The 144,179-nt window shown below is 37.2% G+C and overlaps 3 protein-coding genes across 5 annotated transcripts; 2 read left to right on the plus strand and 1 right to left on the minus strand.

The window, feature by feature from the left end:
• Nucleotides 1–105: 105 nt before the first annotated feature.
• Cggbp1 (CGG triplet repeat binding protein 1) lies at nucleotides 106–2,235 on the minus strand. Its single transcript, XM_048346447.1, has 2 exons — nucleotides 2,108–2,235; nucleotides 106–698 (listed from the first exon to the last, which is right to left on the minus strand). The coding sequence occupies exon 2, from the start codon at nucleotides 676–678 to the stop codon at nucleotides 175–177; it is 504 nt and encodes a 167-aa protein (XP_048202404.1). The 5' UTR covers nucleotides 679–698; nucleotides 2,108–2,235; the 3' UTR covers nucleotides 106–174.
• Nucleotides 2,236–3,312: 1,077 nt separating this feature from the next.
• On the plus strand, nucleotides 3,313–42,501 carry Znf654 (zinc finger protein 654). 2 transcript variants are annotated; one of them, XM_048346448.1, is made up of 9 exons: nucleotides 3,313–3,561; nucleotides 16,098–16,243; nucleotides 18,470–18,551; nucleotides 21,161–21,296; nucleotides 23,897–24,099; nucleotides 24,756–24,895; nucleotides 32,618–32,759; nucleotides 36,617–38,909; nucleotides 39,656–42,501. In XM_048346448.1, the coding sequence occupies exons 1-9, from the start codon at nucleotides 3,376–3,378 to the stop codon at nucleotides 39,661–39,663; spliced, it is 3,336 nt and encodes a 1,111-aa protein (XP_048202405.1). In that variant the 5' UTR covers nucleotides 3,313–3,375; the 3' UTR covers nucleotides 39,664–42,501. The 2 variants fall into 2 exon arrangements, with proteins under 2 accessions (XP_048202405.1, XP_048202406.1); XM_048346449.1 differs by lacking the exons at nucleotides 3,313–3,561; nucleotides 16,098–16,243; nucleotides 18,470–18,551 and adding an exon at nucleotides 20,311–20,891 and having other exon boundaries at nucleotides 21,140–21,296.
• Nucleotides 42,502–48,310: 5,809 nt separating this feature from the next.
• C5H3orf38 (chromosome 5 C3orf38 homolog) lies at nucleotides 48,311–57,526 on the plus strand. Of its 2 annotated transcripts, none has more exons than XM_048346451.1 (3): nucleotides 48,311–48,544; nucleotides 51,889–52,130; nucleotides 54,820–57,526. In XM_048346451.1, exons 1-3 carry the CDS (start codon nucleotides 48,418–48,420, stop codon nucleotides 55,495–55,497), a joined length of 1,047 nt encoding a protein of 348 aa, XP_048202408.1. In that variant the 5' UTR covers nucleotides 48,311–48,417; the 3' UTR covers nucleotides 55,498–57,526. The 2 variants fall into 2 exon arrangements, with proteins under 2 accessions (XP_048202408.1, XP_048202407.1); XM_048346450.1 differs by having other exon boundaries at nucleotides 48,312–48,544; nucleotides 54,817–57,526.
• Nucleotides 57,527–144,179: the final 86,653 nt, after the last annotated feature.

Below are 144,179 nucleotides of genomic sequence, written 5' to 3' on the forward strand. Positions count from 1 at the left end.
AGTAAGTTTTGCAATGAGATCCTTTTGTTTTTCCTGCAACTATATACACAATGCAAAACTATTCTGCATCACATGATTTAAAATGAAATAAATATAAAAATGAACCACACAATCAACACATAACTTTAATACTCAACATTATTTATCTTGATCACAAAGGTGATAACCTCCTTGTCAACAATCTTGTGAGTTGAGAAGCTGATTTTCATTCTCATATCCATCAGGCAGATATGCTCTCCTCAGCTGGTCTGACTTAGGTATGGAGCCTCCATTCTTCACATGGCGAGACAGGAAAGCACGAACTGCTGGATGATCAGCTTTCTCAAGGGGGATGTTGGCTTCCAGGCACATTTTCACAAAGTCCTGGATAACACTGACTTTCTCTGTTTGTGCAGTACTGTTGCACTGAAGAGATGCAGTTAGGGGCCTCTGCTTCTTTCTCACATTCTGCTCTTCAAATTCTGCCTTTCTCTTGGTATGAGTCTTTGACTTGAGGTGGTCACTAATGGCAGACTTGCGAACATGATTCAGAACCACATTGCAAGAAGTGCAGAAGAGTTTTCCTCCATCTTCATGAAGCTCACCTCCAAACTCAGTGACTCGATCCAGGGGTGTCACATACAAAGCAGTCTTAGATCTATTTCGGGCTGGTGGTGCTGTTACTACAAATCGTTCCATTTCTGACTCTTAGCAAAATTCTACTAAAAAAAAGAGAAACAAGGATATATTTATGACATTTCATACATTCATACTTTTCAACTGCTTCTAGAAATGGTTAAAATAAGAGTAAAGATTAAGGACTTCAGCCAAGAGCTTGTGGGACTCAGGAAGCTGAGATCTTAGGCTCAGGGTTAGAAGCCAGCCTGGGCAGGAAAGTAACTGAGATTCTTACTTGCAATTAACCAAAAAGCCAAAAGTAGAGCTATGGCTCAAGTGTGAGAGTGCTAGCTTTGACCAATAAGAAATTCAGGGACAGCGCCTGGGCCCTGAGTTCAAATCCCAGGACCAGCAAAAAGAAAAAAAAAAAAGACTAAATACTTCAAATAAGAGCACTCAATTCCCTGTACCACAAAAACAAAACAAAACAGTTTTAATTCAAATTGATAGGACATTTGTCTCTCAAGTCTTATCTAAACTATTTAAAGGAAGGCAAGCCTAGAGAAAATTAGTAAAAACTTGGTCTACTTTTTTATGACATTCAAATAAATCAGAACAATCTTTTATAAAAAAATTGTCATAGGGCAACAAGAGTAACAATTATATCAATTATAATAATTATATCCAATTTAGGTATGTGTTCATGTTTCAAAGAGCTTCCTTCAGAGACAAGTTATGGACTAAGTAAATTTCATAATATTACATGCATTAAAAACATAAGACAGTGATATACTTTTGTTACTGATCAATGATTAGATAAATAGAACCATGCCTTTGAGCTAAACTCAAGCAAGATTTAAGATAATGCAAAATAGAAAGCCTAATCTGTTAGTATAATATGTTAACAAAAGATTCTTACGTATATTATGAAGAATTATATACAAGTGCAATTACAAGAGTATTCTACTCCATTACATTAATCATAACAAAAATTTTGAAAAAGGATGGATGTCTAAATTTTAATAGGCTTAAATTTTCAAAACATTTTTTTCTGGTGCATAGCTCTCACTTTGTCAGATTTGCAGTGGCCGAAAAGTTATGATCCATGCCTAATACTTAGTGAAGTATCATTACACGTTGGTTAGTGGTATGTTGGTAATACTTAAATTTCACTTTCTATGAGAAGTCTTCTGTACTCAAATACTTGGATTTCAAATTTTGAAACAACCAATATATTTCTTTGAAACTCAATCATTTCAAATGTGAAAGGCTTATGCTTTCCAAAACTTTTTTTAATAGCCTGTTCTTGTAGCTAGAGAGGGCAAGTATCTACACAGTAAAGGATTCTTCAGTTTACAAATCCATATACCCAAAGAAGAAAAGTGTTTTCACAAAGACATTTTAAACAAATGAGGAAGTTCAAAAGTTAAGAGCCGGAACTTGCCAACAAAAGAGAAGCAGCAAATAATTTACTACAGCAATGAAATTCATCAGAAGTTTTGAAGCTTACATGTTTACCGGATTAGTTTCCAGTTTTTATTTTTTTTCTTGATAACTTAGTAGTTAAGATTCTTCAGCTGAAAACCAGACACAGCAAATCCGGGCACTCTGACGTTAGTTCAAACCCGGAGACTCCTTCAAATCAATTTTTCAACAAGTGGTGGTGGGAAAGTAGTTTCTGGGCTTGCACCCTATTTTCCCTGCGGTGCCGGGAAAACATGCCTTTACTGTAAAATAGGAAAAAAACAAATGGAAAGGAAAAATGGGGGAGGGGAAGGAAAGGGGGGGTTGAAAATACCAACAGCCTCCACACAGGTGTCCACACCCCGAGCCCGGTCTGCGCCTTTCCCCCCCACCTTCCCACCCCGTTTCTCCTCCGTCGTCGGCGCTGCGGGGGGCCCTCGCGCGGCCCCCAGGCCTGGGGAGGGGGCGGGAGGGTGAGGCGGACTCGCCGCCCTCCTCCAGCGCCGGGCCCGGCAAGGTGGCGCCCCTCTGCTCCGACCCCGCCGGCAGGGCAGGGCCGCGTCTGGGTCTCCGACTCTCGGCCCGAACATTCGCCGAGTTGGCGGCGGTCTCCGGGGAGTCGGCTGCAGGCGCCAGGCGGAGGCGGCCACTGTCAGGCGTCCCGTCCCCTCCCTCTTCCTCCCGCCGACAACGGCGTCCCGGCCCCGCCCCCGGCTCCCGCTCCGGGACTGAAGGCCCGGGGCCCACAGCCCACACCAACGGCCGGGCCCACCCACGGCCTCCCTAGTTCGTCGGTACCGTAGGATCGGGGCCGCTGTGAGGGAGACTGGACGAGTCCTGGCTGGAAAGGAAAGGGAAGGGAAGGAAAGGAGGAGCAAGGGGTTAAGGGAGGAGGACCAGTCGCCGCCGCCGCTGCCGCCGCCGCCGCCGTCGCCGCCGCCGCCCGATTGAGCCCCACGGCGGCCGCCGTGTCCCCCGCCGCACCCCGTCCTCCCGCACCACCTATGGCAGAACTCGTAGGCGGTCCTCAGCAACCGCCGAGCTGTGGCGACCAACAGACGCCAGGTCTCACAAGCAGACGTCTGATTTGGCCAATAGGGTGAAGAGGGCGGGCGTGACTGTGATTGGCAGCCAGATTCTTCCAACAAGAACGGGGGGCGTGGGTGGGCGGAGCCGGAAGTAGCGCCAGCCGAGCGGCCCCTGTCCGGCTGGGGCGGGGGTAAGGGGGAGGGAACTGGAGGAGGAGGAGGTTAGCCGAGGCAGCGACGGCGGCGGCGGCGCTGGGGCTGGTACGCGCTGGGCGGCGAGAGCCTCATGGCGGAGGAAGAGAGCGACCAAGAGGCCGAGCGCCTCGGAGAAGAGCTCGTGGCCATTGTGGAGTCCCCGCCGGGCCCGGTCGGGCTCAGAGCTGTGGACGACGGCCGGGGCGGCTCTGGCCGCGGCAGCTTCGGTGGCGGCGTCGGGATCAGCAGTCGGGATTACTGCCGACGCTTCTGTCAGGTGAGGCGCCCGTCGGCCGCCCCGACTTGTCACTGGGTCCTGGGCCTCTTGGAGTCCCCCGGCCTGGCGGTTCACACGTCTGTGCTGTGTCCGGGGCTCGATTCTCCGGCCAGGCGGGGGGAGTGGAGGGGAGCCTCCTGTCTTCCCCGGCTGCACCGATCTGGCGTGGGGTGGGGGACGCGGAGCAGGACGGGGTGACTTGTGGACTTGGGGCTGCTGAGAAAGTGAGTTTGTCGAGGTTGGGGAACCGGAGAGAAGAGTCAGCTGGCCGGAAAGCTCTGTCCTGACATGCCTCCCCGGCTCCGGCAGACCCCCCTCCTGCCCTAGGGTCCCGCCTTTCTTAGGTTTCTCACACCGGTCCAACTCACTTCATTTGGAAGCTCGGGTAACATTTTGTGCCACTCCTTCCCGCCCCCTCCCCCCTTCTCTTTTTTCGTGGACCGGAGGTCTGCCCCTTCCCTGCCGCCTCCTCTCCTGTCATTGCCACCCCTCCCCCTCGGCCAGGGTCTCCTGTCATACCCTCACCGAATTCTGCGGTGCCAAGTACCCCTTTGGCTTTGGCGCTGAACCAGTTACTTCCCCCCCCCCCCGACGTGGGGGGGCTGTGGCGTTAAACGAGTGTTATAGTCATCTTTCCAATCCCCCTGGCTCGCAGGGTTTACTAATTGCGGCTTGGAAAGTCCTTTTCCTTAAACTATTGGTCTTGTGACGTCATCCCACCCAGTCTTTAAATTATATTGTTTTATCATGTAAATTTCAGTGTTGAGTGACGGTACATTACTTCCTGTACTGTCTTTACTTTTAGGCATAGTTCTAGCGTGTCCCAATATAATACCAATCTTCCTGCTTAGTTAAGTTTGTGTAAATCCTTACACACATTTACAATTTCATTTTCTAAATTTACCACACTTTTTTGAAAACCCTTTTGAACAACAACAAAAAAACTTTTTCATCCCACCCCTTTTAAAATTAATATCTTGGATTTATAGGGTTTAAATCCTGCCTTCACCATTTTTAGCAGCTCACTTGGCAATGTTACTTAACCAGTCTCTGTGCCTTAGTTTTCTTTTTTGTTAATAACTAGGATAGTTATTAAATGGGTAAATATATAAAGAGTTTGTATAATTTAGCTATTAATCTCATTCTGGTCACAAGTATGAAGTGAATCTAACAAGAAATAGGCATCATGTTTGCTGACAGTTTGATTTAAGCCTTTCAAACATGGAAGGAAAAACGATGAAGTTCATATTTTGAAGGCTGAAACTGCCTTGGGTGGATTAGGTTCTCTTAATGCTGTTGATTTTCTTTCTTGTATTATTTAAAAAAAAATGGACAGTCATTGAGTCTTCTGTGTTAGCTAAACATTTGCTTTGTAACATAGAGGTTGTGCTTTGTATCTACTGGAGTTTTAAGCTTCTGAAAACCAGTATACAATTGATAATTTGAATATATTCGGGGCAAAAACATTTTTGCATCTTTCTGTTTTGCCTTTTATATCCCTAGCTTGACTTTGTATTACTTTTTTTTTTAATGCTGGTATTGAATCTAGGATCTAGGTTCTATCACAAGCCACACCTCCAGCCCAGTTTTTGTTAGATTTAAAAATTTATCTAATTTACTATCCCTTTATTACTGAAAAATTTGAAATTTGTTTTCATACTAGACCATTTTCCAGAACCTTTAGCCATTATTTTGTTTCTTAAAATCAATTTTAAGAACAATTGTAACCTGTGAAAACCTGTGTTTGGATTCTGGGAGGCCTAGGCACAAGGAGTCAACAAACAAGAAACAAACCCGTGTCTGATTATTGGCAGTAAAATGTTTAAAGAACAGATAAACTTGACTATTTTATAAAATTATAGCTCCTGAATATCCAAGAGCATAAGACAACAAAAAGACCCATACACTTTTACACTATGAAGTTATGAGTGAGAGGCTAGGGCTGTGAAGTACAAAGCCCAGATTTTAAACTCAGGTACTTCAAAAAACAAACAACAAAACAAACCCGACAAAAAAAATTGTAAATTGGATTAGAGGTGTGGCTGAAGTGGTAGAATACCAACTGTGAGTGGGAAAAGTTAAGAGCCTAGACTTCAAACCCTGGTACCAACCTGTCCATTGGTCTCCCTACCCCCAAAGAAGTTATGACTGAGTTAAATTATACTAGTATACTTTCTTAGAACCAGCTTTTACTCCAATACATATTTTGTAATACTCTATATTTAATCAACTGATCTGTTCCTGTTCTACTTCATCCTTCCAGGTAAGCTTTTTGTGAATTTTAGATGGAATAAAAGAATCATTTGTATTAGTTGGATTTTGTCTCCTCCTTGATAGAATAGTAATAGAGTAATTCTCTTTTGAGTAAGGGAAACAGTGGAGTATATAACCTAATTCCAAACCATTGTTCTCCTTTTAAAAGTTTGATTTCTTAATATTTAAGAGGGGTTATATTATGTACTTTTCATTCATTAGTAAATTAGTTAATTATGAGTACTTAAAATGGATAATTTACACTTGGATAGGTGACTAAATGAATTATGTATCTAGCCTAGTGATATTGAGGAGAAGTCTTCCAATTTATTGCCCTCCTTGGAGAAAAGTAAGAATCAGAATTTCTTGTATAAGGCAATGAAAGGAAGAACACATTTTTGAGGAAAAGTTTTTGTGACTTTACCAATAAGGAAAAGTAAAACAGAAGACAGTATAAAGATGGACCTTTCCTTGTCCTGTTAGTAGACTCAAAAATGGCTTAAGTATAACTGGCCCTTGATTTACAGTGGATTTGCTTTGCTGATGTAAGCAGGCTGAAAGTAGCTTTTATTGAGAACCTATTAACTCCTAACCTGAAGGACAGTTAGAAAGTTGAAAACAGGCTTGAATTTAGATTCTAGAGGTCGATAAGCTGGGATTTGAACTCAGCCTTCAATATCTACTGACTGAAATCACATACAAGATCTCTAATTATAAAGTGAATTTTGGAGGGGGGCAGGCAAACAGGTGCAAAGAAAAAGTTCTTAATACATCTAGGAATTATGGGTAAAGCATTTAAAAAGTACTCTTTCATTATGTTGTAGTGATGAAAAGTAGGAAACAGATCATTACTGTCTCTCTGACTTGTTAGGTGCTGTTCACGGTTCCCTAATTCCTGGATTTACAATAAATTGAAAACTAAGCAATTTGAGGTACTTTAGGGGCTTGGCATAGCGGTAGAATGCTTGCCTTGCATGCATGAAGCCCTGGGTTTGATTTCTCAGTATGACATACACAGAAAAAGCCGGAAGTGGTGCTGTGGCTCAAGTGGTAGAGTGCTAGCCTTGAGCAAAAAGAAGCCAGGGACAGTGCTCAGGTCCTGAGTCCAGGCCAGGCCCCCCTTCCACTTCCCCCAAGAAAAAGGTACTCTGTTCTTAGATTGGTCCCAGAGAGAATATAGTGAGTAATACGTATGTCTGGAAATATTGTGATATATTAATGAAAGTAAACTTTAAAGTTATTTTGAACCACAGTAGGCTTAACAGCATTTCCATGAAGATGTTATAGATATAAAGTGCAAGAATGAACATAAAATTCTTAGTATTGTACCTAGCCCATAGATAGGCTTAAATAGAAGCTATTAATACTCAGTCCTGCTAAATCCTCTGCAGTTTAAGAGGGGCATTGATAATCTGGTCTGTTGATAGTTTATACTTTGTATCCTACAGTACTTTAAAACAAAATTTAGAAATGTAACCGTTCTTAAAAAATCTATTTGTAAACATACCAATGATTTGGAAAACAGCTACATTTTCACCCCAACAATATAGCTTCTCACTTGACAACAGTAAAATATTTTTAATTGTTATAACCCACAGCCAGTGGGGGAGAGGCCTGAAATGTTGTTGAATCTCCTATAATGCACTGATAAATCCAACAATGAAGGACTGTCTGATCTACAATAAATATAGAACCTAGGTTGAGAAACCTCGCTGTACACTTTACTTTGGGATTCTTCGTATTTTGTATGTAATGGTATTTGTGGCAAAAAGTTTTAAATAATTCTCAAGTAATTTCTAAGCAACTACTGCCAGCTGTGTAGCATTGCTGTACCTAAGAGAACAATCTTCATAGAAAGGTTTGCTCCACTGTTTTTATATGTGTCCATGTGTCTTTGAGAGAAATTCAAACTTTGCTTGGGAATAAACAATCCTTGGTCTTGACATATAACTAATACATCTAGCCTTGTAAACAGTTTCCTAGGCTATGCAATACATTTTTATATTTTTTGTGGAGGGAGTACCAGGGTTTGAACTCTAGATCCTAGGCTTGGAAGGCTCATGCTTTACTGCCTGGGCTAAACTTCCAGCCCCAGTTTTTTTTTTTTCTTTTTATTTGTTTATTAATTGAACACAATTTTTTTTACAAGGTGTTGTGCAAAAAGGGTACAGTTACATAGTAGGGCAGTGTGTACATTTCTTGTGATATCTTACGTCCTGTTTTTCTGTAGGTCAGGTAGACATATATACAATATACAATGTATCAAGAACATATACAGTATTCACAGACTTGGTCTCTACTGTCTCTCCGTCTCCCTTTGTTAACAGTCATATATCAGGGAGATCATGCCCCTTTGTTTTCTGTGTTCTAGGCTTGTCTCGCTCAACATTATTTGTTCGAGTTCTGACCATTTCCCTGCAAATAACAATATTTCACCATTCCTAATCTCTAGGTAGTATTCCATTGTGTATAAGTACCATATTTTTTGGATCCATTCGTCTGTGGAGGGGCATCTGGGTTGTTTCCATATTTTGGCTATTGTGAATTGTGCCGCGATAAACATGGAAGTACAAATGTCTTTTTGATATCTTGGGTTTTCCAGCCCCAGTTTTTAAAAATATAGTTTTATTATGATCATAAATGTGCTGTACTGAGGGGTAACCATTTTATAAGGCAGGTAATGAGTGTATTTCTTTTGTGGACATTACCCTTTCCTTCACTTTCCCTGGGTTTTCCCCTCCTGTCCCTGCCCACAAGTTGCATAGTTCATTTTTCCACGTAGTGTATTAAAAGAAAGTCTTGAAGCTGGGTGCTGGTTCATGCCTGTAATCCTAGCTGCTCAGGAGGCTGAGATCTGAAGATCGGGGTTTGAAGACCAACTGGGCAGGAAAGCCTATTAGACTCTTACCTCTCATTAATCATCAAAAAGCCACAAGTGGAGCTTTGGCTCAAGCAGTAGAGCAGTAGCCTTGAGTAGCCTTAGGAACAATGTCCAGGCTCTAAATTCAAGCCCCAAGACATTCTCAACAAGAATAGATGCACGCATGAACATATATATATATATATATATATATATATATATATATTTCTTAAATATTTTTAGTGTTTTTTTTGTTGTTGACTTGGCTTAGGGCTTTCTGGACCAAGATTCCCTAAATACTTGTGATGACAGGCATGCATTACCAAGCTTAATTGGTTGAGGTGGGGACTTATTTTTTGTGTGGTCTGGTCTCAAACTGATGCTCCCAATCTCTGTCTCCAGAATACCTGGTACAGGCATGCACTACTATGCCTACCCTCCCCCACCTTTTAAATAACAATTCTGTGTGTAAACACTCTGCATTTCATAAATTCATGGTAACTATTTGGTGACAATTTTGAAAAAATGTGACCTATATTATTTAGTCAACCTGATCCTGTTTTAAATGAATATTACTATGTAATGGTATGAATTTATGGGATAGTGAGACAATAATAACCTAAGTATGAAAAGAAGTTCATTTGTGTAAATGTGTTATATAAGCTCCTGAAATCCAGTACATTAATACTCTATACTTACCTCTGAAGCAGTAGTAAAGAATTTCTTGGATTTGTCTTTCTGGGCTATCTTTGAACTTTGACTTCTCAGAGCTCAGACTCCTGAGCAGCTAGAATTACAGGTATGAACCACAAGCTCACAGTGCATTTTCTTAAGTTACAGCTTTGATAATTTCAGGGAAGAAAAAGTATAGAATACACCACAGTTAATTTCAACATACAAAAAGTTAATAATGAATGTTATTATGTTTTTATAGTGAGATGGTATGGGTATATGTTTTAAATGCTCATAAATGATAAAATTTAAACTTTCAGACTCCATATTACTTATATTTAGTCTTGGGAAATCCTACCAACGCCAGATAAAACGAATGCATGTTTTTGGATTTTATTATCTGTCTACTTACCACCATTTGATGGTGAGGTCCTTTACCAGAGATTTCCCAGATACAAGAATCTCTTAATGACACCTCAGATTTGTGTATTCATGCTCATTAGAGTGTATGGAAAATATATCTCATTTTCTTTCATATGGAAGAGTAAAAACTAAGAGCTTTTTACACCACTATTCATCAGTTTTTAGATACCTAAAAATAATGTGTACCTTTTGAATTACCCATTGTTCTTACAGAATTTATTTCTTGGGAAATGTTAATTTGCACATAAGTGTTCATGACAGTACTAGGTATAATAAATAAAGGAATAAAGATTCAGTACTAAGACTTTTTAAATAGTGGGGTCTTGTTTTAACTTTCATTAATTAAACTATTTTAGTCATAAAATGATGTTTTCAGTGAGTATGTAATAATCTAGAAGGATAAAACTCAACATTAAGTGAAAAAAATGACACAATTTGACTAAAGGAAAGTTCATTCTCATTGTAGTGACATTTGAGGTTTAGAAGGAGGAATAGCTTTACAGGATGATCGTTTGAGCTATATCAGTAAAGAGGATTTCTTGATAATCCATAAAAGCATTTCCATATTCAAGTCTTTGAGTGCTTGGTAAAAGTTATATATTTGCATTTTCTTTTGAACAAGCCCATGGTTTTTTTAAAATATATTTTTATTATCAAACTGAATTACAGAGAGGTTACAGTTTCATACATTAGGCATCAGATACATTTCTTGTACTGTTACCTCGTCCCTCATTCCCCCCTCCCCCCCATGAGTTGTTCAGTTGTTCAGTTCATTTTCATCAAACAGTTTGTAAGTATTGCTTTTGTAGTTGTTTGTCTTTTTTTTACCCTGTGTCTCTCGATTTTGGTATTCCCTTCCACACGGTTTCCAATATACTCAGATAAGATACAGAGATGTGTAGGTACAACCACAGGAAGGTGAAACAGGAATATCATCAGTAATAGAGGCTACAGTCACATATGGCACGTTGAAAGTATTTACAACTGTGCTATAACAATTGTTTCCATAACATGGAGTTCATTTCACTTAACATTATCTTATGTGTTCATAAGGGTATAGCTATTGGGCTATTCTTTTGAACAGGCCCATGGTTTTTAAACTAAGTTTCTCTTAAGAATTTCAAAAATCTGGACATAACAACAAATACAACTCAATAATAACACACCAAAGTAATGAGCCTTTAATGTAAGTCATTGTTGTACAAATAGCAGTACCTTATTTTGCTAATAATCATAGTGCATCCATTGTTTCATAATACAGCAGTGTTGAGTAGTTGAGGTGGAAGATAGTCAATAAGCTATTTCCTTGCACTTTAAGGAAAAAAAAAATATGTCAGTACCTGTCCTAGATTTTCGTGTATTTGCAACAACCTTATGAGCACTATTTTTACCTTCATTTTCTAAATGATGCAGCTGAGACTGAGAGGTTAAGCAACTACTCCCAAGAAATAAAATGAGAAGGGAAATACATCAAGATGTTAATGGTTATATGTGGGCAATGCATGACGTGAATTTTTTTCTCTAATATTATGAATTTACTATAGGAGTATGAAAAGCTTATAATTAAGAGAGGAAAAATGTATAAAAATAGGTAGAAGTATAAGGTTAAACCTCATTTATCTTTTCTTAGATTTACTGCTTTAATTTCCTATGTTAACCTATGTTTATAAGTTTGACTAGATAAGTAAATTTTTACTTTTTATACTGGCATCTAATCTGAAACAGTTAGGATGGGATCCAGCAAAGTAGGTTTTTCAAAAGACTTCCATATTATGAAGCTGATTCTGATGTTTACTAGAATTTGGAAATTACTGGTGGGTATTAAGATCTGAAAAATGTACTGTTCTAGATCTTGGCTTAGGAGTTAGAATTTTGTAGAGCAACATAGAACTTAAGGGCAAAGCAGTGCCATCATTAGTATTTAATGCTTTTGTATGGTTAAAATATTTATCATTTTTGTTGGATGTGGAGACAAAACCAAAGGAATCTTATAATATTACATTGGGTTCTAAACTGAATATCTGGAATAAGTGGTAGTGTTGGTTGTTTTTATAGTACTGTATCAAATTCAGGCTCTTTCAGCTTGAAATCTACCACCGAGCTAGATCCTTTTCTGCCCCAATAACAGTTTTTTTCTTATTCTTTTTACAACTGTACTGGGATTGAACTTGGTCTGGTACCTTCTAACAAGTACAGACAAGTGCTTTCCCACTGTAGCCTTGCTCATGGTCTTTCTTTTTTTTCAGGAAGGGTCTCTGTTTTTGGCTGGGTGATATGATCTTCCTACCCCAAGACTTCACATGTAACTGAGATCAGAGATATGTACCACCACTGTTCAGGCATATTGGTTGAGAGAGGGATTTCACTTTGTCCAAGCTGTCTTTGAACCGAGATCTTCCCAAGTACTGGAATTACAGTTGTTATTCCACCATACCCAGTTCTAATAATAATTTGAACTTTCAAGGTTTTTTTTTTTTTTTTTTTTTTTTTTGCCAGTCCTGGGCCTTGGACTCAGGGCCTGAGCACTGTCCCCGGCTTCTTTTTGCTCAAGGCTAGCACTCTGCCACTTGAGCCACAGTGCCACTTCTGGCTGTTTTCTATATATGTGGTGCTGTGGATTTGAACCCAGGGCTTCATGTATATGAGGCAAAGCACTCTTGCCACTAGGCCATATTCCCAGCCCCATGAACTTTCACGTTTTAATTTAGGATGTCAGTAGTTGAGGTATAGGGGAATAAATGCCTCAAATTTAATCAATCAAATTTGATCAGCAAAAAAGCTAAGGAGAGATGCCTTAAGTATCAGCACATGCAGAAAAATATTACCACTTGAATCATCTCTCATTTTTAAGTTTACAAAGAGATTAAAGTCTACAATCCAGAGTTTAAAGATTCCAAATAGCTTCCCTCCAAGATCAAACCTTCCATCAGATCCAAAGGGCTCTCTGGTATTCTTCTATAGCTTGAGTCATCTTTCACTGCACTTAAGGAATTATTTTTATCCTTAATGTTTTTATTGTCTTTTTTTCTTTTTAAGTTCAGGTTAGTAGGAAAAACATTACTAAACTCCATCCAGTATTCACTAAATTTTGTATTTCCTTGACATTAATGACAGTTGGGATAGGGACTAATTGACTCATTACTTTTGCTGGTAAAATTGTGTAATATCGGAGGGAGGTTACATAACTAATACAGTCTTAAAGTAGATAGGCCTTTTAAAACTTTCCTTGCCAATATGGGTTTAGACTCAGGGCCTGGTGTTCTCTTACCTTTCTTATGGTTCCTGCCCTACCACTTGAGCTACACCTCCAGTTCCAGATTTCTGCTGGTTAACTGGTAATAAGGGTCTCAAAAATTTGTCTGTCCTGGCTGTCTCAGAATCTCAAGTGTCAGATTTCAGTCTCTGAATAGCAAGAATTAAAGATGTGAATACTGGCACCTGTTTGAATTAGCTTATTCATTGTGATAACAAATACCCCAGAAAACAACTGAAAGGGAAGAAAGAAACACTTGGCTCAGGATATAATAGATTGCAGTTTGTGGTTGCCTGGGTCTATTTCTTTGGGTCTGAGATGTGGCAGAGCATCATAGTACATATTAGGGAATGTGGGTATATAGAGTACAGCAGGAAAGAAAAGGAGTGGACCGTAGACAAGATATAGACTGCACAAATAAACTTTTGTGATCTTCTTCCTCCTACTAGCCCCCACTTCTGAAAATTACTATCACTTTTCAGTAACGTCAACAAATTATGTATCAATTGACTAATCTATTAGTTTGATCAGATCCAGACACTTAGACAACTAGAGGCCAAGCTTTCACTAGTCTTCATATTTAAACTATATCATACAGAAAAGACTGTTCCAAAACAAAACCAGCCAAGGTGTCAGCCAATTGTGCCAACTTCTATGATCTATAACTAGTTCTTTAATTTGGGTGGACAATCTCAAGTGGTTAATTGTGCCACTGTGTTGTCTGATTTGTGGGAAGAGTTAGTGTTCTTGCCCCTAAACTTTTTTTTTTTTTTGGCCAGTCCTGGGCCTTGGACTCAGGTCCTGAGCACTGTCCCTGGCTTGTTTTTGCTCAAGGCTAGTGAGCCACAGTGCCACTTCTGGCCGTTTCTATATATGTGGTGCTTAGGAATCGAACCCAGGGCTTCATATATACGAAGCAAGCACTCTTGCCACTAGGCCATATTTCCAGCCCCCGCCCCTAATCATTTCTTCCTTTCTGGTAGTATATTGATTTCTGCATTTATGCAAAGTTTACTAATTTACATGGATAGAAACCCCAGGGACAAGGTCTTGATTGATGTTCCCTACTTCATTTTTTTTAGCATTAAAAAATTTAACAACTTTGGTTTCTAATTAAAGAATATTGGTTGATGATGGCCCAAGATCATCATCTTAAATGATGAATCAAGCAACTATATTTTTAATATATAGTAGTATAAAACCTGTACATATTACAAGGTGAAGTTTGGATACATTTACAAGTCATACAGTATTGAGGCCAGGACAAATGTTTTGTCTCCTCAAACTCCCTCCCTGCCTTCCTTCCTCCCTCCCTCCCTCCCTTCCTCCTTCCCTTCCTTCCAGTCTTCCTCTAGTTGTGGTACTGGGGTTTGAACGGAACTCGGCCTCCAGCTTGGTCTGATTTGCTGGCTTAGCTGGGGCTCTACCTGTTTATGTTTATTTATTCTTATTAAGTAGTTGAATAAAGCAGTTTCAGTTTCACTAGTAAGGTTATGAATTCAATGCATCTTGATAAATGTCACCCCATCCATCATTCTTTTCCATCTTTCCTCATCCCTTCTTTACCCTCATTACATACTTTGATGTTCCCTACTTTGTGTTTCATCATATAAAAGAACTTTTAATTTTTATTTTGTGTTATCTTAGTACTCTTGTGCTGAAATAAATGTGTAATCATAACTTATGCTGTTTCTTATAAAGTAGGTGTCACCTGTAGTGTTAAAGCTCCCAGGCAGTATCTTTAGCTCTGTTTTTGTGGTTTTCTCTCCCTAGCTTTGTATACCAAGATATATGTAATCTTGCTTCCCAGGCTGTTGTCAGTACCCTGAAATTCTTAGGCCCATTGGACTACTGATAAGAGTACCCCTATTGTGCCCCATACTTATGTCACTTATTCACAGGTACTTGAGATGAAGTTGCTTTTTGTTTGATTTGTTTTATGCCATCCTGGGGTTTCAACTCAGAGCCCAGGCACTGTCCCTGAGCAATTTCTCTCAAGACTCTACACTTGAGCCAAAGTGTACCACTTACACCTTTTTTTGAGTAGTTTCTTGGAGATAAGAATCTCATGAACTTTCCTGCCCAGGGTGGCTTTGAACTATGATCCTCAGATCTACAGATCCTCAACCTCCTTAGTAGCTAGGATTACAGGTGTGAGCCAACAGCACTCCGCTTTAAGTTGCTTCTGATATTTCTGATGTTTATTCATTAGTATCTACTAAAAACAATATCTCTTCTGATCCTTGTTTTTTACCTCTACTCATTTACTCCTCTTTTAATTGTTGTAAATGCTTTAGACTAATCTTAAATTGGGCCCTCTTATCCTTTTCTTTCTCTGCTTTTTTGCTTCTTCAGATCTCTTATAGTACTCCTATAATGCCAGAATTAAAGTAAATGAGTCTGAGTTTATTAAAAAAGAAAAAGAAAAAATTCAGGCCTAGTGGTGGTGCTCATGCCTGTAATACTACCTACTCTGGGGACTGAGATCTGCAGATCATGGTTCAGTTTAAAGCCAACCTGGAGAGCAAAGTCCATGAGACTGAATACCTGTGGCTCAAATAGCCTTGTGTGGAAAAGCCAAGGAATTTATATAAATAATGATTGTCAGTAGTAAGAAAAAGGTATCTTTAACCATTTTAATGAGTTCATTAAATTAGATTATTTCAAATACTAATTCTACTATAAAATAGTATTATTGTTCATAGGAAAGATGTGACAGACTCACTATATCTAGATTTCATCTTTTTTGTTCATGAATTTGTCTCATGCCATTCTGTGTACATATGGAAAAGTGGGAAAGAATTAATATTAGTAATTGACTACATGCTTTTGCTAAAGAATACTGATGCATGGTCCTTAATATATAAATGAAGGTTCTGAACTTGATCCAGTTATGTCTGTATGTGTGAGTTACTTTTTGTTATCAACTTTGATGGTAACATGAAAAACTTCCCTTTCAGATTTACAGGTGACATGAACTGAGTAACTTTTGATGTATTTTCTAAGTATGTTCAGAAAATGCCCTCAACTTGTATACTAAATATTTCTATACTAATTTCTTCTTGATTGTTACAGGTGGTTGAAGATTATGCTGGAAGATGGCAGGTCCCTTTGCCTCAGCTGCAAGTTCTTCAGACTGCACTTTGTTGTTTTACATCAGCCAGTGCATCCTTCCCAGATGAATGTGAGCACGTACAATATGTTTTGAGTAGTCTTGCTGTGTAAGTACTCTTTACTTCTCCTAAACACACTTGTTGATGTATTTTAAGAATAGGTTTTTAGCCAGGTGCCAGTGGCTCACATGTATAATCCTAGCTGGAGGCTGTGATCTGAGGATTGTAGTTCAAAGCCAGTCTAGTCAGGAAAGCCAGAAGTGGAGCTGTGGCTCAAATGGTACAGTGTTAACTTTGAGCACAAAAGCTCATGGACAGTGCCCAGACCCTGAGTTCAAGCCCTAGGACTAAGGTGCACACACGTGCACACACACACACACACACGTTCTGTGAAAGAAGTCGTTGGTAAAATATTCTCAAAAAGAAAACTTCCATTTATTCGCCTAAGTTTCTAGTTTTAGTTTTGAACATTAGTAACAATTTTAGTTAAATGGAATTGTAGCAAATATTCTCAGCTCACTGCAAACACTTGCCTTTGTTTTTTAATTCTGTGGAATACCCTGGCATGCTTAATGCTAAATCCAAGAATTGAATGATTGAGGTCATGGTGGTTAGCAGAGAACTATCACGATGTCTTAAAACAGGCCTACTTCTTTAAAAATTCTTATAGAGAACTCTGAATTAAAATTATCTTCCTTGGCCTGGCACTGGCGGCTCACTACTGTAATGGTAGCTCTTCAGAAGACTGAGGTCTGAGACTTGTGGTTTGAAGTCAGCTTGGGCAGGAAAGTCCCGTGAGACTTTTATTTTCTATTTAACTGCCAGTATGCCAGAAGTGACATTGTGGCTCAAGTGGAACATTGGCCTTGAGCAAAATAGTTCAGGGACAGCCACCAGGCCTTAAGTTCAAGCTTCTTTGTACACGACATCATACTGGAAATATAGAATAGCCTTACTATGCATCAGACTTGCTAGCTGATGTGATAACTGAGACAACTACTAAGTGACTATGTGGCAGATAGCATACATTCTGTGGATATGTCCTCTTTGTACAGTATGTGATTAAACCACATTACTCAGAACAGCAATGATTTCAAAGTCATGTACTGTACAATTCTGAAATTTTCCATGCAAGATTTTTTGATGGCAGTTGACCAAAGAAAGCAAAATCAGACATGGGTGAGTAGCTTAATGAATATGTCTGATCCTTGCTGAACAATTTATTGAGGTTTTTTTTTTATTTTTCGTTACTGATACAGATACAAATATTGTCACTAACATTCTTAGTTATATTTGTATTATATTCCATTGTATGTGAGTGTATTTTTGGATTTCTAGTTTTTGCTTTTGAAAAATCTGATGTTTAGGTTTGTATGCATGTCCTTGAACTTACATGTGTTTAACTGGGGGATGGATTTCTTGTAACTGGAACTGCTAGATCAAATGACATATGTGCAATCTTAAATTATTGTGATGCTTTTTAAAAAGATAGTCTCATTTACAATCCCTTCAATAAGACATAATGGCCTGGTTTTGTATACTAGAAAGACATCCCAGAATACATCAACTCTTTACTTTTTTAAGTAGAAGGGGTTTTTCATCTTAATAGTTTTACTTAAGTATATGTGAGGTAGAACAGTTCTCTGTGTTTGAAAAAGATTCACTTGCCTGTTCTTAACATTTTTTTAAAAATAGATGTGACTTTTTTGACTGTCTTAATAGTTAATGCTGCCTACTTTTTAAAATTTCAGTCTTCATTCACATTTTAAAGGTAAACCATTTATAAAAGTACAACTTAGGCCAGACACTAGTAGCTCAGGCATATAATCCTAGCAGGCTGACATTTGAGAATTGTGGTCTGAAGCCAGCCCAGAAAGACAAAACCAAGAGACTTGTTTGTTTAATTTGAGAATTAAACAGCAAACAAAGGTGGAAGCAGAGGCATGGCTCATGTGGTAGAGTGCCAGTGTGGATCAAAAAAGACCAGTGCATAAGCCCTGTGTTCAGTCCTAATACCAAAGGGAAAAGAAGAGAAAAGAGAAGGAAGGGCACAACTTATAAATTATTAAAAGCACAAGTATTTACAGTACTTTCCAAGTAATTCATTTAAAAAGAGAAAGTACCAGAATATGAGTACTGCTATGAATGGGATAATCAAGATAAGTTTGGAGTTTGAAGAATTTTGTCATTCATTAGATACATGCTTTCATAGTGATTCTCATTCTGGTTTCGTGTAAACTTTATTCATCCACTACATTCTTGGGTTAAACAAGAGTTGTGACTAGCTTAGATAATCCTTCTGGTTTCATTCTGTTATTCATCTGTTCATTGTAGGAGTTTTTTTGAGTTGCTGCTGTTCTTTGGACGAGACGAGTTTTATGAAGAGCCTTTAAAGGATATTCTTGGATCGTTCCAGGTAAAATAGTTCAGAACTTCACCTTTTTATCTATGTCTAAAACAATTATTCTCCCCTGAAAAACAGTTTACTGTGTATGTAAAAGTTTTGCTTAAAAAGTTTTTAATGGCTGCTAAGGTTACAGTGTTTAAGGTCCTATTTTCCTGGCAGATAAATATCTTAAAGTTAATTTTTAACTATATTTCCAAGCTGTTCATAAGCAAGATTCGAATTGCACATGTGCTAGACCAGAGCTGCTACCAGGCCCATAGAGAGCTGAGTACATTTTCGCATGTACAATAGCTGCTGTAATGTAGAATGATCCTGGTAAAAAAAAATATTTTTCTTGCATAGACTACACGTGTGTACCATGCTACTTTTTCCTGTAGTAATATCCAGATTTTCTCACCTGATAGTAATCCTCTGAAGCTAAGAGGCCTAAGGTTTCATTCTTTTTGTTTTATTTTTGCATGTGGGTAGGAGAAAAGAGAATAAATCTAGGTAAGAATGACAAATCGTCTACATGTAATGAACATTAGATCTTTTACCATTTACTTGGGGATCAGCCCTGGGTCTTTTATGTTAACTTGTTTTTATTTCTCTTGTACAGATTCCTAATAAACCCTATTTTGAAAAAGTTATTAACAGTGTTAACTACCTAGTAAAGAGTTTAGCATGTAATATAATATTAGTCTCTCAAATGGTAAACATTAGAATAGACGTTTGTATAGTTTTTATTTCTACAGAAGAGTAATTAAATGACTGTGGATTGAAGTAACCAGTGGAGGATGCATCTATCCAGGGAAGTCTGACAGTAGGAATATAGGATTTAGCCTGGTGTGGTTGGTTGGTATGGCTATAATCCTGGTACTTGGGACCCTGAGACAAGAGGATAGAAATTTGATGCCATTCTGAGCTAGCTAAACACTCCCTTCCCACTCCCCATTGCCCTCCCCTGCCAAAAAACAAAACAAAACAAAAAACAAGGGTTAAGGGTAACAAAAAGACAGAGTTTAGATCCATTTTTGTAGGAAAAAGTGGCATGAAAAAAGTCATAGGTAAGAAAATGAAAAATAAATTTGGGACATGTAGCCAGCCGAAAATAAGGATTTTGTGATGAATAAATACAAGGAGGTTAAGAAATAAGAATTTTGTGCTGTGGTAAACTGCTACAGCGTGACTGAAAGAAAAGTGAGGTATAGAGTTTAAAAGTTTAAAAGTGTGGGCTGGGAATATGGCCTAGTGGCAAGAGTGCTTGCCTCCTATACATGAGGCCCTGGATTCAATTCCCCAGCACCACATATACAGAAAATGGGCAGAGGGGGCGCTGTGGCTCAACTGGCAGAGCAAAAAGCCAGAGACAGTGCTCAGGCCCTGAGTCCAAGCCCCAGGACTGGCAAAAAAAAAAAAAGGGGGAAAAAAAAAGTTTAAAAGTGTGACTATGTACTGTAGATTATGTTGTGACTTTTACAGTAATTAAGTGCTTATTCACTTTAGAGATAATAAATTGAATATCACTCCAGAAAGCCATCATAGTATTCAAGAAATGATTGCAAATGCCTTCAGATTTTTTTTTGTTCTCTTTTATTATGTTTTTAAAAACCACAGGGTTTTATGTTCGGTTGGATTTTTTTCCCCCCTTTTGGTGATAGGACTAGAATTCAGAAGTTCAAGCTCTCACTTAGCTTTTTCACTGAAGGCTGGTGTTCTACCACTCCACTTCCACCTTTTTGGTGGTTTATTGGAGATAAGACTCTCAGAAACTTTTCTGCCTAGGCTGGTTTCAAACCTGGATCCTCAGATTTCAGCTGCCCAAGTAGTTATGATTACAGGAGTGAACCTGCAATGAAATGAAAAGATTTCATTTCATATTTCTACTTTTTATCCTGAGCTATCTCCCATAGGAATGTTTCCATAATATCCACCCAAAAAATACATTTAGGTGTGTATATATTGGCATGCATATACACAAATGTGACTCTTGTTTAGAACTTCTAAAATTACTTTGTGAAACAAGGTTACTAGATAGGTGAAACTGGCCAGCTAGAATGTTTATACTTACTAGTGCCCTTGCTCTCTGCAGGAACTTAGGTGTACTCATATGATTTTTCTTCTTTTTATATCCTGGTTCTTTTCCTAAAAATGATGTGTCCTGTTAGTTTTTCCCTTAGGTTATACTTCATCCATACTTAAATGTGATTTTCTAAGTCCAATTATATATCTACTATGTAACAACTATTTGTATACAAATGGAGTTTTGTCCCCCCTACTTAGGTTAAATAATAATGCTTTCTCTTTTATATCTTAGTAACTGTCTTATTTGGCTAGTACTCATTTTATTGACAATGATGATCAAGTTTAGTTTGTAATCCCTTTTTTTTTTTTTTTGCCAGTCCTGGGCCTTGGACTCAGGGCCTGAGCACTGTCCCTGGCTTCTTTTTGCTCAAGGCTAGCACTCTGCCACTTGAGTCACAGTGCCACTTCTGGCCATTTTCTGTATATGTGGTGCTGGGGAATCGAACCCAGGGCTTCATGTATATGAGGCAAGCACTCTTGCCACTAGGCTATATCCCCAGCCCCAGTTTGTAATCCCTTTAAATTCCAATTAGAAAATGATTTTTCTTTCCTAGGAATGCCAGAATCACCTCCGCAGATATGGAAATGTGAATCTGGAACTGGTGACTCGAATCATTAGAGATGGTGGCCCTTGGGAAGACCCAGTGTTGCAAGCTGTTCTTAAAGCTCAGCCAGCTTCTCAGGAGACAGGTATGTCAGAGATTGAAAAATCACTTGTGAGAAGCAAACATAATATTGTTATCTAAGTAGAACAATAATTATTTTTATTTATAATACTGAATAATGTATTTCAAGTAAAGCATGTTTTTCTGACTTGTCCAGAAGTGACTTTTAATACTAAATCAGGTACATAGAATTAGAATCATGGGAATAAAGTATTAACATATTTACTGGATGTTGTTTACAGGGATTTGTATTTATTTCAGTTGTTTTAAGTAGGAAAACCTGGTTTGTTTTTAACCGGAAACACATTTTCACAAAAGCTCATGGAATCTTACTTACATAGGAGAAACCCTGCTACCATTATGCAACAAGGTCTCCTGGAAGAAGCCTCTTTATGAGAGCTAGCACTCTGAAATTTTTATCACCTCACTTATGGCATATATATATATATAATACCAAATGTACATTCTGTATCATGCCGAGTAAATGCTTAAGAAGTATATTTGTCACTTGAATAGCTACGTGATAACTGATGAGTGAGCTAATTAAATGTATTTCAAGTTTAGATCCTATGGAGCAGTATTTATTTTAGCTCTGTATTGCCTATTTTTTTACATACTCTTTTTAAAACAAAGATTACAGTGGTTCATGTTACCAGAAATTTTTTTGAGCTAGGAGTTGCTGCTGTTGTTTCTGTATAGTTAATCCTTTTGTTTCTCATACTCTAATATTTGATAAAAAATCATACTGGATCACTAAAACTTAGAATGTAAAGCTCAGCAGAAGTGACGAAGCAAGAAATTTAGTCAAATCTTAATCTGGTAAAAACATGCGTCATACTTAGAATAACTAGGATATTACCATTCAGCTTAGCTTAATAGATGGAGTAGGTTATGAGTGGAGGTTAAGTGGACAAGTGGTTGATTCTCAGACTTCAGAGCAAACATGCCCTACCGTGGTGGTAGGGTTATGATGTTGTGAGGAGACAAAGAAAGAACAGAAAAAGTAATGGAAAGTGAGAAAAAACTATGAAAAAGGATCAGGGTATAAGTAATAGTGGTATGGAGAACTCAAAGGATACAAAATAAAACTCTGATGTGTGAATCTTTGAAAGAAATTAAAGAAAAGAAACAAGACAGTTGGAGCTTAAGACAGGTTGGATTACTAGGAGAAATTACTAGGAGTCACATATAAGAAAGTCCAAGTTTAGAGCTGGAAAAAAACCTGTAAAATGTGGCTTGAGTGGATAAAAGGTAGAGAGAAGACAAAGCTTCAAAAGATGTTCATAGAGGGAAAAATGATGATTGAGGCTTTATGGTTAAGCTTTTCTAAGTATGAATTCTTGGTTGGTCTGAGGTTTGATGGCCCTGTAGGTAGAGAATGATTGAAATTAAAATGATTGAAATTAAAATAATGAATATTCCTTTCTTAACTTACTAGTATACCTCCTTTTAGGAAAAGCTCTTCTAGAGCCTCGTTAATATGAATGATTCTAGTTAGTGCTCATTAAAGATGAGAATAAAGTTTTATTTTTATAATAACTTGAAGTGATCATTTATCATACATTATATAAAGCAGTAAGATAGTTGTTTAAGCCAGAATAAAACATTACTTATAATCAACCTGGTTGTTTGAACATATGTAATTTTAAAACCTGAATTCAAAAAATCATAAAATATAGGGTCTAGTACTGGCTTTGCCACTTGCCCATTTTTGTCTTTGGGCAACTTATTTAACTTTTAGAGGCTCTTTTTCTTTTCATTTCATTTCTTTGAAAGTCCTGGGGCTTCAACTTGGGGCCTGGTCACTGTCCCCGAGCTTCTTTTTGCTCAAGGCTGGCACTCTACCACTTGAGCCACAGTGCCACTTCCGTTTATGTGGTGGCACTGAGGAATCTAACCCAGGGCTTCATTCATGCTAGACAAGCACTCTACCACTAAGCCACATTCCCAGCTGGGAGGCTCAATATTTGATCACTAAAATAGATAATATAATTAATAATGGTCATATGTTGTTATTCTATTGAATAATTAAGGTTATCTATATATTTTGAAGTTCTCTGAATATGTTGCTAATTATACTTAGTAATGCAAGAACACATGATAATAAACAATTTGATATTACTTTTGGATTACTTTAAAAAGTAATGAAGTACAACATATCCAGCATTTCATTTACTTATATTTCTCTATAATTAAGTTGAATTAGTGTGGCTTTAATGTGTTAATTTAAGATTCAGTCCTCTAACTACATACTAATGAAAAATTGGGGCTGTGAGAAAAATAAATTATATAATATGCAACAAGAAAAACACAGACTGTGCTATTCAAAACATACTTTTAATAGTTAATAAACTGAAAGATTTTTTCTTCTTATCAAAATTCTTACTTATTTTTACTTTTTAAATACTTTTTGTTATTTAGACTGAGGAGTCAATAATATGTTAAGCATTATTTTGGTGTCAATCTTATTCTCATCTTCCCAGCCCCACACCTGAATATACAAAGGAAAATGTTACTGAATTCAATAACTTGTTAATCACCTTAAAATAGCTTATTTCAATGGTAAAGCTTCAAACAACAAGGCTTGAATCTTTTTTGGAAGTAGAAATCTGTTTTCTTTTTCAGTGAACAAATATTTAAGTTCTGAAAACCCGCTGTTCTTTGAACTACGTGCCAGATACCTAATTGCCTGTGAACGCATACCTGAAGCAATGGCTCTTATTAAATCATGTATAAATCATCCAGAAATGAGTAAAGACTTGTACTTCCATCAAGCACTCTTCACATGTCTGTTTATGTCACCTGCAGAAGATCAGCTATTCCGGGAGGTATTGAAACTATTTTTTTTGTCTATTACCATTTCAACCCTATCTAAAAAACAAACAAACAAAAGCCATAATGTTGAATTCCTTAATACCAAAGATTTCCATATTATGTTATTTAGTACTACCTAGTACCATTCTTTAAATATACTGAAATAAGGCAGAATCTGATTTTAAGAAATAACTAAACTAAGAAAGGGACTGGGGATTTAGCTCAGCGGAACCATGCCAAGGCCCCGAGTTTGGTCCTCGCTCTAGAAAAAAACAAAAACCTGTAAGATTAAGAAAATATGAGTACTTGTTTAGTATTATTGGGTGTGATAAAAGAGGTCAAATGCTAAGCAAGATTTTTCCTATTAAAGTATTAAGAGGTGTAATGTTTTTTGTTTATTTTGTTTATTAGAAATGCAAGAATGTGTCTTTTCATAATACTGACCCTAGGTAACTATAGTCATGTGCATTAATTAGAGATGCTCAGGGTAAAAAAATATATGTAGACATAGACAGTACAGTAGAACTGTAAGACCATAAGTACATGTCTGCAAAATACATCATCATCATTGTAGAAGAAAACTAAAAATCCATGAATGTTCTCTAAGAAATGTTTAAATACTTTTGCAGTTAGCATTTTAGTGATAATGTTTTTCACTTTATGCTTACAGCATTTAATGAAAACTGACTGCAAGAATGGAATTGACATTATCTGTAATACTGAGAAAGAAGGAAAGACGATGTTAGCCTTGCAACTCTGTGAATCCTTTCTTATTCCACAGCTCCAGAATGGGGATATGTATTATATATGGTAAGTTTTCACAATATAGAATTGAAATGATAAGATGGGAAACGGAAAAAGTACTTGATTAACAGGTATTCTAGGTATTTTTTTTAATTCATGAAAAAATGTTGAGCTGTTTTTTTTAAAAACTGCAAAAAGTGGATAGGCAATTTTAAAAAGAGCCGAATCAATAAAAATCCCATGCCACCATAACTAGATTAAATCTTTAAGGTATTTGTAACAATCAAACAATTATGTTGAATTTCACTTGGAACATGAGATTTTTTTTAACTTGTAAAAATTTATTTAAAAGTTAGGGTATTTGAAATTGCAAGTTAGTTTGTAACTGTGTTATTTTAAATGTAATTTAAGTGTTTTTAGGAGTGTAAGTGAAATACAGGTGTGTTACTATTCTACTAACTGAATACTTTCCTTCAGGATACACATGCACATACACACACGCACATGCACACACATATGCACACAAACACATATACACACACCAAATTAGAAACAACCAACAAAAAAATGACCACTTTCTCATTTTATGAATGTGTAAGAGAAAAGTTTGATTTACTAAAGATAACCATTGTCCCAGAGCTTCTTTTGCTCTAGGCTAGCAGTCTCAGTTGAGCTGTAGCAACATTTCCAGTTTTTTCTCTTTAGCTTATTGGTGATGACAGTATCTAATGAGTGGAGCTGGCGGCTCATGCCTGTAATTCTAGCTATTGAGGTTGCGATATGAGGATAGCTGTTCCAAAAGGTAGCTTAGGCAGGAAAGTCCATAAGACTTATTAATCACTAGAAAACTGGAAGTGTAGCCTGGAGTGAAAAAGAGCTCAGGAACACCACTCAAAGCCTTGAGTGCAAGTTCTATAACCAAACAAAGAAAAGGGCTCCTGGACTTTCCTGATGGCACTGGCTTGAACTGCCATCCTCGGATCTCAGCTTCCTTAGTACCTAGGATTACAGGTGTGAGCCACTGGAACCTGGCATTTTCTTCCTTTCTTCTTTTTTTTAATTTAAATTTTTATTGTTATTATCAATGTGCTGTACAAACAGGATGACAGTTACATAAGTCAGGTTTCGACAGTATCACCTCTTCCTTTACTCTTTCCCACAAGGTGTCTAGTTCATTTTAAACATAGTGTCTAATGAGTACCACTACTGCATTTATTAACCCTTTTCCCCTTCATTTCTGTGCCGCCCTTATCATCCCAGAGACAGATACACAGACAAAAAGAAAACAAAATCAGCAATTAAGAAAAAAACATGTTTTCATTTCCTAGAGTTCATTTTGATGAATATTATTTTTTCTTTATTGTGAAAGTGAAGTACAGAGGGGTTACAGTTTCATACATAAGGCAGTGGGAACATTTCTTATCCAATTTGTTACTCCTTCCCTCATTTTTCTCCCCCTCCCCATTTCCCTCTCCCCACCATGAGTTGTACAATTGGTTTACACCATATAGTTTTCGAAGTATTGCTGTTGCATTGGTTTGTCTTTTTATTCTTTGTCTTTAGATTTTGGTATTCCCTTTCCTTTCCCAGTTCCAATACACATATATACATCTAGGGTACTACAATCAATTACAGTGATAGCGGGTAAAATCACGGGAAAGAAATACGAAAATAAAAACGGTACGGTTTCACAACTATACACGGAACTCAAAAAATTAAATTCCTCCAAAACAAATCCTGAACCAACTGGCCCCTCAACAAATGGGCTAATGACCTAAAAAGAGACTTCTCTGATGAGGAAATAAGAATGGCCAAGAGACACATGAAGAATTGCTCGACATCACTGGCCATAAAAGAAATGCAAATGAAAACAACACTGAGATTCCACCTCACCCCAGTAAGAATGTCCTTTATCAGGAAAACTAATAACAAATGCTGGAGGGGATGTGGCCAAAAGGGAACCCTACTACATTGTTGGTGGGAGTGTAAACTTGTTGAACCACTCCAGAAAGCAGTAAGGAGGTTCCTCAGAAGGCTAAACATAGAGTTCCTCTATGACCCAGCAGCCCCACTTTTGGGCATCTACCCAAAAGGTTACAAGCAGGGCCACACTAATGCCACCAGCAAACTGTGTTCATCACAGCACAATTTGTCATAGCTAAAATATGGAACTAACCCAGATGCCCCTCAGTAGATGAGTGGATCAAGAAAATGTGGTACATAAACACAATGGAATTTTATGCCTCTATCAGAAAGAATGACATTATCCCATGGATGAACTTGGAAAAAAATCATACTAAGTGAAGTGAGCCAGACCCAACAAAACATGGACTCTATGATTTCCTTCATTGGGAATAATTAGTACAAGTCTAGGATAGACCTAGTAGAAGATCACAATAGGTCAAGAGCTATGCACATATGCACATAAGATGATGTTAAGCAAAATGAACTTCAAGTTACAGAAACAATTTGTATATCATTGTTGTTATTTTTTATTTTTTATTTTTTTGGCCAGTCCTGGGCCTTGGACTCAGGGCCTGAGCACTGTCCCTGGCTTCTTCCCGCTCAAGGCTAGCACTCTGCCACTTGAGCCACAGCGCCACTTCTGGCCGTTTTCTGTATATGTGGTGCTGGGGAATCGAACCTAGGGCCTCGTGTATCCGAGGCAGGCACTCTTGCCACTAGGCTATATCCCCAGCCCCTGTTATTTTTGATATTATGTTGTATGATCATGCACATTTATCATGTCCCTGTGTATTTTGGTCTAACTTCTACATATGAAAGAAAACCTGTGCCGTTTGTCTAAGCTTGGCTTACCTCACTTAATATGATTTGTTCTAGATGTACTCATTTCTCTACAAATGACATAATCATGGCTGTGTAAAAGTCCATTGTGTGTAGGTGCCACATTTTTTTCATCCACACATCATTTGTAGGGCATCTGGGCTGTTTCTATAGGTTGGCTGTTGTGAAAAGAGCAACAATGAACATGTATTTACAAGTGCCTTTACAGTATCCTGGCTTGTGATGGTCTACAAAGTCTTAGTTTTGATGGCCTGCCCTTCTATTTCCTTTGTCTCTCTCCTGTTTGAGTGCTAGCACCATTTTTCTTCTAAAGGTTATTTTTTTTTAATTTTAATTGATGAACAGGAATCTCTTTAGTTGCAAATTGTCTTTGACTATTGTATCCTGGTTTGCCTTGCCCTTTATTTCCTCTTTCTATAGACAGAACCATATTCACAATCCATTGTTCCTATATCTCAAGCCAATGGATGTATGTGTGCATGCTGAGTGAGTACTGTGCTTTCGAAAGGTCTGAGCAAAAGAAAATGTAAGCTTCACTGGACTTCTGGAATCCTAAATTAAGTTTTTAGGGGTTTTTGTTGTTTGTTTCTTGTTTTCTTTCAAAATCTAACTTGCAAGTAAAATCTGAAATTCGATTTTGTAAGTATACCCACAATGGAATTTTATAACAGTATTCTGAGATTTCTGCTTTTCTTTTTTTTTTTTTTTTGGCCAGTCCTGGGCCGTGGACTCAGGGCCTGAGCACTGTCCCTGGCTTCTTCCCGCTCAAGGCTAGCACTCTGCCACTTGAGCCACAGCGCCGCTTCTGGCCGTTTTCTGTATATGTGGTGCTGGGGAATTGAACCTAGGGCCTCGTGTATCCGAGGCAGGCACTCTTGCCACTAGGCTATATCCCCAGCCCTCTGCTTTTCTTGATAGAAGGCTGAAGTCCATTTAATAGTTCTCAGTTGACAAGCTTACTAGAATCTTGGGAAATGTTTTTTGTTCTTAACAAAAGGGGAAAAAAGATTTTTGTCTTTAAAACATTGTTCCCTGAGTAGTCTCAAATTATTTTTGGTAAAAGCTAGAAAATAAATTTCTTATACATTTCAAATATGTTAAACATTCACTTACAAATTAAACAAAATATATCCTGGGATCATTTCTAATTATTGTCTTAAAACCTGTTGCAGAGATATGTCTTATGAAATATAGTTGATATGTTTTTCTTCATATCTCTTTTAAAACATGAGAGTAATTATTTAAGATATTCCTCAGCATCCTTTATTTCATCCCATATGTACAAAATTTAAGAATACAAGAGCTACCAAATAATGAGGAGGATGTAGCTCAGTAAGTAGAACAGTTGCCTTGTATGCATGCCTGGTTTGATTCTCAGTCACAGACACACGCATTTAAAAAACTGAAAAAGAAAACTGTAAAAAGATGTTGAGCCGGGAGTCAGTTGCTCATGCCTGTAATCCTAGCTACTTAGGAGGCGGAGATCTGAAGATCATGGTTCAAAGCCAGCCTCGGGAGAAAAGTCTGTTAACCACCAGAAAACCTGAAGTGACACCTTGGCTCTAGTGGTAGAGTGCTAGCCTTGGGTTGAAGAGCTCAGTAATAGCACCCAGGCCCAAAGTTCAAGCCCCATGACCAGAAAAAAAAAAAAAAGATGATGAATAGTAATAATCTCAATTTTTTTTGTATAAAAAAGTAGATTAACAAGATAAAAGCCAAACAGTTAACCACCAGAAAACCTGGAAGTGGTTCCTTGGCTCTAGTGGTAGAGCTCTAGCCTTGAGTTAAAGAGCTCAGTAGAAAAATGTAGACTAACAAGATAAAAGTCATCAGCTAATACAAAATTAGATGAAAACTTACACATATAGTTTTAAACTAATACAATCTATAACTACTGTAGGGAAGATGGTATTGAAAGGTTATCATATTAAAGTATGATCTGAACCATAATACACAGCTGATCTTCAAATATTTTCCAAAAATCTGCTTTCATCATCATTTGGCTTCAGTCTCTCCTGCTGCAGACTAGCAGGTACAACAGCTGTCCCCAACCATCATGTTTTAAAGTTGAGACCCCACCAGAGACACAGGCCTCAATCAAGTCAGTTTCTCCTAACACACTAAAAGATTAAGGAAGTGTCAGGGATAAATAGAAGACTTGGTTCCACCTTGATTTTTAGGGTTATTATTTCTAGAAAAAAGGTATCTCACTATGAAGTACATATTACCACTGCAGATAATATATAATGCTGTACTGAAATAAAGGTCGCTAGCTGGAGGCATGGTTTAAAATACTAGAGCTTTACTTGCCTATCTTGCCCAAGCTATGAGTTTTATGAGTTCAAGCCTGAGTTCTGTCTCTATGGTGCCCCAAATACACACATACACAGTGTGTGCATAAATAAATAAATAAATGTGTCTCTCTTTTCCAAATTCTGAGTTCTTGCCACTACCCCTTGTGCAATAGGCCAATTAAAATCTAAGTTGAGGGCTGGGAATATGGCCTAGTGGCAAGAGTGCTTGCCTCCTACACATGAAGCTCTCGGTTTGATTCCCCAGCACCACATATATGGAAAATGGCCAGAAGGGGCGCTGTGGCTCAGGTGGCAGAGTGCTAGCCTTGAGCAGGAAGAAGCCAGGGACAGTGCTCAGGCCCTGAGTCCAAGGCCCAGGACTGCCCTCCCCCCCCCCCCCAAAAAAAAAAAATCTGAGTTGAGAACTAGATCCTATAAAATGTATACAAAGAAGCATATACTGAGTTTGAAATCAGTAACAGGGATACAGTCTATTGTGAACTAGGTATTACTTTAGTTTGGGATACTTTTGAAAGTTTTTATATAGAATCACTTTGTAGGTCTTTGAAGACAAAACTCTTAGAATAAAAAAATGTATGTTCCAAGTTAAGCAATCAGCATAAATGAAAGTGAGAGTAGAAGGAAGCACTGTTTTTTTGTGTGTGGACGCACCAGTATTGCAGCTTGAAATGTGTCATCCCCTACCTCTTCTTGCTTGCTCAGAGCTGGTGCTCTAGAAATTGAACTGGTCCTGGGGTTTGAACTCAGGGCTTGGCTCTGTCCTTGAGCTTTTTCGCTCAAGGCTGGTGCTCTTCCTCTTTAAGCCACAGTTCTACTTCAAGTTTTCTGGTGGTTAATTGGAGATAAGGGTCTCATGAACTTTCTTGCATGGACTGGTTTTCAACTGCTATTCTCAGATCTTGGCCTCCTGAGTAGCTAGGATTACAGGCATGCCACCATTGTCTGGCCTGGCTTTTTATTTATTTATTTATTTATTTATTTATTTATTTATTTATTTATTTATTTATTTATTTATTTATTTAATAGTGCTGCTAATTATTAGGGCTTGAACTCAGTGCCTTAAGCTCTCATTTGGGTTTTTTCCTCAAATGTGGCACACTATCACTTGAACTACACCCCTACTTTTGGTTTTTTGGTGGTTAATTGGAGAAAACTCTCACAGTCATTTTTACCTGGGCTAGTCTTTGAATCATGATCCTTAGATCTCAGCCTTCTGATTATCTAAGATTACTGGTGTGAGCCACCAATGCCTGGCCAATCTGGTTTTTGTTGATTAACTAGAAAGAGTCATTAAGTATGAAAATTTGCAAAGGAGTCAGAGCCCAGAGATTAGGGAAGAAGGTGAATGAAGGAGTCAGAGCCCAGAGATTAGGGAAGAAGGTGAATGTTCTAAAGGAGTCTATGTACCAAACAACAACAAGCAATGGTGACAGATAATCATACAGAGCAAGTATGAAATAGAGATAGATGGAGTTTAGTTTTCCTCTTCTGTTGCTTGCTTTCACTTTGTTTTCTGTATAAGCTTTTATATTGTGTGTACCTTCATGGTTATTAATAGACTATGCTTAAATTTTTTAATCATTTTTAATTTAATGATTTTGGACATGAACTAGAATTTATTGATAGAGGCAATGAGAAAGGGAGCTTGCTTGTTTTCACTTGTATAATCTCATAGATTGTATGCACCTTCATGATGGTAGCCAAATTAGGCTTAAATTTAATTGTTTTAAATTTATTTAATGATTTTTGGACATCAAGTAGAATTTATTGGTGGAGGTGATTAGAGAGGGGGCAGAACAGTGAAAACTCACAAATGCAGGGCCAGGGATCTACATGGTAAGCTAGCCATGATTGAGGATGTATTTGACACACACCCATTTTGGATGAACTACTTCTTAGCCATGTCTTCAAATTCATACACATAAAGCTAAAGTCCCATTTCTTTGAGATATACAGTGCTTATAACTAAGAAGCTTGAACTTCAACACTATACAATTTTTATAAGTTATAAATACTAATTTGCATAACCATGATATCAAGATATATCAATTATATTTTAGGTTTATTCTTTGAATCTAAGTTCACTGTTCTTAGCCTTGTTCATCAGTATCCTTGCCCATATATTAGGAACTTATCTACCTATGAAATATTTTGAATAGTATGTAGCTTCTCTGTTTAAAAGTAAGTTAACAGAAAGCATCAACTAAAACCTCCAACTTCAGAATCAATACCAGAATGTACTTGACTTCGTTTGTATTAGCTTTAATATCTAAATATATTGAACACAGTCTGCAGCATTTTCTAAATTTGCAAATAGAAAACAAAGGGTATGGTTTGAAGTTCTACTATTGATATTAACATAATTTGATATAGTACTACATAGATGTTTTAGGTATATCTGCATATCATTAGATTCATTTCTTACTGTAAATTTTAGTCTTTTTTTCCAACTTCTATTAACCTCATATAGGTAGCAAAAGATAATACACACATATATCTATATATGTATGTATGTGTGTGTATATATATATATATATGCTTAGATATATATTTGTATCCACTTCATATGTATCCTAGCTCAAGTACTTTAGTATCAGGAAAAGATAACTAATTTCCATATTTAAATGAACTGTATTTTTGATATTTCTCTTTTTTTTTCTATTTACAGGGAGTTGATTTTCATATGGAGTAAACTACAACTTAAATCTAATCCTTCAAAACAAGTTTTTGTAGATCAATGTTACCAGCTTTTAAGAACAGCAACTAATGTGAGAGTCATATTTCCATTCATGAAAATCATAAAAGATGAGGTAAATAGGATATGTTTATCCCTTGAGTTTTAAACTAAATGATAGTTTACTTTAACCTGAATATCTTAAAAAATGTATTTGATCATAAAATTCAAGATAAGGAGGATTTTATGACCACCTTCTTCATGTGTTACATCCTCCTCTCTTCTAGTTCCAAACTCCCAACACAGTGCAAAGGGTTTATAAGGGTATACAGGAAAAAGAACTCAAATACAGAAAAAATTATTATAACTTAAAAATTAGTAAGGGAATGATTGCTACCAGAGGAAGCTGTTCTTTTCTACTGATTAGATATGTTTATCACTTTTAATATTATCCTACATCCTGTTCATAGGATCTTCATTATTGAGCAAATTAATTTTATGTATCTATAGGAAATACTTGTTCACTGTTACTGAGAAAGTTAGTTGATAATTTTACCTGTTCATGTCTAAAGGAATAATGAATTCGGAGATGCTTTAAAACTTGAGAACAAGTATTATATATTTGAAGTAATTATAAGAACTTATTACCTATTTTTGAAAATAGACCTGGTTTTTATTGGTTTACTTAGAATAAGTATAACTTACATATAAAATTCACATAGATAAGAAAGGAGATCCCTTAAATTCTTCTTCAAACACTAACAGGATTAGAGATGAGAAATGAAGCCATTGTATACTTGTGGCACAATTAAATATAATCTTTATGCAGGTTAATTTAAATATGTAAGAGAAATAATATGCTTTAATTTTTTTCTTATGACATTCCCCCAGAAGCTTAAAGATTCTGAATAGAAAAATGAAAAAGTAAAGCTGGGCCCCAGTGGTTCATGCCTGTAATCTTAGCTACTCAAGAGGCTGAGATTTGAGGACTGAAGTTCATATCCAGCCAGGGCAGGACAGTGAGGTTCCTATCTGCAGTTAACCACCAGAAAACTGGAAGTGTAGCTGTGGCGCAAAATGGTAGAACAGTAGGCTACAATGTTCAGGCCCTGAGTTCAAGCCCCACCACTGACAAAAAACAAGAAATGAAAAAGATAAAACTACTCTACAATTGTGTAACTCCATTTAATTGAGTTTTTATGATTTTGGTTATTTAAAATATAATTTTACCTAAAATTATAATTTTATGATTATTTTAAACACATGAAGAGAAAAATACTTTTTCTTACGTATTTGTTCACTTATCACAACCATTGTCACATCACTCGTTAATGTATGATTTTATAGTGATCATATTCATTACCATGATTTGACGTTGTCAGCATTGTAGTAAAGAATTTTTTTTTCATTTCTCTAATTTATTTTCTAACTGCATTCACTGCAGTCACTCAAATGTATACACCAAATAAACAGAGAGCAACCAGGCATCAATTGCTCATACCTGTAATCCTAGTTACTTACGGAGGCTGAGATTTAGAGGATTGAGGTTTGAAGCCAGCTTGTCCAGAAAAAACAAAAACAAACAAACATGAGACCTCTAAATCTAAAATAAGCAGCTAAAAGCTAGGCTGGAGGTATAGATCAAGTGATACAGATCACCAGCCAAGCAAGCTGAGCAAGCATGAGGCTTTAAATTTAATCCATAGTACTGTCAGAAAAATGCGATAGGGGCACAAAGCACCTACAAAACTTTATTTTCCAAAATAAATGTATGTGCACATATACAAACATACATGATTCTCATTTGAAGCAAAACTTGAGGAAAAAGTTAACACAATATTTAATATTCTGATTTTTACAGAGCTTTCTTATTTTCATATATTTGGTTAACCTAAGGACAAAATACATGAGGAAAAATTAAAAGGTGAAATGCTTAATAGTTTACACTCAACTAAATAGCCCTTTATCTGATGTAATGGTAATGTACATTCATTAGTGCTATGAAAACCTGTAGTTACAGTATTGTGTAAGTTCAAGAAATATTACAGATAGCATTATCTGAACAGGCTATATACATGAGGCTTTAAACCAGGGTTTGAGTAATAAAATGAAGATAATACTGAAATTTATAAAGGAGTTTATAGTTTACAGAGCATTTTTCTTTTGTTGTTGCTTGTTTTCTACAACTGTGGCATGGTCAAGTAAACTGGATGGGCGATAAAAACAAATCTGCTACTGGGGAGGATGGGTCATGGTTGCTAGAGATCCTAAAGAGACTTAAACACATTTTGCAGCTGCATTTCATGAATATATGAAACTATTTAAATAATTTCAGGTAAGGAAGCAGCGTGTTCCCGTTTTTAGTGATCTTGGAATCTAAAACCTGAGCATGTGAATGAATATATTATAATTTTTCAGAGTCAAGATAAAGGATGTAGCTAGGACTTTGCAGAAAGTTGAAGAAGGAATTCCTTTTTGAACCAGTGGATGTTGAATTTATCATACATAGAAACAGTTTAAATTCAGAAAGAATTCTAAGGCTGAAATGATTTATAGGGGAAAATAAAGATAGTTAAATAACTTATTCTTACTCATTCTGTATTTATTTGTAACATTTATTTTTAAATTATGTATCAACTTTTATGCTAAACACAGGGAATACACAAATGCGACACTGCACCCAATATTTAGGAATTCAAAGTTTAAGAGTGAGAGCATGCACAGAGTTACAAAAGAAAAAGTGGAAGCCTTTTAGAAAAGAGTATGTTACTTTTTTATGGGAATAAAAGAATTTAACTATCTCAGAGCAGGGGCCATAAAACATGAGAAGAGGAACTTGCAGAGTCAGTAAGAAATTTCCTGGATAAAGTGGTAGTAACATATCCAAAGCTAAGGCCTGAAATGGTACTGTAAGCAATTAAGCAGGGTTGGTTACACAGTAGACAAAAGGCTAAGGGCATAAGGCAGTATTCCTTTTTGTAATCTTTAACCATGCACAGAGAGCATAATATATAAATATATAAAACCTTATTGATATTAAAAAAGCTTGTATAATCAAAAAAGCTTATGTAATTTTCAGGCAATTTCCAAAAGGCTCTTTTGTCTGATAGTATATTCGATTTTGTGTTTAGATTATGACTGACTTCTTCATGTGTGCCATATTTTCCCTTTTATTTGAATAAATAGTATTACTTCATAGTTAGAGTAATTGTAAAGTAACAGTAAACTAATTGTAAAGTAAAGTAATGGTAAAGTAAGACTAACTGGCCTGATATGCCTAGGTTTGAACCCCAGCATTAAAACATTACTTATAAAGTAACATTTAGAATAGCATGATAAGTGTTTTGTAGTCTTTAAAACGTAATTTAGTTATTTCTTAACATGGAAAATTGATTTATCTGTTTTAAAATTACCAGTTAGCCCTTCAAACATTGAGAATAATATAAAAAATAATATTTTAAGCATGGACTTGTAAGAAATGGTAATTATGTTTTATGAAGCTTAGGAACATTTTGTATTTTAATAAGTAGGAGCTCAAATACTGGCTCTTCCAGATTCTTATTTTCAAAAAGAAGGGCATATATAAATAAAATGGTTAGTTGAGCTCTGGTGACTCATGCTTGTAGCTTGTAATCCTAGCTACTCAGGGGGCTGAGATCTGAGAATCATAGTGCAAATCCAGCCCATTCAGGAAAGTTCATGAGACTCTTATCTCTAATTAAACACCAGAAAACTGGAAGTGGCACTGTGGCTCAAGTGGTAGAGCACTAGCCTTGAGCTGAGGAGCTCAGGAACAGTGCCCAGTGCCCAAGCCCCCCAACCAACAAAAAAAAATTAAAAAAGTTAAACACAGCTACTAATTGAAGAAAATTCTACATTGGAATGCTGTGTAATTAAAGCTTGCCTTTCAGAGTTTCATTTAAAAAATATAAAGCAGTTAGTCAAATTATTTTTATAGAGGTATTCATTCATAGTATTTTCTTTCTTTTACAGGTTGAAGAAGAAGGCTTGCAAATTTGTGTTGAAATATGTGGATGTGCTCTACAACTTGACCTTCATGATGATCCCAAAACTAAGTGTCTAATTTATAAAACAATTGCACATTTTTTGCCAAACGATTTAGAGATTCTCAGGATTTGTGCACTGTCAATATTTTTCCTTGAGCGCTCTTTAGAAGCTTATCATACTGTTGAAGAACTCTATAAGCGTCCAGACGAAGAATATAATGAAGGCACGAGTTGTGTGCAAAATCGTGTTCGTTTTGAATTACTTCCAATTTTGAAAAAGGGATTGTTTTTTGATCCTGAATTTTGGAACTTTGTAATGATTAAGAAAAACTGTGTGGCATTATTGAATGATAAATCTGCAGTAAAATTTCTAAATGAAAGTACACTGGAAAATTCTACAGGTATTCTAAAAAAGACAGTGGAACATCAAGGTTTAGATGAAGTACTTGACTCTCTTATAGAGCAGAGCACTGGAGAGACTGATGATTTATCTGGAGCGCAGCCTAAAGATCATATTAATATAAAGAAAAGCCTTACAGCTCTTAATACTTCCAAAGTAGATCACAATGTCCCAAGGCATCGTTGTATGTTATGTAACAAGGAATTTCTTGGTGGTCACATTGTAAGGCATGCCCAGGCTCATCAGAAAAAAGGCAGTTTCTCATGTGTAATATGTGGTAGGAAGTTTAGAAACAGAGGACTTATGCAAAAACATTTAAAGAATCACGTTAAGAAAATACAGAGACAGCAAATTACTGCAGCTCATGATCAGGAAATCACTGCTTTGGAAGAAATAAATGGGTCCAGTTCTTCCATTTCATTTGAGAATGGGAATTTGGGTAAGGATATGGAAATAGAGACTTTGTCTACTTCCAGTGATGGAAACAAAACAGTCATCTCTGAACACATGGCTGAATTAACTCAAATTCCCACAGATGTACCAAAAGATGTAACTGAAAACATTATTGAAAATGGCAGTCCTAATTCTTTAAATAACCTCTCAGAACCTTTACCTCAATGTGAGAATGACTATGAAGATGAAGAAAATGAAATTGATTATGAAGATGATTATGACCTGAATCCAGAAACTTCAGTACTTCATAAAATCAATGGAACGGTGTGCCATCCGAAAGATGTGTATGCTACAGATCAAGAAGGAAACTTTAAGTGTCCTGCTCTTGGCTGTGTCAGAATTTTTAAAAGAATTGGATTTCTAAATACACATGCAAGGACTACACATCCAACTGATTTAAATGTACGACAAACAGTAATGAAGTGGAGCAAAGGAAAATGCAAATTTTGCCAAAGGCAATTTGAAGATTCCCAACATTTCATAGATCACCTTAATAGACACAGCTATCCAAATGTGTACTTCTGTTTGCATTTTAATTGCAATGAGTCCTTTAAGCTGCCATTCCAGTTGGCCCAACACACAAAAAGTCACAGGATATTTCAAGCTCAGTGTAGTTTCCCAGAATGCCATGAGCTTTTTGAAGATCTTCCTTTGCTCTATGAACATGAAGCTCAGCACTATTTAAGTAAAACACCAGAATCATCTGTGCAACCAAGTGAATCAATTCTTTTGGATGTTTGTACAGACTCAAAACCTATTCATCAGGAAAATGACTCACTTAGTAATAAGCCAACTATTAGTCTACCAGTTTCTACTAACAAATCAAGGAAAGATTCTACAGAACCAAAGACATGTATAGAAAGCATGGAAAAGAAAACAAACAGTTTAGTTCAGAATGGAAATGAACATTCTGATTACACTGTTTCAAATACAAGCTTGATAGACCAAAAGATGCCTGATATACAGCCAAATTCTGAAAACAATGATTTAGTAAATGGACACAGTGAAACAGAGCAAACAGATCCTGCTTTGAAAACTGATACAAGCAGAAGCAGGACAGAAAATGGTTCTGTTTTACCCAATGTTGTATCACAAGACCACAATCCTCTGCCAGTATCTCAGGCATCATCCAAACCAAATCCTACAAGTGAACATACTTCATATGGCTTAATTTTAACAAAGCCATATGTCAGACCACTGCCTCCCAGTTACCTTGATGAACGGTACCTTAGTATGCCAAAACGGAGAAAATTTCTGAATGATAGAGTAGATACCTGTTCTGATTCAGATAATATTTATAAAAAATCAGCAAAAAGATTAAGATGTGGCAAATGCCTGACCACCTACTGTAATGCAGAAGCACTTGAGGCTCACCTTGCACAAGAGAAATGTCAGACACTCTTTGGATTTGATTCAGATGATGAAAGTAAGTCTTATATGTTCTGTTTATATCTGTAAAAACAAAAAATATTTTCCTGAGATAAAAAAAAATAGCATCTGTATAGCACTACTCCATATCTATCCACTAGGAGGCAGTATTCCTATTTCTACTTTTATAGATTGAACACGAAAATTCATAAGCAGTTTGCATATATATAAACTATGAATCTGTGGATGCCAAAACTTTGGCACATTAAGTTTTTCATTTTTTCTGCTACCATACAGAGCCTTTTCTACATTAATAAAAGTTCTAGAATCAATTTTTGTGTGTGTTTCAGTCCTGGGGCTTGAACTCAGGGCATGGGCTCTCCTTGAGCTTCTTTTGCAAGGCTAGCGCTCTACCACTTGATCCGCAGCACCACATCCCACATTTTCTGAGTAGTTTAGTGGAGGCAAGAGCCTCATGGACTTTCCTGCCTGGGCTGCTTTAACCACAATCCTCAGATGTCAGCCTTCTGAGTAGCTAGGATTATAGGTGTGAGCCATCAGTGCCTTGTTAGAATCCAGTTTTTATGGAGATTTTTTTCAATCTGTATATTAGAATATAAACCAACTGAAACTGAGTCTCTTTCACAAAGATAGAAGGAACCAGAAAATAATTATTAATAACAAGACAAGCTAAGAAGACCTTTTCTACCAGTACTTTTTTGTGGGAAAGTATAAACAGGAATCAGACTATACATTTTCAGTTGAACATATACAATATTTTAACATGTGTATTTTATTTTACAGGTGCCTGATAAAAATGTTTCAACAAGATCTGTCGATCAAGTAGTAGTGGGTTTTGTTTTTTTTTTTAAAGAAAGTTCTACAAGAAATTACATCATCAGCTTGCTGTTTCCCTGATGGCCTTAATTTTAGAGTGATCTTGGATTACTAAAGAGAAAGCACATTTTCTAGAATGAACTTCAAGAGGAGATGTGCGGGCTTAGACTCCAAAAGGGTTATTATAAAACTCCCAAAGTACCAGTTATTCAGAATAACCACATCTTTTTTAAAGTTTATGGTGATTAGTAACAGCATGTTATTTTGCTTCTGTGAAAATAGAAAAACCAGCTATGGCCTTATGGAAAGTGAAAAGTTAACTCATGAAATGAGGTGGAGGGGAAAGCTGGTTTACAATAATAAACAATGTAAAGCATTATGCAAATGGAATTTGTTTTCTTGTTATGCACAATCAGATTATACTCCCTGCTGGTCAAACATACTTTAAGGAATCAATGCTGTTTGGTTTGTGGTAAAATTTAGAAACTGATAAGCAGAAACAAAATTTGACACCATGTTCTCTGTGTTAAAGAAGATATTGTTTCTAAATGATAAATTAGAACAGCATTCAGTGAGTAGCATGCCAGCAATCAAATTTTAAAAGCTGATAAAAACGAGTTTTTGCTTATGTTCCTGATAGAAACTTCAACTTCAGCTTTTAACGCACACTAATTATACTTTGTCAATTACAACATAATTATACAATGTCAATTAGGAAAGTACTATCAGTAAATTTGGGGGAGATACAGAAAGAATCTTAATTACCATTTAAGTTCTACTGTTGAAGGCAAACACTGAATTGCAAATTTTTCAATGTGAAAATGGTAAAAGCACACTGGGATATTTTTATTTGTATATAGTATTAGGACATAACTTGATAATTCATAATAAGGTCCTTTAGACTAATTAGTGTGAGTTATCTAAGTAATGTCCTATGAAAATAATTGGCTTCAAACATGTCAGTTAAGAGTCAGGTTCAGAATTCATTCATTTTGTTCAGCTAAGAGAGTTAATTCCAAAGTAAGCCATACTAATGTATTTTATTCATTAGTGATGAATTTGGTCTGAATAGTAAGGAAGTATTTACACCAAAATTTGCACAGCAGGAACACAGTAAGATATATTAATGCATTGTTTTCCTTGGTAACCAGTAATTTTCCTAAGGATGATTTTAATACAATAAATTAAGGCAATGAATGTTTTACATTTTTTCAACATCCTCTTGATGTTTCCTATTTGTCCATATTAAAAGGAGGATGTGTACAGACTTCCCTTTACCTAATAGTCTGGTGATCTCTGTTAGCGATAAAAAGAAGAAAAATGTAAAGGCAAATTCTTTAAAATAAACCTGCTAATATACTAACTTAACCAAATATTTCAGTTCTAATGGATAAAGTTTTGTCCAAAGCAGATAATCTCACTAGGCCCTACTATTAAAATATTAGGAATATTAAAGCTTCATAAATGAAGTAATGGGAAGCTGGATATTTCTTCCATGGTGGCATCCATATTTTATTAAATTATAATTTCTGTGTCATTGTATATCAGATGGCTCAAAATGTTTCTCATTTTTTATTATTTATCATGGGCATTCACTACTATGCAATGATGGTCATAAATCCATTCCAGTCCAATTCTGTTTGTTTTCTTATGTAGCCTACATTAGGCTGTGGAATTTATGTGCAGTTAACAAATACAATGAATAATCAAGTTTATATATCCATTCTTCAAAATCAACTAAAATAAAAATGTTTTCCATACTTCCCGATACTAAAAATGTAATTAATGAATTATTAGTTGATCCTACAAGTATACCTTGTAATAAAAAGTCTGGAAACTTGTTGATTTGGACAGTGAAGTTTTTGAAATGTAATTTTTGCTTTGTTACATTATCTAGAAGCTTAACATTTTTGTCACATTTTAATTTATTATTTACATGAATTTGTGTCCACAAACTTGTTTTGAAATTGAGGTTTTATCTCTAATTTTCTGTGGCTGAGGGAAGTTTTTCTGAAGGACACATTAAATTGGTTTACATATTACTTAATCAAGAGATGTCATATAAAAATCCTATTTGGCCACGTGGTTTTAAATTCTTTACTTCACAAGTAGTGGCTACTGAAAAAAATGTGAATATTTTCTTATGCCTATCTCCTAAAATGTAAACCTTTATCATTTTGCCTTTGTGGGTTCACAAACTTCGGCAATCCTCATTTGGGATGTAGAAGAAAAGGATGCTCTTCGAATTTTTTTCTTTCTTTTTCTTCCGTTCTGTTTTGAGGATATGTTTATCTCTTACATGGACCAAGTTTTAAATATTTGCTTTAAAATAAAAAAATTCATTCAAAAATTAATTTAACAATCTGCTATGTGTCAGTGAAGTCAAGAAAACAGCAAATCTGACTTTTTGCTGCTTAGGGAATGTTGAAAAGGGGAATCTCCATGGATAAGGACACTGGTACTTTGGGCTTTAGCCATATTCAGTTTTTTTAAAATATACAATGCATATATAATTTATATAATTGAACGTGTGATTCTTTTCAAACAACACTGAAAGGTTTGGCCATACTCATTTCATGTTTGGATTAATATTGTTGTATGAATGAAAACCTAAAAGGGATGATAGTGGACTTTTCTTTAATTTATTTGATACTGTAAAACATCTTTTCAGAATGAGTAAATGCTGCATATGCATTTTGGAATTGTTAATATGTGAAAGATATTACAGCTTCAGCAAGAAAGGAAATTTGTGCTTCCTTGTTGAACATTAAATTATTTACTTTGCATTTTATAAAAGTACAAATTAAAACTGAGCCATTGAACTGCAATAAATCAACAATAGCGTCTCATTTCAAAAAATTTTTGTACTGTACATAGATTTGTTCAATAAAACATTGTCCTTGTTGATAATGCAAGTGTTCAGTTTTATGTAGTGCACTGTTTTCAAAGGAATTAGGCTTATTTGGGTACATGTTGAATGAATTTTTTTGATCTACATCATAAAAGAATGGGTATTTTAGTTATTAATATCATTACCATACTCAGATTACCAACTGATCTTTTTAATTTTGTAGAAAATTCTAGCCGTTCGAATAAATAAACATTTTGGACATTTTAACTAATCTCCTTAAGTAGGAAACAGGTGAGAAACAATTCTGAATACTAGAATCATTTTGGGTAAGTGATTTTAGTACAGTATTCTTTCTGCAGTTTAGTAGAGGTAAAAGGAAGTATCCAACTACAAAAGGAAGACATTGGATGGGCTTGTCTACATTTCAAATTCCTCAAAGATAATGTTTCTGGTGGAAATAAAAAAAAACACACCACAAAGTGAAAGAGTGATGCCATTTAAAAACAGGGTATGTATGGCTTAGGATATCCAGGTCTAAAGTCATAGCTACTATGTGGAGGCTGCGCAGGAAGGCTGCTTGCGCAGGAAGGAGTTCAAGGCTAGCCTGGACAATATATAGTTATACCTCCCTCACTTTTGAAAAGGGGAAAAGAGGATGGATTCAGCAACATGCCTGAGACCCTAGTTTCAAATTCCAAACTTACAGTAAATCATGATGAATATTTTCTCCTAATACAAATAGTAAAATAGGGGAATGTATTATGTCAATTAGTGGTTTGTTCCCAAAAGTGATGTCTTTGAACTTAAGGATTCCTCTTGGTTCACTGACAAAGGAAAATCTATACTGTCGCAACTAAAAAAATTATGCCAACAAAACAAAACAAAAAAAAGAGATTGTAGACAGCACTACTAAGTGAAACAATGGAATAAAATGATTTACACATACTATAAACATGCTTTAGAAATACTATGAGAATGTTACTGAAGCATTCTAGAAAGTAATATGGTCTTAGATGTGATCCCTTTTTAGAAAAATGAATACTAAACTGTTTACGCAAGTTATTGGCATTTAGGTAACTTTCCATTTTCCTTGTCTTGAGTTCTGGAAAAGAAACTAGTGAGTGTGATTTCCATGTTGCGGTAACAGAGTATTTGACACTGGATCATGTATTTTAAAAGGTTTATTTGGCTTACAATTCTCTGGTGGCTGGAGAGTGCAAGCTGCATGTTGCTGCTATCTGGCTGCACCACTACATGATGGAAAAGGACCCAGTGTACAGAATAGATAGTGTTCAAGCAAGGAATCATAGTCATGGGAGTGGCCTGGCTCTTTTAACAACCAACTTAATCCTTTGAAAAACAACACAGCCTGATGAAATTATCATTTATTAATAGATCTACTATGTTAATATCATATTGGAGACTAAGCACTGAGCACATGATTGGGGGGGGGGGTGGAGAGAGGGTACATAAACTACATCCACACCAAGGCATTTACACTATTTTCAAGAAGCAATAGATAGCAAAGAAGTTTGCATTATATATCAAGATTATAAAGTCAATATAATATTACATCAAATTTAAAAAAAGGTTTATTGCATATAATAATAAATGGGTGGTGCATACTGGCAAGGGGATATTAAAGTTCTTAAGACCCACACTGAAGAATAACTGTAGTTTATATGACAGGACTCAGAGAGGGAATCATGAAACATGGATTAAAAAACACAACAAAACTGAACATACTGATGTACACGTTGTGTGTATAAAATCAAAGATATAACATCACGAGTACCAAGGCTGGGGAATTTTGTTTTAGAGCAGTCTTATCTACAACTCTAAACACTTGGTTTATATTCTTGCTTGGTTCACATTCTTACTTTCTTCTGACTTTTCACTCACTTTGAATAGCCCTTACTTTTCTTGATTTATTTTTATCATTCTCTTGATTTGATTTTCATTATAACATGTCTGCTAAGAATATGTCTTCATAAGATGTCCATGAAAATATAAGTCCCAAAGGACTTGTACTGGTCCCTGGTATGAAGAACATGACTGACAACTATGTATGCAATATATACATTAAAAAATAATGGAGCAGTGCCTGGGCCAGTGCCTATAATCCAAATTACTTTGGAGACTAAGATTTTTGGCATCGTAGTGAAGGTCAGCTGGGAAGAAAAAAGCTCACAAGACCATTTCTCAACAAAAAGCTGGATGCAATGGCCAGCTACTCAGGAGCCTAACACGGCATGCCTAGGCAGAAACCAAGACCCTATCTCACTTATAATGAGCAAAAGCGGGGCACTAATGGTTCATGCCTGTAATGCTAGCTAGAAGAGGCTGAGATGTGAGGATAACAGTTTGAAGACATCCAAGGCAGAAAGATTGGGACACTCATCTCCAATTAAGCATTCAAAAACCGGAAGAAGGGCTGTAACCCATAGTGTCAGAGCCTTAGCACTGAGCTAGCATTGTGCAAAAGAGCTCAGGGACAGAGCCCAGGCCCTAAATTCAAGCCTTACCACCACCACCACCAACAACAACAACAAAAATCAAGGATAAATGTGTAGCTCAGGGGTGTCTACTTAGCAAGTTAGAGGCCCTAAATTAAAATCTCAGAGCTGACCCCCCCTCCAAATGAAGCAAGGAATAAGAAAAAAGATAAAGTTAGACATAATTTACATGTCAATATCAATAAACTTAAATACTTAGTATTATCTCTTTACTAGAAAAATTCCTAAAAGCTCCTTGAAGGACAGTAAGTACCATTTTTCAGAATCTTTAATACCTAGCATATCAGTATCCATCATGCTTAATAAAAAATGAATGAGAATCTGATGTATAGCATCTTATGTAATATCCATTTATATATGATAATATGTAAATAGTATATAAAATGATAATATATAAATGATAGTACAACAGTACCTCAAGCTATCAAGGCCATTGTCTGTAAGGATTATTGGCCTTGCACACATATAACATGATTAGAATTACTGGTATTTCCTCCCCTTCTATCATGATCAATTCTCTTTTTGATCATGCTTCCTGATTGTGCTCACAATCCTGACCCGGGGCAAAATTTCAATTATTTACATAGTTTCCTGATTAACTCCCTCAACTCTACATGCATACCCAGAGACGTATGTTTCCAAAAGTCTAATTACAAACTCAGGACTCTTATCTGTGTAAAGGCTAACCTTAGTACATGGCATATCCCACTGCAACCCTCCTGAACTATACAATCTTAAAATTCAGCTCTTTCAATGGTGGGATTACTCTTTGCTGGAAACTGTAACCAAACACTTTACCTAAATCTTCTGTTAAGAAAGGATAAGGCTACAAATCTGATCTCCAGCTCTCCAATTGCTTGGAGTCCTAAACCAAGAAACTGAACTTTATTTCCAACATTCCAACCACAGTCCTATACAGCAACAAGATACAATCTACCCAACCTAACTTATGATTAAAATATTGTAAATTTTATATCTACCTAATGTGAATTATATAGATTTCTATCATAGAGGTTCTTTCTTCCTGTCATTTCTTAATCTTTCCTCTTCATCTACTCCAGTTTATGGATGGGGTTATAATCCTTACTGCCACCTTTTAATTTGTGAACAAGGAGCTAACAATACCTTCCAGTTCAAATGCCAGTTAGCATGCAACAACTTTCTCACAAGCTTTGATCTGTAACTTGGTTTATTACCCAGAAAAAATATTAAAGATTGCCACACTTATATCAATATTATTTTTCATATTCCCCCACCCGCAGGATTGTACATGGCCCCTTTTACATAGCCCCTAATTGGGTATCTGCACCTTAGTTATAATGCCAACCACCAAAATCCAATCCTCTTCATCTCCTCTGACAGCCTAGATGAACAAAAATTGAGCCTGTCACAGCTCTAGTACTCTTAGCTATATATATATATATATATATATATATATAGTGTGTGTGTATATACACACATATAAATGATATAGATGATATGGCAAAGATACAAAAGAATTTAATTAATTTCAATTAAACTTTCTAGCAGGAGTGAAGAACTTTTTATTTCCTGTGACAGAGAGGGCTATGCTCCATAAAAGAATGACATTTTAAGTAGGTCTAAAATAACACAAAATGAAATTCAAATGAGTTATCAAAATAGGCCAATAAATTAAAAGAAAAAGACTTCCAATATGGGTAAAATTGGTTTTAATGGAAACAAAATACCCGGCTCTGGTTTTCTTATATCACTTCCTTTCTAAAGACCTTTTGTTACCATGACATATGGTTAGCCTTCTGACACTGCATTATGTGTTTCATAATTGGCTCTCATACCACATAACCCAATTAACAGCCTACATACTCCTAAAACTAACGAGGCCTTTAAAAGCATCCAACTCCATCCTTTCCCTGAAAGTGCCTAGCAAACTCACAGAGAACTCTAAAATCCTAGACAGCAAAGAGAAATTACATCCTCCCTTAATTCCCCTAAAATAAGGGTAACTCGGGGTAAAAGGAAAAAAAAAAAAAGGTTCCCTTAAGTCTCAGGGATAAAATGTAAGGCCCCTAAACTAACATTGGCTTAACCTACTCATACTTTCTTCCGGCAGGAAGGCTGGCTGTTTTACTTTATTTCATAAAAATGATTCTTGAAAACACAAGCAGGACCCTCACTGTGCCCTGTTTTGACAACATGTACAACAGTACTGTACATTCTGGCAAAGGACTGTGTACACATTGGCGAATAATGTTGAGAAAATAACCACTCCGGCTCTTTTCTGGTTAGCTGGCGGTCAGTCTTACGGATTATTCAGCCTGCGTAGCTTCGAACTGGGATCTTCAGATCTCAGCTTCCTGAGTAACTAGGATTAAGGCTATCCACACCGTTTCTGGGTAAATCCTTTCACACCCCTGACAGGCAGAAGCCCTCTGACCTCATTTGTACCCTATTTTAAATGTGAATCTCATTTTAGCAGAGCACGAATTTCTTTCTCGGGTATGTATGTGGGTTGCTGTCATAGAAACCGAAACGTTAATATGACTCCTACTATGACTCTAAGCTACGAGGCGCGAATTTCTACTAGAGCCCAGAAAAGAGAATTTTTTTAAAGGCGAAGGATTTAAGCTCACAAACTCAGTAACTGGCGTTTTAATATATTGGCAAACTGGCTTCTGTAACTCCTCAACCCCAAATTGTGAGCGATGCCGCCCTTCCCAAGGCGGCGACACGGACTGCAGCGAGGCGAGTGTGAGCGAAGGCCGGCGGGCGAGGGATAGGGGAGGTGACGATCTGTTTTTTAACTTTTCACCGCATAAACTTAAGCAAGACGTTATTTTAATTCACGTAATTTAAGAATATCAAACTACCAGCTCACCTAACTCAGAAGGTGGCCACCGAGGACTTTTTCAAGCGCTCCCGGGAGCCGGGATGGTGGGCGGGGAAGAGCCGACTCCATTGGCCCGCCCCGCGGAATCATGGGAGTTTGTTCCTGCGGTCCTGTACTTCCGCTTTCCGTCCACTTGCGCATTGCTCACTGGACGCTCTTTGGAAGGCAGGTCTGCTGTTTCTGCTGCTGAATTCAGCGATGCTTTGTGTGAAAAGCTCTCTGGTGGAGCGTCGAAGTTCTGTGTGTAAATCTGGCACACAATTTAACGGAGGTACTTTGCTTCAAGTTTAGTCCGGAACCATGTCGGTATCATCAGGGTTTCCTCAGGGACCACTTTTAACGACCACATCCGCCCAGGAGTCTGGAGCGCCTTTGGCGGCGGAGTACTACTGGAAAGACACTTCCGGTGTCTGTTGCCTAGGCGCCGGCCCGGCGGGCCTTCCGGGCGCCGTATTGGCGTCGGCCTCTCGCCCCCACTTTTCCGGGGGTCGAGATGTCGGGGCTGAGCCGCATAGAGATGGAGGGTTGTCGCAGCCTGCTGGGCCTCCTGGACAACGAGGAGATCCACGCCCTGTGCGACACCGTCACCAACCGCCTGGTACAGCCTGCAGACCGCCAAGGTAAGGCTGACTTCCCTCCGCCGGCGGCCCCCTTGCCCGGTCCTCCCCGAACCCCACATTGAGGGGGCGTGTTCGTGGCATTGGGGATCTGGAGTCCGGGCCCCCACTTGGCCCCCTGCCACGCTTGGGCGTAATCCCGGGCAGTGCCAGTCATTGCAGCCGCTGGGCGGTTCTGGAACCCCGGTGCTGCCGCCCGAGCGCCCAGGGGACGTGGGGGCGCTGACCATGCATTGCGCAGGTTCCAGGTTTTATTCATTGAATGTTAGGGGGAACTTTGCTGGTTCGATGACTTCGAACCAGCAAATAATCACTTTTCCGTTCAACCACATTTTTTCTTAATCTTCTTTCTTAATCTGGATCAGGTGACGAGGAAGAAGTCAGCTGTAAACGCTCTGGGAGTTTGCAGATTAAGGCCCTTCCCCGTGCCCCTACCTGTTTACAAACATCTGTTAAATTTCTATTTCCCGAAACAAATTCCCGCCCGAGTTGCGACAATATCCATACACTCCTCGAAAGGAGCCTGCATCCTAACTCCTGTCCATATGACACCTCCTTGTAGGAACTGATTCTGCCTCCTCCCTCACTTCTCATGGTCTATGTAATGTGCCCCATATGACTTTCCCCTAAAATTTTGTTTCAATTCTTCCCGCATCTGTCCACCGGCTACCTCCATTCCCACTTGGAGCAGGCCGCCAGTCTGTTGCCTAAAAAGCCTTGAGCCCATATGGGTCTCCTGCCCCTCATTTCTAACAAGCTCGGCTGTTTTCAAGCTTGGGTGGTTGGAGAGCTCACAGACGCTTTTTGTATCAATCTCCTAGCAAAAAACCAGCCACTTTAACTTTTCTAAAAAAGGCACTTCTGCTGGGCGCTGGTGTTGCACGCCTGTAATCCTAGCTACCCAGGAGACTGAGACCTCTGGATCACAGTTTGAAGCCAGTCAGGGCAGGAAAGTCCCTGATACTCTTCAACTAATCACCACGAAACCGGAAGTGGTGCTGTGGCTCAAAGTGATAGCAAAAAAGTTCATGTGCAGTGCCCAAGCCCGACCAAAAAAAAAAAAAAAAAAAAAGGCAAAGCAGTTCTCTTGGAAGCCAAAATTTTTCCAAGATGACTTTCTTGTTGCTCCAGAAATTGGTTAATTTTAGAGTAGATTTCAAAGTGATATGTAACATTTAATGGTGAACATTAATGAGAGACATTCCTATAAACTTTGGGTTTGGGGGACATGGAGGGAGAACATTAAAAATGGTTCGATCAAGTACAGCTACTTATAAAAAAATGTAGTTAAAAAAGAAACTCAGACTGAAAGTAGTTTCAGGCTAATGCAGTTCTTAAACATATCTGTTTTCCATCCTAATTGTCCTTAAAATCATGGCCAATGTAAATTTAAAATTATAATACGTAAAAACACTGGATTTAAATGATAGTGAATCCAAACAAATGAAGAGAAAAATAAATCCTTCCCAATATAAAATTGTTTAAAATATTTAAGGGTCATTTCTCAGAAGAAAAAAAAACGAGGCACATAAAAAAAAAACAACCTTTTAAAAAAGCAATGAAGTAAAAACCAAAACACCAGGTGTCTTTTTCTTGGTACCAGTTCTCATGTTGGCGATCACATACCTCTTTTGACAACTAAGAGATGGGATGTAAATTAGAACTACCAACCTGAAAAACAAGTTTGACATTACCCCCTATAGTGAAAGATCAGACATATAATGGTAGACCAGGGCTTGAACACGTAATTGTGTTAGTTTTGCTTTGCTATGACTGAAACATCTGAGAGCAACTTAGGGGGAAAAAGACTTATTTCATCTTAGATTTCTGAGGACTCCATCTATTGCTGCTCGGACCGAGGATCATGACTGCAGAAGCTCAGGGAGAGGGGTTTTTTTCATGATGGGGATCAGAGGGAGCATAGGAATAAGCTTCAAAGCTGGCAGGAGCACCTTTCCAATGACCTACTTCTCCCAGCTAGGCACCACCTTTCTGTTTCTAGTAGCATTCCCAGCTGAAGAACCATGGCTTATAACTGAACTTGTGAGGATCTTTGCCTATGCAAACCCCAACTAGGATTTTATTCAAAATGATATTCTGAATGTCTAGTTTTGGAGAAGGCACAGAATTCTGTGTTACTCATAAGTTCTCAAGTGCAGCTCCTCCTGATTCCTTTGTGCATTAGGAAATTAGTTCAAAGCAGGAATAGCAGGAGAGGCACAATAATGAAAATCTGTAATGAGTAGAAGTTTTATAGTTCTGTAACTGTGGTGTGACAGTGAAAATGAGTTAACTAGAGTTACATATATCCACACAGATTAATCCCAAAAGCTGATTACAGAAGACTTGGGGGGGGGGGGTTTGAGGAGGGAGGGTTGAATTTATACAGACAGTCCTGGGGCTCAAACAGCCTGATCGCTATCCCTGACCATTCTTTTTTTTTTTTTTTTTTTTTTTTTTTTTGGTAATTAATTGGAAATAAGTGTCTCCTAGGCTTTTATGCCTAGGCTAGCTTTGAACTATGATACTCATAAGTCAGCCTTCTGAGTAGCTAGGATTACAAGCATGAGCCACCAGGGCCCGGCTATAAAACATTTTTAAAATGCCATAGTATGCAAATTTTTAAAGGATACTTATGCTACACTGTGTAAGAAATCTTAAGTCTCAGATAGTAGATGCTCTGAGATTGGTGAAGAAACTAGCACGAGGTAAAGTGGGAACCTCAATGATACTAGTGATTACCTATATCTTAAAATCCTTAGGCGGTACATTTATAACAGTACTTTAACTTCCATTTTGTAGACATCATCAAAAATATTCTTTGATTTGTGTTTTATCTGCACTTATTTTTTTGTGCCAGTATTGAGTTTGAATTCAGGGCATTAAGCTTGCCAGGCAAGTATTATAGTACTCGAATGCTTTATTTTTATTTCATTTCATTTAAAAATAAAAATTGTCCTGTTTTTGCCACTTCCTAGAAATTATTAATGCTTCATGTATCTTCAGTTTTATTATATGTTAAATAAAGAGATTGGAATGGCAGTGATGTAATTTCATGATTTTTAGGGGTGTATGAGTTTAGATCTTTTGGTTTTAGTAGGACATTAATATTTCTTGTTCAGATTTTTAAATAATTCTTTTAAACGAATATGCTAAAATTTTACTATTTAATAAGAGTGAAAAATATTTTTTCAAGTAACACAAGAAGACAGTAGAAGATATTAAAAGTAAAACCTGACAATCTGCTTCCTGTTTTTTAAAATAACTAAGACAAGTGTATACTGTTTAACTTATACTGATACTTGACAAATTTTAAGTGCCTCATGGTGTTGTAATTTTCTTCTTAGATGCTATTCGTGCAGTTTTGGTGTATAGTCAAAGCGTAGAAGAACTTCTGAAGCGTAGAAAAGTCCACCGAGAAGTCATTTTTAAGTACTTGGCAACACAGGGGCTTATTATACCCCCAGCTACTGAGAAACACAATCTTATTCAGCATGCCAAGGATTACTGGAAAAGACAAGCACAACTGAAGCTGAAGGAAGCACCAGAGTCATTTACAAAGAAAGAGGATGTCCAACTCTTCCAACAGGTAAATTTAATTTTGTAGTTATATTCTGAACCTTTGATATGTCTGAAACTGCAAATAATATAAATCTGAGGGTACTTTGTTGAAAAAAAATACATATTTTCAAGTTTATTGTTACTGGAGGTCCTTTGTATCCTAAAGAAAGACCAATAAAACTAGAGACAAGATTTCAGACATTCAGTGATGTGTATATAATATTTTATTGATTTATAAAGAAAAATGGGGCTGGGAATATGGCCTAGTGGTAGAGTGCTTGCCTTGTATATATTAATATTAAGCCCTGAGTTCAATTCCTCAGCACCACATATATAGAAAAAGCCAGAGGTGGCGCTGTGACTCAAATGGTAGAGTGCTAGCCTTGAGCAAAAAGAAACCAGGGACAATGCTCAGTCCCTGAGTTCAGGCCCCAGTACTGGCAAAAAAAAATAAGATAAATAAAAAGTTGTTTTCTTCCATTATCAAATGAGGACTGTTGGATTTTGAGAGTAAAGTATAAAATTATTTATGGCAGTGTCATGCTTTGAATTGAGAGCCTTACTCAGCCTTTTTAGCTGGTACTCTTACCACTTGAGCTGCTCACCCAATCTAGTCTTTTGCTAATTCATTAGAGATGGACTCTATTGGCTACTTCCACAGCTGGCTTTGAACTAGCCTCTTGAGTAAGTAGGATTACCGTTATGAGCTATTGGCTCATGATTGGATTATTTCATTTTATTTTGGAACATAACTTTTTTTTCACTTTAACAGAAAGCTATTTTAAAAGTGTCCCTCCCTCCCTCCCTCCCTCCCTCCCTCCTCTCCTCTCTCTCTCTCTCTCTCTCTCTCTCTCTCTCTCTCTCTCTCTCTCTCTCTCTCTCTCTCTCTCGGCTAGTGCTTACCACTTGAGCCACAAATTTATTTCCTGGTTTTTATTATTTTTTTTAATGCTTATTTGGAGCTTAGAGCCTCTGGGATGGCTTTCCTGGGGCTGGCTTAAAATCAAGATCCTCATATCTCAGCCTTACACTAGGATTACAGGTGTGAGCAACCCGCTTTGAATCTCTTTTACTTTTTTTGTTATCAGTGCAAACATTTTATAAAAGAAATTTAAATATTTAAGTAGAAAAAAATCCTATAGTGATTTTCTTCAGTGGATATTGACTGTTCATATTTCTTTGTATATCCATTGTACATTTTTAGATATGGAATAAATATTTAAATGTCGATTGCTTGAAATCTAGGTAATTACTTTGCCTTCACATTAGAAAGGATCTTCTAAGACTTTTTAAAAATTAAAGTGCTATAAAGAGAATTGACTTTGAAACGATATGTTACTTCAAGTTAATGTCTGTCATATACTAGGTGAATTTGGACAAATGATAATTTGACTTTACTGCACCTTATTTCCTTCATCTACAAAATGATTGTAATAGGGCTGAGGGGGTTATAGCTTATAAGTAGAGTGTAGCATGCACGAAGGCTGTGGGTTCAGCAGCCGTATTATTATGAACATAGGAAGTATGCTTAAGTGCAATGCACTGATATATTCAATATCAAGTCCTTAGTAAACATAAGCTCTTATCTAAGTGTGATGTGTGCTTTGTAATACACAGGTCACTATTAGATATGGTTTTGTAGTGATAGTCTCTGCAAAAAGAGAAATAAGAATATAAAATCCATCCCAACCATAGAAAATGAGTTGATCCCAAGCATAGAAAATGAGTTGATCCCAATCATAGAAAATGACTTATTCTCAATCTATTTTAGGAAAGGTAAAAATTCTATAAACTTTACTGACATGCAACTTAAGTCAGATAATGTGTTTGAAACATAATGTTTGAAAACTTTTAACAGGTAGAATCTGTGTGCTTTTGAAACCACAATCAAGAGAAAAACTTACAACAAGGATTCCTTTATTACTGTTGGATAACTGGTTTTTTTTATTGTTGTTGTTGTGGTTGTTGTTTTTGCCAGTCCTGGGGCTTGAACTCAGGGACTGAGCACTGTCCCTCACTTCTTTTTGCTCAAGGCTAGCACTCTACCACTTGAGCCACAGTGCCACTTCTGGCTTTTTCTATATATGTGATGCTGAGGAATTGAACCCAGGGCTTCATGTATACGAGGCTAGCTTTACCTCTAGGCCATATTCCCAGCCCCTGGATAACTGTTTTTTAAGAGAGTATATTTCAGGTTTGGTGGGTTGAAATGTATGTACCTGTAATCACATCTTTGGAAAGCTGAGGCTGGAGAATGTTGAGTTTCAATTCAGTGTGGGCTAAATAGTGATACTCTATCCAGGGGAAAAAATGTCAAAAAAGACCTAATAGCAGTAACACATACAAGGGCCGGGGTTTGGACAATATGAGAAAAAGAAAAAGATATGATCAGTCTCATCTGCTCATGGACTGAAGTCACCTTGATACTTTAGCCTCCTGAAGCCTCCTGAATAACTGGGACTGACTGAAGTAATCAATTTACCTGCTGAGGCGCTTGTTAGCCTTATGTAACTAAATTTTAAGCTTCATAACCTGAAAGATTCTAAACTAAAATGATTTTGTTTTGTGAAACATTTTCCAATGCTTAATCAGTTCATTGGTTCAGTTCATAGGTATTCTGTAATCTGGACATTAGAACTTCGACTTATAACAAGGTAGATAGAAAAGTAGCTTTTAGTGAAGTCTTAGCTTTACTTTTTGTTTGTTTTAATCAGCAGGGAAAAGAAGATAAAAAAGCTGAGAAAGTCGATTTTCGCCGCCTTGGAGAAGAATTCTGTCACTGGTTTTTTGAACTACTTAATTCTCAGAATCCTTTTCTGGGACCACCTCAAGATGAGTGGGGGCCACAGCACTTCTGGCATGATGTAAAGCTTAGGTTATATTATAACACCTCAGAACAAAACGTGATAGACTACCATGGAGCAGAACTTGTGAGCCTTCGCTTGTTGTCACTAGTAAAAGAAGAATTTCTTTTCCTCAATCCCAACCTTGATTCTCATGGCCTGAAGTGTGCTTCTTCGCCCCATGGGTTAGTTATGGTTGGAGTTGCAGGGACTGTCCACCGAGGAAACAGTTGTCTGGGAATTTTTGAACAAATATTTGGACTTATCCGGTGCCCTTTTGTGGAGAATACTTGGAAAATCAAATTTATCAACCTGAGGATTATTGGGGAAAGTTCCCTTGCTCCTGGAACAGTACTGAAACCAGCAGTTTCATTTGAACAGAGTGATCTAGAGGCCTTTTATAATGTAATTTCTTTGTGTGGTAATAATGAAGGAAGAGTTAATGTAAGGCAATCTTTGGATAGTGGGACTGGAGACCAGGCTTTGGGTGGTGAGAATGAGGCATTATTGAGCAAGAGAGAACTGAGTTTGCCTAACCCTGTACAACACTGAACATTGTATGTCAGCTTAGCAAATCTGTACAGAACCTCTTCTGAGTGCTACATCAGTAATTTCGTAATTTCAGGTGTAAGGAATGATAGTTGAAATGCCTTTCTGTACTGCCATGTTATATGGATACTTGCCTGTTTCTACCTGAGTTACACAAATGTGTTGAGAACTTAATTGCAGTTCACCTAATAAATCCTACCTTAGATGTTGTAGCTAACGTGTGCCTTACCAACCAGGTAATACTTTCATTTTACTTAGTGAATATTATCTGTAACTTCCATATGGCAAATAATTGACAGTATTAAAATCTTATGGGATATTTTGCAAATGCATCACTATGATACTGTTTAAAAGATAAAAGTACTTAAAATATTTTAGAAGTGTTTAATGTAAACCCAATTTTTTCATTTTAGAAAATTCTATTTACATTGTTAAGTCCAAAATTTCACAGGAGGAGAATAATTTCCTGCCTCTTTAAATATTTGAAAAACATTTTTTCAATTATCTGCTTTAGTCCAAGTGTCTCTTTTAATCTTCAACATTTTGGCAATAATAAATGCTGCTCTCAAGACAGAACTTAGTCTTACCTATGTTTTAGCTAACAGTTTTATACAGAATTTATTGTAACACTAGAAAAAGCAGATATACTATTGAAAATTTAAAGGTATGTCCCAGATTTCTAATTTTATTCTTCTCTTGACTGATTTGGCAGAGATTATTGTGCTACTCAAAAAAACATACCCATATTTTCTATGTGTACATATACCCAACATCCTACCTTAAATCTTTTTTGGAATTTTTCATCTCTTAATTGTGTTATTCGGTTGTAGATACAAAATTGAGTTGTCAGATTAATTACATAGTTGCTTTCAAGATTGTTTCCTGCCACCAGCAACTGTATGCTTGTCCTGGATTTAATTAGGAATTTTCAGTTTATAAAAGAACCATTTGCACAAAAATTCAGCTGGAAAATGTGATGATATATTGTACACGTTAAGTTTTTGCTTGTGATCACCAAGGACAGATATTGGAAGCAGAAGAAAAAAATCAGTTTTCTTTTTAATGGTATACCTCTTTTGGGGAGTGTAAATGGATATGATCTAAAGAACTTTATTCATAAAGGAGGGAAATCGCTTTTTTGTGTGTGTGAGAATACTGCATGGTTTAAATTTAATTAACAGTTTTCTCACTTTTAGGGAAACTTGTAGGCATTTACTCGAAATAAAGAAAATTTAATTATTGCTTCTTACGCTATCAGTATAATACAAGTGGATGTAAAGAAGACAGCAGCTTACAACCGTAATCCCAGATACCTGAGGTAGTAGCGGGAGAATCTTAGTTCAGTGCCAGACCTGGCAAAAAGTTACTGAGATCTTGTCTACCAAAAACACTGGACATGGTAATGCATATCTGTAATGCCTGCTGTATAGGAGACCTACGTAGGAAGATTGCACTCTTGATCAAATCATGGCACTCTAACCAGAAAGTAAGTAGAGTAAGAAAATGTCCTGGGTTATGGCTGAAGAGCAGTGGTATCGTCTAAGAAATTGAAGCTTTGAGGTCAAACATCAGTGTAGCTAAAAGAAGCAATAGAGGAACATGCAATTTGTATAATTCTCATACTTTCATAGAGTAGACAAGTCTTACCAGATAGCTTTGCGTAGCTTTTGAAAACTGGGTTTTATCTTAATTATTAGGATTTCAGTACAAGTATAAAACAAAATAGAAAAATACCTTAAGTAATAGAGAAACTTAAAAACCATTCATTTATTTGAGCTGTTGATGTAAAGTACTGCAGAGCTAATACTACTACTGCTCAGAGTTGATAGGAATTTCCTCCAGCTATCTTCACTCTTGAGTTTTTGAATTTAACGCCTGCATAAGGCTGAAATTTCTACACATAGTTTTAATTTACATATTAGAAGTCTTCTCAGTAGACTTAAGGATTGAGGCTACTTTATCTCAGGTGATGCCCCACATCTTCATGTTAAATAAATGAGCAAAAGCAGCTTACTGAAAAGAAAATTTTATGGGTTTTTTTGTGTTGTTTTGTTTTAAATAATCTGAATATTATATGTGGATACACAGAAATTTAGACCCTCCACCCGTAGAACTCATTTGGGAGCAAACTATAATGACTCAAAGACTCAAGGTCAATGGGATATTATTGAGAGCCCTAACTATACTCCCTCCAAAAAAAAAAAAATTAAGGGAAATATATGAAGAAAGTTTATTCAGAGGAAAATGCCTTGAAGAATTGAAATCTGTTCCTGAGGCGTAGAGCTTGATTTAGGCCTTGGGAATGGTCAAAGCAAAGTACAATGAAAACACAAACCAAAATACATTTCTTAGGGTGTGTGTTTTCACAAATAGAGATATCCTTTTCTCTGTATGTGTGCTGGAATAATCTCAGGGCTTCCAACATGCATACTTTGGTGTTCCCCTTAGGTATTTGAATTATAGAGGGTGGTTATTACTATCTGTGATTTCTTTTGAGAAGTTGATTAAGTTCTTTTCCCCTAGGAGAAATATATTTGCACATAGTATTGAAGGTTTTGAATATTTCAGAGAAATCATAAACATTTCCATACAATAGCTGAGTCCTGTAGACTAATATTGTGTTGCATGCTTGAAAATCTGCCATAATGTTGCTCCTTTAACATGGAAACAATTTTTTTGTTATTGTCTTCATTGTCCAAATTTGGAAGTTAAATCTTATGAAAAAAAGAACTTCAGCAAAACCTACTGGAAATGCTAGCAAGTGGAACATAAAAGTATTGAAATTGTACGTCATTTTGTTGAGTTCAGGTTAATAGCAAATGACCACACTTTGGAGAGTGTGATTACAAAGACGAAAAAACTTCTTTACTAAAACTATTCTAAGAGGTTACTTAACAGTGCTTTTATGTTACTAATTTTGATGAGGGATTTAAAAATTGTGCACTTTTCCCACATAGTCTGTATATGTGATTTCACTTTCCTCCAATCTCTCACAGCAATATTTGTAGCCTTCTATCTCCTTGGTTCATATGCAGATTGCATGGTTCTGGATAGGGGTTCTCAGACTTATTTGTCATGTGCTTAGTAACATGCTTATTAACATACAGCTTAGTTTACAATTATTTGAAAGCTGCTCAGGAGAGTGTCTGATAGTATAAAAATACAAAAATATATTTGCCTAATTTAAGGTTGAATACAAATACTATTCTCTGAATTTAGCTTGTCTTAGAATGCCCTTGGTAAATTTTATATGATCTGGGAGAAAGGGCTTTTTAAAGAGTCATAAAGATTTTGTCAATAGAGACTACTAGATGTATTTTGGCTTCCTTTTTTGGTGTCTATATGTGTAATTGTGCATGTATGCTGGTAGTGGGTGTTGAACTTCATCTGGGCATTATCCCTTAGCGTTTTTGCTCAAACCTGATAAGGTACATAAGCTACATAACAGCTACATTTTTGGCTTTTTGTTGGTTAATTGGAGATAAGAGTACTGCCTAGGTTGGCTTTGAACTGTGATCCTCACATCTCAGCCTCCTGAATAGCTAGGGTAACAGGCATGAGTCACCATTGCCTGGTATCTTTGAGTGTTTTGATAGAACATGTAGTTTAGAATTGGAAGGAAAAGTTTGTAAACTGTCATAATATCCTAAATTCATTTAGCTTTATTTTCCTATCCTGACAGAGTCTTCCAGTAAAATTCCAGTGTAAAAATTGATACATTTATCCTATTTTACAAATAATAATTAAAATAAACTCCAGAAGCATTCATCAATGAAATAAGTGTTGGTCCCTTCAAAATTCTATTCACAGTTCTGATAAATTGTGAGTTGTTTATCAAGCTTTATAGTCAGTGATTTTCATCTTCTGGTTGCAGGTATGCTGAATCTCAAGTATAAGATCAGTTACATTTGAATGATTAAACTTAAGGACTTAAAGAAATATCACCCCACTGCCAACCTGTCGATTTGGCATTTTCTAAGCAAAAAAATCTACTTAGTTTTAAATTTGTCTTAATCTTTCCCAGCTCTCATATTTTACTCTTCAATTAACTACTATTACATGTAATTGTTCCCACATTGTTCTATGTAAACTACTTTTGTCTCTGTAAGTTGTAAGTTCCAAGACTGGGTGATTCTCAATTTGCTGGTCCTCAGGATGAGCTATATTTGGAATGTTTATTATTGAACATATTAAGTTGTCCAGTTTTGTCACCAGGTCTCTTAAGTCGTTACCTCCACCATCCCTCTTTAACTTCCAATCTGTCACAGCTAGTGTGAGGGTTTAGGTGTAGACCCAAGCATTCAAACTCAGGAACCATGTAACTATTTTACTTCTTTTTATATAGAGGAGATTCTTGTTTAGCTCTTTTTGACTAATTAACCTCAGTGTGAAGCTTGTCATTTATTGACTGCCAGTCATCATGCTAAAGCAAAAGATGTCTTAATATTTTATCTAAAAATATTTCTTATGTAGGTTAGGCAATTTTTTTCTCAGTTTTGAGTATACTATCCAGAATCATCTCAAGATTTTTGTATGATTTGATACTTGTTGGACTAAATATTTCCTCCTTTCAAACAAAGAGTAAATCTTTATTAGAGCACTTTTTTTTGGATAAATGTTGGTATTTTGTATATTTTCTGTTGGTTTATTATCTTTCCTAGTAGATTTTAAACTGCACCCAAAGACAAGTTAACATTGTACATTGTATGTACATTGGGCTTCCATTATTTGCAGAAACTAGGTATTCAGTATTTATTGAAGATGGAAATAAGGAGATGTTAATGATACATTTTAATTCAGGACCTTGTGTGTTTCTCACATATATATTAGATGCCCAATGGTCCTATGTGATCCCTAATAGAACCAGCAATACTTTGTTCCTGTTGTTCGGTCTGGCTTCAACTCACCCTCCTTCTGCCTCTTACCTCTTGAGTGCTAGGATTACAGCTATGCGCCATAACTACTCTTTCAACAACTGTTGGGCACCGGCTTATAGCTTTAAGAGGCGGTCCTAAGCCCGCTACTTCTCCTGGCCTGGGGCCGCGTGGCTGCTAGCCCCGCCTCCCGCCTCAGACCAAGTGCACGCCAAGATGGCTGCTTGCCAAGATGGCGGCGGGGCTAGCAGCCATGCGGCCCCAGGCCAGGAGAAAAGGCGGGCCTAGGACCGCCTCTTAAAGCTATAAGCCGGTGCCCAACATCTCCCCCTCTGATGCCCTACTAACAACACCTTGATAAAAAGGTTTATGAAAGTTAAATAGCATGCTGAGCTTACTGTCATTTTCTTGTGGCGATGTTGCCAGCTGGGCTTTTTCTTTGGTTTTGTTTTCAAAAAACTTCAAAACCAATATTCTTACATTTTGCATCAAGTCTGAGAACTGCTACCTTATTTTGAAATAAATGATCAGTTTTGTCAAATGTAAAAATTGGTAGCTAATTTCTGAGGTTAGCTATGATTTGAAGTTACATGGTAGTGTAATTATGTACTTTCTCAAATTGAGTATCCCTTTTATAGGAATTTTTTATTGTAGAAATGGTTTTTCTCTTTTCTTCACAAGAAATGTTCATTGAAAAACATACAATTCATTTTTCAAATGAGCAAGTGTACATTTTTAAGTATATGTGTGGTAAAATATGTATTTTCACAGGTGGAAAAAGAAAAGTATAGGAAGATAGTATGTATCTTACTACAATTTTTAAAAAAAGTATGAAGTCTTTAATATTTTGTTTTTCAATAGCTAGAAATTTTAAAGCTACTTAAGCCAGTATTTTATTTAAAAAAATTTTTTTGCCTTGTGGCATGTTCACAATGTATTTTCTGTTTTTGTCAAGAAAAGTGCAGTGTTTTCACAGAAGATAAAAACTGTAAGATATTCTCTGACTTCTGATTTTTGACTTAAGATTTTTCTTGACTTTATGATTGTGTGACAGCAATAAAAGGTATAAAATGTAGGTCAGCTTTTGATTTTGATCTATTCCCAGACTAGTGATTGAGACTCAACTCATCCTAGTTTTGGTAACAGTATTCAATATGGTACATAATATATTCAATACTTTATTATAGAATAAACTTGGTGTTAGGTCATTTTGCCTAACTGTAAACGTAATATTAGTATGTGTAAAGAGTAGGCTAAGCTATGGTGTTGTACATCAGGTACGTTAAGTGCATTTTTGACTTAAGATATTATCAACCTACATGTCAGGATATCAGGATATAAGCGCATGTTCTGAGATGATGAAAACTAAGACTTATAATAGTCAAACATAGATCATTCTTTGAAAGAGACTAAGCCACAGAAGTTGGCAAATATCTTTAAGTGACAGAAGTGGCAGATAGCAATCCTAAGATGGACTGTCACTATATGAAATATGGCCTATGTGTTGTTAATAAAATCATTGAGATATTCTAGGAAATTTAATGGAAACTTTTCAAATTTTTATATTATTTAATGCACTGATTAGATAATGATACAATCAGGTTTGTGGTCGAACCTTAAGTACAGTACCAAGATAACTAGGAAATCTAAGTATGTCAGAGACTTTGTAGAGCAATCATAGTCTTTGGACATCATCATATTCCTATACCTATACAGTAGGCTATAATTTCCAAAACAAGTTTATGCTATAACACAAGTTTAAGACTTGAGAGCAAATTTGATTTTAAAGAATGCACTACTGTTGTCTCAAACATTCATTCAATTTGGTAAACACTTATTATTGTACTCAGTATAACTAGGCATTTTCAAATGGAATTTGCTTTATACATAGTATGTTTCTGTACTTTCATATGCTATTCTCACCTCTTGCTGTTTAATAGTTTATTTTTATTACAAAGTACTTCTTAGTGTTCTCATTAATTCACTCCTTTCTCTTATAACCATTGTCATCTTATGATACTTACCAGAAATGGTAGGCAAAAACATCTGACTAGATTAATGTTATTAAAAGAAGAGATACATTGATAATCCCTTAGAATAACAGTTTCAGAGACAGGAAAAGAATGCCCCATCATTTTTATTAAACAAATTGATACATATAATTCTCACTTTTTTCAAATTATACCTGAAAGATAATTTAATAAGAATTTCATCAAATCATATAGTATTGTAAGCAACATGAAATGATCAGGGTGTTCATAGTTATTCATGTTCTTTCATTTTAATAATTGTTAAATTTGAACTTCATGTCTAATACTCTTAGATCTCTTAATTTACAAGTTTATTGAAATATGATACAAATAATGAACATAACGGTCAAAAATGTTGTACTATCAATAGTGGAGAACACTTCCTTTTGAATACAGAATTAGAAAATGTGTCTGCTTTGCAAGATATTTAAGTGGAATGTTTTCAAGCATTTGGGACAGACAAGGATTTTTTTTTTTGCAAATGAATTTAGTTAATCATGTGTTAAAGTACCTTCCAGTTCATAATGCATAATAGATGAATAAAAAATTATAGAGGCTGGGATGTAGCTTGGTGGCAAAGCACTTCTCTAGCAAGTGCAACATCCTGAGTTTGATCCCCAGTACCAAAAAAGAAAAGACAAAAAAAAAAATTATAGAAGCATCTGGAGTTGAATTAAGCCAAGTACAAGCCAACTACTTATTTAGAAGTTTGTGTAACAGTTTAAATGTAGTAAGAAAAGTCCAGTCAAAAGCAAAATACTATAATACTACCATTCACAGAGTAAAAGAAAAATGATTGTAAAAACTGATGTGCAGTATATAAATCATTTGGAATATTTTTCATTTATGTATGAATAAAAATATCTTAACAATTTCTTACTATAGTTGTCCTGAAAGCCCATGATTTAGAAAACAAAACTACACTGGGAAATAAATTGTGATACAGCTGCAAATGATTAGATCATGGCCTTTGGTGAGGAGATACAGCAGCTATTTGGACAGCCCTTAAGTTGATGGGAAAATAAAATAATTATGCTAAAAAAACTAACATTCCTTTTTAAAATACAGAGCAGTTAGCTATAACATTTATTAAGGTGGTGATTTCATTGTTGAAGGAAATAAGAAATATGTAATTTTGACCAAGTATACATTATGTTTATTATATTACAGAAAAAAAATGGTCAGGAGGTTAAAGTTTTGTCCTCTGATGATGTTTGTGGAGAGAAGGTGTTCACATAGGTTTTCAGGTAAGGACAGAGACTTAACATTTCCTTGGAAAATTGCTAATGATAGGAAGGCCTTTTCAGTGATACTAGCTATCTTGCTTAAATGACATAACCAATGTATTGCCTTGAAAGACCATTTCTCTAAATCTATAATGTAAATTTTAATGTCAAGGAAATCAGATTATGTTAAAATAATGTGAAAAATGACTGTTCTACAGAGCTTCATTTCGCCCTACCATCTCCTTTATTTTTATTGCAGAAACTATATTTTGAGCTTACTTAAAACCACTCCAAATACTAGGATTACGACAAAAGATTTTTTTTTTCCTGAAATGAATATGAAGGACAGTTTGAGAAATCATTTTGTATCATCTACATAGCCATTAAAGAGTTACGTAGGTAAACTGATAAGAAAACATACTGTGGTTCAAAAACCAGGGTATTTAACAGTATTTAATGCACTGATTGGACTAATGTTGCAGTTGGGTTTATAATAACACCTTCACTGTAGTAACAAGATAATAGCACATTAAGCATGTCAAGGACTTTATAGAACAATCATAAAATCACTAGACATCATTAGACTTCTCTTAAAGAACCAAAGCAATTGGTCATCTGCTCAATCAGAACCTAAATCTTAGAGTAGGATGTGGAAATTTAGTGACATCTTGTGGCCAAAGCTTTTCTGTTAGCTTTCTATGTGTGATAGGATTGGCCTTGTAGTAGTGGACTTCCAACTGGAAAACATACTTCTGAAGATATTAAGATATTAAGCTCATTTAAAATGATTTATTGCAATCAGTTTCTAGATCCTCCTCCTCTCCCTCCTCTCCACCTACTTCCCCTCCCCCTCTCCCCCTTACATGCCTTGATGATATCTTTTGGGTGATTTATTGGAGATAGGTCTCCCTCCCTCTTACATGCCTTGATGATATCTTTTGGGTGATTTATTGGAGATAGGTCTCATGAGCAGTCCTGCCTGGGCTAGCTTTGAACTGTGACCCTCTGATCTCCTACTCCTGAATGGCTAGGATGACAGGCTTGAGCTAGTGCTAGACAATGATGCTCATTCTTTTGTACTCTTTCTAAGTGAAATTTATATTTAAATATATAAATATCACATAATATTTCTATTGTAAATGTTGTATATGTACACACACACACACACATATATTTTTTTTTTGGCCAGTCCTGGGGCTTGGACTCAGGGCCTGAGCACTGTCCCTGGCTTCTTCCCGCTCAAGGCTAGCACTCTGCCACTTGAGCCACAGCGCCGCTTCTGGCCGTTTTCTGTATATGTGGTGCTGGGGAATCGAACCTAGGGCCTCGTGTATCCGAGGCAGGCACTCTTGCCACTAGGCTATATCCCCAGCCCCCCTGGCTTCTTTTTGCTCAAGGCTAGCACTCTGCCACTTGAGCCACAGCGCCACTTCTGTCCATTTTCTGTATATGTGGTGCTGGGGAATTGAACCCAGGGCCTCATGTATACGAGGCAAGCACTCTTGCCACTAGGCCATATCCCCAGCCCATATATTTTCTTTTTGTAAGAACTCTTACCTATCCTGGGTTCTCGTGCTCTGCAGCATCATACCTCTGGATTGTAAGCTAAAAGAACTTTGAAATATTGATGCTTGTGTTACTATAATAAAATATGTGACAAGGGCTACTTAGATTTCTTTTGGCTCACAATTTTACAGGTTCGCGTCAAGATTGAGCAGACCATTGTTTGATTCTCTGGAGAGGGTACCACAGCATGGAGCAAGTTCCTATAGGGTCAGGTGTGCATATCCTGAGACAGAAAGGAGGGATGCAGGGACATTATCAGGGCCCCACAACACCTTTCGAAGACAAATACTAATGAACTGAGGACTTCCCACTCAGCCCAACATCCTAAAAGTTTTAAGTCCTTTCAGCAATGCATTCTAGGATCAAACATTTCAATGCAAAATCCTTTGAAAGATGCCACCAATACTTAAACCACAGTGCATCTGGCATAGCAAGAAGGAGCTACTAGAATGTCAACAAAATTAGGTAGTCACCAAACTTTATTGAAATTTATTTGAATGCAGTTTTTTAAATCCATTTTCATCTGATAGACTATTCATTAAAGATGTAGTTTAGCACTAAATTACTATTTGATTTTTATAGCATTAAAAAGTACACACCTTAATCAAGAATGTGTTTTAAATATTGGCTGGGCCTATATTTTCTGCTCTCTTTATTAATATAAACATGACCTCATGATTATATAAAAAGCCAGGTACCAGAGGCTCATGCCTGCGTGCTTGCCCAGCATACACAATACCTGGGTTTCAAATACCCCTCCCCATTGCAAAATACAATACTGCTTTTCTTGTGAGCACCAGATCTACCACACGGAATGAGTAGACAGTGATTAATTTTCTGTACTAAGGATGGGGAAGGACTGGATGTGGGGAGCCTGAGTTGGATGCTGGGACCAATGCCAGCAATTGGGCGTGGAGCTCGATTCCTGGCTGCAGCAAAGGAAAATCATCATTGGAGAGATTAAGGAACACCATTGGATCTACAAAAGGGAAAGGGACACTAAATCAGAATAATATAATTTTAAAAAATACCAAATACTTTGTTATCCACATCCTTATAATTTCTTTTTCCAAACATATTATGTTCTCTTGGTTGGCCTTGCAATCCATCTTTATTAATGTTATATTGATGATGGATGACAGTTATCTGTGGAAATGAACCTCTGATTTGCCACTTTGTCATTTGAAAATGTGGAAAAGATGGTTTTGCCATCAACACAGTCATTATTAGAAGAAGAAGCATCATGGAAGATCTACTAACAAGTTAAATATGAATAATTTGATTGGTAGACAAGGTTGGGGAAACGTTTTGTGAAAGGTAAATATATAAAGATCAACATTTGACAAATATTTGATGGCAAAACTTCCTTCATCCCCTACTGCTTACAGGGGACACCCGCAATCAATCTTCTCTTTCTTTCCCACTGAGCTCACCTTCTTGAATATATTTTTCTGGGCACCATTCCTATTCAACTGGCATTTGAAAAAGAGAAAACCCAGCCTTCATCTAGGATCTAGAGTCCTCTGTGCTTCCCAGGGGGCTAGAAGGAGAGCTTGCTGCTTAGATCCTTTCAAGGGAGTTCTATCCTTATATTATGGCCTATACAGTCAGTTATCTAATAACATTTATTTTTATATTTCATTGACATTGTAGTCCACAAATGTGCCATAGAGCGCTCAATAGTTTATAATGTAGATGTACTTATTTAATGTCTTTTATATTTTTCAATACTGGGATTTTGAACATAGGGCCTCATAGTTTCTAGGCAGTTACTGTGTCTTTTAGTGGGAGAAAATATTGCAGCAAATGATCCATGTTGATAATGTATAGAGATTTTTATATAGAGATTTGGTTTCTTAACTGCAATATATATATATATATTCTAATATTGATGAGTAGCAGTTAGATATGGGTGGTAAGGCAATGCAGAGGAAATCTAAAATGGGGAAGGAGATCACAAGATAGAGAGAAAACACGGTAATTAAATGTTCCAGCTTAAAGATGACCAACATAGGTAGCCCATCCAGGTAATAGTGCCACAGATTTTTTTTCCAGTACCTCACACATTCAAGGATGAATGAAACTATTCTAGCCTTATAGTTCCTAGAAAAATAGGCCTTTAATTTACCTACTTGGACTAGATGTCAAATTTAAATTAACAAATATTTCCCCCATCATTAGGCTGTTTCAGGTGGAGGAATTTAACTCCATCCAAGAACTTACAGTTGAATAAAAACTTGCACTGGCTTCCCACCTGTGGCTCAGGTGTGTAATCTTAGCTGCTCAAGTGGCTGAGGTCTGAACATCATGGTTCAAAGCCAGCCCAGGCATTTTTCTTGGGACAGATAAGGCAGCAGTTGTGTGATGTCAGCCCTTGGTAATTTTCACAAAAGGGTTTTGTAACATAAGCAAATGTGAACCCCCTTATTTTTCCATTTTTGAAGTGTAATCTTACTTTTCACAAACTTCCACCATCCATGACTCCTCAAATTCTGCATCATGTAATGAGGAAACAAGAAAAGTTAAGAGCCTGTGCAAATGTCCCATGGCATGCTAACCTATACCACAGAATCCAGTGCTATACTACTGTTACGTAGCCGCAAATGTAAATATATAGCATTGATTAAAAGCACTTGCCTATTGTTTGAAGTACTGACTTTTCATTATTTTTGTGGGTGTACACTAGGAACTTAGGATAAACCCTCACAGGCGATGCCATTCTTTGCCTGTAGGCGGTACATACTTGGGGCTGTGCTATCTATATGGTCTACTGTTGAAAGTTGTCAGTGTTGGATATGGGAATAGTCAATGACTGGCTCTAACTGAGAAAATGCCTTTTCTCTATTGCATGATAACATTGCTTTAGGGTACTTGCATGGCATGTGGTAAGTCTGAGATTCAAACTTCAGTAATTCATGGGTTCATCCACACCTCTCATAGACTCTCCACAGAAAAGAAATCAATATTTTTTCTTAAAAATAAAGCAGTCATTTCCATTAAGAAATGTCACATGAATTTGAGTGTTCATTTTAACCCAAATGACCGTATTTTGTCAAAAAGATGAAATTGGAAGGTTGGGAAATATTCTTGTATTTTTTTTCTCCTCTATTATTTCTGCAATCTATTTCTCAGTATTAGAAACAGGGTTATGCACAAAGGCAGATTTATGCAAGAATATATGAAAACATTAACACCTTAGATAGTCAACATAATGGGCACAATTTTTTAATACATTGTGCAATTTAAGCATAACTCAGTTTGCATTTCAGAATATTAAATATTATATACAGGTTTTTGAGGAACAAAATAATGGTTAAAAAGAACTGTTAGAATAAGGGATTGCCCCCTTTATATTTTGTTTGTTGTTAATATATTTGGACAATGATAGAAGGTGTGGCATTGGTTAAGATGCCATTGATCAAGATGCCATTGAACAGCATGTCATATACTGACACGTTGAGTTGAAAGTCCCTTGTACAACTACTTAAGATAATTTCTATTTAAGGGCTGTGATGTAGCTCAGTGGCAAAGTGCTTGCCTAGCAAGTGCGACTTCCTGGGTTCGATCCCCAGTACAAAAAAAACAAAAGACAGATAATTTCTATTTAAGAAAACCTAAAATCACCACTGTAACACAAAGAAATGTATTAGAACAAAGTTTTGTAAAGTAAATGTTTTTGGATTCGTGTGACATGAAAGGTGAGGCCCATTTGAAAATGCCAACATTATATTGAGCTGTAATAATTAAGGGGCATGATTAAAATTTACAAGAAACTATTCAAATTGGTTCATATATATATATTTTATTATCGAACTGAATTACAGAGAGGTAATTGGTTCCTTTTTGAATTGAGTATACTTGGTAACATTCCCCTATGACCTGAAAAGCCCATATTGCCAGAGCCGCGAACAATTCTGGATCCTACCACATGGTGGCGATGTTGGCGCGTAGATCCACTTTGCCAGGAGGCAGGATAGCTGAGTTTTCCTATGGGAACATGGGTTTTCTTTGTCTACACACACTCACTTGTTCTTTTTGTTTTACAATACCTTATCATAAACTAGTGCTTCTATTTCCTGGTATAAGTTCGTAAATATGTGCAGCACACTTCCTTTTGGTAGAGAACATTAAAGCCTTTATGCATCTGGTACCTCTCAATGTTCCAATGTAACATAATGCTTTTTAACACCAATTCCATACTACAACCAGCAATCCTGGTAGTGCTAAGTAAACCAGCTTCCATATGTAACACTCTAAAGAGAGCCACCAGGGCACATAAAATAATAGCAAGTACCACCACAGTGTATGGGTTTCACTCAAGAATGAAATGGCACTCCTTGTAAATAGCATTCATGAGTTCACACGCAAAAGTAGCTGTTCATTCATCCCATGAATGTGAAGTGCCACTCCGTGCCAGTCAGTGATTCTGGCAATGCAGACAGACAAATACACTTTATACTTGCCTAGAATTACAAGGTGGCACTAAAAATAGTACAAGTACACACTAGGTGAGTTAATGTAATGAGCTACAGTGAAATCATATGAGCTGATACAGGTGGGAAGACAATGCCAATTGAAGAGTATTACCACACAGACCGAACAGCATTGCAGAAGGTCTTGAGGGGTAGAAAATTGGGAAGAGCAAGGATCAGAAACTGCATAGGTTTATAGCACTTGAGCAGGTTAAAGAGGGTGGAATGACTGTAGCAGAAGATAATTGGCCCAATTAGCAGGCCTTCCTCCATCCCTCCTTGCTTTCCTTCTATCCATCCATCCATCTTTCCTTCTCTCCTTCCCCTCTTCCCTCTGTCACTCATTTACTCTTCCCTTCATTCTTTTTTCCTTTTCCACCCTCATTTCTTCCCTCTTTTTTCCTTCCTTCCTCCCCCCTCCTTCCCTCTGTCCCTTGCTTGCTTCTACTTTTTCTTCCTTCCTTCCTCTCTTCCTTCTTCCTCCCTCCCTTTTTCCTTCCCCCTCTCTCTCCTTCTCTCTGCCCCTCATTTCCTTGTACGTTTTCTTTCTTCCTTCTTCTCTGTTTTCCTTCTTCCTCTCTCTCTTCTTTCCTTCCCCTCTCCTTCCTTTCCCATTTTCCTTCCTTGTTCCCTCCCCTTTCTCCCTATCTTCTCTCTTTCTCTTTCTCCCTTTCTTCCTTCCCTTCTTCTCTCCCTTCCTTTCTTCTTTTTCTCTTCCTCTTTTCTTCAAGTCTTTTCTTTCATTTTGTGTTGAGTCTTTATCCCAGGGCCTCATTCACTGGGCTATTCTTCCAGCTCCAGATAGTGTAGATTTATTCATTTAATTATATTTATTTCTAATTGGTAATATTTGTCATATTAGCATGATAATATGTTTCAACATATTTATACATTATGTAATGTTTAAATCAGGTTGTACATATCTTCTAAAACACTTCAGGGCAAAAATTTCCTGTACACTTTCATATAGACTTTTGAAGTGTTCATTGTTATTTGTACTCACCACACTGTGCAATATCACACAGGAACTCGATGTTCCATCCAACTTGTAATTTGGATAGGTTGATACCACCACTCCTTTCCTATATTCTATTCCAAGCTTGGTGAGGAGTACATGCACTGATATTTCCAGCACCTTCCTTAACTGTACAGTATGTTCTGGTGGATAATGGTTACTCATTGAAGTGCCTAGGGGTACTGCAAATTTGGCTACATGTGTCTCAACGAGTTAAATACATCCGCGTATCAACCACAGAGCTGTAATGTAAGGAGAAGAAAAAGGACAGGTGCAGGGTAGATATTAATGCTAGACAGGACGTTAAGGTACGGAGTTCCTTCAGGTTGACTACGTGCAAACTGTCCTTAGAATATCTGGTACAAATTTTACAGAAATGAATGTATATATATGAATGTTTAAAATATATAGCTTTTGAGAGTTTTTCTTAATATTTAAAAAATATACATTAAGGAATTTTTGAGATAAAGATCTTACCACATCTGTACTGTTTTGATGTTCTCCTTTCCTTGGTGTGGTTTCAAGTCTTCGTTGACAGCTAAACCCAAAAGCCGGACTGCAGGCATGCCTCAATCAGTAAAGTACCAATGAATAAGCAAAATGAGCAAGTGGAAGGCCCTGAGGTAAAACAGCATTGGGGAGAGGATGTTTTCCTTCTATCTCTTATTGTCAGAAATTAAATTATGATGCTTTTAGTGTCATTTGCTTCTTTCCTCTCTTTTTTCCTTTTCTTTTTTTGCCTTTTGTCTTTCTGTATGAGAGTATAGTTTTTATCCAGTTGTAATAAAATTCTATTATTTCTTCTATTATTTTTATTCCACATGTTTCTGTCTTTTATTTTATCTCCTACATAGCCAGTAGTTGTCTTCTAGGACTGAACTTTGCTTTGTATATTTTTTTCATATTTCTTTCTATTGTTTATAGTTTTTAATTGCTGTATCTTCCTGTTTTCTATGTGAAGACTTTGGTATACTTTAGCCAATGAATTTTACATTACAATGTAATTTCTGCTGATCGTCTCTGATCATTTTATATCTTCAATTTCTTTCTTTATTGAATTTATGTTTTCTTTCATTTTGAACACATCTTTACTATTGTGTTTAGCTCTTTTAAAGTCTTAATCTACTGTTTCCATAATCTCCGTCAGTCCTCTTTCAGTCAGTATAGAGAGAATACTATCAGAAAAACATAGCACAATGTAGAGATACTAATATAATAATATGTAAGAACAATATAGACAGAACAAAAGATATAGATTTATTTTTCCTGGGCTAAAATTTATTTTTTTCTTCCCTTGGCATGCTTATCATTTGATTGGATAAAGGCAGTATGAATTTCTTGTGTTGACTGATGGATTTTGTTATATATCTTTAAAATGATCTGTAATTTGTTTGGGCCAGCATGTATACTATCTGAAAACATGCACTGCCCTTTCTAGACTTGTTGAGAACTGTATTTTGATTGGTAAACATAGATATTCATTAAGGCTAGTGTATGCCCAGTAAGGGCAGTCTTTTCCAGGGATTATGCCCTAATAAAATACCTCAGACTGAGTGGATTAAACACATTTATTTTTGTACATTTTTAAAGGCCTGGAATTTGAAGATCAAGGTATTGGCTGGGTTGGTTCTGATGAAGATAGAGTTCATTGTGTTTTCCTTAGCTTTCTTTTTATCTATTCATGCTTAAAGTAGGAGGGAAGATAAAAGAGGAAGAGGGTCCATGGGAGGGAGGGGAAAGAAGGAGGAGAAAGAACTCTGATATCCCCTTTTTTTTTTCTGGTACAGAAACTAGTTAACTTGATTATGAAACCCACAAACAGAAATAGGATGGTTTTTTACCTAAAATCTGTTTTCAGAGTATTTTTTTGTTGAAGTTAAATTACTTCAAGCATTTTTTTCCCCCTGTGCAGTAACTTTAGGGTACGTATATTCTTACCCAGTGTCTTTAATCTGGTTTCATCTCCAGACACCTTCTGCTATTGTTCTATTGGTGCTGTAGGACAGTCTCAGATTTAAGTATTAAAACAAGGCAAGTGTTCGATTTATCTTCATCATTAATGACTCAGCATAAAAGTTCTACTGAAATCCTTTCAGGTACCATCTATGACGTCATCGTCTTGTGATTCATACGGCATTTGAAGTAAACACTCTAGCCTAGTATTTAACAAGTGAATAATCTACAGATGGATAAACTGTGACTACTTGGCCAAATCCTGTAAGCTACCACATTTGATAAATAAAGGTTTTATTTGAATACATCTATGGTTACTCACATACATATTGCATTGGTTCTGCTCAGAGTTGAATTATTGAACCAAGATCATGTGGTCTGCAAAGCCTAAAATATTGCCTATATTATTTACAGAGAAAGTTTACTAAGCCTAGTCATATGTGTAAATGTCCTTAGGGAAACTATATAAGTATATATATGTGTGGGTAGATATACACATATATAGATGTATGTGTTTACATACACACATATATATATAATATTTTTTATTACTGGGGTTTAAACTCAGGGTCTCACCCTTGTGAGGCAGGCATTCAAACTCCTTGAATCATATCTCCAGTTCTCATGATTTTTTAAGCCTTTTGAATTTTTCAACTATTTACCATATAACACATGCTTTCTCAGTCTTAGCACTATGGATATTTATGTTTGAGAAATTCTTAGTTTGGAGTATGCTTGTGATTATGCGTGCATGCGCACATGCACTTAGGTTCATGTTCTAGGCACTGTGGTATGTTTTTCAGTGTATCTAGCCTTTTCTTTGCTAGATTTGACTTGGCTTTTGTGCGAGTGAGAATCACAAAGGTGCAAGTGCGGGAAGGGCTGCTCTGAGTTTTGAAAGTTGTACACTCTGTACTGACACACATCGAGTGTTGAGTCCAAGCTTTAGTGTGCATCAAAGTAACTAAAGACTTTGTTAAAAGGTAAGTTGTCAAACTTCTTCCCAAGTCTGGGTGGTCAGAATTAGCTAGAGTCTAAGAATGTGTATTTCTTCTAGAGCTTTCTCCTTGATGTCTGTGTAGCAGACCCTGAGATTTGCTGTTCCATAGCAGAGTATGATGCTGAGCTCTGGACAACACTTATTTCTTAAAGTAAATGATTTTATTAGAATGTAGTAAATTTGAGAAGACCATGGAGCATAATCAGAACAAGTGAATCAGAATTTAAAATGAAAAATAATACTGAAAAATTCTTAATTTAAGTCTTGCTCAAACCTTACTAAGAAATGATTTTTATGGGTTTTCAAACTTTTTTTGTCAGTTGCAAGGCTTGAACTCAGGGCTTGGGTTCTGTCCATGAGCCTCTTTGTGCTCAAGGCTAGTGCTCTACCACTAAAGCCACAGCACTACTTCCAGTTTTTGAATGGTTGTCTGGATATGAGCCCCATGAGGCCTTTTCTGCCTTGGCTGGCTTTGAATTGTGATTCTTCGATCGTAGCCTCCTGAATAGCTAGGATTACAGGCATAAGCCAGCAGTGACTGGCTTCAAATTTTTAAAAAATTATCTTTAAATAGTTGTAAAAAGGAGTTACCACTTAATAAAGCAGTTTATAAATACAATCCATCTTGATTGTTGTCACCCCTTTACAACATCATTACCCATTCCTCCTCTACCCACCCCTTCCTTCACTCTTCTTAATTTTGGGGGACACACATTGAATTATTCATTACCCCCTTCATTTGCTTACATGTTCCCCTTGCCCCTTTTCTCCCCTTTTAGGTGTTTATTTTGTTAAACGTTGACATTTTTTTCTTCCTAAGGAATTATACTATTTGTCTTTTTCTTTCATACTACAGTTAGGAAGTCACTTTCAATCCCATATTCATTGTCTATAGAAAGATAGTTCTATGGTTAGCTCCTTGCTTGAATAATATTTCTGTTAATTAATTTCTAATAATGAATACCATTTTCCATGCTCATACACATAGCACAGAAAGAGTATTATGCTGATAATAGTGTAAGTACTCTTTGTAAGTGAAGAAGCTCTGAACAGATAAGACAAAAATCCACAGAAGAACTTTATCAGTGTAACTGGAGCATCATAATCACTCGATTCCTTGATTAGTTGTGGCACAGTCTCTAGTAGGCCCTGAGATCTGATTGTGTAAATCACATCTTGTATTTTTTTGACACAGTTCATTGGATTTACTAGGCAGACTCTACCTTTCAGCTTTGTGTCCTACACCCCTGTCTTGGCACATTTTGCTTTTAATTGTTGGTTTTCTTTTTCAGAGATGTGTAGTACAAATCTCTGGATTAACTTTTGAACCAACTCAAACTTTTGGGATTCTAATCATTCAAGGCAGAATCATGAAGCGATTTACCATGATTGTTTTGTACTGAATTGAAAACACTTATACCTAATGTACTGGCTTTTCTGGTTTATATTTTGGTCATTTCTGAGAAATGAACATGATTTCTCTTGAAAGTTTACTGGAAAGCAATTGCCAGGAAGACACATTGGTCATTAGAATGTTGCTTCTCAGGATGGATGATTTACACAGTATTCCTTAGTACATTTGCCTACTGGAAGGATGTGTAATATGTGTTACCACTTCTGTCATTATGGGTATGGATGTTGCGTAGCATGACATTTTGTGGGATCCTAGTTGTGTGGCATTTATAGGCATCTAACTGGATGAAATACATCTGATGAGTTCAAAGCACACACTTTATGGTAGGATGGACATCCTTCTGAATAAACTACAAAAATAAATCCAAATTCTGTGGGAATACTGCCATCTGTTCTGTAATATTCTTTATTGTAGAATATCACACAAGTGGTGGTGTCACAAATGTTATGTCTCTGGAGCATCATGTAACCTTGGGAGAAGAAATGTCTGAAGAACCAAAGGAGAGTAAAGGCTGTAATTAAAAATAAGCCCCAAGAAATAGTTTCCATGTGGTTGTGAGAAGCCCTTGAGAACAGCTGGAAAATTTCAGGCTGAAATATGTTGGAACAATAGTTTACAGAGGAAAGTAGCTGGGTTTGTGGTTACACTTGGAAGTGAAATTTCCTTGCTTGGTCATAATAGTAAACTAGCTATAAAGTTTAGAAGAATATTCCCTAAAGTAGACTTTTACTCCCTGAATTACAAAATGAAACATAATAGATAACTTCATATATGAGAGTACGAACTTAAACTTATATTAGGAATAGTAGTCATGGACAAATGAAAATATATTCTCTGACATAAAGAAGACATAAATTTATTTAATAATATGGGGTTGAAGAATCCAAAATGAAGGAGATATTAGTATTCTGTATAAATTATAAACTAGGGTTATATTCTAAAGCTTCTTATATATATATCTTTCCTTTTGTTTTAGTAAATGTCTCAATATATTAAAAAAAATCAACTCACTTCCTACCACACTTCTGTCTTTGTTGTTATTGTTATAAGCCTTTTCTTTGTCAAGTCTATTTACTTCCCACCCCAAACCCATGTTTAATTTCTTTCAGTTCTACTAATGATTCATTCATATCCATATTTATTGATTAAATTGTTTCAACATATTGGGTATAATCAGAGAGAAGCTTAAAATGTCTGGCAAGCAGAAAAGTACTACAATGTTGTGAAGCCTTCAGGTGTGGTTAATCACGAAATGGGAAAAGGGAGATGTCAGGGTAGTTAATTTGTGGTTGATGAAATTTTGAAAAATCAGTGCCTTGAAAAGTTAGAGTGGAATCCAGGGGTAGGGAGAGAAAACCTGAAAACAGATGTGTAGCAGGCATATGTGGATAATCATGAAGAATATTTTGGATGATAAGGGTACATTTTAGAACAAGAATGTATATTGCTGCTGACAAGCACCATTATCAAACTATAAAAAATGACTCCAAATATGGGTGGAAATGAAAACTAGTAGCTTCAGCTACTCTTTCTTCAGCCTTCAGATATTGTTAGTAAGCTTTTTTTTTTTTACTTATTAGAAAGTAACCCTAGAATTCTATTCAAACCTTTTCTGTCAAATAATTACAAAATATTTATTACCAAAAAGAAAGTTGTTAAAATGGTTTATAGAGTCTAATTTTATTAGTACACATATTGGCCAGTGGCTTGAATATCAAAGTAGTGATTTGTAATTTGCTTGAGGCCAAAAACCACTATCCTGCATTCAGTGCCTTGATGAATGTTATCATGTTCTCTGTGTTTTTGCTGATTTATTAATTAAAGTACCCTTTTTTTGTTGTTGTCATTGGTTATAGGGGCTTGAACTCAGGGCCTGGGTGCTGTCCTTGAGCTCTTTTTGCTCCAAGGCTAGTGCTCTACATAGCTTCAGGTCAACTATATATCACATAGCATAGCATAATCATAGTAAAAACATCATATTCACCGCCTCTGAAGGATGTGCATGAGATCTTCATGGGCTGTTTTGCAGCTTTGTCAACTGTACTTGTGTAATATCAGCAACCAGACAGTTTTGTTGTGAGTCACAATTGTACCTGCACTATCACTATCTTATCTGAGTACATTGGAAACTGTATGTACTGGTATTAGAATTAGGAAAGTGAAAGGGAATACCAAAATCAAGAGACACAGGATAAAAAGATAAATGACTACAAAAGCAATGCTTGCAAAACTGTTTTGTGTAAACCAACTGAACAACTCATGGGGGGGGGGGGGAGAGGGAAAGGGGGAGAGGGGATGGGGGAATGAGGGAGGAGGTAACAGTACAAGAAATGTATCCAATGCCTAACATATGAAACTGTAACCTCTCTGTACATCATTTTGACAATAAATAAGAAAAAAAATAAAATGGTAGTAACATATCCTGTGCAATACAAAAAAAAAAAAAAAAAGAAAGACCGCCAGAATGGAATATTTTGAATTAGAACTATACATATACTTTTGGTTCATGTTTAAGTTTATTTAAATATACCCACTGAAAATTAAATCCTTATTTCTGAGACCGGAGTGCCATAATAAATAGAGTTAGTAATTAGTAATTTTCAAAGAATTAGAAAGAGATGATATTTACTATTTATTTTTTCTTATTTTTTTGTGCTGATGCTTGACCTCAGAGCCTCACTGCCTCTCAGCCTTTTCTACTCACAGTTCAAGCTCTATCAGTTCAGCAAGACTTCCAGTCTTATTTTGTTGTCATTCTTTGATTTTTGTTTCTTTGTTTGAAACAGGATTTTGCTATGTAATCCATGTTAGCCTTGAACTTACAATCCTTCCTCATTCTTCTGAGTGCAAGGTGATATTTTAAAATATGATGATGTATAAATTTTTGTTAAATTTAGTTAATGGGCTAATTAACATTTTATACAACTATTACCATAGTGCTAATAAATTCCCTATATGTTGGTTACAGAGGTTTAGTGAGATTAATTTTTTTTATTATTCTTGAATATTTTTAAGTAGAGACATAAAAATAAAAACCTAGATTGCCATGATCTTCCATAGCTTAAGAGAAAAATGGAGACTTGGAAAAGGTTGTTTACTTAAGCAATTTATAAATTCCTCGACCTTTTCTAAAATTTCATTAGCAAAATATATTTGTACACCCTTTCTTCAACACATATGAATGTCATTTGAAACCCTCTCAGGATAATATTTTTTACAAAAAATTGGAAAGATTATAGTTAATTATGTGAATCCCTATGATTGAACAGAATTCTACATAAGGCATATTCAAATGTACACATTGTATTGAATGAATACCATGAATATATCCTTTGGGAATTTAATGGATGCTCCATTCTGAGAGAAAATGTGAAATTGAATTACTAAAATAAAGAATTCTCATTCTGTATTTAACCATACCCAAGAAGCTTTTGTTTTCTGTTTTTGAAATGGTTGAATAATTGTTCTGAAAAAAATTAAAGATGTTGAACTGACACTGAGTGATTTTGCATTTCTCTTTTCTCACAAGAAAACTGATGATAATGCAATAGGATAAAAATTATTAAAAGAGAATTGAAAATTATTAGTAAGATTATTAGATAAGATTAGATTAGATATGTCATGGGTTATAATTGAAAACAAACCAGCATGTACCATATATAGTTTTAATACTAATATGAACATTAAATACATATTAAATATCTGTTTAAATTTATATTACAAATCACAGATGTTATTTTTAAATGTCTATTTTTATTTAGTGTCTAGGTAGTTTTACAAAGGGTTTCAATTCAATAGGTCAATTTATGAGTGCAGTGCATCCATTATTTGTCATTTTATTCAATTTTTATTTATTTTTTTGTTGCTTCCTTTTTTCTTTCAAATTTTTATTCTCAAACTGATGTACAGAGAGGTTACAGTTTCATACGTTAGGCATTGGATACATTTCTTGTACTGTTTGTTACAAAGGAGTTTCAATTCCAGAAGTCAGTTTAAGAGTACAATGCGTCTTAATCAGTATCACCATTTCCATCATTCTCCCACTTCTATCCCAATTCCACCCATCTCCCCAATTTATATGATTTTATTTTCACAAATGTATATTGGATACTATGTGTTAAAATGTCCAGATTTATATACTTAGAATCAGACACAGAAGTTTGTAATCATGTGTACCTTAATGCCTAGGACAAACTCTGAGAAACACATTATATGGTTGTTATTGTCTAGACATCTTAGAATCTACTTTCACAAACTGAGATGTTAAAATTGTGCTATAGAAGTAATACAGTATAATACTCAGGGTACAATCTGCTGCTCCTGCAGCCAATGTGAACTAAACAATGCAAGAGTAAATCCAGTGTAGGAGAGAAATACTGCAATCAAGGTAAGGGATTCTAGACACACTGCCTAACAAAGCATATTCATGGTCAATTCATCACCCTAAATAAAAGAAATATACTGCAAAACAAAGATTAGAGGTATAGTGTAATATGGTAGACACAGAAAACAGTGGTAATTATCAAGTTTTAGATACTATACGTAATTGTATGTACTGTAATTCATCCCACTGACAGCAAAATAGTTTTCCTGGCACATTACCACAAATACCTATGTGATGCTGTGTACTATGACACATCCACACGTTCCAATGGCCGCAGCCTTGCTAAGTGACAGGAATATTTCAGCTTATTATAAATATCATGGGGCCGCTTAAGTATATGTTTTTGAAATGTCTAATTCATGACTGTACAAAATAATTTTTAAATATATAACTAAGGGTTTTGATTCTTTAATTCATTAACTTTGTTCTACTAGTCAAAGTTAGTGAAGATATTTCTATTCTTAAGTTATTCACACTCAAATTATTTAAACTTTATGTATTATTAAAGCAACTTTTTAATTGAAAATTTTGAAATATTTTCTATATTATAACATATCTGTTTACTATATTCTAGGAGTTATTAGGAAGTTATCATGTGCATCAAAGAACTCAACCTAAGAACAAATATTGTAAGTAGGTAAGAGTTGTATTTGCATTTTCCAACAGAGAAAAGCATGAAGTTCAATGACATTGTCAAGGTTGTATAGCCAATACCTGATCAAAGATCGTGGGCTCTTGAAGTTCTTATACACACACACGCACATGCACCTTTGGGTCTTCTTAATATTTGTTGAGAAAAGAACAAGTTGGATGAGAAATGTACTTACTGCCTTCCATATGAAACTGTAACCCCTCTGTACATCACTTTTGCAATAAAGAAATGAAAAAAAAAAAGAGAGATGGTAGTTGGAGTCTTTCTTTCTCCAGGTGGGAGGAAATGAGGGAAATTTGGACCTGGAGACACTTCTCAGGCTAGGGAAGAGTGAAAGATTATGAAAAGTTAAGGCCGAGAAATTAACTGCTCAGAAGGATTAGCAAAAAAGAACTTCCAACCTAGCTCTGACCCTCACTCTCTCCGTGACAGAATAAATTGATATACTGAGCTTGTCAGTTTCGGAAAGTGTTGAAGATTTCATATCTTCTCCAATGAAAAAATTCCCAAATCCCATTTTGAGCTTCCTCTATATTTTGGTTATGCAAGCAAAGTCTGAATGCTGTATCACATATCCACATCTCACTTAATTGTTGGGGTTTACAGCCTCACATATACCCAAGGCAACAATCACAGCCAAATTTATGACAAGTACCGGCCATCTAAAAGTGGGCAGTCTCCTTGAAAGACCTGACCAGTATAGGACCTTTACAGTTCTTCAGGAAGGTCTTGGCAGCTTTCAAATATTCCTCAGCAACGTTATCCCACATCAACCTTCAAGGAAATGACACTGGACCACTACCAAAGGTTTGTGATGTGTTACCTAGAAATATGACTCTCCGTGGTGAATTCTTGTAACTCTCTAGCTGGATTATTCCCATCAGGAAGAGCACTGTGTACAACAGGCAACACTTGGTTGAGTTGGCAGTGATCATTTTTTAGAAGGAAAAGCAACATGAGTTTTTGCAAATGTCAAGTTGACATAGGCCCAGCAAAAGTGATCGTATATGACATTAAAGTATCATTAACATTGGAATTGTATAAAGAATACGCTATTCTTCAATGCATTTATTTATTTTTATAGACTTAAAATCTATGCTCACCACTCAGAGGAGGCAAGATGTGATTTCTAGAATATTTGTGATCAACATTGGTGACTTTTATCACCATAACTCACCTTTGTTATGCTGGTTCTTCTCCTCTGAAGAAGATGTAGACATGGGTGGATGGGAATTTATCCTATGGGGAAGTGGGGCAATGAAGAGGAAGATGAGGCCACCTAAGACAGACAGGTAGGTATGCATGCCGCGGGGTTAAGAGGAGATAATGGGCGTCAGAAAGTAATACCAGAGAAAGCCAGGATGCACCAGGGTTCTAGCACAATGGAGGTTTTTGACAAAATTGTTTCTGAAGATTTTTCCTCCTCCTCCTCCTCCTCCTCCTCCTCCTCCTCCTCCTCCTCCTCCTCCTCCTCCTCCTCCTCCTCCTCCTCCTCCTCCTCCTCCTCCTCCTCTCCCCTCCTCCCACCCCCTCCCCTCTTCTCCCCCCTCCCCCTCCCCCTCCCCTCCCCCTCCCCTCCCCTCTCCCCACACCTTGCACCTCAGCTCCAATCCCAGTTTTGAGGTGGTTAATTGGAGATAAGAATCTCATAGACTTTTCTGCCTGGCTGATTTAGTACAGTCTCAGCCTCCTGAGTAGCTAGGATTACAGGTGTGAGCCAACAGCACCTGGCCTGAAGAATTGAGGATTGGATTTTTTTTTTTTTAGTATTGCATTTTTTTATTTTATTTTTTTAAGTTTTTATTATAAAACTGATGTACAGAGAGGTTACAGTTTCATACGTTAGGCATTGGATACATTTCTTGTACTGTTTGTTACCTTGTCTCTCATACCCCCCTCCCCCTCCCCTTTTCCCCCCTGAGGTGTGCAGTTCACTTACACCATATAGTTTTGCAAGTATTGATTAGTTGTTGTTTCTCTTATTTTAATTAATGCATACTTAGATTTTTCTTTCTCTTATTCTCTTTTTATACCTAGGAAAGACAAACAGTTTCCCTCTTATAAAAGGCCTTTTGTTTCTAGATAATGATAAGGAAAAACTTAGAGTTTCAGACAAACATCAGCTGCTTAAAAATATTTTTAAGCAAGTGGTACTGCGGCTCAAAGTGGCAGAATGCTAGCCTTGAGTGAAAAAGCACCCAGACCTGAGTTCAAGCTCCATGACTGACCCCAATAAATAAGCAAGCAAACAAACAAACAAACAAATGCATTTTAAGACTCTACCATTTGGTATTTGCTTTCAGGTCCTTTTGATCTAGTCACTATGATTCTATCAGTTTTCTTACTTTTAGGGGAAAATAGATTCTAGATTGTGTTGTCTTCTGTCAATTCCCAAGTTTCTTTCTGAGGACAGAGCCATGATTGATATTGTGGGCCATGTACCTTCCTTAAAGAGAGTCCCTTTCAGCCCCTGGGGGGTTTTATCTAAGCCAGTCATGGTGCTTAATTCCACCACCTAGTGGTTTATGCATGTGCACAGATACTCCCATCAGGCCAGTGGGAGATGAGGGAAAACCACGTGGGCCCGAGGCAGCACTTAACTCACTATAGCTCAGAATGAAACTTCCTATCTCTGTCCTGTGATCAATAACATTTCCTTTCCAATGTGAGTCGATGATGTGCTTCCTCAGTAGAGGGCGCTGGAAAGACATTTTTGGAGGGAGACAATTCTTGTCATGGTGGCCTGTGTGGAAGATCTGCCCCTTGGTTGTGAGGTCATGGAGTGGACCCTATTTGAGCCACTGGCCCACCACTTGATCTCTAATACCCACAGAGCAATTCTTCCCACTAGCCCACACACTTGAAAGGTCTTTGGTCTGCATTGAATCAACCAGGTTGGCTGAGTGGATGGACATGCATTCTATAAGCTTCTAATCAGCATAAATCCACTCACACTTGCAAATATTTGTTCTATCCAGTTGCTGAATTGCACCTTTTCCAATGATGCCAACACTCCTCTAAGTTTGTCTTTATCTTAACAGTTTCTCTTATTTTAGTGGTGTTTTCCCCCCAAGCAATGGTATTTTCAAAACAGTATGCTTCTTTTGCTTCAGATTTTTCTACCATTTAACCTATATACCCGAGTATTTTCTTTCTCTTTCTTGCTTTTTTTTTTTGTTTTCATTATTTCTCAGAAAGGCTTGCATATTTTTGCTATGGGGCAAGCTGCAGACCTACCGATCTCAACCAGGCTTGGTGTGTTGCTTGAGATGAACCCTCATTATCTGTTTGCCTGGGCTGACATCAAGTCTCTTTCTCAAGTAGAAGGGAGTATCCATCTTCTATAGCTAGTAATACTTGGGATGAACTTTTGATTTGAAACCTACTGCATAATTTCTATCTCCTGATTAGTTCTACTTCTAGAATGCTCCAGGGTTTCTTGGCAAATGGTCTTATCAGACATAAAAAACAACGAATGAGTGAATTTAGCATTTTCTGCCACTGGGTGTTAATATGTGCAAGTCTTGAAACTTTAGCAGCCAGCTTTTACCACCAGGAAGGGGCAGAGGAGGAATCTTGGGTTTTGATGATGCCTCGTGTGCTGTTACCTGCTTTCTCGTCAGGCAGCTGGGTGGGAGAGATACACTTCTATTTAAGCTACCGTTTGTTGGGATTTCACTTACTTCAAGCACAGATGTATGAAATTCCCTGGTTAGAATTAGCGTGAACTTGTTTTTTTCGGGGGCGTGGTCAAGGTTAGGGGATAAGAAACTGTTCTGTGGTAGGAAATCTGAAAACGAAAAATCAAGAGTTTAGTTTCCTTCTTGTGGTTTATTAAAAGCCTTCTTACAGACTCCTTCCTTCCGTTATCCTGATACTTTCTTCTTTGGAGAGAAATGGGGAAGTCTTGAAAGAAGGTGAAGATTGGTCTTTGTTAATTTGCTCTGTTTGTCTCCCCTTTCTTTCATCTTAAAGGTAATATTGATTTATTAAATGAGAACCACTGCTGTTTTCTGGTACCATGCCACTTCTCAAGGCTTGCTGCCTTCCCCCCCTCTCAGATTGCCTACCCGACTCTCTTCAGGAGATGACCCTCTAATATGAAAATTATCAAGGTCAGGGTTGGAAAAGAGGCTTCCTTATTTTCTCCTTTTCTTTGTGCAAGTGACCTCATAATTTTATTCTAATGATAACTCAGGTTTTCAATAGACTATTGACTTGTGGATTTTTGTCACGTGTGTTAAAAGTTTGCTTTGAAAGAAAATTGAATATCCTAAGGGGGTATTTATTTTGAACATTAAATCAAGTTAGAAGTGTGAAGTGTATGCTACAATGACATTATCTTATGTCATTTATGTCTACATGTTCTTTATCTATGCTCATGACTACAATAGGTACATCCTTTATTAGATTTATCACCTACAACATCTGGCTGTTCATCTCTCCACCATCTCCAGCATCTTCCCCATTATTCCCCATAATCTTCCCCATTATTTCCCATTATACCTTTCCTTTCCTTCTACTCACTAAAATCTCCAGAATGATTATTTCTGGGAGCTCAGCTTGTGACGGGTTTATGTTTTCTTCTTTCTGCTTGCCTGTAGTTTGTCAATTTTTCTACAGTAATTGTGTGCAATTTGGCTTGCTCATTGACTCCTGCTTGACTTCCTGTCATGACTCATGATTAGAACTTCAGAAGGCTCAAACTCCTTGCTGTAAGGATCACAATAAAGAAAAAGGCCATTCTGTCTAAATTATTGGTGGTTTCATACGATTTGACTGCTTCTCAGTTTACATAGATTCTGAGAGCTGGAAAACTCTTAAAGGTTATCCAAACTAGTCCCTCATTTTAAAGGCAGAAAGCTGAAATCCAGGGAGGCCCACACTGAATCATGGCAGCCTAAGTTAGAGTTAGGGTGAATGGAAGCAGCTTGCTACATAATAGTGTATGACTACAATATGAACTCATTTGCAGTTCATTGTTTTATTTCACATGTACCTTACACACATATACTTAGTAATCACAACAGATTTCTAACTCAGAATAAAGTGGAGAAGTCATATTTCTACTATAAATGTGCTCAGCTTTAACATAGGCTCCAAATAGTTTCAAACTATGTGTTTATTGTTATTCCATTCTGTAAAAAGAATGCATACAAATGCCTATTATTAAAAAAAATCCTGGGGCTGGACTATGGCCTGGTGGCCAGAGTGCTTGCCTCAGATACATGAAGCCTTGGTTCGATTCCTCAGCACCACATATATACAAAAAGGCCAGCAGTGGTGCTGTGGCTCAAGTGGCAGAGTGCTAGCCTTGAGCAAAAAGAAGCCAGGGACAGTGCCCAGGCCCTGAGTCCAAGCCCCAGGATTGGCAAAAAACAAAACAAAGCAAAACAAAATTAAAAAATATTCTTCATGAAATTGCTACATGAACAAAATTCAAACAGCAAACTTCCCACATTAAGAATAACATCAGTATGTCAGGAAATGCATCTCAGTAATGGCTATATTTTTGACTAAAATTTACTGTAAAAAAAGCACAAATACAAGAATAAAATAATTCATGTTCTTATTATAGAGCTGTATGGGTGAAAGTAACTATTTTCTGGTTGACATACAGTAGCAGCTTTATTTTACTTAGCTACACTTTTTTCTTTTTGGTCTTTTAAGAAGTGAACTTCTCTACAGCCTGCCTTCTACCAGGAAGCCTACACTAGCTTACAATCCAGATCAGACTGGACTCTGTAAAATTGCACCAGAAAAATTTGCAAAGGTTCCCATTTGGGCTTCTGGTTGATTGCCCCTTTGTTACTTGATCTGGCACAGCCTGGCATGCTGTTTGTATTTACCTAGCGCTGCAGGACAGCTGTGGTCCCCTGCAACCCACTGGGACCCGTGGCACTTCGCAGCTGATTGCCATCCTATTTATATTAATTGAATGCAGTGTATTCTACACACAGTACTGATTACTCTCATTTATTTCGGTTCCTAAAGACTCAGGATTTCTCTATGAGCCTTTACAATATCGTTCTACTCATTTGGCTCCAATTAGTTTCAGCTAACAAAAATATATTACAACAAACCTCTGGTTAGCCATCGCTGTTTCTAATGACATAATTTGTGAGTTTTTAGCCCTTGAAAGTAAAGACATTAGAAATTAAGCTATGGTATCTTCAGTGGGGTTGAGAAATATTAATTGCAAGCATCTGGGATCACTTTCTTAAGGAAGATATGTGATTTCTTTTTAACTAATAAATGTTGACATAATTGAAGAGCTATAAACTCCATATGTTGGACTTTCTGAAGAATTTCTTATCATATCCTTGCTCAGTTGCATAGGAAAATGCTGTGGCATAACACTACGCTATAGTTCATTTGCACTTAATATTGTTATAATATATGACTAAGGCACTCATTCAAGAGTGTGAGTAGGGATTTTTTAAAATTTGTAAATTTATCACAAAACTATAAAAGTACTCTCTTTTCTTCCTTCCCCACCCTCCATTCCTTCTCTCCCTTGCTTTGTTCAGTTCCACTATTATTATTATTACTATTATTATTATTCAGTTGCAGGGCTTGAATTCCAGGCCAGAGCATTGTCCCTGAGCTTTTCTGCTTGAGTGTAGCATTCTAACACTTTAAGCCACAGTGCCACTTCTGATTTTGGTTAATTGCAGATAAGAGTCTCACAGACTTTCTTTCCCAGGCTGGCACTGAACCACCATTCTCAGATCTCAGCTTCCAGTGTAGCTCGTAATACAGGTATGAGCCACTGGCACCTGGCTCCATCATCGTTGTTGTCGTGGTCATCATCATCATCGTCGTCATCATCATCATCGTCGTCATTAAAAGCTTAGGCTGGCTTGCTGCCTACAAAATATTCATCCTCCTGTCTTAGTTTCTTTAATTCTATAAAGTTTGTACCATCACACCTAGTTTATTATGTATTTAACAAAATTTTTCTCTTTGTGGTAAAATGGCTTTTTTTCCCCCATTCTAATACTTTATTTAGGATCTCAAGTATGATATCTGACTTTAATAGTTTATACTTTAAAGATAATAGGCTCTTCAGTGATAAAGAATGATAAAGAATGTTTGGATGATAAAGATTATGTCAAAATATTTTCAGATATATTCTGTATCATTGAAACAAAATTAAGAATAGCCCACAATAGATTCTATAAAAAAATCAAAATACCTTACTCCTTAATAATTAGAAGTCCATCATTTCCCCTGTCTTTTATTTTACAACTGTCCTTCATGGTTTAAAATCTGAATTTTAATCTGTTTGGAATATAATCAATTATCATCTATTAAGCCTGTGGAAATTTTATTTTAAATTATAACCCAAGCAAAGAAGTTTTTTCTGCTTATCACTTCTTTGAAAGTTTTGTTTTTTTTAAATTGTGTCTTATGTTTTTTCTCTCTTCTCCTAAACTTGAAAAGACAAGGCCAATCATAGTCAAATACCATGAATGCTGTGGTCCCATGGTTTTTATGTAAAGTTAATAAAACAAATCGGAGGCAGCTGTGCATTTCAGGAAATCAACTCCACCGAGGGGATCTGGGGATACTATAGCCACAAGTGTGAAGCTGGAGTCACCAGAAACCCTCAATGGAATTCCAACTCAATAAATCAAAATCTGCTCCTTTCTACCTTTGCAATATAAGTCTGCAGCCTATGTGGGGCCTATGCATTTCAGCACTCCCAGTGCTATCTTTTTTAATTATCATGGAACTTCTTGCTTCCTGTTCCAGAAGGTTGGAATATTTGGGGAGAACTTTTGCTATTTGCTTGGCTGAGAAGGGGCTCAAACATTTCAGGTCTGGGGACTATGGCATGGTAATAAATTCTCATGACTTGCCCCAACCAAGTGAGTTAAGAGAGAAAAGTAAATAGGAAGAATTCTGAGGCACTATGACAACACTTCATGGAGGCACATAGCAAGTGTATCCATGCCTAAAAGTAATACCACACAGGATTTCAGATCCATGGCCTGGCCCACCTAGAAGCCCCTGTGGACAACCACGAAGTCGACTGATGGTCGGACTCACTACTTCTGACACTCACAGTAATGCAGCGTTCATTCTCTTTAGCTTATGTATTTATTGATGTCCAACCTGGTGAAATATATATATATATATTTTTTTTTCCACCTAGGATTTCTTATTCGAATGTAACATCTACATCTTATTACTCTCTAAAATAATAGCAAAGTATGAGTTTCCTTAATTGAGAAACTATCACACTGATTCTTATGCCTAGGCAGAATAAATGCCATAAATGTAGAGCCTGGGTTCAATTTTTTCCCCTCTATCATTTGGTGGTTCTATAACCATGGACAAGCTTCTTAATCTTTATATGACACATCCACACCCCCCCTCCAAATTGCAGTGTGGGTCTTAAATATCCTCTATAGAGACACAACGTTAATGGTCTTGGTTCCACAGTGATTGGACATGGGGCCTAGAAAGAGGTTCTTACGTCACTGGGAGTAAGCCCTTGAAGGACATTGTGGGACCCTAGTTTCTTTGCTTTTCTCTTTTGCTTTCTAATTTGTGTTGTAAACAAATCCACTCTAACAGTCCAAAAACAATAAAGCCAATAGATCATGGACTAAAACCTCCAAAACTCAGAGTCAAAATATATACCTTTACCCTGTAAGTTAGCTCTCTCTGGTGTTTTGTAATAGGGAAGGAAAGCTGCCTGACACAGCAACTAGGTTACTGGATTGCAGGAATGTTTGTTATAGCAAACTTCTGCTACACAACCAACTACCCCAAACCCAATTCCTTATTATAAAAAAAAACCCATGTACTATTTCTCATAATTCTGTGGATTGGCTAGGAAGTTCTTCTAATTTGGAAGGACTTTATTCAGATGGTTTATTATTATTATTTTATTGTTTTATTTTATATATTATTTATATTATTATTATTAATATTATATTGCTTTATTTATATGCCCAGTGGTCTAGAGAGCTCTCACTTTCATGTCTCAGCCAGATGGGTAGTCCCATTATCCAACAGCCTCACCCAGCCTTCTTCATCAGGTGGTCCTGAGGTGGGTAAATACAGCAGTTCATTTTCATGCCTGTGCATGAGTCATGTTTGCTGTTCCTGGACTACATTGACTTCCATAGTAAAGGTCAGATTGAAGGACAAAGAAAGCGACTCCATCTTGAGAGGGATGGAAATGCACATTGTAAGGAGCATGCCTTCAAGAATGGGTAAAATTTTTGGGGACTGCACAATTTGCTTCATCAAGCTGAGGTGATTGAGCAGTTTATTGAGGGTAAATTGTTTGAATTAATGACTAGCATGGAGTATCTGTATAAATCACTATTATCTTTTCATCACATTTTAATTGGGATCATCTTCATACTTAGCCCTTGCCATTAGAATACTTTTTATTATATGTCTGTTTCTGTCTCTGTCTCTCTGTGTTTCTATCTCAGTTTCTCTCTCTGTCTGTCTCTGTCTCTCTGTCTCTGTCTCTGTCTCTCTGTCTCTGTCTCTGTCTCTGTCTCTCTCTCTCTCTCTCTCTCTCTCTCTTTCTGTGCCACTCGTAGGGTTTGAACTCAGGACTTTATACTCTTGCTCAAGGCTGGTACCCTATCACTTGAGCAACACTTCTCCACTTCTAAGAAACTCCAGATTTGTCTGCCTGAGCTGGTATTGAACTGAACTCTTCAGAACTCAGCCTCCTAAGTAGCTGTGATTGCAGTCTTAAGCTACCAACTCTTGACTTCACTTATCTCTTATACCTAAATAGTAGTCACATCTATTTAGATGCTTTTGAGTTCTAACTTCTGAGGTCTGAATTCACTGTGAGGACTCCCTGAGTGGATCGTCTTAAGAAGGTCACCACTAACTTTAGAACAAATATTACTTTTCTCCATTGCATCTTGCACTCTATTGCTAGAATAATTCACAAATGTAAGTCTGGAGCTTTGGATTTTCAATTTCTAAGTTTCCAGTCTCATTTTCTACAATACTTCCAGCCTACACAAGACAACAATTATTTCCCAGCTCCAAATATTAATAGTATTATTGTTATGAAATATTGCTTTCCAGTATATCTAATACTGGCCTGGCTCAGAGCTTCAGTTTTCCATTCCTTTAGAGGATTATGCCTAAATAATGTAGTATAATTTCTTAGTAATATGTTTTAGAATGACAATAATTTTTATTAAGTATAGCATTGACCATTATTTTTGTCTTGAAATAAAACATTTAAAGGTTTACTTTAAAAGTGAAATGGTTTTGCAGATTTTTAAAGTGGACTAGAAATTGACCAACTAAACTTAAAAAGATTTTGAAAAAGGCTTAAATGACTTCTCATAACTGGAATCTCAATGGGTTGAATCTCAGCTAAAAGTGGTCTTCACAACTTGGATCATCAGAATATGAAATGGAACCCTTGAGGCCGAGAGAGTAGATGAACATGTATTGGTTTGGATTTCATTATGCTTAATAACTATGATAAATGCCAGTCATGGATTCTTGCAAATTCAATCTGGGAAAGTTTCCATAAAGATGTGACTCAGGTAAAACAAATGTGTTTTAAGTATCTAATCTGCAGTGAACAATTTGTCCCATCGCTGAGGAATGAAAGTATAATTTCAAGCACATGTTTGGGTAACTGTACAGTTACAACAATATAAGAATTGCTATAGTAGGTCATTTTAGAAAACAGTATTCATTTCTAGTCTTACCATCAAGATTCTACTCAGATAGTAAAAATGATACTGTTCAACGAGGGGGAAAATTGTTAGCTCTTAGGGGTGCCTTCTTTTCCCACCCCACAAGATATGCTTTCTGCCAAAGGAAGAGCTCACAGTACAGGGGAACCCTCCTGAACCTCCCTGATTCACTAGAGAAGCAGGCTAGTGCCCTCTTCTCATCTGGGAATGGAGGACTTTTTTTTTGTATTTATAGGGCCACATAATTGATCTGCTTGTTTGTGGATGGGTAGTAATTTTAGGATAGCTGAAGAAAAGTTTTCATCAATGCCAGGGCTCAAAAAACCCTTCTTTGTAGATGTTTCAATGACTTAATTATAGCCTATTGCTCTAGAGTTCTCTATATGCAGAATGAGAATGATATCCATTACAATTCCTTTTTTTTTTTTTTTCCAGTCCTGGGCCTTGAACTCAGGGCCTGAGCATTGTCCCTGGCTTCCTTTTGCTCAAGGCTAGCACTCTGCCACTTGAGCCACAGCGCCATTTCTGGCTGTTTTCTATATATGTGGTACTGGGGAATTGAACCCAGGGCTTCATGTATACGAGGCATGCTCTCTTGCCACTAGGCCATACTCCCAGCAATCCATTACAATTCCTTTCCTTGAACACAGGGCTAAAGGACAAGTACAAGGACTTATGACTGAAGGTGGATTTACATAGTAAGTGCAAGGCTCCCAACTCTTGTTGACAAGGATATTCTGTTCACTCATGGGGACACAGCCAAATGGCAATGTTACTGCTATTTTATTAATTATAGTTGAATCTGGATTAAGGTAAATATATTTTTTTACTTGGATGACAGAGAAGGAGACTGATCAGGAGCATGAGACTGAGTAGTTTCAGATGAAAGTTCATTTGAGTATGAATTAATTACTCCATGGTCACTTTTTCTTTTCTTTCTTTTTTCCCTCCGAGGCTAGTGCTGTACCACTTGAGTCACAGCTCCACAACTGCATTTTGTTGGTTACTTAGAGATAAGAGTACCAGTCCTGGACGTTTACTCAGTAGAACACAAACAAGACCAACTAAAGCTACCAGACCAATTCTGTTCATTGAAGCATTGTTTACTATAGCCAGGATATGAAATCAACCTAAATGCCCCTCAGTGGGTGAATGGATCAAGAAAATGTTGTATATACAATAGAATTCTACTTCTTCATCAGAAAGAATGATATTGTACCATTCTTAAGGAAATGGAAAGACTTGGAAAAATTATATTAAGAAAAGTAAACCAGACTCAAAGAAACATAGGTTACATAGGTTGCAAGGTTTCCTTCATTTCTTGTAACTAGAATGTGCCTATAAATCTACAAGTAGACACACACACACACATATATATATATATACATATATATATACTTATATATATGAGAGAGAGAATAAATTGTACAGGTCTTTAGGCATATACACAGATTGAGAGAAAAGGAGAATATCCATAGGAGAGGATCACATAGGCACAATAGCTATGTGCATCTGACTATTTAAAATAATATTCATCAAAATGAACTCCAGGAAGTGGAAACAAGAGGGTATTGTTTTCATTGTTGCTGTTTTGGTTTTCATTTTCTTTTGTCTTGTTTGTTTATCTTTCTGTGAGTATAAGGGGGGCACAGAATGGAGAGGATAAAGGGTGAATAAATGCAGTAATGATACTTACTAGACACTATGTTGAAAATGAACTATACAATTTGTGGGTGGGAATGGGAGGGAAAAACTGGGAGAGAAGGAGGGCAGGGGTGACATTGTTCAGAAAAAAGGTACTCTTCATTTGACTTATGTGACTGTAATCTCTCTTTATATTACTTTTACAATAATAATAATAAGTTCCATGGTCTTCTTTCTCCAGGCTGGGTTTGAGCCAAAATCCATAGATCTCATCTTCCTAAATAGTTAGGATTAAAGGCATGAGCCACCAGACCCAGATTATATTATTATTTTTAAGATGCATGAAAAAATATTTTTATTTTCAGCTTCTAAATCATCTCTAATTCTTTTTCACATACTTATATGACACACGTAGTCTTTTAGTAATATTACTATTGTCTAGAGTACTCTTTCTCAGGTTTTTGTGAAACTTAAGAAATAAGAGTTGTCTGAGTTACAAGAACAAAATCATACATGTAGGAAATATATCTAAATCAATCCAGGTTTTATTTTTTCCCCCCAGATGTTAAGAGAAAAATCTGTCATTTTCAAGATTTCCAGTATATACAACACAATAAGAAATACATTTTTTAACTCTGGTCTGCTATCAATGGACCTAAAAGGTGATAACTGATGTACTTAGCTATACAACAGGAAATGAAAGTGATTGTTTATGGAAATGTTCACTGCTAAGCATTCTGGGGCCAATGAGGCCCTGCAGCCAAGAATGTTTTCTTCAAGTACCTAAGTACCAACAACAAACTGTGCAGACACATTAATCAAAATGAAAGTTTAAGGAGTTTATTTTTGAGGGTTGGTGTCACTGTTGTTAGTGAATTGATCATCTTAATTGGATGTACTTGGGCTTGATCCAGATTCTTGTTTGGGAATTAGATTGTTTTAGTGATTAAACAAAGTAACTGAGGGTCACCACCCTACTCAATAAGATTTTTTTTTGGTGTGTAATTAATTATAATCTTATTGTAAATCCTTTTGATTTAAAGATTAATGTTGGTTCCTTATTTCACTTATGCTCTTCATTTAAAAAATATAATTAAAGCAAGCAGCAGAACATTGTAAAACTTCTTGTTGATATTTATTCATTTAGAAAGTTTACTCTTCCCTATAGTCAAAAGCAGTGGGTTTGGCACAACTGCATCTATTATTATATGGGAAGATACTTTGAAATCATATATTTTGTAGCAATTCTTTTCATTTATAAATGTCAATCCTGTCTAAACTTCTCAATAATGTCAATTCCTCCAAGTTATTCCCCAAACATTTATGAATCTTTTAGTTATTTTTTTGGTCATACTTCACATATGCAGACACACACGCACACAAAAACATATGTGGATGGCTTTTTAAAGCTGTTTGGCTTTATTATTTCTTGTGGCTTGATTTGAATTTTCATAACATGCTATCTCATGATATTTCAAACCATTTGAAATAAGTGCTACTACATATTTTCTTATAATATGACTATTATATTTAATGTTTTTCACATTTAATTTAATTAGACATTGTCCCCTAAATATCCAGAGGTTCTATTGTGAAAATTTGTATGACAAATTAAGACATACTTTTACGACAATGCTGTTTTTCAATATGTGAATATTATACATATTAACATTTTAGATATTTATGAAAACTATTTTAAAGTAACATTCAGTACTAATTTAATATTTTATGCTTAAAGTGAATAAAAGTGAAATAAAATTATGCAGTTATTCTTAGAGAAATAAATTGTGTTGTCAAAATTGCAAAAAAAGATAGCATTTTTAAATATGAATCTATATCCCACTTTCTATTAATAACTTGAATTCTTTCAATGTCATGTACTCATAGATTATCTCCTTTGCTTACCTCGTGTGGATAAAGTATAGAGTAAGTTTGGCTGCAGATGAACTTCAAGATATTAGTAGTAAAGTGACCATAAATATAACTTTCCCTTTGTAAATGCCAATGCCTATAATACCAACTACTTAGGAGGCTGATATCTGGAGGGTTGTGGTGAAGGGGGGAATGAAGAGTTAAAGTAAACCCCATTTTCACGCAGCCCCGGTTTTGTTGTCTGTTTAAACTATGACCAAACCCAGGGCAAGCTTATTAGGGCCCAGCTGGTCAAGAACTCTAACCGCCTGGGCATGCTTAACTCTAACTGCCCCAGAATGCCTCGAGCCCTGAGCCAATCAGATTTGTACTCGTGTCCTAATCTTGCTTGCTTGAACACCTGATTGCTGTAACTTTGTTTTTTGCCTTTATAAGCCCTGTGCAATCGCAGCTCCGGGCTTCCTCCTAACCTCTGCTGTGTCGGGGGGTAGGATGAGGCCCGGGCTGTGGCCCGCTTGAATAAAGCCTTGCCTTGCTTTTGCATTTTGGAATGTCTGAGTCTTGGTGGCCTTCTTGGTGGTTGTTGAGCGACTTGGCCTAACATTTGGGGTTTTGTCCGGGATAGCCCCAGAGACCCCCCGAGATCCCAGACTCTGAAGGTAAGAAAACAGCACTGTTCATTTGTCTTGTCTTGTAATTTGTCTGTTTGTCTGCTTTGCTTCCTTTTGGAGGATGGCCGTTCGGACTTGTATTTCTTTTTTTTTTTGGCCAGTCCTGGGGCTTGGACTCTGGGCCTGAGCACTGTCCCTGGCTTCTTTTTGCTCAAGGCTAGCACTCTGCCACTTGAGCCACAGAGCCACTTCTGGCCATTTTCTGTATATGTGGTGCTGGGGAATCGAACCCAGGGCCTCATGTATATGAGGCAGGCACTCTTGCCACTAGGCCATATCCCCAGCCCCGGACTTGTATTTCTTGAAGGGGTTGTCGAGTGGACGCCCTTACTTGGCAATTCTAGGGAGACTGGGGGACGCCCCAGACTCTCCACCCTTGAAGGGGGACCCCTGGAACCCCGCCTTGAATTTGGGTCCACTCCTTCTGCACCCTTGCAGGAGGTTGTGGGCCAACTTGGGAGATCTCCATCTCCAACTCATAGCTTTTTTTGTTCTCAGGCCTTTGTGTTTTCCTCCTTTTGTATTAATTGTTTTATTTTTTTGTAGCCTTTTGGACTGAACATCTGATCAGAGTTATGGGTAACGTTCTATCATGGGAACCTCCATTTAGTCCCCTAGACTTGATCCTAGCTCACTGGAGGGAGGTTAAGGACATAGCTCAGAACCAGAGTGTGGCCCTTAAGAAGGAAAAGTGGATTACACTGTGCAAGTCATAATGGCCCACCTTTAAGGGAATTAATTGGCCACCGGAGGGGAGCTTTGACATAGGTAAGATCAGGACTTTGCAATGCCTAATCTACACCCCTCATTTGGGCTATACAGACAAGAGAGAAACCAAGAAGGAAGAGAAGAAATTGTACCTACCTGTCCTCCAGGGAGGAAGCGTGGAGGAGGAAATATTTCCCCTGTCATACTCCCCACCCCAGTTAACTCTACAAGAGGAGGACTCTGAGGAAAATGTTTCAGCTGTGCCCTCTGCTCTGGAGGGTCCCGCCCAGTCAACTGGTTGGCGCCAGCAGCCCAGGACATGGATGTGTCAGCCCCAAGTCCTGATCCGCAGCCGCTTACAGGGGCGGATTTGGGGCCAGCCCAAGCCACCCGCAGGTGGCAGGGAGTGACCCCACCAGGCAGCGCTGTGTTGTTTGTAAGTCTGACAGTCTCTTTTGTGTCAAACCTGCATAGCTCATTGGAAAGGCGATGGTTCACAATCAGAATGTGAGTGTTCACAAAAGAACTCTGGGGGGACCCCCACCCAGCCTTCTTAAGCAGAAAATTATTTGGTGTGCTAAAATGTTTTACTAAGACTATCAAGCCCTGGAAAATGAGGCTGGAGAATGTTAAAATCATTTGTTAAAGGTTTTGTCTTAAAATTTGGGTGTTGCAGGAGTAAGATTGACAAAAATACCTCTTGCCACTGGAAAATGTACGGCCGATGTTTATTTTGTGCGCTTTAAGATCTTTTGAATATGTGTGTGTGTGCATGTGTGAGTGTGAACATGTTCAAGAGTGTTAGGGCTGGGGATATGGCCTAGTGGCGAGAGAGCTTGCCTCATATACATGAGGCCCTGGGTTCGATTCCCCAGCACCACATATACAGAAAACGGCCAGAAGTGGCGCTGTGGCTCAAGTGGCAGAGTGTTAGCTTTGAGCAAAAAGGAAGCCAGGAACAGTGCTCAGGCCCTGAGTCCAAGGCCCAGGACTGGCCAAAAAAAAAAAAAAAAAAAAAAAGTGTTAGTATGATGTAAAATTGAGTGAGTTTAAGTTTAAATTCAAATGGTCATCAAGTTTGGGCATTACCAAATGCTTCAAAGGATTATTGCATTGTTAAAGAGGAACTATAGTTAAAAAAATGTTTAATTAAAAAAATCAGAGCTAAGTGTCAGAAATTTGGATGTAAAGGTTTATCACTGTTAAAAAAAAACCAAAAAACCTGCTTGGGTTTCTCAGTTCAATGATCAATAAGAAAGGACAGGAAAAACCTAGGACGGGCTTGTGTGCTTATCCTCAGGAGTGAGGAGTGATCTGGCAAAGGTGCGGCTTAGCCAGCCCACGTGGTGGCACAGGCCCTGGAGGGAATCCACATGGTGGGACAGCCATAGGGGGTGTCCATTCATGGTGGAAGAGAACAAGCTGGCACCAAGACAGTTCATCAAGCTCTGAGGAGTAGGATGGAGATAGGCCGTTCAGTAGGACAGAACAATGGAGGCCTTTCTTTCGTCTTTGTTTTCAGGTGAACATTGGAAACCTTGTGATAAAAATGAATGATTTGGCTCACTTCACTTAGTATAACTTTTTCCAAGTCCTTCCATTTCCTTACAAATGGAACAATATCATTCTTTCTGATAGAGGCATAAAATTCCATTGTGTAAATGTACCACATTTTCCTGATCCATTCATCTATGGAGGGGCATCTGGGTTGGTTCCAGCTTCTCCCTATGACAAATTGTGCTGCGATGAACATTGTTGTGCTGGTGGCATTACTGTGATTTTGTTTGTGGGCTTTTGGGTAGATACCCAACAGTGGGGCTGCTGGGTCATAGGGGAGTTCTATATTGAGCCTTCTGAGGAATCTCCATACTGCTTGCCAGAGTGGCTGAACCAGTTTACATTCCCACCAACAATGACCCAAAGAAACATGGACTCTATGGCCTCCCTTATTGGGAATAATTAGTACAGGTTTAGGCAAGCCATAGCAGAGCATCACAAGGCCCAATAGCTATACACTTAGAAACAAATAAGAGGATGCTAAGTGAAATGAACTCCATGTTATGGAAACAAGTGATATATCACAGTTGTAACTATTTTCAACGTCCTATGTGTATGTGTAGTTTCTATTATTGATGATGTTTTGTATCACCTTCCTATGTTTGTACCTACACTATCTCTGTAATCTTATCTGAGTATATTGGAAACCGTGTTTACTGGTATTGGAAGTAGGAAATTCAAAGGGAATACCAAATTCGAGAGACACAGGGTAAAAAAAGAGAAATAACTACAAAAGCAATACTTGCAAAACTGTTTGGTGTAAGTGAACTGAACACCTGGGGGTTAGGGAAAGGGGGGGAGGGAGGGGGGCATGAGGGACAAGGCAACAAACAGTACAAGAAATGTATCCAATGCCCAACGTATGATACTGTAACCTCTCTGTACGTTAGTTTGATAATAAAAATTTGAGAAAAAAAAATTTCAATGATAAACCTAATGCCTAAAACCCTTGCTAAACAAGTGCAGCAATGATTCTCACTAGACACCATGTTGAAAATGAACTATACAACTTGCGGGTGGAATGGGAGGGAAAAACTGGGAGAGAGCAAGGGAAGGGGAAGCACTGTGCAAAAGGAAATATATTCTTTGCCTGACTTACATAATGCTTCTGCTTAATAAAGGTTTTTTAATAAAATAAAATAAAATAAAATAAAATGTTGCAGGAAAAAAAAATGAATGATTTGACTGGAATTTCTAAAACTGGCCCTTGAGAGGTACTAAGAATTGGAAAAGTTTTTTTAAATGGTTGAAAAGTTTATCTGATGTGATTTGATTCCTATGCTATTTTTGTAATTTGGATTTTAAAGGATATATATTAAACTAATGGGGATAGAAGTAAACTCTCATTAACTCTATGTATGTAGGAAGAAATGGCAAAATGGGCCAACGTTTCTCACTAATTTATTGGAAAGCTGAATGGATAAGTATTTCTAATTCTGTAATTGTAATTCTTGCATTAAGGAAAAATTGTCATTTGAGTTCAAAGGTCTTCATGCCATTCGGTAACTGGGACTGAAGAAAAAAAAAGAGGCTCTTTTAAAACAAGTAGCCCGGAGGCAAAGGGCGGCACCTGGTTTCAGAATGCCTGTAAGCTTCAGAGTTTTTCCAATGCAGATAAAAGCTAAAGTGTTAGTGTTAAAGCAGAGGTTAGTAAAAGGGCTTTGGAAATCAAGAATACATTTATAAGAAATTTGGAAGTAAAATTGCCCTAAATGATTATTGTAAAGTGAGAAAAGGAGAATTACGGCTACCAAAATGTCTAATTGCCATTCCAGTTTCTCTGTAGGCTTTTTGTAACAGTTTCCAGCAGGCCCACAGAGGACAAGTGATTCCTACAAGTTTGTCAAGCTCTAACATTGGCCCTTAATAAGTTCCAGGTAAGAACATGCTTAAAAACTACTTCTGTGTGGACCACCTTGTTGCTCTTAATTGGAGTAAAGTGGCCTCTTGTAAGACTCACTGATCTGAAATCTACAGTTCGAAGCCAGCTTGGGCAGAGAAAGGTCCCTGTGAGAGTCTTCATCTCTAGTTGGCCAGCAGAAGTACTGGGAACAGAGTCGTGAGTCGCTTTGAGGCTCAAAGTGGTAGGGTGCTAGTCTTGAGCTGGAGAGCTGAGGGATAGCATGTAGGCCCCTGAGTCCAAGTCCAGTGAAAAGTTACTCCTCCAGGGACAAAAGTGATGGAGCATCCAGAGGCAGTAAGCCACTGCTTGGATGGCAGAGATGTCAGATCCTAGAGACACTCCTGTTTGGCCTTTCAAAAGTTAATCAGAGCCAGGAGGTCCCAGAAGAATAATTCGTAAGCATGCCTTTCTAATGCCCATGTCTGACTACTGGGCAGGAACTTGACAGTTATCTGTGGAAGAGGGTAGTAAGTAGAGGGTAAGTTTGTCAAATGGGAGGATAGTTTACAATTCCAACCCACCGCATCTACTCAAATCTCTGACTGGCAGTGAGAATTTTAAGCTGATACATCTGTTCAGGAAAGAAAGCTTGTAGACCTGAGATAGTGTCCTTATTGAGATCTGTTAAAGGCCTGCAAAGGTAATGTAGGCATTTTTTTAAGGTCATCAGAGATTAGTTCCCCAGCCAGTCAAGAAAAAGCTTTTACAAACTAGAATGTTAAAAGGCTACACTGCGGTAGCCCAAAAAGAAGTCTGTATAGTTGAAAGTTAAAATGTTGAATGTAATTTCCAGTTTGGAGTAAAGCTCCTAATGGATTATCTGATCCTGCAGCCCCTTGGTAAAGTAGACTAAGGTTAAGTTTCCTGGCTAGGTAAGGTCAACATCCCTGAGTCAGCCTGAAGAAGTTATAGAAGATGAATGATCTTTGCCCATCAGCCCCCCTTTAGGACCAAGGGACCAGAGTTGTTTTTGGGAAAATGAGGCAGGATAAACTAGAGGCATGGAAAACAGAGGTAACAGCATACAGAGACTGCACCTGTGAGAAATGGTTACAGGCCAAGCCTTCTATGTTGGCTTAAAAAAAATCCTAGCCTTATTGGAAATACCTGATTTAAACTTATTGCCCTGGCAAAATGACCCAAGGGCCATTGATTGCCTAAAGCTATCTTGACTTTCAGTGATATGCCAGCCTACAAAAGCTAGTGTGCTTAAGAAGGAATCAGGAAAATACTAGGAAATGTGACTAAAGTTAGGCTTTAGGTTAACTTAGGTTAAGCTTCTCTAACCAGTCTATGGAGAAAGTTGCAGGTAACCCAGCAGAAGGTGTGACATTCTACTGGAGCCACTGGGAGCCACTGCTGCTTGACACCACCATGGCTCCTGCCCATTGCATTTGAGTGAGGATCAAGGAGAGTCTTAACAGTCATCTGGAAGAATCTACATCTTCAGATGGGACTCTTATCACACATGCAGCTGATTTCTGCAAGTGCTTTGGATCTGCTAAAACTCAAATTTTGGGGGGGACATTCTTGAGTTGACTGGAGTTAACTAGCTCTATTAAGAAAATTGGATATTGTAAGAAATTTTCAAGCAGACTGGCCTGCTGTTAAATTCAAAACATGTATGACAGGCTGGAGAGTCACTTCCAGGCAATGCCTGGGGTGGGAGGTGTGTCCAAGAGTATTAAAATGTGTCCAGATGGATTAGGGTGTGACCTCAGAGAAGAGAGGGAGGTAACTGCCATCAGGTGTGCCAGGTACCAAGGTAACTGGACAGAGATTTAAACTGCCGGGGGCATCTTCATGGACCCCTCCTGGGGGTGGATCTTGCAGATGCCACTGGCCAGCCTTAGGCACTTGGAGGAACTGGAAACTGGAGAAATCCACTCTAGAATAGTTGGCTCATGATATAGAATATAGATATAGATATAGAATATAGATATAGATATAGATATAGAATATAGATATAGATATAGAATATAGAATATAGATATAGAATATAGATATAGAATATAGATATAGAATATAGAATATAGAATATAGATATAGAATAGTTGGCTCATGATAGTTGGCTCTGGTCTGGCTTCTTAGGAGCAGCAGTCCCATTGGACTGACCGTTGCCCCATCTTTGTTTTCCCCAACAGCCTGTGGGTGGAGTCACAGTAAATTGCTTTGATGTAGTTGACATAAACCGGAAAATGTAGACAGTTTAAAACTCTAGCAGCAAAGAAGCCCCAGGAAATGTAAAGAGGAAAGTTAGTATAGAAAGCCTTGGAGAAAGGGATAGAGAAATGGTTTCCTCTGGATAAGAAAGGGATTTAAAAAGTAAATTGTCACAGAATGTTCCAGTAAGTCACTGATGGTGTGAGGAAGTAGAAGATGGTGTGAGTGGGGATATGTTAAATTTTATAAGACACAGATTATAAAACTGTATAAGGAGGGCTGGGGATATAGCCTAGTGGCAAGAGTGCCTGCCTCGGATACACGAGGCCCTAGGTTCGATTCCCCAGCACCACATATACAGAAAACGGCCAGAAGCGGCGCTGTGGCTCAAGTGGCAGAGTGCTAGCCTTGAGCAAGAAGAAGCCAGGGACAGTGCTCAGGCCCTGAGTCCAAGGCCCAGGACTGGCAAAAAAAAAAAAAAAAAAAAAAAAAACTGTATAAGGAAAGACTTTAGAGAGAAAAGAAAAATGTTTCCTTTAGATTAAAAGGTTTTGGCATGTTAAAAGTGAGAAAGACAATCCCTAGAAAGTTTGAGTATGTAACAAATGGTATCAGTATGTCTTAAAATTAGAGCATATGAGTAAAGTTGGTATGTAATCAAATTGGCTATAATATAAATAGGGTCAGAATTGGGGCTTTGGTATAAAACTATGTTTATCTGTACCTGTATCTGCAGGGCTAAGGGACTTGTGTGATGTCATCTAAATGTTATTCCTAACTTGCAATTGCATTTGTTACGAGCTTTTATCGCCCCCTCAGAGCCCTATAGCAAGTCCAACAAGAGATCTTGCTCAAGCTAAAGGCCCTTTTTGAGACTGGACCTCCTCCTGAGCCACACCCGCTACCAACTGAGTAAAGCACCACCAACAACTTACGGTATTGCGGGCACAATACCAATCTATCCCTACCGATTCTCAGTCAGAATCAAACTAATAAGCAAGGAGAACCATGATTGGTTCTCGAGTTACCTATCAGAAGGGGGGAATGAAGGGGAGAATGAAGAGTTAAAGTTTACCCCATTTTCAGGCAGCCCCAGTTTTGTTATCTGTTTAAACTATGAGCAAACCCAGGACAAGCTTATTAGGGCCCAGCCGGTCAAGAACTCTAACCGCCTGGGCATGCTTAACTCTAACTGCCCCAGAATGCCTCGAGCCCTGAGCCAATCAGATTTGTACCCGTGTCCTAATCTTGCTTGCTTGAACACCTGATTGCTGTAACTTTGTTTTTTGCCTTTATAAGCCCTGTGCAATCGCAGCTGGGGGCTTCCTCCTAACCTCCGCTGTGTTGGGGGGTAGGACGAGGCCTGGGCTGCAGCCTGCTTGAATGAAGTCTTGCCTTGCTTTTGCATTTCGGGATGTCTGAGTCTTGGTGGCCTTCTTGGTGGTCGTTTCGCGACTTGCCTTAACAGTGGTTCAAAGCCAGCTCAGACACAAGTATGCAAGAATCCATCTTCAAAATATTCAGCTAGAAGCTAGACTGATGGTATTGGTCAAGTAGTAGAGTGTCAGACAAACAAGGCAAGCAATGAGACTCTAGATTCAAGCCCTGGCACCAGAGAAGCAACCACCACAACCACTGCCTTGCAACCAATAGAATGAGCTATTTGATTCCTCCATTAGATAAAAGAAACAACGATGACAGCAAAGAATAGAACAGAGCAACTCTCCAGTGAGTGCCAGACACAAAGTTAGCTAGGAAACTCAGGGAGGAAAAGGGAACAAATTAGAAGGTAGAAAGACTGAAGTCAAACTTGGCTTTTATTTGAGCTTTAGAACGAATAGTACGAGTACTGACTTTTAAGATAAGGCAATGCCAGTCCAGAAGGTTTTTGAAGCCTGGGAGGCTGAAGGAGCTTCTGATCCAGATGTCTGAATTCTCCACTACCCAGGCTACTCTGGAGGTCAGGGAAAAAGTGTGTGTTTCCCTTCACTGTCATACTCACACAGACCTTTACAGTGTTTCCTATTTACTATAGGGAGTCCAAGTCAAACAAACTGGAAAGTTAGTGAAATGTAAAGTCTTAGATATTAGCATTTCCTTAGATGATGTATGGAAATGAATTATAAACAGGAATAGTTTTCGGATAAAGAAGCTATACTATTTCCCTACTATTGTACACTCTTCTGTCAGCTGCCGAAATCCTGATGTCCTTTAATGAGGATGAGTCTGAGAGGTGTTCTCCAGGGTGTGAGGGGTTCAGAAGTGTACACCACTCTGTAACTTCTTAACTTAGGGCTCATGGGAAGGGAGGGCTCACATAATTTATATAAATGTCAACACACCCATATTCCTAACAACACGATACTTCAACCTACTGTTAACGGGGTTTGAATTGCCCACATTCACAGCACAGTGAGCTATTTCATTTGATCTACATAGAGAAATTGCCTAAATCTATGTCTCAAGTGGGAATTAGATTTCAAACTTACAGTTAATATAAAGATTTCAGATCCTATCATTTACCCTCTAAATCTTCTGTTTCAATGAAAGATCCAAAAAGAAAAAATCAAAACCAATCTAAGGTGAAAAAATGTTTAAATATGATATAGATTGTGTGATATAGTGTGTGTGTGTGTGAGAGAGAGAGAGTGTTCTGGGTCTTGAACTCAGGGCATGGTCTCTATCCCAGATCATTTTTTCCTGTTTTGGTTGAGGCTAGTGCTCTACAATTTGAGCCATGGTACTGCTTCTGGCTATATTTTCTGATGAGTTTATTAGAGGTTAGAGATTTAGATTTCCTTCCTCAGGCTGGCTTTAAACCCCATGATCCTCAGATTTTAGCCTCTTGAGTAGCTAAGATTATAGGTGTGGGCCACCCATGATTGTCTGAAAATTATAATTTTAATATATACTGATTTTCTTGAAAGCAACAATCCCTGTACTTGAGGTGAAAAGAAACATAACTTTAATCCCTTTGGAGATTAAAAGTATTTTTATTTAATTTCATTGAATTAAATTCTACTGCTGCTGTTACCCAGTCAACGTGCTAAAGTCTTAAGTAAGATATTAAAACTAATAGCTTGATGTTTGTTTCGAATCCAATTATCTCCTTATCTATTGCTGTAGCATCTTTATTGTACATAAAGGTTACCACAATGTCCACTATGGTGTCAGTTTTAATGAGAAAAGGTTATGCTTACCATAAAGGTGCTTTTTCAGGGCACTATCGTACTGAAGTAATGCAGGGATAATTGGGGTCCTGAACATGACCCAAAGAAATCTATTTTGCTAATTATCTTGTTATGCAATTGAAGTCTGATCCATGCAGGCAAATGGAATTGTTTATTTCAGTACAGTCTTATAACAACTGAATCCAACCAGGGAACACCCCTGATCTTCGTAGAGAAGCCTTCCTATAGTGTCACATTAGAAATTCCTGACTGCACCATAGGATGGCCTGGGGCATGGCTCAAAGCCATGGTTAGCCATCATTTGATCACTGAGAACCAGTGAGAGAAGATATGTGAGGGATCGTGGACTCAGGCCTTACATAAGCCACTGAGTGGTAACATTAAATCAACGTCTACTTGATAAAAAGACATCATGATGATTATTTTTTAATTAGTTTGGGAAGTTCAATTAATTTCAAGAACAAAACATGATTAATCCAGTCTTTAACCCTAGAGGTTTCTTTTGGGGGAAGGGGGCTTAGAAATATATTTTTTAAATTTTTATTGTAAAGGTGGTGTCTGCATTTCTTTTTGGACAGTGTCACACACTACCTCCTTTTCTCCTAGTTTTCCCTGTCTACCCCCCCCCCCCACCATGAGTTGTATAGTTCATTTCCAACATAGTGTCTAGCAAGCATCACTGTTGAATTAGTTCACCCTTTGTCCCACCGTTGCTGTGCTTTGCCTTCCCCTCCCCAAATCAGAAAAACTTACGTACAAGACACAGGGAATAGAAATAATAAAAACAAAAAGGGGGAAAAACAAAAAAAGGAAGAACCACATTCAGAACAATTGAAAAAGCTAACTCTGGTTTCCATTTCTTGGAGTTCATTTCCATAAGCATCAGTTTATATAATCATGTGCACATAGCTATTGAGTCCTTGTGATCCTCTCTTAAGAAAGTTCTCTCCTCTTTTCTCACTATGTGAGTGTTTAGAAACCTTAGTACTAGTTTGGAAAACTATGAAGCCTGAGGGAATGTGGGGCTGGGAGAAGTATAATACTAAGTTTAATCACAACATTCAATTTGTCTGCTTTGATTGTTGGTTTGGTATATAAGCTGTTTCAATCATGGTGTATCTTTGGCTGGAGTTTTTTTCCCCCCCTTTTAATTCAGTTGTTACTTCCATCTATATAATTATGATCCTCTTTGAAAGAGAATTACATTGTACAAAAATGAAGGGACCTAGATCCTTTAATGTATTTGGTCACAATGCTTGTGTGACCAGAGGTCACCCCCCAAAATACATATTAGACATTTTAGAATTTGCTTTATTTACTTTGGTAAATGAAAAAAAGTGTAATTTCCTTTGCAAAGAACCATTAAGTTTTTAAAACATAAAAGAAAATTTCTGCGTGTGGTTTAATAATAAAATCGTAATTATTTTCACAATTAGGAGAACAATTGAATGTGATATCATTGGTTAAAACAGCAGGAAATTTTAAGAATCAACTACAAAGAATAAATAAGAATTAAATTCCTGTTAGTCCAATTGAGAGGTTAAGATATCTGGGAAAAAAGCCAGAAACAGGAGGAGAGGCAGGTCCAAGAAGTATAGAACAGGTAGTGGAATAGGTCAGTAACAACTATGACAAGTCAGTAGTTATTTAAAAATCAAAAGATCTTTTGCTAGTTCTGTTTTCTTTTCAAGAGTAGTTCCCTAGCCTATTTTTTTGATGACAACTTTTGCTTTTCACAGTGAGAATTACAACTTCATGTCACCAAATTTTTCCTGCTGCCAGATCATAGAACCTGGAAAACAGTATCAATCCTCTCGGTAGAAACAGGTACAATTTCTAAGTGTTTAGTAAGTCCTTGGGAAGATTTAGGGGATAGCCTAAGCCTCAGAATTCCCTCATTCTGGGGCAGAGGGGGCAGGCAGGGGACATCATGTTGAGACCAGAACTACATTCTAATAACTCAATAGCACCTAATAAGTCATTTGTCTCATATCTGTAATAGATACTGTGCCATATTGGATTGGGTTCATCTATGAATGAGATCATGATGGAGCAATTTATCACCAGATAGAGAGAAATGCTAATAATAAGAAAGTATACTATAGATCTAAGTGGTAGGCATATTGGTTAGTAGATAGACATAAAAATTTATACTAGAACAGAGTTATTCAAAATATTTTTAATAAAGGACAAATTTTTTTGTGTATCCATATATCTATTCTGTTTTGAGCTAGTAATTGAAAAAAACACTACAATACAAAATGAACTGCTAGAAAATTTAAATACCAAAGCAAATTACTTTATTTCATTCAACACACTTAAAATACTGTGTTAAAACTTTCTAAATGTCGGGCTGGGAGTATGGCCTAGTGGCAAGAGTGCTTGCCTTGTATACATGAAGCCCAGGGTTCGATTCCCCAGCACCACATATATAGAAAATGGCCAGGAGTGGCGCTGTGGCTCAAGTGGCAGAGTGCTAGCCTTGAGCAAAAAGAAGCCAGGGACAGTGCTCAGGCCCTGAGTCCAAGGCCCAGGACTGGCAAAAAAAAAAAACAAAAAACTTTCTAAATGTCACTAATTGTGAACCGGTACACCTCTTTGAGGGAGAGATAAATTGAGCTCGTAGTGGAATTAATTATTATTATTATTATTTTGTGCTGGTCCTACATTCGAGCCAGGGACTGGGTACTGTTTCAGGCCCTGGTAGCACTCTACCAGTTGAGCCACAGCTCAAGCTCCATTTCCAGCTTACTAGGTAGTTTAACTAGAGATAAAGAGTCTCATGGACTTTTCTACTAGGACTGGCTTTGAATCATGATCTACCTCCAGAGTAGCTAGGATTACAGGCATGAGCCACCAGTGCCCAGCATCATATTGGGATTCTTAAATACAAAGTACATGTTGTTATGAACAAGATAAAATAGTTCCAAAGTGACATTATACTGATAAAGCCTAAAGGAAATTTTTTTTTTCACATTTTAGTTCTGGGGCCTTGTACCTTCTTAACACAACTAGAGTACTACATGGAGAAAAGCACACCAAGGCAAGAAATACTGGCAGGTAATGGCCAAGGGAAGAGTATCTCTATCATTTTAAAGATAATAAAATACAGTGTGATGATATCTATGTTTTGCTTTGTTTTTAGTGGCATTGAAATTTGAACTTAGGGCCTGTAGCTTGCTTGGCTTAGTTGCTAGATTGACTATTTACTACTTAAATCATGCTGCCAGTCAACTCTGTCCTGTTTCATTGGAGACAGTCTCATGGATATTTATATTCAGGCTGACTTGGAATCAAGATCTTCTAGATCACTGCCTCCAGTCGCTAGAGTTATAGGTGTGAGCCACTGACAACTAGCTGTATGTATACTTTTTAAATTTTAAAAAGATTTAACTTGTCATTCTGAGTCTGCTTTATTTTGTTTAACATAAGTACCTTCTGTTCCACCCATTTTTGTGGCCACCAATGTGATTTTGTTCCTCTTAAAGGTTGAAGAATACTCCATTGTGTATTTATGCTATATTTTCTTTATCCATTCTGAAAGTAGACTGAACTATTGAGCTTTAGGAAGAGGGATACATATGGGTAACAAGAAATAATATACTTAGAATACCTCATATATGTGTATACAGTTGTCATAATGAAACCCATTAACTAGTACAATTCATAACCATTATTAACTACACTCTTCTTGCTTATAATGAGGAGAATGCATTGGGGGATGGGGATGTGCATATTGGAAAGGTATTTGTGCTCAAATATAGGAAAAGATAATGCAGACAAGAAATAAGTCAGTAATAGGACAGGAGGTGTGGGGAAAAGAGAGAACAGGTTCTGACTCTCCAAGTAGTGTAACTAGCACTTGTGATAGGGTAGTATGGTTAAGGGAGATGAAATCCAGGGCAATTTCTTGCGCTCTCTTGGATACATGTGATGGGCAACATTCATTCCATAGGAAGAGGAACAGAGGTAAAGACAAAAAGAATAGACAGGAGAGGGGCATTGATTCAATTTTAGCAGCTGGAGATCTCTATGAATTATGAATAATTGGCAAAGGGATGCTTCTTTGAATTTTATAACATGATTACTAGAAAAATCACAAGTATATAAAGTTTTTCTCAAAAAAACTGCAAAGGTTTAAATCATATTCAGTTTTTTTTGGTGAGGTCTCTATGCAATAAGCATGATTTTTCTCTCAAAATCAGAATAAATTGGGGCCAGACTTATGTCAGACCCCCAACTAATGTATAATATGTATGAAAAAGGAAGTTACTTTAAATCTATCAAAGCATAGTTTTTCTAAAGGGTTTTAAAAAATTAATTACAATTAAAGAATAACAATCAGTATGGTAATTTTTTTCTTATTGTAACTTGAAATTTTGTACTTAGGAAAAAAATGACCAAGTTTAACACATTAAAAATAATTAAAATGACTCAGAGGGTTAAAAGATGGCTCTTAAAATGACTTCTGAAACACATGTGAAGTTGTAAATTAATGTAATGGGAAGCATTCAGGAATAGACCTGGAATGTCTATTGGATCTGAGAATTTGATTACTTATGCCTATGTTTATTTTTCCCATGTATGCACTGAACAACTATTACCTGTCAGGCATAACAACTATTATATGCTAAACTAAGTAACAGGAAGCAGAGCATACCACTTCATTCAATACTGTGAATACAGAACAGCCACAGTAGATACCTGTGGAACTATAGCTGAACACTCTTATAGGGTCAGGAGTAAAATTAGTTCCACTTTTAGGAGTTATTAAATTTTATTCATTTAAACATTGAATTGAGCAGCACAAGGATTTTGTGCTATGACCAGAAACAAACAGGAAACACTAAGAATGATGTTTTGTTTTTCAAATATAATTAAAAAAAAGCATACTTCTACCATTTCACTGTTTATAATAAATATTACTTGAGTCATGTGATGGTCAGTTTTATGTTAATTTGTTTGGGTTAAAGGGTGCTATGATAATTAGATAAATGATTTTAGGTATGTTTGTGAGAGTGCATTTTTTAAACAACAAAATAATAAATAAATACAAATTAAATACAAATAAAAAAATGAGATTAGCATAAACCAGATGGTAGTGGCTCATGCTCGTGATCCTCGCTACACAGGAGGCTGAGATCTGAGGATCACGGTTCAAAGCTAGCCTGGGCAGGAAAGTCTGTGAGACTCTTAGCTCCAGTTAACCACCAGATAACAGGAAGTAGCACTATGGCTCACAGGGTACAATGCTAGTGTTGAGCACAAAATCTCAGGGACAGTGTCCAGGCCCTGACTTCAAACCCCACAATTGGGAAAAAAATGAGGTGAACATAAAATAAATGCACCGAGTACAGCAGATTGTCCTCTCTATTCAGGGTGTCATTCATGAAAACCTGAATAGAAAAATAAATCGGAGCCTCTTTTCAGTCAAAGAACTCTTATTGGAAGGGCTGAAGACTGTTCCATCAGCATTTCATTCCTGCCTTTGGAATTGCTGTCTTCCTGAGACTCTAGCCTCGCAGCATTTGGAGAACTACAACACTGGCGTTCCTGGTTCTAAGCCTTTGGACTCAGACTAGAACCAAACTGTGGGTCCTTCAACTTGTAGACTCACCTTCAGATCTTGGAGGCTTTATCAGTAGAATGTAACTTTCTGACTATTTTATCTTGTTCACAACAACATGTACTTTGTATTTAAGAATCCCAATATGATGCTGGGCACTGGCAGCTCATGCCTGTAATCCTAGCTACTCTGGAGGTAGATCCTGATTCAAAGCCAGTCCTAGTAGAAAAGTCCATGAGACTCTTTATCTCTAGTTAAACTACCTAGTAAGCTGGAAATGGAGCTTGAGCTGTGGCTCAACTGGTAGAGTGCTACCAGGGCCTGAAACAGTACCCAGTCCCTGGCTCAAATGTAGGACCAGCAAAAAATAATAATAATGATGATGATTATTATTAATAATTCCACTATGAGCTCAATTAATTTATCTCTCCTTTCTTCCTCTTTTGGAGGAGGAGAAATCCACTGGTCTCTTTCTCTCTCGCTCTCTCTCTCTCTTCTCCCCCCCCCAAATATATACCTCCTATCAATTCTGTTTTACTGAAGAAACTGAATAACAAAGGTCATTTAAGAAAAATTAGGACTATTGTCTATTTTGGAGCATGTTCCACGGGATGCTGAGAAGAATGTGTATTGTGCAACTACTGAATGAAAAACGTTTTGTCTTGTGTGCGGGCCCTGGGGCTTAAACTCAGAGCCTGGGCCTTATCATTGAACTTTGTGTTTTTGCTGAAGGGTAGCACTGTACCATTTGAACCACAGCGCCACTTCCGGATTTTTCTGTGTATATGGTACTGTGGAATTGAACCCAGGGCTTCATGCATGCTAGGCAAACACTCTACCACTAAGCCACGTTCCCAGTCCTATGTCTTTTAATTGTAGAATTTAGTCCATTAATATTAAGTGTTAACATTGAGAAGTATAAGTTAGATCCTATCATCTTCCTGCCAATTTTGATTTTGTCTCTTCTTCTTTCTTCTATGTTCTTGTAGTCTTCTTCTTCATCTTTTTTTTTTTTTTTTTGGCAGTCCTGGGGCTTGCACTCAGGGCCTGAGCACTGTTCCCTGCTTCTTTTTGCTTAAGGCTAACACTCTGCCACTTGAGCCGCAGCATCACTTCTGGCCTTTTCTATACGTGTGGTGCTGAGGAATGAAACCCAGGGCTTCAAGTATATGAGGCAAGCACTCTACCACTCAGCCATATTCCCAGCCCACTTGTAGTCTTCTTGTTGGATCTTTATGTTTTACTTCTTACATGTTCATGTTGACCTTTTGCATGCAGAATGTCTTTAAGTAGCTTTCTGTAGCTTTTGCTGGCTTGGTAGTGGTAACTTCATTTGGTTTTTGTTTATTATAGAGTATCTCTATTATCCCTTTAGTTATGAATGAAAGCTTGCCTGGGTACAGAATCCTGGTCTGGCAGTTGTTTGCTTTCAAGGCCAGATAGGTTTTTACATGTAAGTAACCCATGTGTTCTCTTGAACAGCCAGCTGTAAGTAGTGTTTAGTTTCTATTCTTGAAATTTTAATGATAATGTGTTGAGATGTTATGATCTAATCTGTTGGGTGCTGTAAAAGCCTTTTGTATCTTGATGGGCTTCTCTTTGGCAAGATTTGGAAAGTTTTCTGAAAACTGTATCTGTGTAATTACATAAAAATTATGTTTGTCAAATTACTTAAAGGTAATAAAATTATAATAATAAAATTGTCATAATTGGCCACAAAAGAACTGTTGCTTTTATTTCATGTAGTACATTAAAAATAACAACAACAATGAAAAACCACTTGTTTCCATATCTTGGAGTTCATTTTGCTTAGCATCATCTTATAGGATCATATGCACATATTCATTGAGCTAGTAAAAGAACTGTTTTTGAAAAGGAAAAAAAGCATGTTTTCAACGTAAGTCTTGAAGTTTGTATAACCTTAGAGATGGTCAGTGGAGGTGTGCTTCCAAGAAGACTTTTTGCTTACATCTGTACGATAAGGTAAGCAGTCTTGCTATGTATACCACAGACCCAAAAGTAACTGCGCCATCTTATCATTGTCTGAAACTTTCAAAAGTATGAGGCAAAAGAAATCTTTTCTGTTTATGTTGTCTCAGGCATTTTGCTGCTGCAATAAATGATGATTAACATAAGTTTTAATCTAAGTAGGAATTAGTTGAAATGAGTTGAATAGGCATAAAATAATTGGTGAATTAATAAGTATGGAATGTTATGTTGCCATTGAAATGTGTTATTGATTTCTAATTCTGATCTGAAACTACGGTAAACCTATCTACGTATTAAATTGACATATAATTGTATAGCTTTGGGGAAATTATTGACTTTGTGAAAATATTTAGATGAAGATGAGAACTGAGAAAAAAGTATTAAAGAAATGGAAGCAGCAGAAGCCTTGTTCCATCTGCTCTGCATGGCAATATGGGAGCAGAGAATAAGGAGGAGAGAGACAGGATTGTGTACAATGCACTGGTTATGATGCAAGGCTATTTTCCTTGTAGGTGGTTTCCTAACAGACCATTTGAGAACTTTTAATGTCTACTTTACATGCTGATGTTGTAGTGATGAAATAACCACAAAGAGGAACCACTTTGCTGTCTTTCCATTAAATCTCTGGTAAAAGTCTGTTTTACTCTCAGAGGCATTGTATAACATTGGCTTCTGTTTAGAAAGAAAAGAAGAAGCTGAATTTTATATCAGATGAAGATGATGCATAAAAATCCAGAGTCTGTAGGCAGAGTAGCTCAGAGAAAAGCAGGGAACTTGGAGGTTCATCCTTAGACAGTGGGCTTAGGGTGTGAGCTAATGTTACTGAGTGTGGCTAGAGCAAAGAGGCATTTACTGGTTCTAAATGCATGAAAATATATATGTATTACCCCAAGTCATGGTTTTTGTACAATTTTGAGGCTATACTCAAACATGCAAATGTAATTACATGCACACACATAAATTAAGACATTATATACCAATGTATAAACAGTGTTTGTTTCTGGGAGATTGAATTTTTCTTCTCTAAGTTCTCTTATGTCTTTGCCTTTTTAAAAGTAAGGATTTCTTGCTTTTCAAATTAAAAAGTATAGACATTTATGTTTTAGGAGAAGAAGAATTTTGCTTTGCTTCTAGAATAAAACTTAATCACAAAGGGGGGCTAGTTCTGCCAACTTTTGCAAGAAGAGAGCAATGACTGGAACTAACTCCCTTCTGCATTCTTTGGAAATTTTGCATGATATTTGATATGTATTAAAAATGGTATGTTCACTTCAAGCTTTTTTTTTAAATTCTATTTTCGCTTTGCCAGCGACAGGTAAATTATGGCTTTGGAAAGCTTTGTGGCATAGACTATGCTCCTTGAAGCTATGATTTTACTTACGGTGTCTGTTCCTTTTTTTCTTGGGTATATATTTTTTTTATTGTCTCTCCTAAGGCAGTTGAAATGTTGCTTCTTTCCTGACAAAGCTGGATCTAGCCTTAGGAAACTTAGTTGCTTTATATCTGCCCTCATATCACCAAAGTTATATATCTCAAATAAGGCCTTCATCTTAGTAACTGTGTATGTACTCCTACATATTGCTTTCTCCACTAGAAAATGGGCTCACATGCCAATTTCATGAAAGTGTGGAAATGTTATTACTATTCCCAAAATGCCTGACAACTCTCAAAATACACCCTGGCCTTGACTTTCTGCCTCTCTAGAACGAGATGAGAGTTGACCTTGCTTTTGCATGTATGCTCTCCTGAGTTACACCGGACAGTGGTGTGTCTTCCTGACCTCTCTGCTTCACACAGGAATGAACACAGGAGAACTTGTCAATGTCTGATGGGTATAGAACAAAAAGTAGAATGAATCCTTAAAAGGGAGACTGTTTTCCTTTGATGAAGTCATAGCTGTAAGCCTGTACAATAGCAAGCACCCTCACAGAGGTTGTGAGTAGGCTTTTAAATATAAGTAGTATAAATCTATGTACAGGAAAATAGTAAGCACAGCTACATTATTAATATACCCAATAATTCACATTTAGTAAAAAGGAGAATATGTGTTATATAAACACCTCCCCACACTGATAATTACTAAAAGTGGAGACCTTCTTCTAAAAATTTATTTTGCAATGCTTTTATGATTGTCACATCTGTATTAAGTTTAACATCAAAAATACATGGGATCTGTTCTGTATCCAACAGCAAGAGAAAACTGTCGTGCCCTTCTGCACTCATTTATTACTATTATGGTTTCTGTGATGCATTGTACCATGTGTAACTAAAGGTTTAGAATTACAGAAAAGCATCTGATTCTGTTTTAATGTCTTGATAAAAGCATTGTAAATATTATAGCTGTGTAAGATTCCTTTCCTTATAGGATCTGTTTGATTTCACCTGGAAACTTTCTTAATTCTTAAATCCTTCACCCAGATGGTGTATCTAGTATTTGTAATATAATGTCTTTTAATCAGCATCTTTGTTAATTAGCAATGGAAACTATGTGTCTTTAAATTTCCAAGAAGTGGTATTAAAATGCCAAAAACAAAGCCAATGATACAGCGCCAATGATACAGCAAATCGTTCCTGCACCATAAAATTAACCTTTAGAGCCTAAGGGTTCATATTTACTTAATTACTTAAAGATTGGGAGGTTCATTTACAAGGTGGAAATGAATGGTTTTGGGGAGCTGTGGGATGTCCTGTTGACATGGTCATGTGACTTCATTCATGGAGCTCTGGATTTTGGAGAGCTGCAGTTCCAGAGATTGCCTCCTGATGCTCTTTCCAGTCAGTGATCATCACTTTAAACAAGCTTATGTGAGCAGCTGGAGAGCTGCCCTTCTTCCATTAGGTGTACTACCCAGGGGGAACGGGGAGCAGTAAGGATGTGGCAATAAACTTAAGTTGGTTTATGTTCAGTTTGTCACTTTCAGGTTGAGAAGGAGAAGGTCAAAGGTTAATTTCCTGTATTCCCCCTTCCCTCCCTTCCCTACTCAGAAAACCTTTTAGGTTGTTAGATCTGAAAGGGATCTAGATATTTCCTAACTCAATTGCCTTCACTTTGTGGGTTAAGTAGAATTTTATAAATGGTCACCATCTAATCCCACGGGAAAATAATGTCATCTTGGTTAAGATCTCTGTGAGATTATTGCAAACTGATGGTTCAGTACTTATAGAAAGACCATTTTATGCTCTCTCTTTTTTTTTTTTTTTTGGCCAGTCCTGGGCCTTGGACTCAGGGCCTGAGCACTGTCCCTGGCTTCTTCCCGCTCAAGGCTAGCACTCTGCCACTTGAGCCACAGCGCCGCTTCTGGCCGTTTTCTGTATATGTGGTGCTGGGGAATCGAACCTAGGGCCTCGTGTATCCGAGGCAGGCACTCTTGCCACTAGGCTATATCCCCAGCCCTATACTCACTCTTTTTTTTTAAAAAAAAAAATTATCAAATCCACTTTTTTTTCAGATTCCTGACCATACTGAAGTAGTGAGAGATTATTTATCTCCTACATGCATTCTTGAATATCACAGGACTTGTTTTTTCTTCATTTTTCCTTAAACAATGAATTTTGCCATACTCTTCACTACTGTTCTTTACTTTGTTCTCTACTTCCTATTTAAGATAATGCTTCTTGTTGCTTTCCTCCTCAAACTGCTTTTTAAATAAGACTTATAAACAAAGCTATCCTATGTCTATTAATGACAACTAAAAAAAGCCAATAAAGATAAAAATACAAATAAAGATGTTTTCGTTATGTTGATGTTGAGTGGGATACTTCTGTTATTCACAGATAGTTACGTCTTTTGCTATCCATGTTGCATGACTGATGAAATCCAAAATCTGGTTAAATCTCATTCTGGTCAGACTTAGCATGTAGGGAAGTACTACACCTTGCTTAATGGTTCCTCATTAGTTCACAGCTATGTGGACCCTTGACACTGAGTTAAGTCAGACTTCATTTTTCTATCATTAGCTCAAAGAGATAGGTATTTCAAATTTTTCTTCTATCCTCAAATTTTACCATTGTCTTTCCATTTCTCCCTACAAGCTGATGATTCTTGTTCCTTTTGCAATGAGAACATGGATGCAAGCTGAGGAGACTTCCCTCACTTCTTCCATACCCAGTCTACTAGCCTATGCTTACCACCTTTATAGAGTATGCCATCCTTGTGGATGAATGCAGAATGCTGGCACTAAGCTCTGCCCTCCTATCTGTACACTCTTGTATCTCTATGGCTGTACTTGTGACATCTAAGTCTATAATACTTAAAAAGACTTAGAATAGTGCTCTTATTTTAGTTGATGTAGACAGAAGTATTACCTAAGGAGTAAAAGGTTAAACTCTGGTAGCCTGCAGGCATCATGGTCTCTATCTCAGGTCACCAAGGCTTTCCTGTTTCCTAATAGAGATCAGGTTAGATGTGGATTCTGTATGTTAAATTTTCTTTAGTTGTAAGAAGAACTCTTAGATGCAGTATTAGGGGGTAAGGGTAAAACAGGTAATGTGGCATAGCCTTATTTTTAAATATTTGCACTCTAGTAAAGTAAAATTAACAGACACACACACACACAATTTGTTTCTCCAAAATTTACTCAGGCACTGAGAGATTCTTTGAGTTCTTACCTAAGAAGTTTGGTAATTAATCAAAACATAAAATTAAATAATTATATATTTTTTTCTCCCTGCTTTTCTGATTGCCTTTTCTCACAGTTTATTTATTTACTTTGATGAGCTTTTTTTTTTTACAATGTCCTTATTACCTGACTCCTAACCAGTACAGCTGGTTCTAACTGTACTTTATCCCATGATATGTAATTAAGCTGCCCATCTTCCTGTAATTAAAAAGGTTAAAGAATTGATTATAATTATCACTCTCTGAGAGGAAACAGCAGGAATAAAATTACAGATGATAGTTTTCTTGAAACCAAACATGCTTAATATATGTATATTTTAATATGATTTGGGACTTATAGAATAGAACATATTGTGCATATGCAGACTTCTAGGCTGAACTGTAAACTTCATCTTAACAGAATCTTTTCTATAGTTTGAAAAAAGCAGAAACAAAATTGAGAGACAAAGGGTAAAAAAAGACAAACAACTACAAAAGCAATACTTGCAAAACTGTTTGGTGTAAGTGAACTGAACACCTGGCCGGGGGGGGGGGGGAAGGGAAAGGGGGAGGAGGGAGGGGGGTATGAGGGACAAGATAACAAACAGTACAAGAAATGTATCCAATGCCTAACGTATGAAACTGTAACCTCTCTGTACATCAGTTTGATAATAAAAATTTGGAAAAAAAAAAGCAGAAACATTCTTTTTCCTCCTTTGGCTATATATGTGATCTATTTATAACTTCATAAATGTCTTATTTTATGCAGCTGAAACCTTCATAAAATATATGTTTATCTCTAGTTATTTTGTTCATCTGATTGTCTTTTTTTTTGTTTTGGTTGGCATTAAATTTATGATCTTCATGCCACCAACTTTAGAGTGTTAGGGTTACAGGCCTGATTGCATGTATCACTGTACCTGGTTACTTCTTCTTTCCCTCCCTCCCTCCCTAACTCCTTCCCTTTCTCCATCCTCTTCTACCCTTTAAAGATTTTAGAAGGTTATATACAGAGGTTACTATTTCATAACCCTCACCCACTCACACATTAAAAATATTGATAGTAAGGTTTGAATTTAGGGCATGTGCTTTGCTAGATATGTGCTCTATCCTTTGAGCCATGCCCTCAGTCTCACTTCTCCCTTTTTTGCTTATTAGTTTTTTAAAAAAAGCTCTGGAGTAATTTCCTGAGCTGTTATATTGTGATACACCTACAGGTGCCTTCTGCAAAAGCACAGGCATATAATCCTATGCTCAGCTTGTTGGCTGACAGTTCCAGCAAACAGAAGTCATAGGCAGGAGGCCCAGCACTTCCCTGAAGTAATACCCTACTCCCCACCCCCACTTACTTCCTGCTTAGCTGCTGACACTGACATCAGCTGGGCATCATGGGTGACACAGTAGTATCACAGGACTGTGTCTGCTGTCAGGCACAAGAAAATTAGCATAAGAACTATTTTGGAAGTAATGCAGTGGTTCAGTGTAAGAAACGATTATGCTTTCTGTATAGGAATAACTGTATGCCAGATTTCCATAAAGAATAACTCCATGAGTTCTTTTTCAGCTCAAGAAATACAGAGAGAGGTTTTGCATTATAGAAGGAGAAAATTGGCAAAGGGGAGAAATTAACAGCACAATTGCCAGAATAGTGAGAATGAAGAAAGAACAAGAAACTAGAGTGCTACTTTGAACATGAAGTGGGGTTATTTGAGACACTAACATAAATTCAACAACACAGGTGCAGTTTCCCATATTACTAGTGTCAAAAGAGAGATGAGATTGGTGAAGTAGGTGACACAGATGAAGATACATTGTATTCACATACTGCATTGTTAAATGACATTTCCCTGTACAACTTCTTAAAGATAACAGCCCCACCCATCCAATGACCTACAGATGGCCAATCCTCCTGTGTAAGATGTATTTTGATGGAAGCTGGTAATCAAGGTGCCAGAGAATAAAGTAGATCTAAAAGCCAGATTATTATCATAGGGTTTTAGACCATGATTCCATAAGGAGCCTCCATATGCAGGCAAAGGCAGCCAGGAAGAGACTTCAGTGAATAGGATAATGAAGAGTCAAGAAGATGAAACCAATCACTGGCAGCCACCTCAGTTCTCAAACCACTACAACTTTACTTATCAACACAGATGCTCAGAAAAACCTAACCCAGAAGATGGCCACAGCCGATCCACCAGGTGGGAGTTAATCTATTCTCAAGGCTGAGCTGGATTGGGCCTAGTAAATGTCAGCTTTCATCTCCACCACCATCTATTTACCCCAAAGAAAGAGATGAATATGCATGTGCAGCTGAAGACCATACTTGCCTTTTGCCAATTGACCAGCTACAGCTATCTAAGCCTACCTGCCTTGACTACATAGGATGAGATCTGATTATTTTACCTAGATATGTCACTTACTAACAGCTATCAAGTTCTTTTAAAGTGTGTTTTTCCTCAATATTTCCTTAAAAGTTTCTAAATTCTTTTATAGCTCATAAAGATGTTGGTTTTAGTGGCTATACACTTAAAATTAATAATTTTATTTAAACATTTGACCTATTTAAATAGCAAAACTGATTATTAAAATAATAAGCCTATTAACTTCCACTTTCTAAGGGGTACTTTTATAAGTCCTATATATATGATATTACATATATAATGATTATGTTGTTTGTGTGTGTGTGTGTGTGTGTACGTGCATATGTGTGTATATGTGTGTGTGTGTCCTCAGTGGCTTAAACTCAGGGCCTAGATGATGGCCCTGAGCGTTTCTACTCAAGGCTAGTGTGCTACCATTAGAGTCACAATTCTACTCCCAGCTTTTTTGGTTAATTGAAGATAAGAATCTCAGGGACTTTGCTGCCAGGCTGGTTTGGAACTGAGATCCTCAAATCTCAGCCTTCTAAGTAGCCAGGATTACAGGTATGCTTCATCCATACCCAGCTGCTATTCTTCCTTTTATTTTTAATTACTGGAAATATTCATAGGAAGTAAAGATTGAACTCATTTTACCCATATTCCTTTGGTTTGCAGAGGATATTCATTTGTTGAGTTGGCCTAGAGTGTGATGGTAGTTTCATGATTTTGTATGAGAGAAGAATTTTTTTTTCTTCTCAAATATTGGGAAAAGTGTAGAACAGGTAAAGGAAGGGGAAAGAATAGACAGTGGGAAGGAGGGCTTTGCCAGACAGTAAGGTGAGAGAAGGACTCTTAGGCATCGAGATCACATATTGAATTTTAATTTCTTTAGATGTTTTAAAGTATTGTTTTCTTTCTCTCCAAGATTTATAAAACCTCCAATGTGCAGTAACAAATGTTTAGTGTGTGTGTGTGTGTGTGTGTGTGTGTGTGTGTGTGATTACATCAATCAAATTGAAGGGTATGAGCGATTACCTGAACTTAACAAATATATATATATATACACACACATATACAATATAACAATTGCCAAACAATATAATAAAACAATATAATAAATTACAACAAAACAATTGTTAAATAATTTAATAATATATGTTAACTATTTATAGCACCTTATATATTAACTAAAGTTACCATAGACATTATTCTTTATTTCTTAAATTAAAAAATAATCAGTGGTATCCAATGCCTAACGTATGAAACTGTAACCGCTCTGTACATCAGTTTGATAATAAAAATTTGAGAAAAAAATCAATGATTCCTCACTAATCTCAAATAAAATACCATGACCTTATGCAATTTGAAGGTGATACAAAGGTCATTTATGGTCTCTAAGAATACATGGCCAAGACAATATTTACAGAGAGACTTGCACAGGGAGGTATGAATTAGGATCTTGACTGTGCATTTACACAATATCATAGTGATGAGAAAGCATGATCAATTGTCAAGTTACAGACCAAGGTCATAACATCATAGTGGGCTTATTTATATTGCAACCTGTTATTACCTTGTGTTAAATAATGTAGAGGTCAAGCATCCATTTGGATGTAGTGGTTTTGCAATAATTTGACATCGCATCAAGCAAGAGAAAAGAAAAGAGGATTTACAATGCTACTAATAGCATTATTGATAATACTAGGTTAAGCAAACTGTTTTTTGATTTGGTTTTTAATGTATTGAGGAACAATCATAAAATGAGCTTAGTTGTACCAGGGTCGATGTGAATCTTTCATAAATGTGGCAGAGAGTTCATCTCAAGTGCTACAGAGCAGTGAAGTTGTAATGGGATTACTCTTTTTCTTGCACAATCCCTGGATTTGGACTCCATTTCCCACTGTAACTCTCAGGAGATTACAGCTAAAGGCTACGTTATTGACCTAATTCCTCTGATGGTTTAAACTCATTTATGTTTTTTTCTGAGAAATTTTATGCTCATAATTGTGAGCTCATGCAATGTGTCCTATATTCTGCCTTCTGACATTTCATCTCTGCCCACTCAATGACCTAGTGAGATGCTTGAATGTCTAGAATTAATTTTATGAATGCTTTCATACATATTTCAAATTGAATAAGCATAAACAACAACTTTAATTTATTTGACAGAGAATAACTTCATGCAATGGATTAGTTCCCTAGTATAAAATAAATGCATAATATTCCATTATGGTTTAAGATAATTTAAACAATTCTTTTTATGATTTTTGTAAGAAGTGACAACAGTCAGTAGTGTTTTACAATATGATACCTAGATTCACAAAGACATTAGTATCTGTGCAGTCCAAAGAGGGATTCAAATTATCTGTATTGTAAATTATTAGTTAATTTATTTCTATTCTCCCAGACATCAAATTCTTATGGCTGTGTGGTCAAGGCTATATCTTATTTCTAAATCTAAAGATAGTTTTCTTTTCTATTAAAGTAACTATGCAAGTTTTCTTACTAATAAAATTGTATTGGTTTATTTGCTTATTGTCCTAATTTAGTTTTTGAAAGAGATTACTAAAACAAATGATAAACTGCTAAGAGAAATGTATATATGTGCATTGCAGTGTATTGAAATAAATGGACTTAGTTTATTTTGTGATACTATAACATGAGATTGGGTAGTTTTTTTAAAAAAATGGAGATTTATTTCTGAGGTTTCTACAGGCCGGAAATTCCAGTTTAAGAGACCACATATGGTGAAGGCTTTCTTTGTCACCTGTAACATGTGGAAGGTGGTGGATAGATGAGATTCAGAGAAAGGAAGGGAACTCAATCCTCCATTCACTTGGGTAGACATTTTGTTAGCTTGAGGTGGGAAAAGCCTAGATGAGTTGAATTCCAACTCCAGCAACCATGTTCCTTTACCATGTATGTAGTCTACCGGTTGCCACCTTTGGTTAATTACACTTGAAGTGGGGCTTGAGGTGAGCTGTAAGTATAAAATATACCTCCCCCAACTCAAAGAATTAGTGGGAAAAAAACATATTTTCAAGGTTGACTATATTTAAATGACATATAGGATATTCTGTGTTAACATACCTGTTATTTAAATTAATTTTACTTATATAAATGGTTTCCAGAATATTCTCTAATGCATATGTGATTTACACTTGTTTCTCACATTGTCTACATGTCACAATTATATAAAGACTTATTTGCTTGTGAAAAAGATTTGATCAGGCCAATAAAGTCTGGACTGGCAGTTATTTGAGACTGAAAGATTCATTGCTGCTGTCAAAAGCCATTTTTCGGTCACTGAATAAGATGACAGTAGACATGATTAAATCTTTGTCTTTAAGTATAGATTTTGATCAAACCCTGATATAAGCTTTAATACTTATCTACTCCTCCAATACAACCATCTAGTTATTTTTTTAAATCATTACATCTTAAAAACAATAAAAGGAATTGGAGTTGAGTATATACATTTATGCCTAACTCCTTAGATGCTAAGTAAATTATTTAACATACTCGGGCCTCAGTTTCCTTAGTTTTGAAACAAGCAAGGTGATGCCTGACTTGTAAGATTATGCTAAGAGTAATACAATTTATAGGAAATATGCAAACTCAGTGCCCAGTAATATATAATAGTTGTCTTTAAAAAAATCTCTGTTTTGGTTGGCTTTCTAATATTGTTACAAAAGCAGACTTTTTTTTTTGCCAGTTCTGGGGATTGAATTCTAGGCCTGAGCACTGTCATCTTATCTGTTCATATGAGCTATTGTAATCTTCTGCTAGGACTATCCTAGATGTGTACAAATTATTCCCAATGAGGGAAACCATAGAGTCTATGTTTCTTTGGGTCGAGACAAATAATTTTATAAGGAGAAAAGTTTTATTATGGTATATGGTTTAAGAAACTTCAGTGAATGATTGACTGAGTCCATCATTAACTGACTCTGTTATTTTCAACTTGTGATGAGATTGTACTATGTGTTGGTAGTGCAGAGCAAGCCACTCAATTTATGGCTAGGAATCCAAAGAGAGAAAGGGGTGAAGGGCCACTACTCCTTTTAAAGGTATGTCCATGACTGGAAGATTGGCTAATAGAGCTACACCTCTTAAAGTTTTCATCACTATACGACAGTGACAAGTTGGTGACTAAACGTTTAAACCATGGGCATTTGGTAGACATTTCAGATCCAATTATAACAGTTAAATGCTTGTATTATGAAAGTATAAATCTCAGAGTCTCTAGCAGTGTATGGGTCAGCAAAAGAATAGGATAAGAAAGAGCTGTTACAAATGTGCAAATTGTTTTTAGACTCAGCGGTAAAACTCCAATTTAAAAATCTCAGAAGGGCTCCAGGTGGGAGGAAGGTTTGGTCCTCCATGGGGGCGGGTCTCTTCAGTAGGTCCTCCCAGCCCTGGTTGCCGCACTCCATTTTTTAAATTCCCACGGCCAATGAAGATTGAGATTTAGTTTGAATAAAACATGGGAATAGCTAAGAAGTCAAGGTGAGAAAAGGAAAAGTTGCTTGATTATGTATCTCTTTGATAAGGGAATTTGTACAACTTAATTAATCTTTTGCATACCTGTTTTTTTCTGTCTAGTTTGTGATGGCTGAAATATTTTGGAAGCTAATCTCAGTATTATATCACAAGGCATGAAAGAAAAGGAATGAGATGGGACCAGTAGGACCATGGCAGTAGGTTGTGTTAATGCTGACAGGGAGAAGATTGGCTTCTGATAGGTGCATGGGGAAGCAAAAGGAATTCCCAGGAACATACAGATGTGTTTTCCCCAGCAACTAGCACTGTCTACTTGTGGCCCACAAACCAGGCCAAATGGGTAGCAATGATATTGCTGAGATACATGATTGAATAGGAGAGCTATTGTTACTACAGCCAACCTTTCAAATGTGACATTGTAAGAAGCATACAACTGGGAGAGAGAAAGGCTTAAAATGGATTAAAATTTAAACAATTTCCAATCAAATAGAAATGTTCTGGGAATAGTGCCAGAAAGAATTGTCGAATTGGTTTTAATATAAGCTCTCTAAATTTAACCAGCTGGAATTATTTGCAATTATTTTTTGAAGTTTATGTATGTGGATATGTTATATGGATATTTAAAATACAATGTTTATTTAAAACCAGACCTATTTCTTGTTGTTTGGGCATCAAAGAATGAATATATATATATATATATATATATATATATATATACATATGTATCATATATTATGTTCAGAATTGCAAATCTCAGGAGTTAAGATCAGATGAAATTTTAGAGGTCAGTGAGTACAAATTTATTTCTTACTGATAGGAATGTAAATCTGAGGAAACTGAGGCAGAGAATTAACAAACAAATAGCCGAGACAGGTTTGGCACCTTGCTTTGCTTATTTCCAGTGAGAGACTCTCCATGATAGCAAACTATTTTGCTAATAAATATGACGGGCTGTTTTCTGGACAGATAGGCTCCTCTAGTAGTGTTACTGGGAACAGACATGATATTTAAATGAGGGCCTAGTGGCCAAAGCTTAATCCAAGTTAATGACAAATGTTGAAGGCTCTGCCATATGTTGGCAGGATCTCTTCCCATTACCTGTAAGAAAGGAATTGTTTCAGTGTAAAGAGACTGAAGATTGTACAAGGGTCAAGTCCACCCACAGTCTGTGTTGTCTTGGTAAATGTCTAAGAGTGGCTGAAAATCTAAAATAATTCACTCCTGCAGACCTTTTCTTAAAGAGCCATCTCAGTTGGTATGTTGGCACACATAATATCTGAGAACTTGAAAAGTGGAAGCATAAGGATTGTGAGTCTCAGACCAGACTGGACTACTTAGAAAATTCCAGGCTCTCTTGGGCTATGTAGTACGAGCCTGTCTCCAAATAAAAAATTAAAATGTATATTTATCTTCCTATTATAACTAAATAATAATAACAACAACAACTCTTGCAATAATAAGGATGATACCAACTATAACAATAACTATAACTATATGAGATACTATCAGAAAACAGGAACAAGATGGGTCTAGATGAAGCATGCCACATATCTGGCTGCCACTGCTGATTTCTGTGACATCCTTTCAAGCCTTTTGTAACCACTTATAAGCTTGCATCATCTTCCAGTTTACATCTGGGAAGGGAAACTGATTTAATTGTCTGCTGAGGTCTCAGTCCACTTATTATACAGGGAGTTGTAAATCCTGTTTGCAGGTGTTGGAGCTGCTTCTTCTTAGATGTCAACCAGCTTTGGCTATTGTGTTTCTCTCTCCATATTCAGTGGGAAGCAGAGAGAAGTCTAGTTGCCATTGCCTAGAGCAGGAAAGAATCGATTCAGCTTGTTGCTGAAATCACAGTGTAAGCACTAGGGCACAATTACAAACCGTTCAAGGACATTAAAGAAGCTTGTGTAAAACAATTAGAAGACATATTGACTAATTTGAACCTTAATCTAAAAAGTGAACTGTTAGCCAAGTGCCCGTGGTTCATGCCTGTAATCCTAATAACTGAATGGGCTGAGAATTGAGGATTGTAGTTCAAATCCACCCTGGCAGGAAAGACTCTGAGACTCTTATCTCCAAGATAGTAAGCAAAACAAAACAAAACAAAGAAAACAAAACAAAACTCAGGAATAATTCCCAGGGCCTCAGTTCAAACCCGAAGGCTGGGACAAAACAAATAAAAAACAACCAAACAAAAACAAATACCAAAGAAATTAAAAAAAAAAACAAACCAAAACTATTGAATGTTGAACAAAATATAGCAACAGATAGGAAATTGTAATGTAAGTTACAGACCTCATTCCTATTCCATATGTATAATTTTGCCTCCCTACCATTTCCATGCCTGACTACCATAACATTATGTCCTATAAAACTAAGTAGCAGTAGAGTCCCAGGTTTACAAACTAAACAGGTATTTTGAGCAAGTTTTTCTTGGTAATGGAAGTTGGATACACAGAACTCATTTTAAATTCACATGGTCAGGTGCTTTTTTCTAGGAACAATAAAACTAAGCCTTTTTTTTCCCCCTCACTATTAGAATTAACTGTTTTTAATGATCAAATTGTCTATGCACATGAAAGTACACATGAATATCTGTTTCAAGGCATCAATATGTGCGAGGATGTGCATACATATTTATGTTCATATGCTGGTAAGTATATGTATGTAAGACTTTGCATATGATTATGCCTGTGGCTTTTTTTTTTTTAACATTTTTTATTACCTTTAGATAGTTATACAAAAGAAGTTGCCATTCAGCAAGCAGTTAATGAATATAATGTGTCTTGATAAATGTCATCCTTTTCAACACTATCTTCCATCCCTCCCAGCCCACCTTTTCCCTCATTAAAAACATGTAACTCATACACAAAGTACTGGCTCCTTTGGGACACAGAAAAGGCATTACTCAGAGAAAAATTTATATCTCTGAGTGCCTACACCAACAAACTGGAGAAACAGCAACTCAACAACTTAAGGAAGCATCTTAGTCTCTCCAAAAGAGAATAACAAGCCAAACCCCAAGTCAATAGAAGAAAATAATTAAAATCAAATCAGAATTAAATGAATTAGAGACAAAAAAAAATCACAAGAATCAACAAAACAAAGAGTTGGTTCTTTGAAAAAATTAACAAGATAGACAGACCCCTAGCAAACCTGACCTAAAAATGAAGGCAGCATACCCAAATAAACAAGATCAGAGATGAAACAGGTAACATCACCACAGAAACAACCAAAATTCAGAACACAATAAGGGACTATTTTGCAAACCTTTATGCCAACAAATTTGAGAACCTGGAAGAAATGGACAATTTCCTAGAAAAAATTGATATCCCCAAACTCAACCATGAAGATTTAAACCTTCTAAACAGACCCATATCCAGAATTGAAATAGAAACGGCAATAAGAGATCTCCCATCCAAGAAAAGCTCAGGTCCAGATGGATTCACACAAGGCCTTCAAAACAGAACTCACACTAATATTTCTCAAATTGTTCAATGAAATTGAAAGAAAAAGTTCAATACCAAACACATTCTATGAAGCCAGTATAACCTTCATCCCAAAACCAGACAGGGACTCATCACAGAAAGAGAACTATAGACAAAATTCTGGCCAATCAACTTCAACAGGTCATCAAAAAAATCATACACCATGATCAAACTGGATTCAATCCCAGGGATGCAAAGTTGGTTCAATATATGCAAGTCAATTAATGTAATCCACCACATCAACTGGAGCAAGGTAAAGAATCACATGGTTATATCTCTAGATGCGGAAAAGGCATTCAATAAAATCCAGCACCCATTTATGATAAAAGCCCTGGAAAAATTGGGATTCCAGGGAACACTCCTGAATATAATAAAGGCAGTCTGTGACAAACCAACAGCAAGCATAATTCTAAACGGTGAAAAGCTAAAGCCATTCCCCTTGAAATCAGGAGCAAGACAGCGATGCCCTCTCTCTCCCCTCCTCTTCAACATAGTACTAGGATTCCTAGCCAAAGCAATTAGGCAGGAAGAAAGCATAATGAGGATCCAAATAGGAAAAGATGAAGTTAAACTTTCTCTCTTAGCAGATGACTTGTCCTATACCTAAAGAACCACATAGACTCTACTCCCAAGCTACTAGAGCTGATCTAAATCTTTGGCAAAGTTGCAGGATATAAAATAAACCCTCAAAAATCAACGACCTTTCTCTATGCTAATTACCAGAAAACCAAAGCTGAATCAGGAAAGCAACTCCTTTTGCAATAGCCTCAAAAAATATAAAATACCTAGGAATAACCTTAACCAAAGAAGTGAAAGACCTCTATGGTGAGAACTTTAAAAACGTGAAAAACAAAATTAAGGCAGAACTAAGGAAATGGAAAAACCTCCAATGCTCCTGGATTGGGAGAATTAATATTGTCAAAATGGCAATATTGCCAAAGGCTATCAACAAATTCAGTGCAATACCCATTAATATCCCGACACCATTTTTTTTTAATGAAATAGAGGAAGCAATTCAGAAATTCATATGGAACAATAAAAGACCCAGAATAGCAAAAGCAATCCTAAGCAGAAAGAACAGTGCTGGAGGAATTACAGTACCCAACTTCAAGCTGTATTATAAAGCTATAGTAATAAAAATAGCTTGGTATTGGCACCAGAACAGGCCAGAAGACCAATGGAACTGAACTGAAGACACAGAAATGAACCCACATGACTATGCCTACTTAAGTTTTGATAAAGGAGCTAGAATGGAAGAAAGATAACCTCTTTAACAAATGGTGCTGGCAAAACTGGTTCAACACCAGCAACAAACTAAAACTAGATCCTTATATATCACCCTGCACCAAAATCAATTCCTAATTACTCAAAGACCTCGAAATCAAAACAGACACCCTGAAAACACTAAAGGAAGGAGTAGGAGAAACACTTGGGCTCCTTGGCACAGGACGGAACTTCCTTAACAAAGACCCAGAAAGGCTACAAATCAAAGAAAGGTTGGACAAATGGGACTGCCTCAAACTGCAGAGCTTCTGCAGGGCAAAGGACATACCTCGCAAGATCAACAGAAAGCCAACAGATTGGGAAAATATCTTTACAAGCCATACAATGGGCAAAAGCCTCATATCTGAAATATATGCAGAAAAAATAAAATATATACAGAACTAAAAAAATTAAATTCCTTCAAAACAAAACCACAAAGAAGCAACAGACCCCTCAAAAAGTGGGCTAAAGACTTAAAAAGAGACTTCTCTGATGAGGAAATGAGAATGGCCAAGAGACATATGAAAAAGTGCTCTACATCACTGGCCATGAAAGAAATACAAATCAAAATAACATTGAGATTCCACCTCTCCCCAGTAAGAATGTCCTTTATCAAGAAAACTAACAATAATAAATGTTGGAGGGGATGGGGCCAAAAGGGAACCTTACTTCATTGTTGGTGGGAATGTAAACTGGTTTATCCACTCTGGAAAATGGTATGGAGATTCCTCAGAAAGCTAAACATAGAGCTCCCCTATGACCCAGAAGCCCCACTTTTGGGGCTAAAAGATCACAAACAAGAACACACTAAAGCCACCAGCACAACAATGTTCATCGCAGCACAGTTTGTCATAGCTAAAATATGGAACCTACCCAGATGCCCATCAGTAAACGAATGGGTCAGGAAAATGTGGTATATATATATACAATGGAATTTTATACCTCTAACAGAAAGAATGACATTGCCCCATTTGCAAGGAAATGGAAAATCTTGGAAAAAATTAGACTAAGTGAAGTGAGCCAGACCCAAAGAAACATGGACTCTATAGTCTCCCTTATAGGGAATAATTAGCACAGGTTTAGGCTAGTCACAGCAGAGGATCACAAGAGCCTAATAATTATGCCCTTTTGAATGCAAAAGATGATGCTAAGTGAAATTAATTCCATGCTATGGAAATGGGTGTTATATCACTGTTGTATTTACTTTCAACATGCCATGTGAAATCGAAGCTTCTATTGTTGATGATCCTCTTGTATCCCCTGTGGGTGTACCTGTGCTATCACTGTATCTCATCTGAGAACACTGAATAGTGTATATACTGGTATTAGAGCTAGGGAAGTGAAAGGGAATATCAAAATCGAGAGATAAAGGATAAAAAGACAAACGACTCCAAAAGCAATACTTACAAAACCATTTGGTGTAAACCAACCGGACAACTTATGGGGGGAGAAGGAAAGGGGGAAGGGGAAAGGGGAAATGAAGGAGGAGGTAACAGTACAAAAATGTACCCAAGACCTAACATATGAAACTGTAACCAGTGTACATCACTTTGACAATAGATAAAAAAATAATAATAAAATTAAAAATGTAACTCATTTAGTTTTGCAGTGCATTCTTTCCCCTTTCTTCTCTTCATTTATCTACTCACTCCCCCACCCCTGCCCACTTTCCCATAACCTTTTTTATTTTTATTTTGTAATTTATTTATTAATTAAACACAAAATTTTTGACAAGGTGCTGTGCAAAAAGGGTACAGTTACATAGTAGGGCAGTGTGTACATTTCTTGTGATATCTTACACCTGTTTTTTTTTTTTCCCTTCCCTAGGTCAGGTAGACATATATACAATACACAATGTACCAAGAACATATACAGTAGCCACGTGGCCTACGCCCAAGAAAATTTGCCTAGGGCTTTAAATGTAATGTCGATATTAGACAATATGTCGACAGTAGTCTTATATAAATGTACACCTTTTGAGCTATTGTATTCCACTGAGAGGTCAATTTTTTACCTTTATATGTTGAGTAGTTGTTTGGTTTTAGTTACATAATGTTGGGTCGCTGCCCCAATCCTGTGGGAAATACCATTTGACAAGCAGTTTTTGGTTTCACAGACCTGGTCTCTACTGTCTCTCTGTCACCCCTTCTTTTTTTTTTTTTAAGTCAGTACAAATTGATTAAACTTTATTCATAAAATTCAATAACTTCTTCATAGTGATAGTTTTCCAATCCATAGAACTGACTCAAGTCATTTGATTCTGACTCTTTGGGAACTATTACAAGGGACACTATAAAACATGCTTCCTAAGAAGTGCATTTGAATTTCTTTTCCTACTGCGAAAGAAATCAGTGCCGTCACCCCTTCTTTACAGTCATATATCAGGGAGATCATGCCCCTTTGTTTTCTGAGTTCTAGGCTTGTCTTGCTCAACATTATTTGTTCAAGTTCTGACCATTTCCCTGCTAATAACAATATTTCACCATTCCTAATCACTATGTAGTATTCCATTGTGTATAGGTACCATATTTTTTGGATCCATTCATCTGTGGAGGGGCATCTGGGTTGTTTCCATATTTTGGCTATTGTGAATTGTGCCATGATAAACATGGAAGTACAAATGTCTTTTTGATATCTTGGGACCTGCTGTTCAGGATAGATGCCTAGGAGTGGTATGGCTGGGTCATAGGGTAGGTCTATATTTAGCTTTTTGAGAAATCTCCATACTGTTCTCCAAAGTGGTTGTACTAATTTGCACTCCCACCAACAATGGAGAAGGGTTCCTCTTTCCCCGCACCCCCTCCAGCCTTTGTTGTTGCCATTCTAACTGGAGTGAGGTGGTATCTCAGGGTTGTTTTTATTTGCATTTCCTTTACTAAAAGGGATGTTGAACATTTCCTCATATGTTTCTTTGCCATTTTTATTTCTTCTCTTGTGAAGTCTCTCTTTAGCTCCTTTGCCCATTTTCTAATTGGTTTCTTGGGCTTGGAGGGGCTTAGTTTTTTGAGTTCTCTGTAGATGACAGATATTAGGCCTTTGTCTGTTGCTGTGCTGGTAAAGATCCTTTCCCATATGGTTGGCTGTCTTTCTGTTTTGGTGGCTATGTCCTTAGCTGTGCAGAATCTTTTAACTTGTAGTAGTCCCATTTGTCCAGACTCCCCCCTATTTGTTGTGCCCCTGGGACTATATTCAGGAAGTTCCTTCCTGTGCCTATAGTTCTAGCGTCTTTCCTACTCTGTCCTTCAGTAGTTTCAAGGATTTAGGTCTGATATTGAGGTCCTTGGTCCATTTTGAGTTGATCTTGGTGCATGGTGATAGGCTTGGGTCTACTTTGAGTTTTCTGCATATGGCTGCCCAGTTCTCCCAGCACCAGTAGTTGAAGAGGCTATGTTTATTCCATTGTATGTCTTTAGCTCCTTTGTCGAATATCAGCTGACTGTAAGAGTGCGGTTTTATTTCTGGATCTTCAATTCTAATCCATTGGTCTTCCAGTCTGTTTTTATACCAATACCATGCTGTTTTTGTTATGATGGCCCTATAGTAGAGCTTGAAGTCTGGTATTGTGATACCTCCTGCACTGCTTTTTTTTTGCCTATAATTGCTTTGGCTATTCTAGGTCTTTTGCTGTTCCATATGAATTTATGGATTATTTTCTCTATTTCAGTGAAGAATGTAACTGGGATTTTAATAGGGATTGCATTGAATTTGTCTAACTATTTGGGCAATATGGCCATTTTCACTATATTGATTCTGCCTACCCATGAACATGGGAGGGTCTTTCCATTTCCTTGTGTCTTCTTTGATTTCCCTTATTAGATTTGTTTTTTGTTTTTTGTTTTTTACCAGTCCTGGGCCTTGAACTCAGGGCCTGAGCCCTGTTCTTGGTTTTGTTTTTGCTCAAGGCTAGCACTCTCCCACTTGAGCCACAGCGCCACTTCTGGCCATTTTCTATGTATGTGGTGCTGAGGATTCGAACCCAGGGCTTCATGTATATGAGGCAAGCACTCTTGCCACTAGGCCATATTCCCAGCCCCCCCTTATTAGATTTTTATAGTTCTCATTAAATAGGTCCGTCACGTCCTTGGTTAGGTTGATCCCTAGGTACCTTATTCTTTTTTGGGCTACTGTAAATGGTATTGTTTCCATAATTTCCTTTTCTGTTTGTACATTGCTGTTGTACAGAAAAGCTGCTGACTTTTGTGGATTGATTTTGTATCCTGCTACTTTGCCAAAATGGTTTATTAGGTGTACGAGTTTGGGGACTGAGTTTTTTGGGTCCTTCAGATGTCGTCTGTGAATAGGGATAGCTTGATTTCTTCCTTGCCGATGTGGATCCCTTTGGTGTCCTCCTCTTGCCTTAATGCTATGGCTAGGGATTCCAGCACTATGTTGAAAAGAAGTGGGGAGAGTATGATCCTTATCTTGTTCCTGAGTTTAGGGGGAATGATTTAAGTTCTTTCCATTTAAAATGATATTAGCAGTTGGTCTGTTGTATATGGCTTTTATTGTTTTGAGGAATGTTCCATCTATTCCTGTTCTCTCCAGAGCTTTTAATAAGTATGGATGTTGTATTTTGTCAAAGGCTTTTTGGGCATCAACAGCAATAATAATGTGATTATTGATTTTAGTTCTGTTTATGTGGTGAATTACATTGATTGAATTATGGATGTTGAACCATCCTTGTGACTGTGGGATGAAGCCTACTTGGTCATGATGTATAATTTTCTTGATCAGTTTCTGGATCCTGTTAGCTAATATTTTATTGAGGGGCTTTGGGTCTGTGTTCATTAGTGATATTGGTCTGTAGTTCTCTTTTTTTTGTGTGTCTTTGCCTGGTTTGGGAATGAGTATGATATTAGCTTCATAGAATGAGTTTGGGATTTTTCCCTCTGTTTCTATTTCGTGGAAGATTTTGAGGAGTATTGGTATTAGCTCCTCACTAAAGGTTTTATAGAATTCATTGGTGAATCCATCTGGGCCTGGGCTTTTCTTTGTCGGGAGGTTCTTGATTATCCCCTGTATCTCGCTGTAAGTTATTGGTTTATTTAGTTGATTTATTTCTTCTTGGTTCAGTTTGGGCAGATTATACTTCTCTAAGAATTGATCCATTTCTGTAAAATTATTGTTTTTTAGTGAGTAGAGGTTCTGGAAATAGTTGCTTATGATTGTTTGAATATTGTGTGTACTTGTAATTTTTCCGGTGGAGTCCCTGATTTTACGTACATGAGTCTCTTCTCTTCTTTTTTTTGTAAGTCTTGCAAGGGGTCTGTCAATTTTATTTATTTTATCAAAGAACCAGCTTTTAGTCTTATTTATTTGTTGAATGGTCTTCTATTTTCAATCAGATTTATCTCTTCTTTAATCTTTGTGATCTCTCTCCTCCTAGTCATTTTAGATTCGATTATTTCTTGTTTCTCCAGTTGTTTTAGTTTCATCGTGAGGTTATTCACCTACTCTGCTTCCATTCTTTTAATGTGAGTGCTGAGGTCAATGATCTTGCCCCTCAGTATTGCCTTAGCTGTGTCCCATAGGTTTCTGTGTGATGTATTTTCATTGTCATTGTGGCTTATGAATTCATTGATTTCATCTTTAATTTGGTCTGTGGCCCAAGTGTTGGATAACAGTGTGGGGTTTACCATCCTTTAATCCACTGTGGTCAGATATAATACATGGGATGACATCAATACTTTTGTATTTGCTGAGGTTCTTTGTGTGGGTTATGATATGGTCTATTTTGGAGTATGATCCATGGGCTGCTGAGAAGAAGGTGTATTGGGTCTCTGTAGGGTGGGAGATTCTGTATAGATCTGTCAGATCCATTTGGGATATGGTGTTACTTAGGTCCTCAGCTCCCTTGCTGATCCTCTGGGTGTTGGATCTGTCTCTTGGAGAGAATGGGGTATTAAAGTCTCCCAGTATGATTGTGTTTGGGTCTATCTTGTTTTGTAGTTCTATAAGAATTTGCTTAACATATGTAGGGCCTCTTTTGTTCGGTGAGTATACATTTATCACCGTGATGTCTTTTTTTTTTTTTTTTTTTTTTTTTTTTTTTTTTTTTTTTTTTGCCAGTCCTGGGCCTTGGACTCAGGGCCTGAGCACTGTCCCTGGCTTCTTCCCGCTCAAGGCTAGCACTCTGCCGCTTGAGCCACAGCACCGCTTCTGGCGGTTTTCTGTATATGTGGTGCTGGGGAATCGAACCTAGGGCCTCGTGTATCCGAGGCAGGCACTCTTGCCACTAGGCCATATCCCCAGCCCGCCGTGATGTCTTGATTCTGGATTTTTCCTTGTATTAAAATGTAGTGACCTTCTTTTTCTTTTTTAGTTGATTTTAATGAAAAGTCCAGCTTGTCTGAGATCAGGATGGCTACACCTGCCAGTTTGGTAGGTGCGTTTGCTTGGAAGATCTTGCTCCATCCTTTCATTCAGAGCCTGTTTTTGTCCCTTGCTGTAGGGTGGGTCTCTTGTAGACAACAGATGGCAACTTTTTGTTTGGGGATCCATTCTTCTCATCTGCTCCTCTTTATCAGAGAGTTTATACCATTTACATTCAAAGAGATCAAGGATAAGAGTGTTTTTCTCCTTCCAGTTTCTTGTTGGGCTGTTTTTCCTTTTTTTTCCCCCTTTTCTTTAGTGAGCTGCTCTTTCTGTTGGGCTCTGGTTATTGTAGTTTCTTTCTGTTTCTGTCTGTGTGTCCTGTACGATTTCTGTTGGGTGGGATTTCCCCCTTAGAATTCGCTGTAGGGCTGGTTTTTTATTCACATAGTCCTTTAGATCCTCTTTGCTATGGAAAGATCTGGTTTTCTCCTCGAATATGAACTCCAACTTCGCTGGATATTTTATTCTAGGTTGGCAGTTGTTGGTCTGTAGAACTTGGATGGTGTTCTTCCACTCTCTTTGCGCTTGGTAGGTTTGTGTGGAGAGGTCTGCTGTTATTCGGATCCTCTTCCCATTGTAGTAAATTTCTTTCTTCACTTTGGCTGCATTCAAAATTTGCTCTTTATTCTTGAGATCTGAAGTCTTGAATATTATGTGCCTTGGCATGGCTTTTCTGGGGTCTGGCCTGCCAGGTGTCCTATAGACTTCGGTTACCTGGATGGGGTCCCTTGTGAGATTGGGGAAGTTTTCTGCAATAACTTTGTTGAAAATATGTTGAAGCCCTCTGCTCTGGTATTCGGCTCCTTCTTCTATTCCAATTATGCACAGATTATATCTCTTGTCTTTGTCCACTAGCTCCTGGATTAGTCTGCCCTGAAGCTTCACCGTTTCTTGGAGTGTGGTAATTTGCTGGTTCTTATTGGCTGCATCATCGTCCAAGAGAGAGATTCTGGATTCCACATGGTCAATTCTTTGTGCTGTGGATTCAATTGCGGTGTTTATGGATGCCAGAGAGAGCTATTTATGGTTGCCAGATCAGCTCTGATCGTGGAAATTTTTTCCTTTAAAGAGTCGTATTTTAAATCTATTTTTTCATGCATTTCACTTCTCAGGATGTTAAGGTCTTCTTTAATGGAGGTTTGCATTGTATCCATTTTTGCTTCCATTTCTTTCTTGGCTTCCTGGATGTCCTTCAAGACTTCAACTCTAAACTCCTGGAATTATATTCTGATTTAGTTTCTGAAGCTTTCCATCATTTCTGCTAACATGCCCTCAGTTGATTTTTTATTCTCCATCTCCTCTTTAGTCGTGCTGCTTTTTGGAGCTGGCGAGTTGGCTTGCCCTTTGATGAACCGTGTTATATTTCTTTGTGATTTGCGCATCTGGAGATCTGTGGGTAGCTTCCCTGGTTTGGCTTTGGTGCTGGTTCCTGCTGGTCTGTCAGTGGGAGCCTTGTGTCCTGGTGTCCTGGCTCTGGGTTTGGGTTTGGCTGTTGAACCTTGCTGCCCAATGGATGAGCGTGACCTTCTCGGTTGTTGCTGAGGTGGTCACCCTCACTGCACTTGGGGGTCAGTAGGTTCTGTGTCTTTCTCTGCGGGACAGTGTCCTGCCACTGTGTTGTGCTGACCCTAGCGTGCCCTTGGTGGGGGTTTGCTGGTCACTGATTCAGCATGGTGTGGAGGCTTATCTCTTCTTTGGTTCTTTTTTCCACTCTGTATCTTGGTCAGAGGAGTTCACCTCTCAGGCGGTTCACCCTCCTGTGTGGACCGCTCCGGAGCCGGTGTTGTTGAGGGAAGGCCCACCTACTTGTGTGAAATGTGCCAAACTGAGTGGGCACATCCGCTGGAGAACTCTGCCCTCCTGTGCGGGCGCGCCTACCAGATTGGGCAATGTCACTGGGGGCCCCGCCTCCCCGTGCGACGTGTGCCCACTACAGCAGGCGCTGTTGCTGTGGCCCTGCCCACCTGTGTGGGGTATGCCTACCAGAGTGAGCCCTGGGTTGTTGGGGTGTGCTTGCGCCCTCCTGTGAGTCTGCTGTGGGGGGAAGTATGTGTGGGCCCCAGTGGGATCAAGTGTCTGCAAGGCCCAGGCGCCTCTGGTGGGGCTTGCACTGCCTGCTGTCCCTGGGCCCCTGTTGGGAAGGGGGCGGGGCTGGTGCGGCAGGTTCAGGATCCTCTGTTGCCTTGGGGCTGCTCTGCCCTTCCCCTGCTATCTCCTGTGTCTTCCCAGAGCCTGATGGGATCTTGCCACCTGATTTGGGGGTTCTTTGTTCCCTCGGGGTGGGGAGGGGGAGGGAGGGAGATCTAGCTTCTTTGTAGGGTTTGGGTCTCTGATAGCTGGTCTCCCATTGGGGGAGGGGGTAATGGGGGACACACTGGTCCTGGATTGTGTGTGTGTCCCGTGCTGCCATTGGTCCTTTGAGGGTGAAGTTCTGGGGTGTGGTGGAAGGCCATGTTGGTGGCCCCGGCTCTCCCCTTCTGTGCTGCTCGGTTTCCCAGTCACTCACGTCCGATCCTGGCCATGTGGTCCCAAACTTCCCGTCACCGCCTTCTGTCTTGGTCTGCGCTCTCCCTGGGGTCCGTGGAGTCCTACTGTCTGGACTCTGCGCTCCCAGTGTGGGTTTTCGGCAGTCGGTCTGCCATTCACCGGGTCCCCTTTCCCAGCCTGGCCCTTTTCGGGCCAGGGTTGGTGGGGGGAGGGTACCCTGGAGAATCTCCTCTGGCTCCGTGCAGGTTATAGGCTCTTCTTTTTTTGCTCCTTTTTGTTTCCTGAGTTTATCCACTGCTTTTGGCTGCTGGTTTTGCTGGGTTCTTTTTTTTTTTTTTTTTTTTTGCCAGTCCTGGGCCTTGGACTCAGGGCCTGAGCACTGTCCCTGGCTTCTTCCCGCTCAAGGCTAGCACTCTGCCACTTGAGCCACAGTGCCGCTTCTGGCCGTTTTCCGTATATGTGGTGCTGGGGAATTGAACCTAGGGCCTCGTGTATCCGAGGCAGGCACTTTTGCCACTAGGCTATATCCCCAGCCCTTTGCTGGGTTCTTGATGGGGTGTTGGGTGTTGGAGTTCCCAGCTCACTTTGGAGCGAGTTGGGGTGTCTCTCTACTGTGGCGGCGCCATCTTCCTCGCCTCCCATACCCTTCTGAAGTACCTATTTCCTGGTGTTTATTTTGTTGAACCATGATTTTGCCTGTCTAAGATATTACATTGTTTCAATTCTCTCCTAAATGTACTGTATTTCAATTGGTACATTTATGTACACTTGCATTCTACTGAAGGTATTTATGTATGTATGTAATTTGGTATATATTTATCAATTCTAGCTTCCACATGTGAGAAAAACCATGCAATCTCTGTCTCTCTGGGCCTGATTTAACTCACTTATCATAATTTTTTCCAGTTCTTCCCATTTCCTTGCAAATGATGCAATTTCATTCTTTCTAATGGATGAATAAAATTCCACTTCCTATATACACCACACTTTCTTGGTCTGTTTGTCCATTGAAGGACATCTGGTCTGACTACATAGCTTGTCTGTGGTGAATAGTGCAGCAATGAACACAGTTGTGGTGATGGCTTTCCTGTGTTTTGTTTAGAAGTTATGTGCATGTGATGTTTAGAGTATGTGTATGTGATGAATTTCATATAAAATTGTCCGCAAATTGTGTGAATATATGTGAGCACATGTGTGACTGAATATGTATATGAGCATCAGTGAACAAACTTATGCCTCATCATCTTCCCTTGTTTAGTAGCTGGGAGTACAGGAGTTAGCCCTTGACCTTATCTTCTTCCAGGATTTGATTCAGGTTTTTATTCCAGTTTTCAGTATGTTCAATGCAAATTGGGAGGTTAGAGGTTTGTGCATCATCCTTTCTCATAAGTATACTTTCAGTTCTCACTTGGTTTTGGCTTAGTATCTCACCCTAGGCTCTTCCCAGCATTTTCTGCTTTCTTATAGCATACATTTCTTGCCTTTTGTGGTAGGTAGAATTTGTTCTGTCATTAGTTATAGTTTGAAGAATTTGGAGGTCTAATAATTGCAGTAGACCCTTCTACCTCCTGCGAGAGCGATCAAGTTTCTGTAGTTCCTGGGGCTTCCTGGGGTTTTGCACACTCAATCAACAAGAACCGAAGAACACCTTGGCCTTCTAACCATAGAATGTACTATTTTAAACCTTTAGTTGCTCTTGGCTACGTTTTGAAGTTTATAGTATGCAAGACGTGTACATTTCTCTGTTAGATTAACTTTAAATGCATCACATTTGTGTGTTACTGAAACTATATTAAACTTTTCCTAGTTTTTATTACTCAGTTTTAGTAGACAGAAATATTATTGATACATTTAATTGGAATCCTCTTCCATGAGTAGACTAATTCATTAGGTCATATAACTTCTTTATCAATTCCATCAGATTTTCTACCAAATGTTTTGTTGTTTTCTTTCTTTCTTTCTTTCTTTCTTTCTTTCTTTCTTTCTTTCTTTCTTTCTTTCTTTCTTTCTTTCTTTCTTTCTTTCTTTCTTTTTTTGCCCGTCCTGGGGTTTGCACACAGGGCCTGAGCACTGTTCCTAAGCTTCTTTTGCTCATGGCTTGCACTCTACCATATGAATCACAGCACCAGTTGTGACTTTTCCTGTTTATGTAGTACTGAGGCAAGTGCTAGGCAAGCACTCTACCACTAGACCACATTCCCAGCTCTTGTTGTTTCTTAACAAAAATAATTTTATTTGTATTTTTCCAGTACAGATACCTGATAGTTCATTATCATGCCTGATTGAATTAATTAGAACTACAAAACATTGTCAGGTACTGGGGTTTGAACTCAAGGCCACATGCTTGTCCAGTTTGCTTAGCCTGCTTGGGTTTTTTTCTGGTTACTTTGGAGAAGGAGCTCTCAATGAAACAGTAAGATAGCACATATTTATAACAGGTGTTAAGGATATAACAAAAAAACACCAAAAAACAAACTCCTTTGTCAAAGAGTTTTTAAAAATTTATTTGGAGAATAAATATTTTCAAGATGAGATGGAAAGACATTGTAGTTCTTAACCCCAATGTTAGTGTAATTTGTCTATGCATCATATATCACAAAAATATTTTCATTAAATATAAAAATGTGAATATTAAGAAAACATGTGTACATTATTAAAGAAGAGCCCAGTGACTAACCCTCAATGTAGCTACAGATTGTTGTTCATTTCGCTGATGTAGAGTTAACTCAATCTTTCATTATAGATTCAATTTGAAAAAGAAATGTATAAGAGCATTAATACCATCTGATTGAGCAGAAAATGATTCCATTCTCACACAGTAATCTTTGGCCAAGATCTTTAGTTTTCTAGTTCTTGGTTTCTACTTTTATAAGACCAGTTGAAATGATCCGATTCATCTTTTTTCAACATTTTAGATTACAGAAGTTTAAATATTTGTCTACTGATACCTACAATAATGCTATGGAATGAATAGAGATAATTCCCTCTCCAGCAGTCATTTGATAATGTCTAGAAGCAGTGATAATTACTCAAAGATAACTTTTATCAGTATCTAGGGAGTATAAGCCAAGAATAGTGCCATACAAAAAAAATTTACCTAGACTAAATATAAATACTGCAGAAATTGAGAAATCCTCCTTTAAGTATTGATTGGAAAAGCCACTGTGGGAAGAAAAGATAGAGAAAATTTTGCTAAGGAGCTATCTTTTTTTCCATCAACCTCTAGCATGGTTATATCTAGAGAACCACAGAATAAACAGGATTATGGAGAAGGAAATCAGCACTGTTTATATTGGGAGCAATGAGAAACCCAGTGCAGCTGTAGTAGAGAGCTCACATATCAGCTAGAGAGTGAGATTGGTGCTGTATTGTGGAGAACCTCAAATGCCAGGATGAATACTTTCATTTTATTTATTAGACAATGGGGAGCCATTCAATGGGTGTACTGTAGAGTAAGCAGTGTTTTAGTTAGATTAGTCTGGCAGTGGTTTGAGGATCTATTGTAGTGGAAAGGTTGGGAGACAATTAGAAGGTTATTATAGCAATCTAACCTTGAGGTATTGAATATTAATTCAAGCAGAACCTTATTTAACCATGATACTTGTAGCACATGTTCTTGTCTAAATGCAATTACAGATTAGGGTAAAGCCATCCGGCCACAGTAGCACAAAATTGAGACTTCACACAAGCGTATAAACAATGAGTTCTAGTTTATATGTGACGTGGGTTAATTAAGCCATGTAATTTTGCTCATGTGTTTACATCAAGAATGCTTGGTATGTTTTTGAAAATGTGACTTTTCATTCCACAAACAGAAACAATGAAAACCTCCATTTAAAAATACACTAGCTTTTATCACCTTAATGTTTTGCTCATTTTGCCCCTTATTTCTGTATATCCTGAAACAACACACCATAAACTCAGGGTTCTATGAATAACAGTGGCAAATATATATTACTTTGAAAGTGTGCCACCATATTTCTTTCTTATTGTCTAGGCAAAAATAAACAACCACTGAAAATTTCATTCCTCAGGCTTGCAGTGGGAGATGAGACTAAGTTATTAGAAATTTTCTTCAATGCTTATAAATGTCACTATTGACTTCATATCACTAACACTATTTACCATAACTATTTTTTCTCTATATAATTTTTCATAATTCTGATTAAAACTAACTCTCTTTAGATTAGTGTCATTAATTCACTGAGACTTAGATTTTGACCAGAAAATTGATCTTTTGAAGTTTTAAAGGAGCTATCATAAGGCCATTACTACAAATACAACATGTCTACCCACTTATCATAATTTTCTTACCATATAGACTGTTTGCAACACTAATCAGCTTTTCTATGAGGAAGTTTTGAAATAATTTCTGTAATGGCATAACAAGCCCTACATCTATGAACTAGTTCCAAGCCACATCGAATCATCTAGGAGATCATTCTACTGATGTGAGCAAAGTTGTTGTCTGTGATAAGCTTTGTGGCAAGGAGTGAGAAGTCAATCCTTACCAATCTTTTATTTTTATAAAAGAAGAGATGCAAATGTCTATGAGCACATATACTAGAACTTCACTATAGAGCCAGACCATTTTACAGTAATACTCTATGTGCTCCCCTTTCTGGAAGATGGGGTTTCCTTGAGGATGGGCTGCCTTAGATTGTATTACAGCTTTCCCATAAAACAAGAAAGCTAGACAGGCAGATGGTTTTCTTAGTTAAAAAAATAGGAAGTTGAAAACAAATGGAAAATGCACTTAGTTTTGTCCCACTCATCAGTATGCGACCTGTCTAGGGCATGCCTAGGGATTGCATAGGGCTAACTGGAGTTGCTTGGTTATAGAAACCACTGTCTGCTATCCTGCTATAGGTCTGACTTGAGATGTGACCTTATTTTAAAGATTATATTACAGGCATCTGATACTGTACCTTAAAACTTCTAAATGTGTGAGAAAGGTAAAGAAAAAGACATAGAGTCCCAAATTCAAGATATTTGAATTATTTTCTCTTATTCTCTTAAATATTTCATACAGAATAAACCAGGTTAAAATGAAACTAGGTAAAACATTCAAAATAAAAGGGAAAAATCCTGTAACAGAGAAGGTAAGAAGTAAGCTTTTTGAGAACAAAATAAAGCAGATAATATCAGGGTAAGTCTATATTATCCTTAGTCCTCATTGAAGGGCTTCCACAACACTTCAGTTTTCTTTTCCTTTAGTTAATTTTTTTTATTGTCAAGATAATGTACAGAGGTATTAAAGTAATATGCTTAAGGTAGTGAATACATATGCATTTCTTGTCATACCTGTTATCCCCTTCCTCATTTTTCACCCTCATTTTTCACCCTCCATCTTTCCCTCAGCCCCTCACCCTACCCCCTTGCTTTCTTCATTATTTTTTCAAAAAAATCTCATCCTTAATGTACATTGTCACTCTGTCTACAATGTTTATGTCCTCTATGATTATTAACTGTAAAACAATTCCTTTCAGATCAGGTAATATGCTGGAGGGGATGTTGCCAAAAGGGAACCCTACTTCAGTGTTGGGGAAAGTAAACTTGTTCAACCACTCTGGAAAGCAGTATGGAGATTCATTAAAAGGCTAAAGAGCTCCCTTACGACCCAGCAGCCCCACTCTTGGGCATCTACCCAAAAGATTACAATCAAGAACACACAAAATCCACCAGCACAACAATGTTCATCACAGTACAATTTGTCATTGCTAAAATATTGGACCAACCCAGATGCCCCTCAGTAGACGAATGGATCAGGAAAATGTGGTACATATACACAATGGAATTGGTAAGGAAATGGAAGGACTTGGAAAAAATTATACTAAGTGAAGTGAGACAGACCCAAAGAAACATGGACTCTATGGTCTCCCTTATAGAGAATAATTAGCACAGGTTTAGGCTAGTCACAGCAGAGGATCACAAGAGCCCAACAGCTATACCCTTATGAACACATAAGATGATGCTAAGTGAAATGAACTCCATGTTATGGAAACGAGTGTTATATCACTTTCAACGTGCCATGTGAAATCGTAGCTTCTATCGTTGATGATCCTCTTGTATCCCCTTCCTGTGGTTGTACCTGATCTATCACTGTATTTTATCTGAGTACATTGGAAACTGTGTATACTGGTATCAGAACTAGGAAAGTGAAAGGGAATACCAAAATCGAGAGGCACCGGATAAAAAGACAAATGACTACAAAAGCAATACTTACAAAATCATCGGGTGTAAACTAACTGAACAACTCATGGGAGGAGAGGGAAAAGGGGAGGGAGGAGGGGGGAAATGAGGGAGGAGGTAACAAACAGTACAAGAAATGTACCCATTGCCTTAGGTATGAAACTATAACCCCTCTGTACATCACTTTGACAATAAATAAGTAATTATTAAAATTTTTTTTGGTGAATCCTCTACCAAGAATAAAGGTGGATGTAGCCATGCATACTGTAATCTCAACCATGTAGAAGACTTAGGTGGGAGCAACTCAGTTGAGGCTGGCCAAAATGGAAATCTGAGAACTATGTCATGTGACAATATCTTGAGAAAAAAAACACAAACACTTCAGTTTTTAATTTCACAACATCTGGCCATAGTCGAATCTTCTTCTTCAAGGCATAGTAGCACGTTTCTCAATCTATTTTACTGCCCTCGAGAGAGAGCACTGCGTAAAATACACCATTTAAGGTATCACTACTTCCCCAGGAGTTAAGACTTTGCATTTGCTATGTAGACCAGGCCAGCTTCAAACTTGGCTCTCTCATTATTTCTAAAAGGACTTTCAATACTAGTGTGAGATTTGAGAGGGCAATTTTAAATGTATATTATCCATTTAAGTAGTCTTACCAATATGTCAGTTAGTAAGTCTCAGTCTTCCAGAAGATACTTGAAATAAGACCATAGATCTTGAGAAGTTTAGAAAATATTCTTATAAAAGTAAACAAATGTGAAACTTTATGTAGGATCTGGAAATTTTAACCTCCTGGACTTTAGGTTCCTCATCTGTGAAGAAAGAGATTAGAATACGTGCTTTCTAATGCTTCC

This window comes from Perognathus longimembris, chromosome 5 (genome assembly GCF_023159225.1).
Source record: "Perognathus longimembris pacificus isolate PPM17 chromosome 5, ASM2315922v1, whole genome shotgun sequence".
NCBI lineage: Eukaryota > Metazoa > Chordata > Mammalia > Rodentia > Heteromyidae > Perognathus > Perognathus longimembris.

What these genes read in the sequence shown, in the direction of transcription:
- Cggbp1 (XM_048346447.1), bottom strand. Translation starts at nt 678, where the DNA reads ATGGAACGATTTGTAGTAACAGCACCACCAGCCCGAAATAGATCTAAG.
- C5H3orf38 (XM_048346450.1), top strand. Translation starts at nt 48,418, where the DNA reads ATGTCGGGGCTGAGCCGCATAGAGATGGAGGGTTGTCGCAGCCTGCTG. An exon ending in ACAGCCTGCAGACCGCCAAG is followed by an intron (nt 48,545 to 51,888) that starts GTAAGGCTGACT and finishes TTTTCTTCTTAG; the next exon opens with ATGCTATTCGTGCAGTTTTG. An exon ending in ATGTCCAACTCTTCCAACAG is followed by an intron (nt 52,131 to 54,816) that starts GTAAATTTAATT and finishes TGTTTTAATCAG; the next exon opens with CAGGGAAAAGAAGATAAAAA.
- Znf654 (XM_048346448.1), top strand. Translation starts at nt 3,376, where the DNA reads ATGGCGGAGGAAGAGAGCGACCAAGAGGCCGAGCGCCTCGGAGAAGAG. An exon ending in GTTTTGAGTAGTCTTGCTGT is followed by an intron (nt 16,244 to 18,469) that starts GTAAGTACTCTT and finishes TGTTCATTGTAG; the next exon opens with GAGTTTTTTTGAGTTGCTGC. An exon ending in GCCAGCTTCTCAGGAGACAG is followed by an intron (nt 21,297 to 23,896) that starts GTATGTCAGAGA and finishes TTTCTTTTTCAG; the next exon opens with TGAACAAATATTTAAGTTCT.